We start from the raw sequence: 144,179 nt of genomic DNA on the forward strand, positions 1-144,179 counted from the left end.
AGTATATTGATAAAATCACTATGTAGGTCGCTATTTGCGATTTTGCCTAAACGCCTAATGCTTTTAGTTTGTTTATTATGTTTGGTTAGACATTTATAGTTTAAATTGCCTATTGAAATATTGCAATATATGTTGCATTTATTCAGTAAACAAAGTTTAATACATGTTTGTAATACAGCGACTGTTTTAGAAATCTGTATTGAGAGTTGTATCACATGTGATATTTGCTTGTATGGGATATTGTTGATTTAAAACTGTATACTTTAATGTTTACCATCTAAGCTGGTGTTGTTTGTTGACATTTATTTGGAGAAGTGAAAATTACTGGATATTAATTGTGAATTGTTTTGTGTTTACAGTTTGACACATAAATAATCCCAACTACAACTAAATTACAACAAAAAAACTTAATGAGTTCTGCACAAGAGGAATAAAAGACAAAAAACAAGATCCAAGTTAATGTTATCATTTTCTGGGTAACAGGAATATACCAGTGAAAGAAGAAGATGCAGTCTGCCTCAGATCTAGCAGAGGTCTAACAGAAGTCTGGCAGGTTTCAGTGATGGTGGAGGAATAGGTTAGCCTAGAAATCTAGACGCACCCTAGCGGCAGCAAAATGTATTTTGCAGCCAGGTGGGTCTAGCAACTCTCAATAGACCTTCTAGCTGCAAAAACCTAAATTGGGTCAGGCCAATCACGTCGCTTATTGAGTAGGCGGGGACGGGCTTGACATATGACGACAGAGTTGCGACGGTTACCTGCCTGCGACTTGAAAACAAAGAATGACGGCTGCTGGAGAACAGTCTTTCGAATCGGCTTTGTCCGCGACTCTAGAGGACTTGGAGTTAAGTTTTTCTTTGAGAAAAGAGCAAAGAACGGCACTTAAGTCATTCTTTAAAAAAGGAAGATGTGTTCGTCGTTTTGCCGGCCAGATATGGCAAAAGTTGAATGAATCTATCAACTAGCTCCGCTGTTGGGAAAACGCTCTGGTTGGTTGAAGCGCCGTCCTATTGCGTGCAGAGGGAATTTGAAAGACAGCCGTGTATCCCGCCCCTCGGAGTGAGCGTGTCTATGGTGAGTTGCCAGACTAAACATCTTGATGTAGTCTGGCTTGCCAGGCTAGGAATAGGTGGCAGTAGACGAGTGGAGAGATTGGGGTATCTCCTCTTTATATATCTCACTGTCAGCATCTGTATCACCAAAGATTTGCCTAACAAACAAACCAAATTACAAAAGACCATAATGATTTTTTTGGGCATGGTTACAAACATCAACAAATCAATTTAAAAATGTAAGAACTGCTTATACTCAACCAGGCTAAATATTCAATTAGCCCACTAAGCCTGCACTAGGAATCTTTATTTCACTTGACCTCTGTAGTTCTGTAAGACACAGTATTCACTCTACAAAGAATCCATTGCTTGCTTTGATAGTTAGAGCTAATTACGCCATAGCAAAAAAGATGTTTGCACAACCTAATATGTGAGCTCTATAGTAGTGTTGTCAAAGGTTCAGACCGAGTCGGAAATTAACATTTAAAAATGTGACGATAACAGCCTTTCCCTCCAGCATTTTGAGCGCTGTTGAGCGGATTCTTTAAAATTTCAGTACCGACTTGGTATCAAAGTCTGTACTTATGCCAATACTACTCTATAGAAATATATTTCTAAATGTATTTTCAAATGATGCATATGTGCCAGTCTCAGAATATGAAACCTTGGCTTAATTTTTCTCTTCCTAATGACTCCTTCCTCGTCATCTGCTTGTAACTCAGATGTATTACAGGTCAGTAAGGCCCTCAGTTTGACTCTTGCTTTAAGGTAATCACCTGAGGTTACAGCGCTACACTAATACTCTCCTTATAGCAACTATGGGCAAATATGTGACAAAATATTTGGCTGGTGTTCCAAACCTACTATTAAGTACTGACTGTTAAATTATTATAAATTAATGTATATTTTATTGACAGAAATATACCATAAATAATTATATTTTAAAATCTGTTAAGATTTAAAGTTTGTTTACAGAGTTGGTGTATTTCATAATTCTTGAATTTTGTTTCTAAAGCAGATCCTTACCAGTTCTTGAGAGGACTCGAACATCAAACTTTTCCCAGTCTGCTCCTGGCTCTTCACATTTTTGGATAGCTCTATTTATGCGTTCATCACTTCTGTAATTTGGCCACCAAGTGACACCATCCTCAAACCATGACTCGGATATAACGTTGACAGTCTTTGTTCCCATAAATTCGATGAGTAGAAAAAAAGAAATTGTAGCATAAATGATTACATATTTGAAAGATTATCCGTAAGAAACACAATATTTGAAACACTCCATTTTGAAAGAAACACAATATTTCTGTGTGTTTCTGTTTTGAAAGAAACACACAATATTTCTTTCAATCAGTATATTTGCATGTTTGTTGTTGAGTTCTGTTATCACCAGCATAGCCTGCCTTTTCCTGCAAAAGATTCAAAGTTCTACATGCACAAGGACAACACTCTGGGTACGGGGATAGAGTAGCTGCTTTTTTCACATAAACGAAATAATTTTTTTCTGAACACGTATCCGTTTGTTGGCAGAGTCAAGTCGATCATATTTTTTTCAAAACTAAATTTATGTTTAATAAACGGATTAGGCAAACACGAGGGAGTACTATACATCTAACCAATCAAAAAACGAATTATATCGTCACGTGACTAACGTCTGCCAATAATATTCGTCCAAAATATAGTGCCATTACCACGACTGTAGCGTAACACATGCATTCTCTAGCTAGCTAGCCACATCCATGAGCACATGCCATAAAAGCGGGAGCACTTTCTATGGTGTAAAATCTTGGGGAAATCACCATAACATTTTCTTTAACGAAAACTACACAATCAAACATTTTCCAGCAGGAATCCTATCCAAAGTCGAGGAACATTAACAGCGGCATCCAAGATTCCAGGTGTAATGGCTCCGGTAAATACTGCTGTTTATACCCGTATAATTTGATTTTCATTCCTGTGTGACTCCGCTGCAAAAAGCAGCTTACCAGCTGTCAGTTTCACATTTTTGAAGATTCTCCTTTACCCTCTTCTGGTTTTATTTTTGGGTGAAATATTTATCACTTCTGCATATTATGCACTGCCTTGGAAGGAGATGTGGTGCTCTTTTTAGATGACCCGGAACCTCTGTTGTGGTTGAGCGGAGAACTCTAACCTCTGTCATTATCATTTGTATTTGTGGTGTAGGCTTCTTCATCTAATATATTGTAATGGAAAAGATAAGGAAAAACAGAAAAATGTGATGACTGCATGGATTGTAGTAGTAATGCTTCCAACTTTATAGTTTTACAACCTGTGTCTAACTGAGGGGGACAAAAAGTAAAAAATTGCCCCAATTTTGAAAAACAAACTAAATGTCAACTTTATTTTCAGTTTCAGCAACTACAAGCTGATACCAAGTTGGATAACCACTTCTTCAAGTTACTGCTGAGCTAACCACCTATCCTCTTCTTCATTGCCACGAAGTGCCTACCCAGATAGCATATAACCATTGAAACAATGTTGAGTCAGTGACTACGTTTACGTGCAGCCAATAACCCGTTCAAAACCGGAATATTAGCAATAACCCGGTCGCGCACGGCCATGTAAACACCGGCAAAAACCCGAATATGCTCATATCCCGGTTTTTAAAAACCCGGATATGATCCCTGGGGTACCCCCTTTCTAACCCGAATATTTGGTCATGTAAACGCGTATCGGCATATCCCCATCAAAAGGAACATTAATTTGTGTTCTGCGCATGTTCTATTCGCAAGGAATCTTGGTCTTTTGAGTAGAGTCGGCGCATACAAAAACCCGCGTGCAGTATACCGGAAGTAAACAAGAAGTAGAGGTAAACATGGCGAGATGCAGCACAGCACCACACGTTTGGAGCGAGGAGGAAAGCGCAAACAAAGGCGATCACTATCTGCCCTTAACTATTTATTATCCGCGTGCTGCTGCTGTTGTTATTGTCTTTAGATACAGGAAGAAGAATCGGAAATGACGCATATTGCGTCTTATTGTCCGTACGTCCAGGCGCTAACCGTACGTCGCCGTTTACATCGGGATATTACCAATTGATTACAAATTCCATGTATACAGGAGTAACTCTCTCTGCTCACGCATGTAAACGATTTATTCCGAATGTTTCAGAAACCCAAATAGTGACCTTAACCCGACCAGAACCCGAATATTGACAGCTTGTAAACGTAGTCAGTGTTGATGCGTCAACGCTGATTACATTGAAATTACGTTAGAAAGTGATGTTGCTTTAGCGTCACTCTTGCACCCTCGGTTAATATTGAAATAATGTTCAGATTTCAACCACAAATCAGTAGTGTTAATATTGCTTCAACATTACAAAGTGATGTTGTTTCAACGTCACTTTTGCACCCACATTTGTTGAAACATTATTAACAAACATGCTCATAACATTGAATCAATATTCAACCAACTATATTAATAAAAAATTAAAAACACTGTCAAATCACATTCTTCTTTATTTTCCAGTCTTTGTCCTTTTAATTCATTCAACTCAAAGCACTCAATTCCATGTCAAGGGGGGAAAAACCATCATACAGACTCAAAAGTAAACCAATAAACAAAAACCAAAGAACAAAAAAACTAATTAATTTGTAACTGGAGGCACCGACGGAACATTCATGCATTTTATTGGAGACTGCAATGAAACAGATTTTACACATTAGCAAAACTACATTTTGGGACGTCCACGTAAATGGAACAATTGCATATACTGTGCCACTCAGTCTTGGTTACATACCATCACTGCTATACCTGGAAATAGAAGTCTAGGAGCTGGGCAGAGCTTTCTTTTTTTTTACTTCCTCTTCTGTATCAGATGTTGTGTTGTAAATGGGATTGGGTCTAATAGAGAAATAAAACTCAAGATAAATCATGGAATTTCATGTTATGATTATTCTTTCCCCTTGCCATTCATTAATTGTGTAACCTGGATTTTCTTTTTTCAAACTTCTACTTTCTACTTCAGACTGAATGTCACTTGTGTCGCAGTTCTCCTGTAGATATCTTTTCAAGCCCTTCTCAGCTTCTTCATATGTGGCTGCAAGTTATATGTTGTGAGTGTAATAAAGTCCACAATAATTTGAATTCCAACTCATATTAATTTATAGGCTATACTTACCCCGACTTGCAAGGTGTCTAACAGGTTCATAGGACAACCATTCCTCAGTAGGCAGCTCATATTTTTTCACTGCAGCCCGTATCTTGGCTGTGTCTTTGGGTGGATATGGTGGCCAAAGAAGCTTATTTCCAATCAGCCAGCTGTGTGACACAATTTGTGCCACCATTTTGAAATTGAACGATGCACCACTGCTTCATTTTTTTAAACAAAATAACTCCCCTACAATACAAGATTACTAATGTAAACTTTCCCTTGGAGATGGAAAAGCAGGAACTAATTATGTTAAGTACAAGCTTTTATTACAACAGCAAAATCATGTTTTAATCTACAAACAATTATTATGTCATATGGATGAGTGGCATGACAATGAAAACATTCTTGTCAGGACAGAGGAAATATTTCAACTCAATATCTTGGAGCCTGGCCATATCAAGATTGTCATGCAACTCCCAAACTTTATAACAACCTATGCTGGTTGACTCAAATGGGGTAGGAGAAGAATGACTCTTGATTGTGAAACTTTTGAAAGAGGACTTTTGAAACTACCTTAAATATATTTTTTAAAATAGCAATGTGGCCAACTATTTGCACACAATTATCTCCTTGCATTATTGACAGAGTGTACTTTTCAGTGACAGCTTTTCTGAACTGTTTGCCAAGACTTAGGCTATGGAGCACTGGACCGTCAAAATGTGTCTGACTTAAGTTGCACTTGTGAGGCTTTGGTGACTCTGGACTTGGCATCTCAGATAACCTTTTCACAACTTGCTGTAAGGGTAAGTGAGGCTTGCGCAAAATACGTTTTATTTGTCTTAAATAATTCTCAAAAGGAAATGCTGACACATTATCCAAAGGTCAAAAGAGACGATACTCTTCAGCCAGATGAGTGAGTTGGTGTATATTGTAGACCAGTGGTTCTCAAAGTGTGGTACGCGTACCAGGCTCCGTCTAGTGGTACGCAGAGGAATCACTGAATTTCGCACGTAAGATCAAACCGGTGTGATCTTTTATTGTCTATTATTGTGTTATCAGTCTTGGCTGGTCCCTGGAGCATACGATACGATTACACCGGTGTGAGTAGAACGGCCAGTGCATCACGTGATCAACTGCTAAATTCAAATGTGCTTTAGCAGTTGGCTAGCGCTGAGCCAGAGACGGACGTGCCCACTCAGGCGCTGTCAAATATCACAATTATTCAGTGTTTTTAACCACATAATGTTTATTTTAGGTTTCAGACATTTAAATTCACATAAGTACTAAAAAAATAAATACATTTAGAATTTGTAAAATACACACTGATGTCTATGGAAGCGGAAATAAAAAATAATTTCCATTATAATTAGACGACACGTTTTATTCATATCAGATTGTGTAAGTTACACATTGTGTAAGTAACTTTAAAGTTAACAATATTCTTCTCCCAGTTCACCGGCCACTTACTTTCATGTATTTCGGTTGAAGTGGATGAATTCACGTGCTGTAAATCCAACAGATCCAATTCTCTGAACAGTGGCACAAACTAACATGACGGCGCAACTAACGCGATCGTTATAAAGGTGTTTAAACAACATAACACTTCCACTTGCATATATTTGACAATCGGAATATCAAATATTTCATGCCATAGCTAACAAATTTGTGAATATTTTGAATAAAAAAATGAAATAAAAGCAGATCATTAGTCATTCAGCGCTATTGTGGTTGCGGCTTGTCACGTGACAAGCAATGACGCGTCACCATGGAAACAATAAAGTGATATGATAGCCTTGAAAAACTCACAGGGGTCAGCCAGAATTTTTTAAATGTACGTTTAAGAAGGTTAAATATGAATACACAGCCTGTGTTTTTTATTTTTAAGTACAGTACTTTTTTTACTTAATATTTTAAGTACAGTAGGCTACAGTTTTTATTTCACTTTTAGGTGCAATAACGTTACATTTGAATTGAATCATTATTTAAGTTTTTTATTTACCTGTATGTAAGCAGCACAGTGCAGTGTTAATGTTCAAACTGTGTTTTTACAATGTTTAAAGTGGCTGACAATAATAAATATTCTTATTAGAAATTAAGCTGCCTCATTTTTGAGCTGTGCATAACCTTAGCTGAATAGTTAGGCCTACTACGCTTATGCTACTGTATTTATATTGGTCATTATGGTGGTACTTGGAGAGCCAAATATTTTCTGAGGTGGTACTTGGTGTAAAAAGTTTGAGAACCACTGTTGTAGACTATTTCATGTTTACCATACAGTTGTCCAAAGTGGCATACAAATGAGACAAGCAATTCATGAGCACAATCAATCATCGCCTCTGGGGTTCCAGAGGATAAAAGCAAATGCATCGCAACAGAAAACAGCATAAAGTTCTCATACATCGGCATTTGAATGCTATTCTGAAGCACAACAGGGCCTGTGTACAACATAAAAGAGCGCAGTTCAGTCGCTTTCCAGCGGTCGATTTCTGATAACCCTCTTGGTTTCCGAAATTAACTTTTCAGAGATTTCAGCTACAGTTTGAGTGGACAACCTAGTAGTATGTGCTTTACCTCTGATCCATAAGTTCAAAAGTTTCCTAGTGACGCCTAGACCAGGGGCATGTTCAAGTTCAAAACGGTGCGCAACGTTTTGCTACAGTTTCCGGGTTGAACGTCATGTTTCCTGGAAACGGCGTGCACCGGTGTGCAACGGGGTTTGAGATACGTTTTCTCTTGTTTGGTGGGTGTGTCAGAACTGCAGTCCAATCAGCAGCAACATGTATATAAAGCACGTGGTATTAAAGTGAACTCGCACAATGGGTTCAAGGAAAGTAATTTACAAATTTGTTTGATGCAGCTCGGTATACGCAACAACTGAGGATATTAGAAGACATGTTTGTCGTAAGTTTTATTGTAAAAAATATAGGATATCAACACAATGATGTAGTTGTTTATATTTTTAGCTTCATTGCAAGTGTATTGGTATAGAAATAAACAATGGTAATTAAGTGCTTTTCCTAAAAATGAGAAAGAAAATACAGGGTATTAAAACAGTATGAACTACAAATAAAGTCAGTATGTGAGGCTAAATAGATGTGTTTTAGTCTGAATTAGGTAAGATGTGCTTCCATTTCAGTTTCAGTAATCCCTTCACTCAATTGGGATGTTCTCTTTTGTTCTGGGCGGCAAGTGCAGTAACTGTAACATCGGGCATATTTTGTAGTATTAAACATATTTATACCGACTTCATCAGGCTCCGAAAATTCTTAACAAAAAACACAAAGAATGGCCTTCTCAGCTGCCATAGTTGCAACTCTTGCGTCATCAGAACAGTGTGTTCAACGCATCACCGTTTCTGTTTAAAAACGTTGTGCAACGTTTTGTCGGGGCTGAACGCAGCCCAGTGGTTCCCAAACCTGTCCTGAAGACACCCCAACACTGCACGTTTTCTTTGTCTCCCTAATCAAACACACCTGATTCAACTCATCAGCTCATTATCACATGGGTTAATGAGCTGATGAGTTGAATCAGGTGTGTTTGATTAGGGAGACAAAGAAAATGTGCAGTGTTGGGGTGTCTTCAGGACAGGTTTGGGAACCACTGGCCTAGACAGCACAAGTGCATATAATCTAATGGAAACATGGTAACCATTTTTACCAAGCCAGCTAAAGAAGAAAGTTTTTGGTTCAAGGGGTGGTCTTCATCAATCATATCGTTAAAATCAGAATCCGTCCTCAACTCTGCATCAGTTTCTGGGTATGTCATTTTATTTTGCCACTTACCCACTTGAACACATTTGTCACAGCCTGAGTAGTCATTGTGAGATTTTATATTTTTAACAAAGGCTCTGGCAGGGGCATCACACACAAAAGAGCTTACTTCTACCAATATGTTTTGACCATTGTAAACAATACCACCCATAAGAACATCAGCTAAATCATCAATAAATGGATTTAAGAACTCAAATATGCACTTAGGCTTTTTCATACCACAGTAAAGGCCAACGAGGAAGGGATGTTTAGTATAGTCACAATTGACAATGGCAAGAATTGGCCAGAACTGAAGTGTACAGCCTTTGAAAAGTGGAAGGCCATCTAAATTGAACTGTACTTTAACTATTTTCAATCATTCTGGCAGGATTAAGCTTTTCAAACACAACAATATCCCCTTTGCCAAGCCAAAATGATAATACTCCCCACCTTCCATCTTTATGGTAGATACATGGGTTTGGGTCTTAAGAATTGTCCTGGCATCTGTGGGGAATTCTGGATGAAACATTTGCAAAAATACTTAAAAGTGCACTGAGTGCAGCAAGTGAGACTGAGAAGGTTGAGGCCCAATATCGCAAACTCCTTAAAAGAAATTCACTTGTTGGAGCTTCTGATTCAGTATCAGAGTCAACTTCTGATAAGTTGACTGTGTCATTATTAACATTGTGTATATTGGTTGGATGCCACAGAACCTCATCAGACACCCCACCAGGGAACTCATCTGTGACTGAATCATTACAATCTGAACCAGCTGAGTCTATAACAACTTTAGGGTATTCAACATAATCTTTTACTGCTTCAACATGATTTTCTTCTGACACAGAATTCTGTGCACTGGTTCTCATACATGCATACATACATACATGCATACAGTCACATAAAAATATATTGAAAATATAACATTTACTTTAAACTATTTATGAATACAGATAGTTAGAACATGATTTTAGTATCACTGGTTTAAAATAATCTAAAATCTATTACTGCTTCAATATATTTTACATTTAGTGCTATGAACATTTGCAAATGGAAGAGCTATAATACGCAAGACTTCAGTATGTTGACAGTTTGTAAATTATATGGAACCTAATTTACCAAGAACCTATTTATTGTAGCAAGTGAAATGTTCTGAATTTAGCTTGTGGGAACAGCTTAATTATAAAGCTTTTTCATTAAAGCTGCAGATTTACCTAATGCTAAACAATTAATCTCTTTGAATATCACATGAAAACGTCTTTGATTTTGAGTTGTACCTATAAGAACTGTTACGTTTGATACTCTTTCAGGAATATGAATGTTTACCTGATAAATCTGCTAGCAGGAGATGGGATACAATCCAATCTTGTGACAAGCAGTTATGCTGTGGACTACAACTCAATGTATGATCAATGTCAGCATAATTAAGGGTGTGCTTCTCGTTTCTCTAACTATCCATCCTCATCAGCCTTAACCCCTCCTACTGAATGCCTTGGAGTAATTGCGGAGTAACAGAAACATAGGCTATGTCAAGTTTAATATTCATGCTCATGGGCTCCTAGAGATCAGCTAAATATTGTAGAATTTTATTAATCAAGGCTAAAGATGAATTAGAGATAATTTTTCATCACCCACTTCCATTTTGGCTCTTGCCTTTCATCAAAATATCAATGATTATTCAACATATATCAAACTTAGAAATTAAATCTCAGTCAAAATGATGTTTTTTTTACAAAAAATAAACTTGGCATCTCCTGACCTAGCCCGCTCGCTTGGGGCCCCTCGGGCTCCCGGGGGCTGGGCGGGAGCCACTGACATGTGCAACTTATCTAATTCATTTTCACAGGTGTTTGGTGAACATCCCACGGAACGGTCCCAATGGCTCCGAATGGCTCCAATTTGAAATCTGTGGCCCCTCAGGGTCCTCTTAGATGGTGTGCAAAGACTGGGGTCCGTAGTTCCCTGTTAAGTGCTTAATTTGCTGAGCTGGGGATGTTCTGGACTGATAATTTTCTTTGAATATTTTTTCAGATTTTTTTTTTAGAATACTTGCCCAACTCCGAGGGACGCAGGCCTCGAACGTGTGGCGCGCGAGTTCGTGACGCTCGAGTGTTCGACGCCCTGAGGTTTTTGGGCGAAAACGAAGGCTGATTTGACCAACTGAAACAGGAAGCGCCCATAGGCAACTTATTTGACATGACCCAGATAGGCTTTCTGTGGACAAAGCATTTTTATGCATATTCATCATTTTAATGAGCTGACATGTACATGAAACAGTTAAATGGTGTTTCCTGTGTGGTTTGTAGTAGGTTTGACCAAATAAAACAACTTTACTTATGAATTATGACCTATTAATGCATTGACCACAGACAGCCTACAGAGATCCTGTCAAATAAGTTAAAATTGGGCGCTTCCATTGATTTTACAAGAAGTGCCCACCTGTAACTTATTCAACAGGGTTCCTGTAGGCTGTCTGTGGACATGCCATTTTTAGGCTAGTTATGCATAGTTATGAGCTGTAAAGTACCCCAACATGTTTGACTGTCTTCCCTGTGCACTCTAATGCATGTTTTAAGCAATACAACTTTTATAATCATGAATTATGACCTATTAATGCATTGATCACAGACAGCCTACAGAGATCCTGTCAAATAAGGTACAGGTGGGCGCTTCCATTGATTTTACATAAGTGCCCACCTGCAACTTATTCAACAGGGTTCCTGTAGGCTGTCAGTGGATATAGGTGTCATTACATATTAATTACACATGGTTTGATTACATGATCAGATCAATTAACACTTTAACCAGTTTAAACCAATTTAATAAAATGTTAAATTAAATTTTAATTATCACAATAATACTTGAAAAAATCAGACAAGAAGTTAAAATTTCAATCAACAAAAACAACTTTATTCAGAACAACAAACATCAATAGACAGGTAAGAAAACAAGTGAAATTTCGATGAAAACGGTGATCAATCAACTGGAAAAAGGAACTCAAAGTCTCTCACAAAAAACAAACACTGGAACAGGAACAAAAAGTCTATTAAAAAATGAACACTGAAACGGGAACAAAAAGTCTCTCAAAAAACGAACACTGGAATAAAAAACTCAATCTCTCAAACAAAACGAACACTCGAACTGGAACAAGGAAGCAAAAAATGAACGCAACGCCTATTTTTGTTTCTTGTGCTTCTTGATGGCCTTTTTCACCTTTTCTGAGGCCTTTTTTTGGCGGCTAATCCCAACGAGCGTCATGGAGCTTGGGGAAAAGATGGCCTTCTTGACCTTGAGTGGCGACACATGCCTGTGCGTCAAGCTCAACGACTTCAAGGGAGTCAGCAGCACCGTCGGCTTGCCTCTCCGAACTGGGTACTTTCTGTGGCTCTGTTCTTGTGGCTCCTCCTCGGCTTGGGATCCCACTGCTCCTCCTTCTGACCCGCCCTTCTCCGAGGCCTCCTCCCCTGGCTGTGCAAGGTAAAACAAATATATACATACAAAGACATGGTGAGCAATCGATCATGATGTTGCAAACGATTATAACACGTTAGGTTCACTGCAGTCAAAGGAAGCCAACTTACCTCGCTGGACTCAGGACTGGACGTCCCAGACTCCTGGTACTCCGTGCGAGTCCCCTCTGGAGTGGTGCTGCCCGACGTGAGCTCCTCGTCAGGGGACTTTTGAGTTATCTTCCGGGGTTGCTTCCCCTTCCCCTTCAAAGGCCGCTTGCACTTCCCTGAGGTCGGCTCCTTCGACGGGGAGCCCCTCTCCGCACCCTGCAGGGCAGCGTCAAAGAGCCTGCGGTGCTCCATGGCCTGCTGGGGGGTCAAGTTCGTGACATAGAACTTATCCGCCGTCCACGTGTCGTGGCACATGAACTTTGAGAGTTTCACCTGGTCGTCATTGGAGTGGGTGAATTTCACCTGGAAAGACAGAGACAGAGAAAAGTAAAAACCGATGTCACCTGGAAGACCACAGAAATATGTTCCTGAGCGCTGAAACACTTACATGACTGGCAATGGACGTCCGGACGTCTGTGAAGGTGGGGCAGCCGGGAAGGCCCATGGACTTCCAGGCCTCCTGGAAGTGGCTGTTGAGGTTCTTGCAGGGGTTTGGGGGTCAAAGTGAAGAAAAGGTACTTGGCTGTGGGCCCGCCCGGCAGCTGGTCCTTAACCCGGAGGAACCGCTACACCCACCCAAACTCCTCCTCTATCAGGACGATCTGGGCTGCCCCAAACGCTATGTTTGTCTTGTGTTGTGCGACCTGTGGACACACATGGAAAAAACGCACACGTGCCACTCAGGAGAGGCGACAAACAAATCAGGCACGACAAATAAAAGTCAGACGCTCACATTGATGAGGTAGGCCTTCTCCGAGGTGGATTTGCGGGCCCCTAGAACCTCCTGCATGGTAATGTTTTGAAAAACACCCCCTCTGTGGCCGTAAACGGAGGACAGCAGTGCCGCAAAGTGCCCGTAGAACTGCCACAGGATCTTCTGGCATGGGTCCTTCTCCAGGAGGGCTACAGACGGGAGTGAAGCACAACGTCAAGGTTCAAACGTCCGCTCGGCAACAGGTGAGTATCTTGAGTCGGGGAGAAGGTAAAAGACAACTTACTCAATAGCTCGGGGATGGCCTTGGCTGCATGCTCCCGGCACCTCAAAAGGGTGGCCTTGGCAATGACGCTCTTCTCCTTTCCCTCCTTGACCGCGGTCTGGTGGACGGCCACGTCCCTCTTCAACGACTTCCGCAGGCTCCCCATCTCCCTGCGAAGGCCGACCAGGGCATTCTTGGATAGGCGGCAAGACGGCGGAGGGGTTTCCGAGAGGAACCGGATGAAGCAGCCAACGTTCAGAACGTAGTGCTGGATAGTCGTCACTGTCATCTTTGCCTGTCGGAGGGAGCTGACCCAACTGCAAGAAGACAAAAACGGTTACAGAGGCGATAGATTATTTTCAAACTGAGCCAACGACGGGAGAAAAGTTACTCACCTGTGTATCCCGGCAGTGTCATTGAGGAAGTGGAAGTTGGCCAGATTCCTCTTTCCCCTCGACATGGCCGCCAAAAACTTCTTTATCCGGTACACCTGACAGCCTACGTTCTCTTTTAGCTTTTGTGTCTGGCTCTGGGCCTTCCCTGTGTCGCCTGTACTCCTCCACGATTTCGTCTGCAAAAAAGAAAGAAAAAAAAGAGAGAGAAAAGAGGAAGAGCAAAGAGTTGGTTAGCACAGCCACAAGTAAAAAAAAAAAGAAAAAAAAAGATAAAAGCGTCACACTCACTCAGCACGGCCACGTGGTCGGGGTAATGGGGTTGGTCTTCTTCTTTCTGCGGCTGCTGACTGGTGGAAGGCTTCTCCTTGCTGGTGTCGGGCAAGGCAGGGGGCAGCTGAGTAGCAGAGGGCACCTCGGGGGAAGACCCCTGGGACTTAACGGCCTCTTTCACAGGGGCGCATTCCTCTTCATCCGGGCCGAGAAAGGAGAGGAGCCTTTGGGCCACCTGCCCGATTCGGGCCGAGCCCAAGGAAGTCGACCTCCTCTTCAAAATACGGTACCGCCTGGTGACCGCCCGCAGCGTCTCGCTGAGGGTGTCGACCTGTTTTGTTCAGGTCGGCCACCTGCGTTCTCAGGAGCTCTTTTTACTTGGTGCAACCCGGCTTGTCACACTCCTCCTCCTCCAGCTCCTCTGGGTCTCGAGGGTCCGATGGATCTTCTTCCAGAAGCTGGTGCACCTGCAGGTCAAGGGTAGACACCATCGGGGCGGCCAGGTTGGAGGCCCTCAGGGCAGTCAGCTTGGCCAGGTATGCCCTCTTCTTGCAGTGGCGGAGCGCGTCGTCCTGTGTTATGAGCTATAGAGTACTCCAACATGGTTTGACTGTCTTCTCTGTGCACTCTAATGCTATTTTAAGCAATAAAACTTTTATAATCATGAATTATGATCTTTTAATGCATTGACCATGGAAAGCCTACAGAGGTCCTATCAAATAAGTTACAGGTGGGCCCTTCCTGAGCCCACCTGTAACTTATTTGACAGGGCCCCTGTAGGCTATCTATGGACATGTCATTTTAAGGCTAATGATGCATAGTTTTGGGTCACAGAACATTACTAAATGGTTACATTTTACTCAATTTAGATAGGGCCTAAATGTACAGATACAAAAACATGAAGTTTCTTCACTTACCACAAACATCCAGCGGTTGTTTCGTACATTCACAAATAAAACAGCTCCATCAAAGCTTTCAAAATTAACCTGTATAATGTGACACGAGCATTTTTTTTTATTCATATGAAACTTTTTTATTTTATTTTTTTTATTTATTATTTTTTATTCACATTATACTTAAATTAAATGTATAGCTTACATTACACACTGTTTCCATAATATACTTATGTTCTTCAAACCTTGTCGAGTGACCTGTTGTCTCGGTCCACGCAGGTGTCATTCTGCATGGACCGAGACAACAGGTCGCTCCACAAGGTTTGAAGAACGTAAGTATATTATGGAAACAGTGTGTAATGTAAGCTATACATTTAATTTAAGTATAATGTGTGATTGTAGTGATTGAGCTGGTACAGTCTCCCAGACTTGTCGTGTTTGTTAAGGACTGCACGAATGTAACTCTCCATAACCTACAGAATATTAATAACACAATTAGAATATACATTTGCAAGCTACTCTTTCTGAAAGCCATAGATGAATAGAAAATCTGCACTTACTTCACCATTTAACAGCTCATGTGGTCGCAGAGTAAGTAGGTCTACGTGCCTTAAAACAATACTGAATTTGAAAGGCACAGTTTTTATCTGTGCAACAACCTGCTCACTCTCTTTACATCGCCAGAGGGCTACAACCTGTCATGTAGACGTATTATCTGACATTATTCAGAGAACCATAGGCTTAATTATTTTTCACATAATGAAAACGAACTTGCTGTACATGTAAATATTATTGCATTTACTTTTCACAACTTTTTTCTTTTCTAAGTCAAACAGTTAACGTAGGGATTAACAATACAGTACAGCCATTTGAAGGCAGTAGGCTACTAGTCCCTCCTAGTCTCGTTTTGTAAAAAATCAAAAAATAAAAATCACGACACTAAGCACAGTCACAATTTGCAGCCAGAGTTATTATAAATGCCACAGTCCCTTTACCTCATCTGCAATTTTTCCTTCAATTTCTCCCGCAGTGGCTGGGTCACTGTACTTCGTTGATGTGGGGTTTTTTTTGCGTTTATGCTTAAACAGTGTCCACATCCATATGCACCATTGAACTGATGTATACCTTGAAGCACACATCGGGCTACTGCGTCACATGAGCATACGATAGGTAAAACTTTAGACACCACAGTTGTGTTTGTATGTGGGTGCCTCCATTCCAGACCTTGTGAATTGATTTTTAGAATGTCATCCACAAATTGCTTAAGGTAGGTGGACATGTCAGGTTCACCACGCCCAAACCAGACACCTGTGAGTATCATGTTTCTGAAACGAACATTTGAGTTAATTTATCACACATCTGATGGGCCACAATGAAAAAGGTGAAGATTTAAACATTGGAATGCCATCACAGTTTAACAGTAGTGATATGTCATTAGCTGTGAAATTAGGGAGTGTTTGATACATTTCACCCTTTCTCACATCATTTGTTCCATATACTTCTGATTGAAATGCACAGTCATCTTTTTGTAGGATGTCTCTTAGCTGGTCCTCGATAAAGAGACTTATATAAAAATTGCCTTCTGCAATATTCTTTTTTGGGTCATTTATCTCATAACACAACATTTTATTATAGTCATATTTTTGGAATGAATGGAAGTAGTAACTACCACTGTACTTCTACTGTGGTATTTTGTGTTTATAGTACACAAATCCTACCATGTTTTTACCACAGTTAGCCTACTTCTACTGTGGTATTTTGTAGTACAGTAACAGCAAACCTTACCATGCTTTTACCACAGAAGTTCAGCCTTGTTATACATAGTAAAAATACAGTTACAACAACACTTACCATGCTTGTAATACATTTGATGTACAATTCAGAAATCTTGAGACTTTCAGATCCTTCCTTCTTTTTTGGTCACAGTTTTATTTTATTTTATTGCCATATTATTTATTTTATTATAGTCTTATGATTGTGGGCGGATCTTGGGGTTTGTTGTAAATAGTTATACACATAAAATGTTTAATAAAGAAAGAATCACAAAACAATATCCAAAAGTTGTAATTCACTATTTGTTTGTCTTGCAGTTTCTTCACATACATCTCATACTCCTCCATCTACACGCTCCACAACATTTAAACCAACGGCTCTTTTAAGAGCCATCACTTGCAAAAGCTCTCCTACTCTCTTTCTCTCTCTTACATCTGAACAAATCAGTCTGATTCACAGTAACTCACACACACACACACACACTCTCACTCTCTCTCTCTCTCTCTCTCTGTCTGTCTGTCTGTCTGTCTGTCTGTCTGTCTGTCTGTCTGTCTGTCTGTCTGTCTGTGTCAATTTTTCTTTGCCTATTTCTCTTTGCATTCTTTCTCTTCTTTTCTTCAAAATGGCATCTTCAGGTTTTGACCAACTATGTCAGGAAGCTGCAATTATTTCAAAGGATCTTGAAATGAAAGCTGACAATACTGAACTTGAAGCAGCTACCAGTGAGGCTGGACAAATTCTACAAACGTTCAATCCTCCACTGGTAATGTTCATTACATTTCCGTTTTCTTCTTCATGTAGTTACTTTTTTTATTTACATTAAGTTGCTTTAATAAATGTATATTGTTTTTATCTGTTAATAGATTTCCAAGTCCTTACTTTCAATCACTTTTAGCAATTTCTTTCAACATGTTTATTTCCAATTTTCATTATTTATTTTTTCCCAGCTGAAAAAGAAGACCAAACGAGCCAGTGGCACTCTTCTCGAGCCGGCCTCTTTTGTGGAGAGGGATGAGTATGGGCATCTTGTGCCTGAACGGAGAAGGCCAATCTCTACAAAGGCAAAAATATTAAATGGTATGTCTGCTATAATTTGCACAATGTATTCTAGCACCTCATACAGTTTTCTCCTCTGATAATGTGTAGCACCATCATTTGCCTGTACTGTATATTTCTATTAATCTCTAATAAATCTCTATTTGTAGCTACAAAGATCAACAATTCAGTCAGTGCGTCATCTTTGGAGTCTGGGCAAGGATACATTGATCATGGTGAGTAATAACACCAACAATTTTCGCAAATCATGCAGAGTTATTATTAATTATTACCTCATTACCTCATCCCAGGTGAAAGGCCATCACTGTCTGCTCGCACTGTTTGGCCAGCTGTTGAAGATATAGGTGTGTATTATTGTGTCATTACTGCTTTGTAATGATCAATCTAACTAACTGGCATGTACTGTACACAATAATTGTGTTAGTTTTTACAGAAACTCTTCATCAAGAGGTAGAGGATCTGCTAGCTGATAGTGAAGACATTCAGTACACAAATCCGACTTCCTCAAACACTTGGTCTATTGGCATGACCCAGAGTAAAAAGAAGTGGGCAGCTTTGAGGCCAGAGATAGTGGAGTCGTTATTAACGGTGGAGTATACAGAGATCCAGCAGTGTCAGCACTGCAGACTGAAGCGATCTATTATCCGCTGTAAGGACTGCATTCTTAAACAGCTGTACTGTGCAGACTGTGATATATTGGCCCATGAAAGGAAACTTCACAACTGAGAGACAGATGTGAAAGGATTCTTTCAACCCCTATCCCCAAAAACTTTGGTCAAGGTGGATATTGAAGGCCAATTCCAATTTGAAGAAAAAAGTATGTAGTTTTTTTTTTTCAGAATTATAAAACCTTACAATCTATCATGTGAATTTCCATGTAGTCATAATAATAATGAAACAATGTTATTTATGGTTGCTCAATTTTTTTTTCTAGATTGCCTTTTGCCTCTTGAAGCACCTGAGCAAATTTGCCAATGTGCCACTGATTCCATTGAGGTGTCAGAAGGTAAAAGGGCCATTTTCATAGGAATCGATGGTGAGTCCAGTGTAAAACAAACAAACAAAAACAAATATTTTAATTTTTTTTATTTATTTTTTTATATTACAAATACATTATAAATACATTGTTATTTCAATAGGTCGCTACAATGTCAGCTTGCCACACTTCACATGTCCAAAATGTCTTGTGAGCAGAACAATCTGTCACGTAATGGATGATCATGAGACGTCATGAGGATGAAGATGTTTCCAAGTTTGTGGACTACATTAACGATAAGACAAAGCATGCTGTTTTGTCTTAATGATCTTTGAAATTGTATCCTGAACAAAAAATAGGAATGCAAATTTTCACTTAACTACAATAGCAAAATTAAGAACAATACATTGAATTGTAAAATCTTGCCATCTTGCATGGCTTGAAATTTCAGTAAAGCAAAAATTCACTTGGGGCAATTTGAAATGTGTAAAAAAAAAAATGCTAACAGACTGACATATCTTTACACATATTTATTTAGACATTTATCCATATAGGTAATTTAATACTGTGTTGTTAAATCATCACATTGTTTTTCTTTCACTTTGTTCTCATCTTGATAGTCAGTTGGAAAAGGTGTCTGTGGATCAAGTCAGAGGACTGCAGCACGGGAGTACGTCCCGAAGAAAATCAACAAGTTGGATGAGGAGGGCATGGAGGTGGCTGTCTGTTGACATGGTGTGCTTCTGAGAAGTCTCAACATGATGAGGGGAGAAATATTTGCATATCCCATTGACTGCAAGGAATGTGCAGTTCATGTGCACTGATGTAATATGCAAGTACTGGCCATACCTGCAGAGAGTTGTTAATGATGGTCCAGAGCTCTCTCCTCTCCTGGACATGAAGCCATTCCTGTCAGTGATGCATGCAAAGGCCCACTCTTGGAAATGTGAGGTAAACTGTTTTCCAGAAAATAAAATTTGTGACTTCTGTATTTATTTTCAGTAATTGCTACTTACAGTATATTCTAAAACACATTGTTGAGATTATTTTAACCCTGTTAAATATTTGATCCATGAACAGGATTAAGTGGGGAGGTCGAAACCAACCAAGATGGAGCAGGCACCACCCTGGGTGAAGAGGTCGAACAAGTAAACAGCTTCTTGTCAAGAACTGCTATATGCAGCAAATACATGACCAAAGGAGGTAAGTGTATGCTGCAAACATACAATACAAAGTTACCAAATATAAGTTAAAGGTACACTCAAAATACATTAGTTTTTGAATGGCATTAGAATTAAACTTTTGCCTGATCCTGCATCCAAGCCCAGAGGTGTTAGCGCAAGTCCAAGACCATTTTCATATTTGCATTCTAAATAAATCGAAAATGAAAAAAGTAACATTAATTGATTTTTTAACACTATTGATTTGTTTTTCCATGTATTGTTAAGCTAGAACAGACATGATTACGATCCAGGCCATGGCATGGAACCAACGCAAAAATTGAGAACCTTGCAAAAGTGCTGTCCCGGAGATTAATGAAGGTATATTTCTAAATTGCCCTTCTCTTTTACAGGTGGAAGCTATTTTTAGTGTTTAATTATGTCTATCGCAGTTTGTAGTGCAAACAAGTAGGTAAGTGGTATGTGGAAAAAAACATTAGAAAGTCTAAACTGAATTGCTACTTATAAAATAGTTTTATGCTGTTTTCCATGCCCATGTTCATTAATCATGTCAGTAGTTTTTATGTTTTAATAAATGCACTTAATGGTGTTTTTGTTATTCATTAGACAAAAGCAAAAATTCAGGTGGAGTCCTTAAACCTTGATGCAATGTAGACAGATTTGGCAGTAACAGATGATGAGCTTCAAGGAAATCAAGCAGTGGGCTGATACAGGTAGTCATGTTTTAGATTACCATAGCACTATACTTATTGTTTTTTATTTTTCACAGACTGTAGCATCATGTATGATTTAAGCTTCATCCTTATACCTCTGATGTAATCATAGATGTACATTTTTATTTCTATTGTTAAAAGCATATCTTATCAATAATTTAGCAACAATTGAGGAGAGCGCAGGCAGTCAACAGGGGCTGCAGAAGGGGATTGAGACGCTTTATGTGAGCATCAGGCAGAGGAAGCAAAACCTTTACCGTCAAACAGGTTAGAGCACTTTAAACAAATCATTTTAAAGCTTTTAACAATTTCAACATTAGGTTGCATTGTTTTATAATAGTGAGACCCTGGATAGCACCAAACTCAAGATCTTTGGGGAAAAAAATAAATGTGTTATGTATTTCAAACATTCATTATAAGAAAGCAGTATGCAAAATACATATTTAAATACATACTTTTTTGTTTTTATTTAACTTTTATTTTATAAAAGTCTTAAATAGAAGATATTATGGCATGCTTTTGTCTTTTTAGATGGAAACGAGAAGACAAATTTTGGAGGAAAAAGCCAAACTTAGTGCAGTACTTAAGTACTACATAATTTCCAGTTTATCTTGTGTAAGCAATAATCACATCAATACAGTATATCCACAATACCATGCTCTTTAACTGAATCTGTGGTATTTAGCCATAACTGCTGCTCTGTACTGGTGAATAAGTTAATTGATGCTGTAAATTCAGCAGAAAATTACAGCAGAACACTACTTCGTTAAAATGACATAATTTATTTTGTGTTTTTGTGTTACTTGCAGAACAGGACTGTGGATTTTCTGAAAGTGGAATTCTTTCACTCTCTTCTTATGAAAAGACTATCCTACCTCAAAAGTCACATCTCCTCTGTTCGTCAGCTGTACAGTAGTGTACTAGACAATTGTGAGTTGAAAGAAGATGATTACATGGATGAGGAGGATATCCAATATGGTTTGGAGGATGAGGAGGAGGATGAAGACGAAGAGGATTTTTTTCCCCAGTCAGTATAAAAAGTGTCCACTCTGTCTTCTAGTGAAGTTACTCCAATGTTTTCACCATTTGGTCAGTATTTTAAGATCAGTCACGACAAGCTGGTTTTCAGTGGATCTTACCTTCTCACCTTGGCCTTTTATTGTACTGAGGATGGAATACACTAGACAATATCTTTTTAAATCTGAACAGATTATAAAACTTCTGACTTTTGGCAACTAGCGTCAACTTGTCCAGACTTCAAATCGACGCAAACATCTAGCCAAAAGTTGTATTGTGTATTCCAGCCTTTAGGTGTAGGTAGCAATAACTTAAATAAAGCAATAAACTCTGCTGAATGTTTTATGTTTGTTAACATTTATATTTAAAACCTTTTTTCTCTTATTATCATGTTTTACCAGAATGTGGCTAACACGTGATACCCTTAACACACCCTGAACATCAAGAATATACTGTCATTTCATTTCCATTAAATCGCTACTGTCTTTGTTACGTGATGAAACACTAACAAGGTGTGCAAATATGTATTTGTACACAGTGGCGGCTGGTGCTAAAATTTTTGGGGGGGGCACAACAAACTGAATTTTTAATTCAGGACTGAATGTAGGCTTATTGTTAAATAACAATTTAACAGTGATAATAATGTAGCTATCATTAGCCTAAAGTTTAGTTAAAACTTCAGCCGGTAGGGTTGGGAAATAGCCAATTGCCAAATAAATCTGAATTTTTGGGCTAAATGGCGATGTATGGTATAATCTGAGTATTTAATTATTATTTTTCTATTTGAATAAAAAAAACCTGTATTTAAATTTTTTTTTTAAATATTTAATATCCTGATCGATATCGTCCTACAAACAATGTTTATATTGAAGGTTATAAAAACAAACATAGTGTAACCTTGCTGTCTATCTGCAGTCTATCCAAAAAAGGGGTCAAATCACATTACATTCTAACATTGCAACATTACAATCTAAAAACAAAATAATGTTTTTTAAAGAAGTAGTTAAATTTACTAAACAAAAAAAAAAAAAAAAAAAGCTAATATCATAAAAATACACATGTATGTTTGAAATTCTCTAGCACATTTATGTTCACCAACAACAACAAATATTCAACAACAAATGTTTTAGCTAAATATATTTATAATTTAGTGCTAATGTATATTTTAGTCAGAATAATTGCGCTCCTATTCTATTGCGCTCCATCTGTTCGGCGCGCATGCACGCGGGGGCGCTCGTTCACGGAAGTATAGCTTCCAGAAAGCTCGCCCACTCATGACAGCAAACTGGAAATATTGACTTTCTAACATTTACAGATGGAGAATATGTCCGTGAAATGTAAGTTATGCACTGAGGAAATTATTGGATGTCACTTCAGCTTATGGCTAAATACTAATAGAGGTACATTTGTTTCCACCAATCGCTGCACAAGTTAAGGTTATGTATGATGATGAAAGCACGTTAGTGCGAGCCCTCCCGGAACCCATAGAGCTGGTAAGTCCCGCCCCTTCCGTAAAACCCCGCTGGACCTCAAAGTTGAAAAACCGTCAATGCAAATGAATGGGAGAAAATAATTATTTTCTGGTCCCGTTTGAATTGTGCCATGAATGTGAACATATGTTGTCTGTGAATTTTTTATATAATCTTTCATGTTACAAGTTTGACAGTATATGGTATGATTCGTCGGCTAGCAGTTGTGGAAAAGACATAACGAGAAAGACTACATGTCGCCTATGTGACGTCACCCCATAAAGTTGACTTACCCGTGGTTTTCGCCAACCTCAACGATTTTGTCCTCTCCCTGAAAGAATGCGGTGAAGTGCACCAAAGACACAGTCATGTTTAGCGGGATCCGTGAGCTAGTGTCCGTGTGCGAATGGTGGTGACGTTTCAAACGCGTCGAAAGCAGCGAAGAGTTGTAGTCCACAAAGTGCTCTCACACAAAGTCTAACCGTATCAAACTTCTACCCGCTAAATTCACAGACAACATATGTTCACATTCATGGCAAAATTCAAACGGGACCAGAAAATAATTATTTTCTCCCATTCACTTGCATTGACGGTTTTTCAACTTTGAGGTCCAGGGGGATTAGCGGAAGGGGCGGGACTTACCAGCTCTATAGAGAATGCATTGCAGTGCCTGCAGTTCGAAAAAAAAAATCTTTGAATGTAAGTCTATGGGAAGACTCTGGGCGATTCTCAGCCAGAGTGAAATCGCCCAAAAAGAGGCGGTACTCCACAGAACGTGACTCGGCGCTGATTGGACTATATCCAGAGGCAGAACAACAGTGAGTGACTGCTAGCGTAACTCTGTGGTTGAATGAGATAGTGATTGAAAGTCCCTTTCACACTTTGGTGGTGCGTCGCCCGATCGCCCTAATGAAGAAACCGCCGCTGTTTGTACAGTTAAGTTCTTATGTTTGTATATTCAAATTCAGCTTTTTGATGTAAAAAAAATAAATAATGTAATTTACAATTCATGACCCTCTGGACAATGTTTTACCAACATGTCATTATATATTCATATTATCTGTCACAAATAAAAATGACGTCTAAATTTTTTTGATGTTTAAAGTTTAGTTTGTGTGTGTGTGTGTGTGTGTGTGTGTGTGTGGTGGGGGGTGGGGGAGGGGTGTTCAAAATAAGCTTATTTCTAAGGTTAAACACAAAAAGGGATTTATCATTTTAAAATGTTAGTTTATATTTAATGGAAATATATATATGTATACATATATATATGTATACATATATATATATTTATATATATAAATATATACATATATATGCATACACTGTAAAAAATGATTTTTTGACCTTGTAAATAAAGATAGCATGATTTAAGTAAATTTTACTTTTTACTTCAAAATGTCACGTTTAATTCAATAAGCTACTTGAGGTTTCGCTTTAATTTATTGTGCTTAAATACATAAGTAAATTCAAATGGAACTGCTTAAGTAATATTTACTAGTGTTTTGTCATCTAATGAACTAATGCAAAAAATGACAAACGCAAGTAAAACTTACTCCACGAAGCAGGGCAATCTATGCGCATGCGCATTGCTTGGTTCAGATTCAGAAGTGGCGCGAAGAGGAAAGCATGGAAACTTTTCTCGACGACTGATGTGATTTTTACACGGTAAGTTATGAAATATTTGTTTATAGGCCTTTTTCACGGAAGTTAGAACGCACATCCGGTTCAGCGTTTGTTGTGTAAAGCGACTTCCGGTCGAAACAGCAATGGCTGAAGCAACATCGAGGTGTCACTGTAGCATCCCTCATTGCTCAAATAATAATCAGTGACAACCATATTTGAGTTTTAATGCTTTTCCAAGCGATGACTGTCTGACAAAGAAGTGGATGCATGCTATTTGACACGTAGAAGTCCCGACGTTTAAGATCGCTAGAAGCGCACGTTTGTTAGCCGATGCTAATTACACTGCCGCTACTGGCAGTAGCCTACTAAGTTTTATATACACATATATATATATATATATATATATATATATATATATATATATATATATATATAAGATTTATTTTTTGTTAATAGGCTATCTTCATTACCCAGAGATATAATTAAACAAAGTATTAAACAAGTTAAATTAAACAAGTAACCTAGTCAAAACACATCTAACAGAACAATGTTTATTTTTTACATTGTGTTCTTATTATTATTTTTAATTAACGAAATGTCAATTTTCGTCTTTATAACAGAAGATACAATCTTCAAGATAGCCTACAATCTTCAAATGTATAACGGATTGTCACCTTATAAACAGTCCTTTGTGTGGTGGAATAGTTAGTGAGCATTATTTGGATAAAGTATGGTGATATCTTCCTGGAACAGTAATTTAATTTGTGTCAACATTAACTAAAATTATATTATGACTTGAAAGTGAAAGGACATAAATGTAAAGGCTTCAATAATAGATTTAATAAAATATGACGGGAAAGTAGCTTCATAATTTGTTTTCAGAAATGCATAAACATACCTGGAAGGAGTGACTGCTAGTCATGATCTGCTCCAGCGCTGTTACCTCACTATTTCGTCGTCAGAGTAAGCTACGGTGCCACATTGCTGCCACATATTATTTCCTTATTATTTTGTACATTATTTTATGTACAAAATATGTCTTTATCCACATAAAATTGATATAGCCTAATCCTATTATGTCTATCATACATCTACGTTCAAAAAGCTGATAGCCCCCAATGGACATGTTAAAATATCAAATTCTGTACACACCTTATTAATAAACCACACTACAGAAAAGATGAGTCAGATGAGTCCAGAATATGAACGCAACGCATTTAATTACACGTTAAGCGTTTTCCTCCCATAGAAACCCTTTATTAAAGAAAAATCTTAACGTGTCTTTCTATGGGATGATGGCATTGCGGTGCACAACAAATCCTTTAAATGGTAGGCTATTCAATGCAAAACAAAAAAGGAAAAATATAAATAGCCTATAAAATAAACAAATTATTGTGACAATATTTATTTTAAAGCCTAAACGAATTTATTTAAAGAAAAACACCAGCTTTCTAGTGTTGTGTTTCAGCCGCCCAGCGCACACTGGTACAGCGCTTACTCGCCGTAGAAAATTCATGATTTAATTTGTTAAACATGAAGAGGACTTGTCCGTCTGGCATGGCCGCTCGCCCTACCTATTATTAAGCACATATCCAAGTGTTTATGCAGAGTGCGGAGCGCGCACTGCAGGCGCCGGTGCCATCACTCGCATTTTCCTAACAGTGCGGTAACAACATAAAATACTCCATTTCTGGTCATACAGAAAACAATAATACATTAGTCGCAACTACTTTTATTTGTGTAAACTCACAACAACAAGAACACGTTGTGCTTTTGTAAAATAAAAGAAACAGGACGCGCTTTCATGATCTCTGTGAATTGGGGCGCGTCTCAAAAATGAACTGAAAAAACAGCGCATCACTAGCCTCACAGACAAGAGAAATGTATCTATAAAGCTTGAAATGTTCAATAACGAAAAAAAAATCCAATTGAAAGCAAATACGTACGGTAGGCTACTATCTGATGATAGTATCTGTTATCCTGTCCGATGAAAGGTGCATCTACTTTACAGCGGATATGTATGGAGATGTTTTCAGTCGACACTGATTTAGAAAACACCAGTTTATTAATAAACAATTAAAATGCTTCGTTATTTTTTCAGACAAATTTATTACCATTAGCCTACTTTTGCGGCAATATGTAGCCTATGCGCTTGAGCGCATAATATGCTATAGCCTATACCAAGGATTAAATATAAACGTGCGATAATTGCTTAATTAAATGAATGACTACTAGAAAAAATCTTTAGTCTATGGCAACTCTTATCAATAGCCTACATTTAATAGTTGACATTATTTAATTAGTAATTAGTATCCAGCTCTTTACATTGCATTAGTTGAGTTGGCATAGTTAATGAACTAATAAAATAAAGTTTAAAATAAGATGCTAACCATATATTTCAACATAGCCTATCATTGCATATTCCACCACACAAAGGACTGTTTATAAGGTGACAATCCGTTATACATTTGAAGATTGTAGGCTATCTTGAAGATTTTTGTATTGTATCTTCTGTTATAAAGACGAAAATTGACATTTCGTTAATTAAAAAAAATAAGAACACAATGTAAAATATAATCATTGTTCTGTTAGATGTGTTTTGACTAGGCTACTTGTTTAATTTAACTTGTTTAATACTTTGTTTAATTATATCTCAGGGTAATGAAGATAGCCTATTAACAAAAAATAAATTCATCTGTGTGAATAAATAATTGTGACCTTGCGTGTTATCTGAATTATAAATAAAAGTTTCAATTAAAAATTGGACATGTAATTTAGGCCTACAGCCTCGGAAGTCATATTTAACGTTACGAGCCTGGAATGACACCCGAGCCCAGCATGGGTGGGCTATTAACTTTAAACGTGACGGAGAAAACTGCTAATCCCCCATTAATCCACATCAAATACACTGTTTTGTTTTATCGATAAAATAGATAAGCATTTGATGCATATTAATCAAGTTAAAAAGAGATACAATTATATAACCTATACAATTAACAATATTGTCTATACTTGAACATTTATTTTTGATGCTTAGGCTACTTGAATGCAGTTGTTCCAAAATAAATTAACTGTTCATATTTCAAATCAACAAGATCAGTATATTTATTCAAAATTGGTAAAACATATATTTCTGACATTAACATTTCTAATATGTTCCACAGATTGCACTCACTATTCAAGCTCCATGCAAGGTAAGTTGGCAATAATTCTTACAGCCTACAACACTGATTAACCTTGCAGTATGACACAGATGTCAATAGATATAGGGCTACACACACATGTACAACTACACACACATACATGGTATAAATATATATATTTCACTTCGAAAGATGTAAACACTGGTCTAGCAGCACTTCATATTCATATGGTTTCATATTTTAAAATTTTAAATACATAATTAAATCTTAAAGATATTTCTGTAAAATTTTCATTCGGTTACAAATGTAAAAAAAAAAAAACTGAAACTGGAAGTTCTTCTGAACCAGTGCTGTTTACATCTTCTGAATTGGTGTGTGTGTTGGCTGATAATTTGGGAGCCCATTCTGTGGGAGGATTCGTTGAAAACTTCTCTGGATCTCATGTTTGTCGATTTTGTCTTGCAGACAGGTCACAGTTTCAGACCACAGAAGTAAGATCTGGACTTTTTCAGAGGAGAGATAAAGAGCAGCACACTCTGCATGTTGAGACAGTTTTGTCAAGTCCTACTCCCACTCCTTGCTATGGTGTGAAAAAACAGTGTGCACTGTCAGAAAAACTTCATCATTTTCATGTAATATCTGGTTACCCACCAGATGTATTACATGACCTTCTTGAAGGTGTTGTTCCAGTGGAACTGGCATTGTCATTTCAAGCCTTGATCAAGAAGAAATATTTTTCTCTTGAGGAGCTCAATAATTGCATTCGACAGTTCCCTTATAAGTGGAGTGACCAAACAAATCGTCCACATTTGATTCCTGCTCATTTTGCTACCAAAAGATCTGTAGGAGGTAATGCACATGCAAATTGGTGTCTGTTGCCTCTCATGATAGGCTTGAAAGTACCTGAGGATGATGAAGTGTGGCAGATGTTAATGACCTTAAAAGACATTGTGGAACTTGCGATGGCTCCAGTTCATACAGAGCAGAGCATTTGCTACCTTGACTCTTTGATTTCTGAGCACCGACACAGATTTCGGGAAGTTTTTCCTCAAGAAAAGCTTCTTCCCAAACACCACTTTATCGAGCACCACCTGAACTCATTCAGGAATTTGGTCCTCTGGCAGCCTTATGGACCATGAGATTTGAAGCTAAACATGGCTTTTTCAAAAAAGCTGTCAGACAAACAGGCTGTTTCAGGAACATACTGATGTCCCTTGCAAAAAAACACCAGCTCATGATTGAATTGCATCTCCACGAACCAAATGTGATCAAGTCATCACTTTCGGTAACAACAACTTCACAAGTCTCTGTGGACGTCCTAAAGGATGACATAAAAGATTTGGTGCAACATAGGTATCCACGTGTCACAATGGTACACTATGCAAATAATGTGTGCTTATTAGGCACCAACTATAAACCTGGAATGTTGCTATGTCATGGTTTCACTGCTGACTTGCCAGACTTTTGTGAGGTGTTACAGTCTATCTTGGTTTGCAGTGAACTGGTCTTTGTTGTTAGACTACTAAGCACATGGTACAATGAGCACCTTAGGAGCTATGAGTTGGAACACACAGCCAACATTCAGTTACTTGAGCAAAAAGAAATGGTTGACTACTATCCCCTGGCTGCTTACACTGTTGCAGGAAGACGACTGACTACCTTAAAGCACTATATTTGCCCCTCGTTTTAGGTCAATGATTATCGAAGTTAATGCTGTAGTGTACACATTTTTAATTAGGATGAATTGTTTTAATTGTTGTTGTTTTTTCTGTTGCAGATGTGTACCCCAGCAAAGCTGCGAATTGTTTTTGAAGAGAATGACATTCGTAAATTGGTTCTGCCCTCAGGCATCCCAGTACCCTTCAGGACCTTAAACATGTAATCAAAGAAACATTTAATATTCCAGACTGCTTTAATTTGGTGTATGAAGACATGGATTTTGGGGGCCAGTTTTGCACCTTGAGCGCAATAGATGATGTACAGGATAAATGTACTTTAAAAGTAGTACAAACTGAACCCATCACCCTGAATCTGAGTGCTGTGGAAGAACCAATCCTACGAAATGAGTCTGACGCCATGTCATGCAGTTCTCAGGATACCGTTGGGCTATGTCCTTCTGACAGTGAGACATCATTCCTTTCTTTAGACTCCAGATCCAGTGGTTCTCAAAGCACTGTTCAGCTATCTTCATCTGAGAGTTCCACATCATGCCGTTCTCAAGGATGGCCAGCAGAGTTTAAAATACCAACTTTCTCATTTGATACAGAGCTCTTGCTTTCAGAAGGAAACAAAGCCTACCAAAAGGATTGCACCCTCTTGAGCAATCCAAGAGTAACAAGAAGTGTCCTTGAGACATTAGCAGAGACAATATTTCGTTACACTGCGTACCCAACAAGTGTCCAGATTATGAATGTAGTAGAGATGTTGATTGAAAAGTACCCATGCCTCAAAGAGCCAGGGTCCTTTAATGGACAGTATGGGTGGCAACAGAGGATTAAATATAAGATGGGCAATTATTGAGCAAAATTAAGAGGCAGTCAGCTTTCCTGTCCAGAGCTGGAGGTCAACTCTTTGAAAAGAAAGAAGACAAATGAAAAGTCTTGCCCCAAAGGCATGAAAAGACCCAGGAAGGCTGAAGTAAACTACTTGCCCCCATTTCCATTTGGGGAAACCGAGGAAACTTTAGAGCAGGAGAGAGTTGATCTTCTTAAAGAAATTCAGAAGAAAAACAATGTAAGGACCATCCATTGGCCCAACGACGGAATCCAACGGCCTGGCGAAGGTTTAAAGCGTGTATGCCTTTTCAGCGCTCCAGTGAAGTTCACTTAATTTATTGGAACTTAGTTTTAGTATTACTTTAGCTCTATGCGTAATCTGACTCCAATTTCAAATGATAATCAAATTTAGATTGTATTTCTGATTAGAAAATAATCATAAACATTGATTATGAATTAATTTAGATCTTTGATAATTCTGATTATCCCATACTTTCAATTATTCGTTCATTACGGACCTAGTGTCGCTTTGAGACGTCACGTCGCGACTGCGCGCTCACGATCACAAACTAGCCAGTCCTGAAATAGTCAGAGGGTGCAGTGCAAGTATTTTACCCTATGCAGTCGCGCACTACAGACCCATAGGCGTAATTTTTTATAATATTTGCAGCGTACAACATGCTAAGTCAGGGAACAGTCAGAAATCAGGAGGTTTTCCTAAGATGTGCCCCATGGTCCATTCAAAGTGCCTCCAGTTTGATCTATTCTGGACAAAGTTTTGCGGAAACACCAGACTACACATTAATCTACTGGAAATAATGATTTTAGAAGAATTCAGAATAAATCAAGGTTATCATTTATTTGTCCGGTAAAAATATATCATGCCAATTACAGAAGTAAATTATTAAAAGCCAATTCAAAAAATATATGACATCATTTACTCAAAGATGACTCTAAAAGTAAGTAATGTTTTCCTGACAGAGACACACAGTAATGTGTCAGGGCTTTCCAACAGGAAAATACTGACATGCATTACTGTGTGGGAGATTCTCCTGGTAAAAGATTCCCAAAGGTTTCTCTGTTCCCTCACCTTAAATACCAGATCAGAACAGAAGGGGGTTAAACAAATGTTGTTTAGAGTTGTTTGGGCCAATCCATGTACCCCAGGGGGGTAGCACCTGGTTTCAGGAGATGTAAAGAGATATCAGCCAGAAAGGAGATACAGGATTCTCCAAGTTCCCAATCTTTTTCATTAAACCAATGACTGCAATGAAATTAAGACCATTTTACCAATCGCACTGTGCCCTTTAAAATGACACCAAACATGAAAAGGAAAACCAACATATTCACAAGATACATCATATGTGATATATAGACATTCTTAATGTACTTTCAGTGCCTTGAGGAGGGAGAGGGGGAGGGAGAAGAGGAGGGAGAGGGGGAGGGAGAGGGGGATGCAGAGATAAGGAAGAAGGACAGTTTGGACAGGCGATGGCCTGTGCTCTGTCTTTGCTATCTTCTGTCCAGGGTGCATTTTACTGCTTTATTGCAGTATTTTGTTTTAACAGGAAAATCAGTTCTTACAACAACAAAAAGGTCATTGGTGAGATAATGGAGAAGACTTTTTCCTATCGAAGATTATAAATCATTAATCACTGCCCTGCTGTCAAAGATTTCATGGAGAGATGGCCAGCTCTTTTTTGTGAATCTGAGGTAAACCTTAGTTCTTCTTTTGCTGGCTTGATGGTAATTTATGTAGGTAATTCTAACTTTTGGAACTCATATTTCATTCATTTAAAACAATTAAATATTTTAATTTCATTAGTACACTATAAAAAAAATCCCGTTGTTTTTACGGAAAAAAACTGGCAGCTGTGGTTACCAGAACAATACTGTAAAAATCACATCAAACCCTAAACATACTTATGGAGTAACATGTAAATTTAACATTTTAAACATGTGAATTCAACATTATGTTGAAGTATTAATATCTGTTTTGTACCATAGTTTTACACTGACAAACCAACAATCACAGCAGTAATGAGAGTCACATGATTAATCAAAGCCCATCACAAGTAGTTCTTCCACAAGAAAGTTAATATTAATAAGTAGAAGGTGCACAGTGTCATTCACACAAACATTAAACACCATCATGGTAACACACATGAAATTTTAAAAATACAATAAACATTAATTTAACAACATTAAATGTAACATAAAACCCTAATGTGCATAACTGATTATAAAAAACTAAGAAAACTATGACGAAACATAGTTATTTCAACAAAAATACATCAAATGTGAAGTGTCACGAGGGAATTGTGGGAATGTCAACTTACATTTTTTCACTGTAAATTATACAATCACTTGTTCGTTTTTACTTCCAAAAACTGTAAATGTAACGGTATTTTACAGTAAAATTACATTAAATGTACCGTTAGATCTATCACAGTTATTTACCGTATATAGTAAGGAAACTTTCTGTTAACCAATTAACATTTTTTCACTGTAGCATTTTTACAGTCTTTTACTGTTAAAATCATGATCATTTTTTACAGTGTATAGCATGATGTGTGTCTGTGTGTTTGCGTGTGTGGTTGGCTGTCACGATTTGGTCTCGTCTTGGTTTTGTTCATATCATGTTTCATGTCTGTCATGTGATTTCCCTGTTTGTCATGTGATCCTGCCATGTGTCTTGTCATTGGTTAATCGTCTGTTCATTGTTCACAGGTGTCCCCTGTTAAAATTTTCTCAAAGTTAGCTCTTTGGATAGAAAGCTACTAATATAAGCCTGCTAGTTGGCCATTTTGGTTGACTTTTTTTTTTTTTTGTATTTGCTAATTTGTTCAGCAAGTGAGAATGCTCTAAAAAGGTTGTGTAATTTAAATTAGAGCAAAGTTTGTACTGTTAAACAGAAACATTGTAATGCAGTGCTGCTAAAGAAAACAGAAGCAGAGTTTTATTTGTTTTATAACAGTGTTGTATGTAAGATCAGTTAAGCATCTCACGTAAAGTGTTTGGTCTGTTATAGCCTACACAAAAAATAACACATTGAAATATCTGTGATAGTATAAAGATGCTGAACCATTTTGGCCATGTTTTTGGCCAACAGCAGTTCATCTTAATGAATGTGTCCATTCATTTTTGTGCATTTGTTTTTCAAGAATTTAATTAAAATAAAACTCAAGGAAAATGTCTGTCAGTTTTTTTTTTTTTTATTGAAAATATAATTGATGTATTACTAATGTTAAGTAATGTTTACATAATATTCAAAGTAAAGGTTACTCAGGAAGGACAACTAAAGATAACTATGACTCTTATGTAAAAAAAAAAAAAATCAAAAATCATAAGATTTATAAGCCTTAAGTAAAAATTACAAAGAGTCAATAAAATTTACTTGGAAAATCCAAGTAAACTTAACTTATTAATTTCTAATTAAAGCTACTAATAAATATTTGTAAATTTACTAGCCTTTTCTGAGTGAAAATTGTTAGCAAGCTTTTTTCAAGTAAATTTTACTCAATTTTTTACAGTGTATATATATATATATATACATATACATATATCTTTCTTTCCTTTATTTATATAGCACAAGTAAACACAATAGAAGTTGACCACGTGTGCTTCACATAACATAAATCCAAGAAGATTGAAGAATAAAAATATCATTCAGACTACAAAAAAAAAACATAGATTTAAATTTAGAGAAATGCACGCTCCAAAAGATACATCTTTAATTTGAGTTTAAACTCATATAAAGAGGATAGCGATCTCAAGGAGACAGGGAGGCTATTCCACAGCCTAGGACCGACAACAGCGAAAGCACGGTCCCATCTTGATTTTAATCGTGAGCGTGGCTGGGACAGATTATATATATATTAGGGGTTGCACGACTACTGAATTCTGCTAGTCGATTTCTTATCAAAACAATACTCGAGTTACTCGACTACACGTCGTTCATGTTACTGTAAATGAAAAGACATGAAATAGCTAGATCTTATCAATAAACATTTATTAATTCATAGCCTAATGCAACAATTACATAAGTAAACTCTCAAAACATTATAATTATGACATTTCATTTTTAAATTTTCATGTAACAGTCTAAAGCCAAATAAATAGCCGTTCTTGCCTTTCATTTCAGACGTCTGCTTCTGGGGGTCGTTTACATATCGCGTCTTTTCCGCGCTCAAGGTCGTTATTTCAAAATAAATGTAGGCGCGCGGTGAGCGCGCTCATAATGAAAGCAACATGGTGCGCTAGTTTTTCCAGGCGGGTTTTTCCTTCTCTTCTCCAGAAATATATCTAGTAGTAAAGCTAATGCAAGGGCTAGAAATAAATTAATCCTTTGCTGAATGATCATGGAGAGCGCAGTTTGGTTGCATAGCGACGACAGACGCCACGGGAGCGCAAGCGCTTGTAGGACAGCGGCACGGCCGCGCGCACTTTCCACACGTTTTTAGACGCAATATGTGAACGGCCTCTTGCAGAGTTGGCCAATTACAATATTTTTGTCATCCTTGATGAAATACTTCCACACATCTGACGTGTGGTGTCTGTTGGTGACGTTCGCCATTTTTAATTAATTTATGGTTAATGGAGCTCGAGTAGTCGATTGTTTCCGACAGCGTCGACTAGTGGTTGAAGTAGTCGATCTATCGACTACTCGACTAGTCTATGCAAGCCCTAAATATATACTGTATATATATATATATATATATATATATATATATATATATAATATACAGTGAGGAAAATAAGTATTTGAACACCCTGCTATTTTGCAAGTTCTCCCACTTAGAAATCATGGAGGGGTCTGAAATTGTCATCGTAGGTGCATGTCCACTGTGAGAGACATAATCTAAAAAAAAAATCCAGAAATCACAATGTATGATTTTTTAACTATTTATTTGTATGATACAGCTGCAAATAAGTATTTGAACACCTGAGAAAATCAATGTTAATATTTGGTACAGTAGCCTTTGTTTGCATTTACAGAGGTCAAACGTTTCCTGTAGTTTTTCACCAGGTTTGCACACACTGCAGGAGGGATTTTGGCCCACTCCTCCACACAGATCTTCTCTAGATCAGTCAGGTTTCTGGGCTGTCGCTGAGAAACACGGAGTTTGAGCTCCCTCCAAAGATTCTCTATTGGGTTTAGGTCTGGAGACTGGCTAGGCCACGCCAGAACCTTGATATGCTTCTTACAGAGCCACTCCTTGGTTATCCTGTCTGTGTGCTTCGGGTCATTGTCATGTTGGAAGACCCAGCCTCGACCCATCTTCAATGCTCTAACTGAGGGAAGGAGGTTGTTCCCCAAAATCTCGCAATACATGGCTCCGGTCATCCTCTCCTTAATACAGTGCAGTCGCCCTGTCCCATGTGCAGAAAAACACCCCCAAAGCATGATGCTACCACCCCCATGCTTCACAGTAGGGATGGTGTTCTTGGGATGGTACTCATCATTCTTCTTCCTCCAAACACGTTTAGTGGAATTATGACCAAAAAGTTCTATTTTGGTCTCATCTGACCACATGACTTTCTCCCATGATTCCTCTGGATCATCCAAATGGTCATTGGCAAACTTAAGACGGGCCTTGACATGTGCTGGTTTAAGCAGGGGAACCTTCCGTGCCATGCATGATTTCAAACCATGACGTCTTAGTGTATTACCAACAGTAACCTTGGAAACGGTGGTCCCAGCTTTTTTCAGGTCATTGACCAGCTCCTCCCGTGTAGTTCTGGGCTGATTTCTCACCTTTCTTAGGATCATTGAGACCCCACGAGGTGAGATCTTGCATGGAGCCCCAGTCCGAGGGAGATTGACAGTCATGTTTAGCTTCTTCCATTTTCTAATGATTGCTCCAACAGTGGACCTTTTTTCACCAAGCTGCTTGGCAATTTCCCCGTAGCCTTTTCCAGCCTTGTGGAGGTGTACAATTTTGTCTCTAGTGTCTTTGGACAGCTCTTTAGTCTTGGCCATGTTAGTAGTTGGATTCTTACTGATTGTATGGGGTGGACAGGTGTCTTTATGCAGCTAACGACCTCAAACAGGTGCATCTAATTTAGGATAATAAATGGAGTGGAGGTGGACATTTTAAAGGCAGACTAACAGGTCTTTGATGGTCAGAATTCTAGCTGATAGACAGTGTTCAAATACTTATTTGCAGCTGTATCATACAAATAAATAGTTAATTATGTCTCTCACAGTGGACATGCACCTACGATGACAATTTCAGACCCCTCCATGATTTCCAAGTGGGAGAACTTGCAAAATAGCAGGGTGTTCAAATACTTATTTTCCTCACTATATATATGTATATATATATATATATATATATATATATATATATATATATATATATATATATACACATATACACAGGTGCTGGTCATAAAATTAGAATATCATCAAAAAGTTGATTTATTTCAAGAATTCAACTTAACAGGTTGTAGCAACAATGGCATCTGCTTTTCAAATTAAGTGAATCATGTGATGGCGAACACATCGTCTTTGTCCTTAGGAAGACAGCGCTGGTTAATAATTTCCCCACGGGGCAATGTGACTGGTATCCCCCGACTTTACAGCCTCGTGACATTCCACACACACACACAAACACCCTTTGTGTATAACTGAGAATAAGAGAAATATCTTTATTTTATTTTCTAATGTATGTACATTCCTATATGCATGTGTGATTAGTTTTACCTTATAATAGAGGTTTAGTTTTCTAATGTGTAATTTTGAATTCTAAGTGTTTATCGAAAGAATGTTTCTCCCAATTTAGGGTCTCAAATAGAATCATGGTTTTGTAACCCTACCCCAGACCATAAAACTTTACGACCCAGGAAAAGGCAAACATTCCAAGCAAGTCACATCCCAAACGCACCACACACACACAGATTTTTCATTGACTTTCCCACATAAGACATTACCAAAATGTTGATATATTTCTGAGGTGCCTTTTGTTATGACCATGTCATATTGGGGTGTCTATGATTTTGTCATGTGGTAATCACAACTTTAAATGTGTGTAATTCTGCATATCTCCTGTAACGTTGCATTTCTACAACCTTCATGTGATGCGTTTGATATCTCTGAAATTCTCTCAATCTAACAGAGTCGAATTCCAATAGCAGAATGCAGTAATATACATTGTTTACACACTTCATATTTCTGGAACCGAAAGGCTTAAGCCAATCGACACTGTAACCCGAGCCAGGAGACTGTTCCAGACGAACAAAGGGATCTTCCCGCTAGGAAAAATCTCGACATCTGATTCGTCCTCCACGAAGAAGGGGACGGTACTTGGGACACTGATAAAAGTCCAAACCTTCAGTTTCCTCTCTCTCTCTTCTCTCATCTCTCTCTCTTCTCTCATCGATGGCTCTCTTCTCTCATCTCTCTCTCTTCTCTCATCGATGGCTCTCTTCTCTCATCGATGGCTCTCTTCTCTCATCGATCGCTCTGACCTCCTCCTCTTCTCCCCGGCTTCAAGAAACATCTAAAAAGGCTCAGGCCTTCTCCTCGGACCAACACATGTTTGAGTCGTAGCTGCCGTTCTTTGCAACTAAGCTCATACGTGCCTTTCCCCTCCAAAAGGGAAACGATCTGAACTTTCTCGGTAACGTTACATTCAGTGAGCCTTTCAAGCTTCCCGCGACACCAGAAGACGCAGCAGAAACAGGACACCGTCCGCGCTTCCTTCCTGTCTCAGCCTCACCCGAACAGAGAACAGACTTGCAAGTATCTTTTGATCTCTCTAACAGCTGATTCCTGGTGTCTAGCTCGTAGGTCTGTGAATTAAGTTACCCTCTATCTCTTATCTCTTTATTTCTTTCTTGCTTTCTTTCTTTCATTTCATTTTATTCTGATCACATATTTTCTTGTTTGTTTAAATGTTTGTTTGTTTTATTGTTTGCATTTTACGTACGTTTATATTTGTAGCTTCTATAATCTCTAGTGTGTAGCATTTTATTAATAAACCCATTTATACTTTTAACTGTCTCTGTGTTTGAAAACCCACTTTTTATGAAGTCAATGAAATCTAAAAGATCTAAGCTACAAAGCTCTATATTATAGACTACTTGAGTAGGCCTAGTTTTAATTTATAAACCCAAAAAGGTTATGTTCGTGGCCAGAAGATAAACTTTCTTGGAGTTTTGTAAACAGGAATACTTCTTCTTAACTGTGATAGTCTTACATTTATTCGCTGGACGAATAACGGATGACGAAACCAGTTACAGAACGAGGCATTTCCTATAATTGATAAAGTAAATGCATATGCGATTTATGAATTATGACCATGAGTTATGATTATTAATATTTCTAAAATTCCCTATATCCTTGAGCTAATTCGCATTAACCCAGAGGCATTTACGTTACAAGGTGAAACTAATATATTATATAGACTCATTACATGTAAAGTGAGATATTTTAAGCCTTTATTTGTTATAATTTTGATGATTATGGCTTACAGCTTATTAAACCCACGAAATCAAAATCCCAGAAAATGTGAATATTACATGAAATCACACAGTAATTACACAGTGATACCATGGTCATTGATCCAGGTTTTGGTTCTTTTGGCAGTGTGGGCAGGTGCAAATCCTCCATTAGGGCTCCTCCCCTAACCGTATGTGATCTCACTCCAAGCTTTTGATAAAACTTGAGAACCCTGCAAAATGAAGCACTGCAACCAAAACTACATGTAGTATTGGTTGCACACTTCACCACAAAATGGCACACACTTTCACACATTCATATCACCAGATTTTTGTCTAACCAACTACACTGTTGGGCATGAAATCACTTTAGTATGCTTTACCATAATACTAAAATAGTTCAAATTGTAGAAAATTCTTCAGATTGTTCACATAAATATTTGTAGATACACGTACACTGTTAAAACATTTTTTTTTTCACCAAACAAGCAGATATTAACATTGGACTGAACAAAAACATGCTCACAAAAAACAACAACAGTACACTGAAAACCATGGTTCATTTTGTAGTTACTATGGCTTTACTACAAAAACCATGGTTCATTTTATGGTTACTATGGTTTTAATACAAAAACCATGGTTAAACCATGGTAACTACAAAAAAACCATAGTATTACTACTACAAAAAAAAAAAGGTTAATTTTTGTAAGGGACTGAACCTGCTGCGGCGGCCTGATGAAGAAGGAAGACCCTTTCCTTCACGTGAAGAGGGCGGCATTGCCTTATTGACCATTTCTCTATGGCGGGAATTATTGGATGGACCGGTGTAGAGAAATCGCGGAAGGAGATCGCAGATGTTTCGCCCGCGGTGGTGATCCGGCCTGACGCCCGCGAGATAACACTGGAGGATTGTGGCAAAGGTTCCTCAAAGACGAAAGATTATTCAAAGGACGGGAATTGCTCGATTCGGACATGCAGGGCCGGACTGGGACACAATTTCAGGCCGGGAAATCCTACACCCATCCAGGCCATGCACCCAAATAACATTTAAAAACACGGACAACCCTATTTTTTTCCCTAAATTACATTTATTTCACAGTATGACCATAACATAAAAACATAAACAACCAACCTAGAAGTAAAGCAGTCCTAATATCAAATTGGTCTGCACAAAATGTTATACAAGCATTTACTCTAGAAGTCCAAAGCTGTTACTACTACCTCTCTACTTCTCACTCTTAAATGTATATAAACTGCAGAAGAGAGGTTAAACAAAAATGTTTGCTTAGAAGGTCAGCAGGTTGCGTAAGACTTCGCTGCTCTCAGCAACTTTATCAATAATCTTGTCAATGTCAATTCCAACAAGTATCTCCCTCTCTGTTGACATTAACATGAAGGCCTCAAGGTGTTCCTGATTAATAGAGGTCCTAAGTCTGTTCTTCACAAGCTTCAGTGTGGAGAAGTTTCTTTCACAGGCTACTTGTGTCACAGACAATGTCAACAAAAATGTGTAGCCCAGTCCAATGACATGATAGGCATCAGTGAGAAGGCTGTATTTAGACAGCAGGATATGGCAACATATTGCACAGTTTTTGCAAGTTGAACAAACTGTGCTCACCAACTCCAAGCCCTCATCAGCACCTGAAAGGTTGGCATCTTCTCCTGAGAGCTCCTTCACTGTCTTTACACTATAGCTATCCAAAGTAGACATCTTCAGCCTTTTCCAATGTGTTGCCAAATTTGTCAGCTCTGCTTGCAATGTCTCCATTGTGGCACGGTCATCAAGTTGTCTTCAGTTCCCATTACCATGTCCATGCCACTCGTCTGAAGGTACTTTGACAGTGGTTCATATCTGAGTAATGCCTCCATGTAACCTCTGGCTTTCACTCTCACAGTCGGCTGCATTGTATTGTCTTTCTCCATCTTCGCCATGGTGGTAACAAGGTCAATGAAAAGTGCCCCCTCAGGATTTCCAAAATGTCCAAAAACTTTGCGTAGTGCTTGGTCTTTGGACCACCACCGTGTTTCTCCTATTTGAGCAATACGTCTGTGTCTCCTGTCCTCACTGACCTCCTCCCACACTTTCATGCGTTTGTAGGACTCACGTATGAATGTGGCAATGTCTTTTAGCAGGGAGAAAAGTGATGCACTTGACACTACAATTCCAGTTGTTTCTGCCAACAAAAGGTTAAGAATATGTGTATAACACCAAACATGGACTTGTGCTGGTGCCTCTTGTTTGAGAAGTGCAGAAAATCGCTTGTACTGCCCTTGCATATTTGCAGCCCCATCTGTTGAGTTGCCAATGCGTTTCTTGATGTTAATGCCAATTTTTTCCAAAACTTTTTTCAGCAAAACAACAAGAAGTAGAGGACTGACAGTCGATTACTGCAATTCGTTTCTCATTGGTGACATTGGTCAAATATCTGAATACAATGGCACATTGATTCTTCGATGTCAAATCTTGTGTTGTGTCCAATTGTACTGAATACATTCCAGCTTCCTTAACTTCTTCAGCAATGCTTTGTTGGATTAAGAGACTGATAACACTAATGACTTTGTGTACTGTTGTCTTTGACAGCAAAGTCACAAGGGATCCTCTTCCTTTACGTCCACCTTCACACAGCTTTTTACTCTTTTCAATGCATTCACTGACATGTCCTTGCAGATAGGCATCATATTTGCTCAGCAGCAGTATTAATTCAAAAAAATGTCCATGATCTAAAGTCAAGTCTTCTAAGGAATAAGCACTCTCATGTTCATCACCACGATAACTAAGGCCACGCTTACCAATGACCTTGATGATATTAATCACACATTCCATGACCTGACGCTTCTTCCTTACTTGATCTCGATGTGCTGATATCTGTTTTTCTGTCAGTAGACTACCTATATCTCCCTTGTTTGCCCTGAGAAAATAGGCCTCTGCACTCTCTCTAAGGATTTTGCTCCCTTCATGCTCAGCAGTCCTTTGATGAACATGCTTCCATGCACTCATTCCACCTTTGATAAATGAACTATCACTAGCTGAGGGTTTGGCAAATGCCAGACAAATGGAACAATATAAAGAGTGTGACTCTTCACAATATGTCAACCACTTCCTGTTTATTTTGTCTTTGCTGTAGAAGATGTTAGGAATGGCCTGTTTTGGGCTTTGCTGTGGATGGTAGCGGAAAAAATGGTCTAAATCCTTAGGCTGGGGCCGTGCAAAATAATTAAAGGCTTTCTCTTGAACGGTACCCTCACTTTCCTTTTCCTTCTCTTCATTTTCCCTAAGATCTCTCTGTCTTTCCCTTCCACCAGGATCATCAGCCTCACACACTAAGTAAAGAGGAGAACACCTGTTCTAAAACTTTAATATAAATATATATATATATATATATATGTAAGTATGTATGTACGTATGTATGTATGTATGTATAAAGTGTGTGTATTTTTCTTGTACCTGTCTCTTCTTCACCTGTCTCTTCTTCACCTGTCACTTCTTCACCCGTCACTTCTTCTTCTGGCCTCATATAAACAGAACTGTCTCCACCTTGGTGCAAAACAACCAACTTATTGTAAATTGTTTGCCCAGAATCTACATCTATTTTAGTAAAAATCAAAGTATTATATTTATGATTTTTTTTTTATCTTAAAATTACTTAAATATCCAACATTTAGCACTATATTTCATACAATATGTTAAAAAATATTTTTTTTTCTCATTTTGCTTCTACCTGTCATCTCACTCCTTGGCTGAATCTGATGTGTGATCATTGCACCACAGCTAGTGCTAGGTTGACTGTCTCCACCTTCATTTGATAAAAAAAAAAGAAGGAAAAAAGTTTTAAACCTCACAAAAGGGCTGACATAATTTTCTAAATTGTCTAATAAAATGATATTGCATTATTTTTTTGTTGATGTCTGCACTATCACTCCTGTCTCCCTGCTCCCAGTAGGCTACCACATAAATGTTAATATTTGTCTGCTAAATTACTAATGTAACTTTACACTAAATAATATTAATCTCCTTTAGCATACAGTATTTTGAGTGACGATATAGTAATAGGGGCTTACTACCGCTTTCATTTGCTAGCAGTTCAATACTAAGTTAACGAAGAAAAAATTACAGTATTTACAGATGAAACTGACCTGCACTTGAAGCCCTGAACAGGTCGGTAATTTTGCAACATTTTGATGCTTGTTCTCTGAGTGCTTTTTTTTTCTTTGTTCTTTCCCTCTCTGCTCCACCTGGCCGCTTTCTCTCCATCATCGGGTGATGCTCGCATTTTCTGTTTAACCGTTTGCCTGAGGCGTAAATTCGAATCGTAGCCTTGCCAGTCAAGACTAACAGATTCATGATTTTATTTATTATTATTATTATTATTATTAATTATTGTATTGAATGACGAATTCGAAAATGATCTCTGGTAAAAGTAGTAATATATATATATATATAAAAACGCTGGCTGGCAGCAGGCCAAATTAGTCGCCAGGCCACCGGGAATTCTCCCGGTGCTCCCAATGGCCAGCCCGGGCCTGCGGACATGTTAGGACGGTACTGCGGGGCTAAATGCTGCAAAACTGTCAATGGATTGAGGTGAGACTGCAGAATGTATACCTCTTACCATTGATTGCTGAGTGCTCTCCACTTGTGTTAATTATCTGAACGTGCTCCTCCCGAACTTTGTTAATAAAACATAATTTAAAGGGCACCTATTATGACTCTTTTCACAAGATGTAAAATAAGTCTCTGATGTCCCCAGAGTGTGTATGTGAAGTTTTAGCTCAAAATACCCAACAGAAAATTTTTTACAACATGTTTAAATTGTCATTTTTTGGGGCTCAGAAAAATGCACTGTTTTAGTGTGTATCCCTTTAAATGCAAATGAGCTGCTGCTGCCGGTGTTACAATATATTCGGTTCCTGAAATATTTGGTTCCAATTGGTGGAGCTACCATGAATATTCACGAGACCATATCGTGGGCGGGGGCGACCAATACTACAGGCAAGTGGAACAGAAATTATTAGCGTGAGCGCCTCAGATCGCGTTTTGTCCTAAACTACTCCTAACTGTTCGTTTCTCATGATGAATGACTGAGATTAAGCTTTTTAAATGTGTATTATTGCATGTTTAAATAAATATTTACAAATATATTCTTGTGTATTTATTCTGTCTCCCAAAGTTGTCTGTATAGTATTAAAATAGCTTTTAAATTATAGCTCAAGACAACATAAGAACTTGGAGTTGCATGCTGCATGCTTTGAATGTTGCTTTACACTCAACTGAAAATAATTTTGATTCACAACTGTCATACTTTATCATAAATGTTAAGCTTCAGTTGCTTTAACAGTTGTTTTCTCTAGCAATGCTTTAAAACGTTGGTCAAATTAAGTGATAATTATTTCAATTGTATTGATGTATACAAGCAAGGTCCAACTAAAGTAATGTTGTAGCTACTTAGTTTGTGCAGTTTGTAGTCTTGATAGTAGTTTATTGTTTGCCTTTCCTGCTGTAGTAATATTTCCCTTTTCAGACCTCAGTAGTCACAGCCAAGGTTGGTGACACAGTGGTTACTATATTACATAATGGGTTAGGATTTGCTCCATGAATGTAGCTCTTAAATTAAACTGAGCTGTACGTATTTTCCCATAGGCTATATAGGACGTTGTGGTTGAAAATGAAAATTAGAGATGTTCCTTGAAGGCATGCTCTGTGCACTGAACAGCACTCGAAACAAGGAAGAGCCCACTTTTATGTTTTAGGCCATAAGGCACCCAGGGCAAATAAAAACCTCACTGTATAATATAGTATAAGACCTCATCTAAAAGTAGTATGTTTTGAAGATAATATCAGAGAAATCACTTAGTGTTACTTAACTCACCTTTGATTGTGAAGTTCTGGGGTGCGTTCTCCGAAACTACCTTAACGCTACGTCGTTCTTAAGTTGTACCTTAAGAAGTACCTTATCGTTAATACGTGGTTTCCGAAACCTTCTTAGTTAAGTATACCTTCTGTAAGTCATACGTTCGTAAGGTTGGTCTGGAGCGCTCTTAGCTCTCAGTTTAATTACACATAGAAAATTTTATATGAACATTTAAAATAAAATCTGATTTAGTATTAAAATTACATTTTTACTTTACTTTAAAATTTTACACATAAAATACTTAAGTTGTTATAGCCTACACCCAGTGTATGGAAGTGTTTTCATTAATAAAGTTTCCATACACTAATGGTTGTTAGCTTTTTTAATTACTATCCTAAGGCACATCAGCTGGCGAACCATTTGACAGAAAAGGCTTAGGAGTCTATAAAGAAAGATGAGTTTACACAAACTTTATAGTTTTAAATCAAAGACGGCGCCGTCCGCGGAGCCAGTTAGTGTATGTCAACTACATGGCTGGTGGATAATCAGCATACGTTGTGGAGAACATTAACACACTTATGGCCGTAAGGGTTTGGGATTGCACACATGCTAAATTATAAACACATACTCATATTTATTTCTGCATGTACATATTTCAATGAGCCCCGATAAATGCAGTTTGTACTATTTCTAAAACGCTTCTTTATAAAGAACATTGTTTTCTCAATACTTTACCTATACCGCTGTGAAGGAAAGAGCGCACAATCGATCATCGAGGCATCGATATCAACCTATTCAGCGCCTCCACCATGGACAGCGCCTGCTAAGGTCGAACTTAAGAAGGTTTACCTTAAGCAACATCCTAAGGTATAGTTCGGAGAACACACGTAGGAAAGGTATACCTGTAGTTAAGGTGTACCTTTTGAGTCTTCGTAGCGCGCTAAGAGACAACGTTATCGGAGAACGCAGCCCTGTGCCCTTCTAAGAAGGACATTTTTTAAAATATTTACTATATAGGCCTATCTATATTCACAGCCAAAATGACAAATTCAACAAGTATGGGTATAGGTTTTTATTTTTTATTTTTTTGAATTGTGGTTGAGACTCGTTATTCTTTTAAAACATCACCATAGCCAATTGAATGTTGAATGTTCCACAAACTGTAATGAACCAATTATTAATTAGCTGTGTACAATAGTTAATTGCAGGTCAGAAAAGAAGTTTCTCGGGTGTGGTGGGTCATGGTCATGGACATATACTTAAAAAGTATTATCATTTAAAGAAGAGCATAGAAACCATGTTTATAATAATATACATAAAATTATCTACCTATCCTAAATACTTTAAATTTGAAAAACAAAAACATCTGCCTCAACATATTTCTGTGTAAAATCTATTGAGTTTTTTTTTAAAGCATTCATTCATTAACTCGAAATTACTTTTATAGTAAGATAAAGTGTCTTAAAATTAAATATTTTATTCATATTCATCTGTAAAAAATGAGAATGTTAGACAATAGAAAAACCATGGGCTCAAGGACAAAATTACTACAGTAAGACTAATAAAATATATTTACTATAATATTATTTTTCAAATATAAATTTATAACTATACCTTTCCTTCATTTTTAGTACTACACCAGTGTGTTTTTGTGTCTACTTGTTTACAAAAAAATTACATAAGAATGATAACATTAATAAACTGATAAGATGTAGGCCTAATTTTTATGATTAATGGTTATTTTCACTTAATTTGACCAACGTTGTAAAGCATTGCTAGAAAAAAAAAAAACTGTTAATGCATCTGAAGCTTAACATTTATGATAACCTTTGATAACGTATGATGGTTGTGAAAAAAAAAAAAAAAAAAAAAAGATAAAGTATGATGGTATCAAAAAGATTTCCAGTTGAGTGTAAAACAACATTCAAAGCATGCAACTCCATGTTCGTATGTTGTCTTGAGCTATCAGCCTATAATTTAAATTCTATTTTAAAAATATGCAGACAACTTTGGGAGACAGAATAAAAACACAATAATATAATTGTAAATATTTATTTAAACATGCAAAATTAAAAAGCTTAATATCAGTCATTCATGAGAAACGAACAGTTCTATAGCATAGCATGTAAACAACAACTAATCTGGGAGAAATTTGGAGAAATATGGCTTTATTGTAGGTCTTCCAACGCTTCCTACAGGATCAGGTCTGTAGCTACTAGTTCAGCTAAACACAGTACTGAGAGACACATGCTACATAAATGATGAATTACTTATAAAATATATAGTTTACGCTTAACTTCGTTCAACTTTATTACCTGTTTGAAATAAATAATCCATAAAACAAAACGCGATCTGAGGCGCTCACGCTAATAATTTCTGTTCCACTCGCCTGTTGGTCGCCCCGCCCACGATATGGTCTCGTGAATATTCATGGTAGCTCCACCAATTGGAACCGAATATATTGTAACACCGGCCCACTGTGGTGGACACGCACCGTAGCCTGTTTTCTGCGTGCGTCAAAGTTGCAGGAAAACCACAGAGAGGAAGAGAAAGCGTTGACATATGTGGGCCTGGTATGCAACTTTAGTATGGTTGAGTTCTGTTCAAATCTAACGGCCCTTATGTGGCCCACATGCAGCTGACAGTATTTAAAGTCTTATTAACTCACAGGTAAATTAAACACTCAACAACAAATGTACTCAAAACTATTTATTTTGACAAGCATTTAAATAATTACAGCTAAAGTGTTGTACTTAATTACAGTAGTATTCAGTTGAAAACATTTCATAAAAATAAATATAATTACAGCAAAAGTTGAATAATAATTACAGTAGTATTCAGTTGAAAACATTTATCAAAATAAATATAATTACAGCAACAGAGTTGAATTTAATAATTACAGTAGTATTCAGTTGAAAACATTTAAGAATACATAATTACAGCTACTCAGTTGTACTTATTTTAAGTAGAATTCAGTTGAAAACATTTAAGAATACAAATTAATAATATAAATAGCATTCAAAGCTAATTTTTTACACCAAAGTTCAAAACACTCGATCAAAGCGTGTATTAATGTTATGTTTAATTAGTCTAATGAGAGTAATACAAATAAATCACAGTTGGTAAAGAGAACTTTAAAGAGAAATTGAGAAAGTTAAAGCAAACTTGAAAGGTAAAGAGTTGTTGATGAGAAGTGTGTTGATGTGCAGAGAAGTCTCCAATGAGGGTCGGCATCGGCAATGTGTTGACCTTTTCCAGTAAGGGGATTCTGCCTGACTGCACCTGCAATAAAGAAGAATTTAAATAATGTTAGCAGCAATACAACCTGGAAGATAGAGCTGCAGTAGAATGAAGAAAAAAATCGTTAATGTAAATATCCTTTAATATTTTAATTGCAATTATTAACAAATTAAACACCTCTGAATTACCAGTGTATGAAAGTTTTTTTCCAGTAAATTTTCAAAAGGAATTGCAAATTGTATTTTTCAATATGTGGGCAAGAATTATACCGTAATTCCTTATGACAAATTATTTCAATTTTTAGAATACTTTTGCACCAACAACCGGTTAAAATTTACAGCACTGCATGCATTCTGCTTCTTTTTTAAAAAAAAGACATGCACACTCTAATGTAAAAACACACCAACACAGATAGCATTAATGTCATGTTATAGTCCAAAAACAGAGTCTAAAATAAGTGTTTTTACTAACACAAAATAAACTCAAGACAATCTGCAATGATGCGAGACAATTTGGAAGCAGAAACACGCAAACAATAATGGGCCAAGTACTGAATGCAAGGAGGAACATAAAGGGTTAGTTCACCCAAAAATGAAAATTCTATCTGTAATTACCCTCAAGTTTTTCCAACTTCTGGGTTGTACGTCAGAGCGTAGACTCACTATTGGCCGACGCTGGTCATGTGTGGGATGCTGGCCAATCGTGAGCCTACGTTCTGACGTACAACACAGAAGCGCTGTGCTGTTACACTACGTTGAATAAAGTCTTTATTTTAGCTTATTTTGCGCACAAAAAACCCATAAGAAAATTTTTAAATAAATAATTTATTTTCGACACTTGATAAACTTAAGGTTCAGCCATTGTATTCTTGGACTATTTTAACAATGTCTTTACTAACTTTCTGGGCTGGCAAGTTTCAATAACAGAGAAGCCTATGGAGGAGTGAGGCAGCTCTCAGATTTCATCATATAAATTTTAATTTGTGTTCCGAAGATGAACGAAGGTCTTACGGGGGTTGGAACAACATGGGTGAGTAATTACTAACAGAATTTTAATTTTTGGGTAAACTAACCTTTTAAATACACAGTGATAATGAACTAAATACAGATAGTTGTAGGCATGCGCTGGTATGAGACTTTGACAGAATGATAATCTTATATTGTGATTACAGCTTTAAAATGTATAATTGAAACGATATGATTCGCAATATATAAAAAATAACTTTCTTTAAAAACAAAACATAAAACTTCTAAATAAAAAATGCAGTCACTTAAATGAGCCACGGATGTGATCAGGTAATGACAAAAAAAAGTTGTTTGGTTCGATACTGAGATAACAGAAATAAAAATACAATGTTCTAAAGCGGTTTTGAAAAGTTGTGTATAGTGCAAAGTGCTATACAAATAAAAGTGACTTCTAAAAAAGGTCTCACCAATGACAACTTCCTTTACGACCAGGCGTTGGACACCAATCTTCCCATTGACTTCTCTCCAATTCATAACGTGCTGCAACAGTTGTAAAAGTGGCTTTCAGCACTCTCCACACGGTGTTATTCAGGTCAAAGCCACCAACCAGACCCAGACAGGTAATCTGATAGGAAAAAAAAACATTGTGTAAGTGGTTGAAATATGCATTTAAATAGACCACCCTAAAATGAAAGTGCTTTTATATTAAAAAATGAACTATAAACTATTACTTACTCCATCTGAAACCATATTTTCTATTTTAATATGGAAATTATTGTCATTGCCCCACCCATACCGCACATTAGGGCTGGGCGGTATGACAGTATACCATAGCATGGTATATAATCTCTATCGTTAGAAATCAGAGTAATTATAAAAATGTCCTGCCTCTTCCAAGCTTTATAATGGCAGTGAATGGCTGCTCAATTAATTGATAGTTAACAGAAATACAGCAATTCATTGTTTGTTCATGTTAGTTCACAGTGCATACTAAAGTTAACAAGTACAATTTTTTTATATTGAATGTGTTAGTAAATGTTGAAATTAACATTAACACATTAATAAATGCAGTAGAAGTGCAGTTCATTATTAGTTCATGTTAATGTTCAGGTTTTGTATCGAAAGTCATAATTTTGGTATTGTGACTTGACACTAATTATAGCCTAACGTTAACATTAAAACTTTAATTTTAAAGAGGGAAAAGTCATGAGAAAAAGTCTTGGTTGAATATCATTTCAGAGTTAAATAAAGATACATACAATAATGCACACATATTAATGTGTTTATTCTTGGCATTTTTATATTATTATGATTAGTTGAATGATTGTGAACACAAATTAGGATTTAGGTTTTTTGACAAACAGTAACACCGACATTGGACCGCGTCACCTGCACGTTAATTCACAAATAGGCTACTACACAATGACAAACTACGGTATACTATTTTATTGTGTACGACAGTGAGCTGTTGATTTATAAACAAAAACATCTTAATTTAAAACGACAAACCAGCGAACTGCTATAGCCTAAGTTAACGGTTAAGTTACATTAAACTTTATTGTAAGTTATAGCAGTAAACTGAGGAAAATATTAGCTAGTTCAACCCCTTCCTCGATGGAACGAATAACTAAACGCATAATAACATGCAATATTGACAAATAATGCTGCATATTTCATTTATATGACTTTAAAATGCCAAAACATCACTTACCTAACCTGAATGTACACAGTCGTGAGGAAAGCAGAGTAAATGGCGTCAGCTGCCCAGCGTCTCAGTCAAACTCGCGCCGTAGTAAAAAAAAAAAAAACTCGCGCCGTAGTCTCTCCACCAATAGGAGGGAAGATGCAGAGCAACCTGAGGTGTGGAACGGCGGATGTTTGCCGCACTTGATTTCAGGATTCCTGTGTTTTTCCACGTATAAGCCAAATGTTTACCACAAGTCGGTGTTTCTCACTGTGTGCCATAGCTCAACCACATATGGTCCTCATGTGTTCGTTGTTATCTGGGCCATATACCTCAAAATAAGTTGTGAACCAAGACAGCATTTCCCGCAGATTTTAAAGTTATGGCAAAACAAATATGGCTACGATTTGGCCCATATCTGTTCAGCCATGCCACATCTAGGCCATATGTGCCAGATAATACCCACATGTGGCCCAAATGTAATTGCTATCTGGGTTACAATCTGAAATATACAGAGGTGGAAAGTAAACATGTAAATGTCCGCTCTTCTGTAGGCCAGGTGTTGATCCACAGACGATCAGCTTTAGTGAGAACATCGATTATGACAAACAGAAGTATTTTTGATGGCTACAGAAAATCTATACTCTCCAATTAAAGTGTCTGGACTGTGATATTTAAAGGAAGAAGCCCGAGTAATTAATCTGATAAATTATTTAATGGTTTTATTTCACCTATGTGAAAATGCTCAATAATAATAATAATAATAATAACCTAGATTAAAAAGTTCGTCGAGACAAACTTTAAATTGGCTTGAGAAAGTTTGGACCAGAAAGTTTGAATAAGTTTAAAGTAGTTTGAAGTTTAAATTAGTTTGAAGTTTAAAAGTAGTTTAAAGTATGGTTTGAAGTAGTTTTAAGTTGATAGATAGATAGATAGATAGATAGATAGATAGATAGATAGATAGATAGATAGATAGATAGATAGATAGAGCAACATCGGTTGCTAGGGTGTTTGCTAAGGGGCTTATGATAATTTATGATAAAAGTTAAATAGCTAATGATGGTTAAGTGTCTTTTGTTTTTGTTTTTCTTTGTTTGTGTTAACCTCTCTGTTTTGTTAAAATGCAAATTATCTTTTGCTATGTGTGACATAAAGCTGGGTTCTTTAAACATCAATGGTGCCAGAGAGGATGCAAAGAGAGTTTCCCTTATCAGTTTGTTTAAAGTTAAGAAATTAAATGTCATTTTTTTCACAAGAAAAATAGCACCGTTGAAAATGAAACTGCATGGAAGAAAGATTGGGATGGGGAAGTTGTTCTCAGTCATAAGAGTAGTAACAGTGGTGGAGTTGGTAACCTGTTTTCTAGAGATTTTTTTTACCCATTTCTTGTGTCACTGAAGAAATCATTGAAGGTTGCTTGTTAAAAATACAAGCTTTAATTTTGAAAGTGTAAAAATGACTTTCATCAGTGTTTATGGAGAGACCAGAGGTGGCGCAGTCCTTCTATGAGGGTTTACCTAAGGTTTCCGAGGAGGATAATGCAGAGTTGGATGCACCGATCTCTGCTGATGAACTACATTCTGTGTTGCAGAGTCTAGAAAGCGGTAAAGCTCCAGGCATTGATGGCCTTCCTGTGGACTTTTATAAAGTTTTCTGGCCTGTGATTGGCTAAGATTTGTTGCTTGTTCTCAGAGACAGTTTAAGTAAAGGACATTTACCATTGAGCTGCAGGAGAGCAATCCTCACTCTTCTCCCCAAAAAAGGGGATTTACAAGTGATCAAGAGCTGGTGGCCGGTGGCTCTGCTCTGCACTGACTACAAACTTTTGTCAAAGGTGTTGGCAATGAGACTGAAAAAAGTTATGGAGCATATTATTCATGTTGACCAGACTGATTGTATATCCAATAGGTTGATATCTGACAATATCATTTTAATTCTTGATGTTTTGGACCTCTCCAATTCATTGGGTTTTGAAATTTGCCTGATTTCATTTGATCAAGAAAAGGCCTTTGACAGAGTCGAACACCAGTATTTGGGGCAAACGTTAGATGCGTTTGTGTTCAGCTCTGGCCTTATAAACATGATTCGAGTCTTGTATAGTGACATTGGCCCTCATTTATCAAAAGTGCGTACACCAAATTTCCAGCGTACACCTGGCGTACACCCAAAACCACGGTGACTTTGAGATTTATCAATATGGACGTTGGCGTACGGCACGCTCAAATCCTATGCCAGCTCAGGAGGTGGTGTACGCACGTTTTGAGTGCGGGAATGCGCAGAAAAACAATTCCTAACACCACAAAACGCACTGACAAACTAAAAGATATTATATATTATGACCCACTGTAAAAAAACAACAACATAGTAATTATAAACTTCAGTGTTTATTTTTGTGCAACATGGACTTCACTGTTTAATTTGTGTGACTTTACCAAAGCATTTGAATTGTAGGCATATGTATTCCTTAAGGTGCGAGCCTGTGCGCTTTACCTGACGTTTCAAGCCTTGTTTATACTTTCGCCTGGCTCCGCAGTGCGAGTCTCCGCAGACTGCACGCGCACCTCCCCAAACGGACGAGGCGTTTATACTCGACGCGCTCGCCGTTGTACTATTCTTTGAAACGATGGTTAGGCCAGGGTTAGGCCCGGCAGGTGTGCACGGACTGGGTTTAGTAATGAAAGGCTTTCAATGACCAAAAAAATAATTCAGACTGACAAAATAATAAAAATGACATTCTTCTTCTTTTAAATAATAATAATAATAATAATAATACAAATAATAATAATAACGACATTCTTCTTCTAAATAACAATAAGCGTCATAAATTCAATTTTGTTTCTTTGCACTTCCCTGGTTTCGCTTTCTCTTTCTCAAAGAAGTTTCTCTTCTTTGCCGTCTTCCGTGTGTCCATGGCGTAAAATGAGGGCGTGGGGGGAGCGGAGACTTGAATATATAGGGGCGTGTTATTCTAATGACGCTCGTTTTCAGCCGCGGCATTTATCAAGCGCAGGTATTGCGTACACCTGGATTTCAAAGGTACGCACAGCTTCATAAATCAGGCGGTGAGAAGAGTGTAAGCATAATCTTACGCCAACATAAACGCCCGTTTCTACGCAAGAATGATAAATGAGGGCCAATGAGAGTATTTTAAAGATCAACGGTGGTTTAAGTGCTCCTCTTATGCCTGGTTCAGATTACAAGATTTTTGTGTCTGTTACGATAGTCACGGTGTCAGATTACACGATTTTGACTCCTAAAATCTTGTCGTGTCGTGGACAAGAAACATGTCAGACTACACAGTTTATATGAGTTCATACTCAAGAGTGTAAAGTGTTAAAATATGAGTGTTAAATTAACACTCAAGAGTGTTAAAGTTAATGAGATAATTAAGTGATTAATTGAGTGATGATTGAGCATTATTGAAGACACCTAATATTAACAAGCTGAATCACTGAAGGAGAAAATCATAAATTGTAAGTCACCATTATGGTGATCAGTGTTTGTTTCAGTTGGGCTCTTGACCCTTTACTTTAGATTTATAACAGTCAGATGAACAAAGAAAAAATGTGATCTGATGGTGTTGGTTATGTTTTGACATAATCATGTTATGATCTGAAAAACTAAACTAATTGAGATAGTTTAGTTTAACTTGTTAATTACAGCAGCTCTGTGATTCTACAGCATATGATTTTCAGTATTTTTAATATAATCCAAAATATTTAATAAACATTGTTCTGATCAAAAGACTTTTAAATACATTTATTTAGAAACACAGACATCAATAATCAGCCTGTGAATCTCAACAATGGTGACAATAATAAAGCATGTTGCAGTGGCTGCCACCAATCACAACTCATTAATGGCTCCCATCATGCATTGCAGTATGAATAAATTATGATCTGATTTGTCTAAGTAATTTCCTTTTCCCAATTGAATATTCTGCTTGTCACCATTGTTGAGATGCATAGACTGAATCTTGACGTCTGTGTGTGCCTAAACAATAGATTTTTTTTTTTTTTTTTTACAACTTTTAAGAAATCCTTTGTATTATATCTAAAATTCTGGATATTTATGCAGAATCACAGTTACGCTGTAATCAACAACATAAATCTAAATCAGAAATAAGGGTCTTAATGAGTTCAGTGATCAAGTTCAAATGATGATTGTCATAACATAACCAACACCATCAGATCACTTTTTTTCTTTGTTCATCTGTCAGTTATAACTCACTAACAGCAGTCAAACAAAATCTACGGTTAATAATATAAGGGTCAAGAGCCCAACTAAAGCAAACACTGATCACCATAATGGTAACTTACAATTTGTGATTTTCATCAAATTTTGTGATTTACACAAATTACAATTTGTGATTTTCAATTTGTGATTGTTAACATCAGGTGTCTTCAATAATGGTCAATCATCACTCAATTAATCACTTAATTAGCTCATTAACTTTAACACTCTTGAGTGTTAATTTAACACTCATATTTTAACACTTTATACTCTTGAGTGTGGACTCATATAAACTCCCAGGAGTGTTAATTTAACACTGGAGTGTTTGCTGTGTACACGTTGCTTTCCGAGAAGTCATCGCGTTCCGTCACACGCACACATTCACTCGCACACATACACACTCACTGTCGCTCGCTCTCGCGCACACTCACTCTCGCTAGGGGTGTGAACCGACACTGGTCTCACGGTTCGGTTCGATTACGATTATCATGTCATCGATTCAGTTCAATTCGATATCACGATGCATCGCGATGCACTGCATCCTCAATTTGAAATTTTACTTCAAAAGTGATGTGTGCGCGTCTGTGCATGTGCTCGCCTGTTCGGGAAGTCGCAGTGACAGAAACAGTGACATTCCAGACAGTTTAAGTTTCAAGGGAGTAAAGCTTGTTTATGCCATTAAGAAAAGGAAAATCTGTCAAATAAATTTTGTTTTAAAGAAATGTTAATTTAAAAGCAGCGCTCATTAATCTGTGTATTATGTTACCATTTAAAGATGCGCTCATCAACCGTCGCCGAATCCGCTGTTGAAGGTGACGATCATCCATTTATTATCACGCGTAACACAGAATAATTGTAAATTTGACCATCGGGAAAATTATTGGGGCGGGTGGATGATTTATTTTTGGCTGCGGATTCGGCGTTGGAGCTCATCCGCTTACTCTAAAGCAGTCAGACTCTGCCAGGCGTTAACAGCTCGGGGTGAAAACGGTTAACGTGGTTTATCAAGTTATTGGTATTACCTCCTGCATATTCTATTTGTGCGTGACATGAGCGCACACAGCGTGTGTCTTCTGCAGGTCGTGCTTACCAGGTTGTTCATAAAAGGCGAAATGTGCCCAGATGTAGGCTTTTAAAGTAGTTGGAGCATTTTTAATTACTCGCACTCGCGTCTCGCCTCCCTCTGCCATTGTATGCTACCGCAACAAATGACGTCAGAAAAGCGTCAGTACATTATAATCGGTTATGGTCTATTACTGAACCGATACCGAATCGTCCTCGTCTGCATCGCGATGCATCGTAGAAACGATTAATTTTTACACCCCTAATTCTCGCTCACATACTCACTCACTTATCTTGACGGAACCCGTCGTGGAGGACCGAAAAAATAAATAAACATGCTAGTCTTTTTGTCGTGATGTAGTGAAGCATCGCAGATGCGACGTAGGTTGTCGCCAACTATGACACACTATACGAGATGAAACGATCGAATCTTGCGTCCCGGGCATTAAAGTTCATGGGGGGTCAGACAAGGATGTTCATTATCTGGTATGCTGTACTCCTTGGCCATAGAGCCTCTTCTGCGCAAATTAAGACAATCTCTTTTCGGTGTAAATCTTCCTGGATGTGAAACAGTTTTTAAATGATCTGCTTATGCCGATGATGTTGTTGTCATTGTCAAAAAACAAGAAGATATTGACACCCTTGTAGAAAATATGAATGTTTTTGGTGTATTGTCCTCTGCTAAAATTAACTGGGGGAAAAGTGAAGCTGTAACAATCAGTGATGAGTAGAAAACTTATTTACTTGCCGGGTTGATTTGGAACAAGGGTGGGTTTAAATATCTTGGTGTTTATCTTGGAGATGATACTTTTGTGTGTAAAAATTGGGACAATGTTTTAGAAAAAGTTGAAGGACGTCTCAAAAAATGGAAATGGATCTTGCCACAAACCACTGATGTGTAAACTGAATTTAGTGACACTACAGTGTGTAACATTGAAGTTAATGACTAATATTTGTAGTAGCGCTTTTTGGGTTTTGCACTTTGCAGACGGTCTCACGGAGATCGATTTATATTATAAGGCTCGTTTTGAGGAAAATGAGGTTGTAGCTCATCATATACGGATTGGAAATAGGTGTCATTTGAGTTTTAACAACGTTTAGCTCATGATTTATTGATCTGGGAAGTTCTGATCTGTGAATAACTTTACTGAACTCCTTGAACTAAGCACTGTCCGTATTTCTTTATACTTAAGTCCAAGTTCAAAATAAAACTCTATGAAACGCTCCATTGTTAATGTATGGAGGTGTCTGAAACACTGATTAAACAGGAAGTGTTTGTCCGAACTCGCAAAAGTTTTGAAAAATAAGGTGAGACTCAAGATTTTTAGAAGTAATAATACAGAGTTGAGTGGCTCCTCACTTTTGTTGTGCAAAGGCATGGCGGTTGGTTTATATCATTCATAGTGACAAGCAGCCTTTGGAGTTTCATCATTGGCAGCTCCCAAGCAACTACATAGTAACCAAACAGAGTATCCTAGCAACCGTTTAGCAAGACCTATATCTCTGCAAAATGAAATCATGGTAAACTATGATAATCATGTTAGCATCGTGCTACCATAATGCTAGTAACATGCTAATCACAATAGCATAATGCTAGCAACATGCTAATCATGCTAGTAACATGCTAATTATGCTAGCATCTTGTTAAAACATGCTACCATCATGCTAGTAACATGCTAATTATGCTAGCATCTTGCTAAAACATGTTACCATCATGCTAGCAACATGTTAATAATGCTAACATGATGCTAGTGACATATTAATCATGTTAACAACTGTCACGGTGTGGGTTTTGTCTTGTCTGTCACGTGATTCCCTGTTTGTCATGTGATCCTGCCATGTGTCTTGTCATTTTGTTAATTGTTTGCTCATTGTCTACAGGTGTCTCGGATTTACCACGCCCCCTTGTTATCTTGTTTAGCTTGTCTGCTTGTGTTTATACCTCTGTGTTTCAGTTGTGGTTTGTCGGTCGTTGAAGTTGTTTGCTGTTCTTTGTAACTGTTCCTGAGTTCCTTGTTCTGAGTTCTGTTGTTCGCCCTGTTTGTTTTTATTAAATTTAGTACTTGCATTTGGATTCTCTCCGCTTTATTCCTGCCTCATCGTCACAACAACATGCTAATCATGTTAGCAACATACTAATTTTGTTAGCATCTTGCTAAAAAAACTAGCTAACTGCACCCTAGCCACCGAGTGGCGAGTTTTGCCACTGCAAGCACTACTCATATTTTCTTCAGGAAATGCACATTCTAGTTTATTATCAGAGGTGGGACAAAGTCATTGTTATGCAAGTCACAAGTAAGTCTCAAGTCTTTGCCCTCGAGTCCCAAGTCAAGTCGAGTCAAAGATGAGGCAAGTCCCGAGTCGAGTCAAAAGTCAAAGCCAACAAGTCTCAAGTCGAGTCCAAAGTCCTACCATTTTAGTTTCGAGTCATTTAAAGTCCTCTTACCACAGAAATAAAATGTATACAAATCATGTATGTCTGTAAGATTTGTATTTATTTAAACCTCTTTTTATACAATGACATTAATCAAATACAGTAAAAAACTGAAAATTTAATTTTCACAAAAAAATTCACATGAATTTATTTCTTCTGCTGAACAGGAAGGAAGGGGGGGGGAGATGGGTGCAATTGTGATGCAATTATTAATAATTGTAATTTTTGCATCACAATAAGTGTATTGTGATTGTCAAAACATTTTAGTAACTAAACTGAATTTTATTAGGTTTAGTGACATGTTACAATGTTTACATGCATTTCTGGTAAGCTACGCTTTTTTATTATTTCAGTTCAATTCAATTATTATGATTTGATTTAATATTGACTCATTTGGATAAATATTAGGCAGGCTACACAAGATAGGCATTAATTTTTCTCAAGAAAAAAACAACTCACCTAATGCTGTAAACATACAGAGAGCCCTATCAGGTGGCAGTATTATTTAAGGTTAAAAATAACACAAATTAAATATAATGCGTTTTTTTATTATAATAACAACTTTATTTAATGAAATAAGTAAAAATATAATAAACATGCAATAGTACACATATTTAGCAAAATACTCTCTATAGCTCTTTTTTCTAGCCAACTAACGTGCCTGTATTATGGTCATTAAATGGCTTTCCTGAGGTAAATGTTATGTGACATAATTGTTCTCCAACTGTTTTATTGACCCCTTTGATTGATGGGTCGATATTATGTATGAGGAATATTCATTTCGGTAAGTTGTACTGTATCTTTCAACAGTGTTCATTCGTGTTTAACGTTATTTACTATCAGCTAGAGATGATCGGTTCACGTGCCGCTAGGGATCTGTCGTGTCACATTTACAAGCGCCAAAACGGTATTTATTGTCTGAATTTCGTAATAAAAGTGACAGAATCTGAGAGCAGAGATTTTTTTATATCATAACTAACCTGCTCTGTCAAGTCTGTCGGTCTCCGTGTCCTCTTTGCTTCGCGAATTTTCTGTGCGTGAGAAAATGGATGTGTTGCTACATCCGATAAGGTGCTTATCATTTTTCAAATTCGTAGCATGCGTTGTTGCTTGTTGCGCTTCATTGGTTGTCTTGCAATGTGCCTACTTAGATGCTGTCGAATCAAAACTTGTCGAATAAATTTTCAACGGGGCTTACTTGACAACAAGTTCATATATCAATATTCTAACGAATAGAAATAACCTTAAATAATGTATCTATCCGTCTCTTATGTGTACAGTTACTTTCAGAGTGGACGCGCAAGCGGTTGCCGTGGTAATGAATATTTCCAAAATTCCCCAGCTTAACTTCCCATGGAAATTTACCGGAAACTTTCCGGAAATTTACCGGAAATTTTCCGCCCCTTTGCAACCCTATACACAATCCTCATTCCTTAAAGAGAATACTTCAGTCAACATATGCATCAGTGGAAACCAAGCGGCAACCTCCCTGTCTCTCTCTTGAAACCAACACGGAAGTGAGTTAAACTGCAATTCATTGACTGGCCGCTTGAGGCTGGCTGCACAAGTGAGTCAAATCTGTATCTCCCCCATGTTAAAATTACCAACTTTACAGCAGAAAAAAACATGTTTACAGCCTGGTTCTCTATGTGGCTTTGGTCTATACAGCTAATTTTGCCCTTCATAACAGCTGTGATGGGGGTGAATTTTTTTATAACTCATCCGTTTAGTTGATTAATATTTAAAGTTCTGCATAATTAAGGGTGTGGCCACTTGAGTGACAGGTGGATTGCCACTGATGTCAATGCTAGCCGTTTGTCTGCTGTTACTAGCCGTCACTTCACCTCAGCAAATGTTAGCTGCTGAACTTGCCATCTCTGCAGTGTTTGTGCTTTTTCCCGGGATTATTTCATACAATTTAATACACCCCTTCGCCCACGGTTTAGGATTCCGTCGTTGTCGTCGAGTATCGTTCGAGAGAACAACCAGCGCTGTATTTCAGTTGTTTTCCTCTGTGAACATGCACTAATGGATGTCTGACTATTTCGTTGCTTTTTGGAGTTTTCAGATTTAAAAACGTCAATAAAGGCTCGTTCGTTCTGCTCTCACGGAACAGATAGATTATAATATGCTTATGTACCTTCAGGTGAAATCCTGCAGGTGTCTGCGCTTTCTCCGTCCATGCAATAAATGTACATCCTTGAATGAGCGTGGATTTTCTAGCGCATTTACTTGAACTTCATAGGCAATATATCTATGGTTTAACCCATTTGAGAGGCGGCCAAAATCAGAATTTAAAACGGACTGAATAAGCTTTCTACGAACTTGACGAGCGATGCCGCGCTGACGGACCATAGACTATAAAAAGAGTGACTGACATGTATGCACATAAATCACTGTCACACACACTCTCTCAGAGTAATATTAAGTTACTGCATAATACATTTTCAACTAGCAGAATAGTACAGAATCACGATACACAGTCTCACTTGTAGCCATGTCTTTTAACTATTATAGTATTTCGAAGGGCAAAAATAGGAACTTTTAATTGGCTTTACATCATCAACTGTCACTTTAGCGCGAGGCCCTGTGCCGTCGCAGACTTGGTACTGTCAGTAGCATAATGTTATAGCATTACCTCCCCAGCCTGAGCTAACTCGATCACGTCGAGCTAGGTGGGCGTGATTTCAGATTCAGGCTCCTCAGCTCCACTCACACAAGGCCAAGATGGCGTCGGCCGGCTCCGCCCTCTTTAGGCTTCAAAAATGCTCTTCAGAAACCTACGGGTGACGTCACGGACACTACGTCCATATTTTTTTACAGTCTATGGTGGAAACTATGCTAGATTGCATTCACATTCCTTTGTGGTTAAAACTAATTCCTCTCACTCCTCTCCATGGCCTTGGCATGTGATCCTCACACAAAGAGCACAGAGATACTGACTTTATACTCCAGTAGCTCTCTTTGCATCTTGTGTTCAATAAAAATGATGTCTTCACTAGTGATGGGCAGTTTCGAAGCACTGCTTTGAGAAGCTTTGAAACTTTTTTTTGAATAATTTGTTTCAAACCAGGGGTCAGGAGCATGCATCAAACTGCCAAAATCATGTGATTTCGGTAAACAAGACTTTGTTACGTCCCAAATGTTTCGAAATTTCAATGGTTCGCTGATGGTGGACGATCTCAGTGAACCAGTGTTTAGGGTTTTTACCTGATCTCGGATCAGTTTTATAGTTTTGTAGACATTTTAATGAGATGTTTGTGTAATTTGGTGATGGACAGCCCTGCCATTCAACAATCTAAACTATGTTTCCTGTACAACAACATTACTCACTGCTTAACTACCGTAGTATGATGCATCATCGAAGAAATCAACTAATTCTAGTATCAAAATGATAAACCTGTCAGATAACTCGTTTAGAGTAACATTACTAGAGCATAGACTGCCTTAATGTTGAGACAACAAATGGCAAAAGTGTAAAAGGGAAAAATTTAAAACAGAGAATATGAGGTGGTAAAGAAATAGATTTTCACAATGACTTTTGGAAATTACAGGGTGAAACTTGTGCTAAATGCTGAATTTTGAACCATTGACAAAATCAAATGCTTACAGATGTGTCTATAATGTGGCTGATTATCCCTGGCACAACAAACTGATGTTCACGAGCAGTGTATGTCACTACTGAAATTATTCTCATTAACATTATAGTTCAGGGCTCTCAAGTTTTGATGACAGACAAGAGTGACACCCGTCAGGGGGTCAAGTTGTACAGGTCGCGAGTGTTTTTGTTGTTGTTATTAATAATTGCTCATATACCAAATTTATACCAATTTATTCAATTTCCGTGTGTATGTGTGTGTGTGTGTGAGAGAGAGAGAGAGAGAGAGAGAGAGAGAGAGAGAGAGAGAGAGAGAGAGAGAGAGAGAGAGAGAGAGAGAGAGAGAGAGAGAGAGAGAAAGAGATTATGACTGGTGTTGTTTATTGTAAGTGTTTGTTGCCTTTTTGGACTTGTTGCCTTCCACCTGCACTCTTCCTCTGTCTCCTCCTCTAATGGGTCTAGCCTTTTCGCCACCTTCTCTGGGCCAGCATCCAGGGCCGTGCACAGGGGGGTGGCCTGGTGGCTAGAGCCACTGCCCCTCTGCCCTCATCAACTGAGGCGCCCCTCTCCCCCACCCCCACCGCTCCGCTCAAAGCAATCCGCTGATTCCGCGATTCACGTTTTCCCGCTCGCTCCGCAGCATCACTCACAGTATATGGACCCTATTTTAACGATCTGAAACACAAGTAACTTTGTGGGAGGGTCTCGGGCGCTGTTGCTATTATACCGGCGGGATAAATGACTCTTGGGAGGGATAAATGATCAGAGCGTCATCTCACATTCCCTTTAAGAGCAGGCGCGCTTGTTCCATGGCGGATTGCTATTATAACGGCGGATTTGCCAGGCGCGCACCAGGAGCGGTTCACAGCCGAGAAGACCGACGTTCTCGTCAGGGCGGTAAAACACAGAGAAGTGACATTGGGGATGGAGAAACACACCCAAATTAGCTTCAGTTAAACATATAATAATTTGGGTGAATGTGTAAGCTAGATTTATGCCTATTTTTTCACATCTTCATGGACACAACAATGATTTCCCTCGTGTGTTAATATTGTTCCTTGTAATAATGTATGGTTTTCTAAAAATGATAACTGCTGCGTCTGTGTGTAGATGAGATAAGCAAAGTGTATGCGCGTTGTGCACACGCTACATTGATCCGGTTTGTCAGAGAATAGACTTTAAAATTTTACTCTTTGTATTCAAATCCCTGCACAACCTAGCCCCTGTCTACCTCTCTGAACTTCTTCATCTCTACACTCCGTCCAGAAGCCTACGATCCCGTGACCAGGCTTTGTTGGTAGTCCCTCACGTTAGGCTTAAGCGTAGAGGCGAACGCGTATTTGCAGTGGCAGGGCCCCGACTTTGGAATGCCCTGCCTCTAGAGATCAGAATGGCCCCTTCACTGTCTGTTTTTAAGTCCCTGCTAAAAACGTATTTGTTTTCCTTAGTGTATTGACTACTGTGATATTGACTACTGTGATTATTTTATTTTATTTTATTTTGTTTTTTAAATTGGGTTATATTAAATTTTGCTTGGTCTGGTTTTCTGTGTATGTGGTATCATCTGTAAAGCACTTTGGTCAGCCTATTGGCTGTTTTATATGTGCTATACAAATAAAATGAACTTGAACTTGAACTCATCAGACTCTTGTACATTGGTTTATTTTGTGAGACACTCGACTGTCGTAAGGCTTTCATCCAACGTCTGTTCTGTTGAAGAGCATGTAGAAGGAAGAGTACGGCCTGATCACACAAGCTTTTCAGAGTATGTTTTGATCATGATCATGAAAGTTTGCTTACATTTAATCATTCTATGTAAGGCATAAGGACATAAGGCATTTTTACACTGGCAGTTTAGGTCGAAACGGGTTACGGTTTGCATTGAAAGTTGCTTAAACACACACTCTAAAAACTGCAGGGTTAAAAAATAACACACACTCTAAATAACCGCTGGGTCACTATTGGACAGAACATGCGCTGGGTTTTACCATTTAACCCATATTTCTGGGTCATTCATTTGACCCAACCAGTGGGTGAAATTAACCCTCTTGCTGGGTTAAGTCTTACTCATGTGCTGGGTTATTTCCTGTCTCATTGCCATATTAAAATTAGTAACAAATATTTGTTATATTACGAATGTAAAATAATTATTGTCTCTGTGTAATAAACGATATTCGCTTAAATACTGACTCAGGCAAATTATCAGTGCTGGTACTACTCGACCTCAGTGCTGCATTTGACACTGTCGATCATAACATACTTCTTGACAGGCTGGAAAACTGGGTGGGGCTTTCTGGTATAGTCCTAAAATGGTTCAGGTCATACTTAGATGGGAGAGGTTACTATGTGAGTATAGGAGACCATAAGTCTGAGTGGACATCCATGACATGCGGAGTCCCTCAAGGCTCAATTCTTGCACCACTCCTGTTCAACCTGTATCCAATGAGCCAAATAATGAGAGAACCAAATTGCTTACCACAGCTATGCAGACGACACACAGCTCTACTTAGCCCTATCGCCTAACGATTACAGCCCCATTGACTCCCTGTGCCAATGCATTGATGAAGTCAACAGTTGGATGTGTCAAAACTTTCTTCAGTTAAACAAAGACAAAACTGAAGTCATTGCGTTTGGAAACAAAGATGAAGTTCTCAAGGTGAACGCATACCTTCACTCTAGGGGTCAAACAACTAAACATCAAGTCAGGAATCTTGGTGTGTCACTAGAGTCAGACCTTAGTTTCAGTAGTCATGTCAAAGCAATAACTAAATCAGCATACTATCATCTGAAAAATATTGCAAGAATTAGATGCTTTGTTTCCAGACAAGACTTAGAGAAACTTGTTCATGCTTTCATCACCAGCAGGGTGGATTACTGTAATGGACTCCTCACTGGCCTTCCCAAAAAGACCATAAGACAGTTGCAGCTCATACAGAACGCTGCCGCCAGGATTCTGAGCAGAACCAGAAAATATGAACATATCACACCAGTCCTCAGGTCTTTACACTGGCTCCCAGTTAGATTTAGGATTGATTTTAAAGTTTTATTAGTGGTATATAAATCATTCAATGGCCTAGGACCTCAATATATTGCAGATATGCTCACTGAATATAAACCCAACAGATCACTCAGATCATTAGGATCATATCAGCTAGAAATACCAAGGGTTCACTCTAAACATGGCGAGTCCGCTTTTAGCTAATTCTTATTCTTATTTCTTTTTATTATTTTAATTTCTTCTATGTAAAGCACTTTGAATTGCCATTGTGTATGAAATGTGCTATATAAATAAAGTTGCCTTGCCTTGCCTTGCCTTCTGTAATACAATAAACCAGAGAGGCCACATTATGTGATTTCAATCTCATTTAATTGTTTTTTTTAAAATACATTTTTAATACATTTCTTTAATACTTCTTTTTTGTACACTTATTACAATTATACTATGTATACTCATTCTAAGGTAATAAAAACATAAAGGTTCATTAAGTAAGGTCTTTATATACCACTGAAAACATAGTTATGCATATGATATTGCATTTCTGTCAACAACAGATCCTCCTAAATATCATTAAGACACAAATAAGTCATTAAGCAGCTCATTTGAACTCTTATACGATTATGATTTCATTTATTAAGATGTGATGATTTATTAAGAACAGCAACAAACAAATTTTACAGAGGACTCTTTTCCATCAATGTGATACACGGCATGCTGGAGAAACTCCCAGGCGGGGAAACACTGCGTTGTGTATTTATCATGAAAAACAAAATAAAGCTTTGAAACAAAGATGAACAGCTTCTAGCAAAGACTCGGTCTCGATGGCGTGGCCTGGAACAATGGCAAAGGTCTGACATGTCCCCCTCGTCTCATCCCTGATGCTCCAGTCATCTCTTATTGTAAATATTCAACCATGTTTTAGCTAAAATAATATGTTTTAATAAATAAATGAATTCATTTTTGTTCTATATATTTATTAAAATGTTAAAAGATTCTGAAAGCATTGAATGAGATCCCACGATAATTTAAAATAGCTTTACAGTAGTAACAATAAATATTAATATAAATTATAATTATATGATATGATTAATATAATATTTTTAATATTGCTTTTAACGGATCAAAAAAATAACGAATTAATCACGTTTAAAAACTTTGGAGTTTTTAATATTTTTATATTGCAATAATTTCACAGTTACTCTCCAAATTAATGTAGAAACAACTTTAAGACATTTTAAATATTTGTTTAATGGTATCTTTTTATAAATCAAGGCCAGTATCACTGATAATAATGCAGCTACTGATGTCTCTATGATAAATGATTTTTTAACATTAATTATAGACATTCATCTCTAAAAGCTATCGATTTCAACATTTGTTAGGCTTTAAATGAAATATCAACTTTTAATGTAAGTGAACTTAAAACAATCTTCACATAAACCCAATATAATAAATGTCACATTTATCTGTGGCCTTCCTACCTGCCTAACAGGAAATATACAGAAATTGAATAAAGTTATCAAACACTTTACAGTCTTCACTGCATAAATCATAAATTAAATATAAATGAATCCTTATTAAAGCTATTATTTTCTCTGCTACAACAATCTCCGTTACCTTTGTTCTTTGATTAACATCAATGACATCGCATCAACGGGTTTATTAGGCTGCTGTCACGCGCATCTCATTTTCTCATAACTCTTTAAGTTCATATGAGACATTATTTAACACATTTAAGACCGCTCTTATGAAAATACTTGACAAAACGGGCATTTTGGCATAATTCTGTGTGTTATTGTTTGTTCAAGCATGAAATAGAAGTTATGGCAAGCCTAAGTATTCATATACGCCTGGTCGGGCGTCTTATTGCACACTGACCCATCAAAAGCGTGCGATTTGACAGCAAAATGCTCGATGTGATTTGCTACAAAAAATGCACGTTCTGGACGTGTGCTTTGAAGTCCCTGAAAATGCACGTTTTTGACGTGTATTTATCATAAGAAAAAACGGTGTCGAATGAACACAATGAACGTGTAAACAGGTAAACCAAACATGCAGAGCAAACGTGTGTTTAAAGTGTGCAAACAGGTGAAAAGAATGTGCTCTTTCCTTAGTGTTCTACAAAATTGCTTATCGAAAGTGCATGCTCACTTTTTTAGGGCTCGAGTCTGTCATGTTTTTGTCCTCTATCTGGGGTTTAGGACTTTGTACTTGCCCTGCCAAAATGTACACTGGCCCCACCAAAATGTACACTGGCCCCACCAAGTAATAAATATAAAAATAAAATAGGTCTAGTTATTGTTTAAGTTGTTTTTGATCCATGTAACCTTAATAGATAAGGTTATGATGCCAAAAACTACTAGCCTACTAACTCATATAAATTCTAAATATTGTTAAAGACAGTCAGTAATAAAATAATAACAAATAATACAATTACGAGCAATAGTACAAATAAATACAACAGAGCAAACATATACAAATTAAATAAACAGTTCTTTTCAGGTTTTTCATGTAGGTTCACACTAGATTTTCAAGCACACACAGTAATCAAATACAAAATATCACTGCATAGTCTGTGAAGAAAATCTCTGGTGTTGAATTTAGGGCAAGTGAATGCAACAATAACGCATTAACAGTTAAACAGATTAACGGCTCGTCTTGGTTGTCTACTGAGTCTCATTTTAAAAATTCACTTTCCACTTCCTCGTCTAGTTTTACTACTGTCAGCATAGATAATACTTTGAAATGAATCATGTCTATGAGCTCTTTCTCATGCTCTCTTGACCCTTTGCCTAATGAGGTTCTAAACATGTACTTCACATGCTTATGTCCTGCTATAACCGTAATTATTAACATGCTTATGTCCTGCTATAACCGTAATTATTAACAATTCCTTAGCTACTGGGCACGTCCCTTTGGCCCTTAAGACAGCCGCTATTACCCCAGTTCTTAAAAAGCCCGGCTCTGATCCTGAAGATTTATCTATAGGCCTATTGCCAATCTAACTTTTCTGGCTAAGCCCCTCGAACGGGCCGTTGTTGGCCAGCTACAGCAATATGGTAAATGGTATTTACCATGCCATTTATATAGCGCTTACACAGACCAATATAAAAATATATTAAAAACGTTACTGTTTATCGCAAATACCAAAAAATTACAAAGAAATGTTTTAAACAAATTAGTTTATTTTTAAATTGATTGACAGCACTTATACTCTGCTCTTTTTTTGTATTTTTGGAAAGTGTCTGATAACATATGATTCATTATAGACATTTGTGTTCCTGTCCAACAGCTGTAAGTCAGTAAAGGACAATGGCTTCTGTTGAACAGCACGATGATGACACACTAGATGAGCTGGAAAACAAAAAACTAAAAGAAGGTAATAGTGATAAAAGAAAAATAATATCAGAAATGTTAAAGTTGTGATTTAAGCGATGTAATTAATCTCTCTATCTCTATTCCAGGCCAGATGAGCAGCAGTGTTGATGTGAAAGCTGAAACAGGAGCAACTGTAAATGCTCCTGTACTCACTGGAAACACCTTCAGAGGCCCAGTGACCATCAACTACAGCTTAAACACTGCAGGAAATGGTATTATAGTTTATATATAATAATGACTATAATATAATTCATATAATAAAAATATAATAAACTGTAATGTTTAAAAAGACACAATAGCTGTGCTTTCTGAGAAACACTGCTTATTAACAATCATATATGAAATAATGCTCAGTAGTTGTGAATCCTATTCTTAAAGGGACACTTCACCCATGGGAACATTGATCTTTATTGAAAGTGGGTCATATATGTAGTCGAAATGTAAAATTAATTTTGAATTTGGTGCCTTCTTGGCCGAGGAAAGAAAGAAAGTAACTTCAGGACGCATTTGTATGAAAGACACCAACTCCCACAATGCACCACATTGCACAGCTGCGCAAGCCACTCCCACTAATCCAGAAAGCGCATATCTGCCTAAGAGAAATAACTCTTCCGTCTACAAGGCTAGCTACCACCAGAGCTTGAAATTAATTTCACACAAAATGTCTAGTTAGTTGGCGAACTCATTAGTGAATTACTCTTCATTTGTATTTCTTTCGAAGTGGTGAATTATTGCATTGTAACGTTACCTGGATGTTCAGTCAGATGCGGTGCGAAACTAGGATAGTTCACAACACAAACGTCCGTGTCCTCGTCTGATTCACAACACAAACGTCCGTGTCCTCGTCTGATTCAGAGATTTCATCCAGGAGAAGTTGTCATTGTTGAAATTCTTTGCCACAGTCGGACTCTATCTCTGTGTTCGTAGCGGTTCGTAGTTGCATAGTGAGATCACCGGCGCCACCAGTCCGCCCTAACCCGAGCCAGTCCGGGCTCCTCGTCCGCGGCAGGCAGGTCTTCTGCCTCGGCTGCTCTTCGCTATAATGCGGCTTGTAAATGTAGCCACAAAAACCTGATTCAAGCATCAGACTTCTGAAATCCTCTTCCTCTATATCATATTGAGCACTCTCCTCCGCTATTGTCATAACTTTACATCTGTCTCCACAGCGCCTGTTAGCTTAGCTTCCAAACAAGATGGAGGATATTGCTTTTAGTTTTCAGAAAGTCAAGTCCCACCCACTGATCTGTAATAGGCCTGTAGCGTGAGCGGTTCCCGCCCCCTGGGAAAGATGAGGAACGAGTGTCTGTAGTCTCTACACTTTTCAATGAAATGTGACTTCCTGCTTATTATGACGCAAAATGATGATTTTTACGTCATAATAAGCAGGAAGTAAAACACTTAAATCCTTATTTCTCCCATCTCAGGGAAAAATGGATGAAAAATCCACATTTATTATAATATATGACTGGGTTTCTAACAATACAAAGCTTAATGCAAATGGGTGAAGTGTCCCTTTAAGGAAGTTTAGTGTGTAGCCATATTGTTCAGAAATGCTTTAGGTACTTGTCACTTTTTTCTTCTGAGTAATTGTATCTATTGTCTCTTTCCTTTGTATAAATGTACTCATTTTCTCTTTCCTCACAGAGCCACAAAAAACCTCAGCGACGGAGACACTAGAGAAACAGTTAGAAGGTGCAACCATCATTTCTTCATTATAGAGGTCTTCAGACTTTATGAAAAACATGATAATTTAGTCTTTGCTGTCTTTTTCCCTATTTCTTAAAGGTTCAACTGCAGACGATAGAGAAGCTACTCTTCATGATTACACAGAGATCAGCCGCAGACTGAAGAACAAATTAAAACAGGACTACGAGAAGATATTGGTTGGTAATTCAGAGACGGGTCATAAGAAATACCTGAGCGACATCTACACTGATTTATATGTGGTGGAGAATGAGACTGGAGGAAGAGTGAACGACCATGAAGTGATACAGATCGAATCAAATCACAACCGAGTGACTGCCAAGGAGACGGCAATCATGTGTAATGACATGTTTAAAGTCCAGTGTGACACAGGTCGACGAAACAGAAAAGTGCTGACAACGGGGATCGCAGGAGTGGGAAAAACTGTCTCTGTCAATAAATTCATCTTTGACTGGGCTGTAGGAACAGAAAATCAGGATATTGTCTTCATATTTCCACTTCCATTCCGTAGACTGAATTTGATTAAAGGAGAGTACAGTCTCATGGGACTGCTTAACAAATACTTCTTTAGTAGTCCTGAAGAATTGCCCTCTCTTCCTGAAGGTGATGGTAAAGTTATGTTCATCTCTGATGGGCTGGATGAATGTCGCTTTACTTTGAACTTTAAAGAAGATGACACATTAACAAATGTAAATGAAAAAACAACAGTAAGTAAGATAATAATAAACCTTATCAAGAGACACCTGGTTCCCTCTGCTCTTATCTGGATCACATCCAGACCAGCAGCAGCCAGTCTGATACCCCGTGGTTACATTGATCAAGTGACAGAGGTGCGAGGATTTAATGATGAGCAGAAAGAGCAATACTTCATCAATAACAGCAGTCCTGAGGTTGCTGGAAACCTCATCAGTCACATCAAGAAATCCAGGAGTCTGTACATCATGTGCCACATCCCCGTCTTCTGCTGGATCTCTCTCATTGTTCTTCAGCCTCTACTGGCTCGAGAGAGTAATGACAAAACTCCCACAACTCTCACAGGGATGTACACAAGCTTCTTAATTTCTCAGAAGAAACAGATGGAAGAAAAATACTGTGATGACTCTGAACCTAAAGCCAATGCAGTGTCTTTTGGTCAGATTATACTGAAGCTTGGGAAACTGGCCTTTCAACAGCTGGAGAAAGGAAACCTGATTTTCTACAAAGAAGATCTTGAGAAATGTGGACTAGATGTCAGAAAAGGGTCGTTGTACTCTGGGTTATGCACTCGAATGTTTCAGGAGGAAAAGGTAGCAGCAAGAAACATTTACAGCTTCGTACATCTCAGCGTACAGGAATTCCTTGCTGCTCTTTATGTGTTTATGATGGGCAAAGACAAGAAAACAAACTCATTTCTTCAATCCTGGAGAGAAAAACTGGCATGGAAACTGTCCAAAAAGCCACTGTTTCAGCTTCATAATGCTGCAGTCGACAAGGCTTTACAGAGTGAGAATGGACACCTGGACCTTTTCCTCCGGTTCCTCCTGGGTCTGGAGTCCAATCAGAGTGACCTGAAGGGACTACTGCCAAAACTGAAACTGAAAACACAGAATGTTAAAGACACTGTTGACTATATCAAACAGACAATAGAGACAGAGAAATCAGTGGAAAGAACCATCAATCTCTTCCACTGTCTGAGTGAACTGAAAGATGATTTTGTGGAGGACATCCAGAAGAATCTGAGCTCAGGAAAACTTTCAGTACAGAATCTCTCCTCTGCTCAATGGTCTGGTCTGGTGTTTGTGCTCCTGATGTCAGAAGAGACTCAAGAGAAGTTTGAACTGCAGAAATACAGAAGATCTGATCAAGCACTGATGAGATTTCTGCCGGTGATCAAAAACACCAGAAGAGCACTGTAAGAGTCTCCTTTACATTCATTTATAAACACTATTAGTCTTTTGTAATTGCCTTCATTTTAAATGGGTGACTTGATGGCCTAGAATGTTCAGAAAAATGAATAAAAGTAATGTGTGTGAAAATAAATGCTGGTTTGATGTTTTATGAAGAGATAATCGTTTTAGCTGTGCTTAATTCACTACAGTTAAAGGTTTTTTCAAGCTCCAGATTATAAACGCTATTAAGCATTATTACTGTTCTTTGTTTTGTTCTCTACACAGGCTACACAGATGTAATCTCACAGCTCAGTCCTGTGAGAGTTTATCATCAGCTCTACAATCCTCAAACTCCTTTCTGAGAGAGCTGGACCTGAGTAACAATGACCTGCAGGATTCTGGAGTGAAGCTTCTTTCTGATGGACTGAAGAGTCCAAACTGTCAGCTGGAGATACTGAGGTGAATGGTTTTAAAATAATTAACTATGCTATAATCAGAGGCTGACTTAACCAATAAGCAAGGCAAGCGGTCGCTTGGCACACGCAAGAGACAAAACATTTGCAGGAAAGTGATATTTTTCCATATTTATACAGACGTATGACCCACATGGACTGCATAAGTTTAATAACAATATTGTTTGGGGTGAGGGGAAGGGAATGGACTGTATGAAGATTGAATTTTCAACAGTTACTAAAAGTGTAAAATGCTTCTGTTTCATGCATGATTTGCTTCCGACAGCACTGAACAAGCTAGCAGCGCCATCTAGTGGCTGTGCACAGGACACAGTTAGCATCTCATGCTGGGTACACACCAAGATATATTTTACAACTTATAAGATTTTCAAAATGTGATAGACCACAAACATGAGGACAAAAAATCCTAGATTTAACCGTTTTGCTCCTACACTGTAAACCCTAACAAGTTGACACTACTCAAATGATTTGAGGTAAGTGGTTGCGTACGTTTTTTTGAGTAATGGAAAAATTCAAACTTAATTAATTGAGTTGACCTAATGTGGTCTTCTCATTGAATTAACTTAAATGTTTAAGTAAAGATAACTTAAAAGGCAAATGGACTAAACTCAAACTTGCCAGTTTATATTTTGTTTACTTATTAGTAAATAAATACATTTTAAATAAATTATAAATCATTAAACCAAGTTTTTCACATCAACAGCTTTATTAGGATTATATTACAACTTCTATAATGCATACTGACTGAACATCGTATATTAAAGGTATTGCGGAGGATTTTCTTTTTCCGGGTGGATCATCAAGACTATTGGTACTCCTAGTTGTCAATCATTCTGGTGATATGTTTACATAAGGCCGTCGTACGTGCTCGTCCCTAGGTAGTTTTCGCTTTCTGCGCATGCGCACTTTCGGGTGTATGTGTGTTGTGAGCTACCGGTTTCAGCCATTCATTGAAGCTCGCCGTTCTCATCGGGTTTTTTCAAAATGTCTGAGGGTCGCAAGAGAAAAAGTGTCTACGAATTGTATGACAAGAAGAGAAAGGCCTCTGAAGAAAGAAACAAGACCAGAGTGTTTTTGGGAGAATATTTCACACACTGGCGTGCGCTAAAAACACAGGTTGGGCTTCCCACTGATGCCTCAGTCGCGAAGTTTCTACTCGACAGGTAAAGTTTGGCATGCTATTTGGAGAAATCCATTTAAAATCACTGCTAGTAAAAGTTAATGTAAGCTATGATTAGCGATGCTAGCCCTGGCACAAGTCATGCACCGCGCAGACACGGTAAACATCTCAATTTGTCTAAAGTAGCCTTATGACCAAATGGTAAAAGGTATCACGCTGAAATGTTCTAAAACTTTGTGTGTTCATTTTTGATAATTCCAATGTGTTCACATAGTATTTATTACACAAATGCAACAAGCTACTTCTCCATTGCAGATCATGTCTTGAGTACTCACTCAATCGATCAGTATGATAAGTAAATAAAACACGGAAGGGCATTTGACATTTTGTCTTGCATGAATGTTTTTGAGTTAGAGTGTTTTTGGGAGAATATTTCACACGCTGGCGTGCGCTAAAAGCACAGGTTGGGCTTCCCACTGATGCCTCAGTCGCGAAGTTTCTACGACAGGTAAAGGAAAGTAGGCTTGTATGAGTCATGCCAACAGCAACTTGTAAACAGAGCGTGCACGAGGAGAACTAGGCTCGTGCATGCTCTCTCATGCACACGTTTAATAGGCGTTCCCTCTCGGGAGCAGGTAGAGTGTTGCGCATCTGCATTTTTTCAAAAAGTGGAGAGGGCGGTTCTTTTCTAAAATTCGGGAAAATCCTCCGCTATACCTTTAACATTTAATCAGTACAAAATACAATTACAATACTTGCAGTAAATTAAATCAATTGATTAAAAATGTATTTAGAAATCTGTCATTTAAAAGTGAAACTGACCAAATCAGAACAATTGATCAGAACAATTAAAAGCACACTGTAATGAACAACAACAGACATATTTGTCATCTACTTTAACTTATCTTTCACCCTTTGCAATAGTTGCGTGTAAGTTCCTCAGTTTTCTTCGGTGTGTGAATAGATAGATCTCAACATCATACAGTCACTTTTAGAATGGGTTCAAATATTCAAAATATGCTGGAAAACCAAAAATTTTACAAGACCTGGATTTTTTTTTTAAGAACAATCGGCACTTTAACTGCTCAGGACAAACAAGTGACACATGAACATCCATCACAAAACAAACAAACAAAAAACAGTTGTCGATCATCCAGGTAACGACACAGAATTAAGAGTGAAAATTATTATTGTAAAAATTATGTACACTTTTGACCACAACTTATGTGTGCGATAGAGTCAGTACTTCAGGCTAACATCAGTGAGATCTCATCCTGTGGAAACTGCCACTGTTGGTTCAAAAGGTTCTCATTGATGAATGGTCCTTCAGATGAATGGTTGGGTCTGGGAACGGAAGATCCTGTGATTTAAAATTAAAAAAATAATTAAGACACATTTTCTCTTAATACATTGTATAGTTCTCATTGTTTAAGCACAGGTTAGACGAGGGATATAATAATAAACATGTAACAATACAAAGCAATTTTTTTAGTTGGACAGCAACAAGAATGGAAATAATCAAAGCAAGTCAAAGTGCTTTCTTTGCCGTTTCAGTAACTAACTAAATAAAATACAAGATAACTTTGGAAACTGAATGGTATTCAAACAAAAACTCTTTCTCTGTGCGTTACCTGATGGATGACTCTGTTCTTTGAAGAGCAGCAGTATTCGAGAAGAATGGCAGCATTTACCACCTGGCCTAAAAACAACCATATATATACACAGTAAATTACATCATAATAAAACTAAGTACATGGTAGATTTCTACACTTACTAGAACATTGAAATAAACAAAAGGAGTGAAATTTACACTGTACTTTAACAAATATGATATATTTTTAAGTACGTAGCTAAAACACACCTTGTCTGCCTCACATCAATCAAAAGTCAGCTGCAGTTCCTCCTTCAGTGCTGTTTTTGAAGCCTCTGAGGACAGTTGATAAGAAAGTGTCTGCTAATTTGTCAAAGGAGAATACGTCAACAACTCAAGCACACTAGCCGCTAACATTAATTAATAAACATGAATATTTAACTAATGACTAACTTCTTAGAAATGTGTGTAGTTAGCAGTTGCTAAGTAACATACCACACTGTAAACCCTAATAAGTTCACAGAACTCAAAAATTATTTTGTAACAGATTACACAAAAATATTTTAGTGATGTTTTTAAAAGTTTTAAGTTTACATAAAATAAAAATTACATTTCCAGTTGCCTTAAATTATCTCAATGTTACCTTATAAATATTGATATTCCTCAACTTATAATTAGGGAGTAATTCACTCAAAATTTTCAATATTTTTCAACTCATATAATGTGGGAAATACACTCAAAAATTTCAACTCATAATGTGGGACATGCACTCAAAATTAATTCTAAACTGAAATACTGATGTCGGCCCACTACACAATTATAATCAGCTAATAATGTTAGAAAACATGAAAGTGACACCACAGTGACAATTTAACAACTTTTTTTTATTTAACAAAATGCGCTTTTTAAAAGGCACGAATCAAAGGAGCTCAGTCAAAACAAAGTGCTTGTGATAAATTAAAACAAAAGGAAAAGGAAATGAATCCATAAAAACAAAATGTGTTTTAAAGTACATTAAGTGTTAATAGTTACATATTCTGATAGTGGTCATTGCTACAGAGGGTAGATTCAGTATTTTGGGTCTCCATCTCACATTATTCAGTAAACATTATGATTAAAACTCACAAAGGATTCATGATAAAATTCAATAAGATTCTAAGAATAATCCATCCTCAACAGCAATGACAACTATTAGAATGTGGAGCCATTTAACACTGTTTAAAAACATTTTGGCACTTACTGTACCTTGAAGGCTGCAACTCACTTTTTTAAAATAAAACATTTTAATAAAGTACTGGTTTCTACTGTGCCGTACTTCACTGGCAACATCAAGTTAGTGCATCAAGGTAGGTATTAGGCAACAGAACATTAAAAATGTATAGTGCATGAATTGAACAGTCGTTTCCCACAACGTGGGCTGGGCAATACATCAATGTTGTGATATTTATCTATTAACAATCAATGTATTAAATCTGAGGTAGAAGAGGTAAACAGTGTCACATCTTAAATCTGAGGTAGAAGAGGCAAATTATTACATTTGTAAAGAGGAAAAAAAAAAAAAAAACGTCCTCAATACTCAACAGTGATTCACTCATTGAACAAATCATTCTTCAGCGTCAGTAGACGCCCTTTCAGTGGTTTGTTGTCCTCAAGACACATCACAACTTTTTGGATAAATGTGAATGTAAGCTCGAGGTTCTTTGGGTACTGTAGGTCTAGTGCATAGACGTACCCAAAGAGCAGGAGAAATGAGTCAGCCAGATTTGTGGGACCACTCACAAGTATTTCATCCTCCACGACAATACAGATGCTCTCAGGGCTGAAGAGGGCCGCATCAGTAGTGCCATCCGTGACGACTGTCAGGAGAGCCACCGGAGTGTCAGTGAGGTCTGGACCATCTGCTGACTATAAAACACAAATAATACAAGAATGAGTTCAGCCCCTTAAGGATACAAATCATGCTAAAGATGTCTAAACATTACTGTCACTTAGCACTTAGACTGCAACTAAGCCATATGTTTAAACTATTTTCTTTACATATGCTTATATCTTATGTTAGTTTCACACCTATCTGTTAGCATACTTTGTGTTTAGTGGAATGCTTTATACTTACCTTTTTATTTATGTAATTTCTACATGTCAGTTTACAGAATAACAACTCAAGTAAACTTCATAAACAGGTCCTGGGGGGTATTCCAGAAAGGAGGTTCAACAAACTCTGAGCCTAACCCTGAACTCTGAGTTGACTTACCCTGTGAAGTGAAACTCTTGAGTTTTCAGTTCCAGAACAGCTGATCTGAGTTAGGTAAGTCGACTCTGAGTATGTTAACTCTGAGTTGAGCTCGTGCCTGACGACTAGTAAAAAGCCATCATCAATGGAGCTGTGATTCACCATGGCAACAGGGGAGAAAACAGGAAGCAGACATTTTATGCCACGTCCGACAGAGGCAGAGGAGCTGGTCCTGGGTTAGTGTTAGGGTTTCCCTCTGGAATGGATAACTCAGAGTTTCCCTCATCTCAGAATTCACTCTGAGTTTTCACATAACCTGCTTTCTGGAATACCCCACTGGTTCTCCTAGAGTTCTTTGAGTGATGTCATATGTTTAAGCTGATTGAATAGCTAGGCAAAGGGATTGATAGTGAGGCCAGTACACTTACATTACAGGTCCTGAAGAACTTGAAGGCATCTTCACGAAGGTACACAGGAAGTGCACGAAGGACGAGGGCCCGTCTCATATTTACATCACGTTGTTCCTAGATGGACCAAAAAAAAAATCCATTACAATAGTAATTACACAAATGCAGAGCAAACACTTTAAAAAAAAAATCAAAGTGTTAAATAGCTCCATATTCTGATGGTGGTAATTGCTATAGATGGTAGATTCAGTATTTTGGGTCACCATTTCTTCAGTAAAACATTTTTCAAATTAATAACTTTCTATTGTAAATACTTTAATAACTCACAAAGGAAAAAACTTAAAATTGTAAATCAAATTTTACGAAAACAGTAGTTATTTGGACTTCTTCAAATTGAAGGTTCCTTTTTCTGATAGAATACATCTTGTCAAGACGTCTATCTCTGATGAGATGACAATGTTGTGTTCATGGCATAATCACTTAACCTCGGGGCACAGTCGAGGCAATTCACACTATGGCTTCTTACAGTTCTCTGCAAACAATATGTTAATAATCTGTTTCTGAATCATGCCAAGTTAAAAATTCACCTGAAGGTCATAAATCCTCATGAGCTTGGCTCCTCTGCTATCTTGCCAGTCTTGGTGGCCTTGTCTCTGAACAAGGTGATGAGTTTAGGCGTGTGTCTGTCCAGCTCCTTGTAGAATTGAATGCGCAGGTTATTATTATTATTTTTTAAGTTAAAATGTGTGTAAAATTTTGAATGAGGGGGGGGAATGAGTATGCCAACCAGTCGACAACACATCAGTAATTTGATTAAGTCTGTTCTGCTGCAAAAAACCTAAACATTGTGAATAATTCAGGGCGAAAATCTTTCGGTTTTTATTTTTTTATTATTCAAATTAGTACACAATTTTACAAAACTCACCTATTGGCACCTGTCTGATGGTGAAACGCTGACTCTCTGTAGCACTCTTTGTAGTCCGATATCTGTACACAACATACGCACAAAGATGATTTTAAAAATAATACATAATGATAAATGAAATTTAAAAAAGTGAATATACAGATAAAAAAAAGTTTCCAAATCTGGCACAATAAGATCTGCTATTTCTGTTGTTGTTGTTTTTGTTTTTAACAAAGTATTAATAACGGGTTCAAGTGATCAACTGTGGATCCCACAGTTGAGATAAAAACATTTAGAGAAATAGCAAAAGAATGACTGTGGAAACACATAAAATAAAACCAATTGTTATTAACACTATTTCATAATACATCCTACCTGAACTGTTAAAAGGATTTCGAGATGATCTCACAACCACACACTTGAGCCTACGAAGAAATACAAACACAGGCCTGATTAGCATCATAACACACTCACATTATGTTGTTTAGCATTGTTCATTTCACGCTAGCACACACATACACACAGCTCGACAACGTAAAATATTGACTGTGTAACGCGGACACTTATTGAAATAAGTAGCAGCTATAACGTTACTCAAAGTACGCATATGCATTAACGGCGAACAGCGAAAACAACCACCGGCAGAAACTGGGAAGCAGGGATAACGTTATGCTTTCGGCCTCCGCGCCAGAGAGTTCAAACTCATGGACCTTCCTCCACCATCAATGTCCCGGGCAAACATGCATTATAGGAAATGTAGTTCATCCAGGAAACCGCTGATAACGTTAACGTTAACTTACACCGTTGTAAGATGAAGTAAGGTAACTTAACGTTAACGTATTTGTCACATTCAACAACTTCTAAAATTATAATTAGCTGCTACTTGGATTTGTAAACTATTTACAACACATTTTCACATATTTTTAGAACCGTTTATATATATATATAAAATATAAAAAAACGTTAGAGTTACTTACCAAATCAGGGCTGATGATAAGACGGCGCTTAAGAAAACGAGGGCAATAAGACTAATGAAAATAACTGAGGTGGTGGTGGTTTGAAGCGGGGGAATAAAAGTGCGCATTCCAAACAAAAAAAAAAAATATTAAACTGTGTTCCACATCCACATCCATATGGGCTGGCCAAAACTTCCCCGCATCAAGGCAAATTCAAGATGGCTGACTCAGCTTTCCTGAGGGAGAGATAAGACCCACCCACCAGAACGTCATGACGTCGATAACGTCATGACACTACTGTATGGTTCCTAAACTTTTTGAGCGTTCCACACAAATTAGCTATAAAATATTGAGCCCTATTCAATTAAAGTGGCATAAATCTCCACAGAGCTCAACACTTTATAGTTTGGTCAACTGCACAACGACATTTGACTGTTATGACCTTAATAGTTATGAGCTAGTACAACTGTTTGGGATTACAGTGCAGTTACCAAACTAGCTAACAGCTAGACTAATTTTACAACATAAACGCACTCAATTTAAATCAACAACACCAAATCTTATGTTTTGTTAAATACTTTATTTAAAAAGGTTTTATGAATTTGCACTTACCCTCATCTGATATAAGTGTCTGAAAACACTGGACGATGTCAGCGCACGCAGTAACTGAAGGCAGTGGGCTAAAAAATACGGTTCAGATAAAATATGACATTGAAAAACTGCCGTTGTTTTATGGTAAACATGTTATTTACAATGATTTTATGAATTCAAACCTACCTTCGTCTGATGTAAATCTCACAGAAAATACCGGACGTTGTCAGCGCGAAAGATTTGAATGGAGCAGGAGCGGGAATAAACGGCTCGAAAACAACGTCAGTCTAGAAAATACAGTTAAAAAAACTGTTAGAACATTGAACAAATGTTGATGTTATGTTCTGGCAAACATGTTATTTAAAATAGTTTTATGACTTACCATATACGGTTTCAGCTCCAAATGCGAGGCCTGAAATGTCCGCTCCGTTTTATTTTAACCCCGAAATTACTGTTTTTATGCAGTGTCAGTGCCTCTGGGCTGCTGCCTGCATCAGCAAATTCACGATGGACAAAAAAAATTACTGCCTTGTGTATCGACCAATCAGCGTGTTGTAAAGGCAGAATTTCATGTATGACCAATCATTTTAAACAGAGACATAGGGAATCATTTAAATAACTTGAAATTTTGAGTTCAAATTTTTGAGTTTTGAGTTCAATTGAGATTTTTGCTGCCAAATGAGTACATTACACTACATTTTTGATGCAAAAACTTGCTATTATAAATAATGTTAAGTTATGATAACTTGATTTCTTTATCAATGACAACATTGGGGTTTACAGTGTATAGTGTGTGGTGTGCCATGATGTGACTTAAGCCCTATTCGCACGGGATTAGTATTACCTAGGGACCTCCGGTAATTTGTAATAATCACAGAGGTCGTCTGTGATTTTTATCCCGTGCGAATCTGCCATGTCTGTAAAAATGTCTGTAAAAATTCCCCCAAAAATTATCTACCGTATTTCGGCCAACACAGGGGTCCTCTGATAATACCAGTCCCGTGCGAATCCCCATGTCTGTGATTTGGGCTGTTTCTGTGAGCCAATCGTTTCCTAAAGAACGTAATAACCATTATGGGCCGTTTAAGAGTCCATTTTACGTCTGTATTAAAACTATATTGACAATAAAATCTCTCAATATGCTCTACTCCAATCCGATTATAGTTTTTCTCCAATAAAAACTATGAAGTGCTGCAAAAGAGAAAACAAACTACAGTAAAGACGTGATCCGGAAGCTCAACTCGGACCGTTGTCATGGAAACGTCAAATTAAGCATTTTGGCGCAACATGGAAGCTCTTTTGTAAAGTTTGGACGCTTTTTGTGGTAGTGTAACTTATCGTGGACCATTTCTTTGTCTCACACGGCCTCTAAAGACGTCCATCCTGTAAGTATCTCAAGAAATCAAAGTGTGAAAGAGTAAAAATGATATAAAATGAAATAAACCAAATAAAATGAATAGAAAAACAAGCCTATCGCGACGTTTCGGTATTTATAATACCTTCTTCAGGCAGGCTTGTTGTAAATATGGACAAAGAATAAAAGAAAAAGAAGATATATTATATATTTATACAATAATATGATATTCTATAATATATATTATATATTTCTCTAATAAATTGGTTTTAAATAAGTTCTTTTTTTTAATTGCAATACTGCAGCGCGATCTTCGTTTCAGCACGTTCAGCTAGTGAAGTGTGAATGGGTGGGCGCACGCTGTAAAGTCCGTAAACTCGAGGGAATTACGAACATTTATTTGCCCGTGTGAATGAGCCACCAAAAATACAGATGTCAGGGGGTAATTTCTTAATTACAGAGGTCCAGGGGTCATACTAATCCCGTGCGAATAGGGCTAAAGACAGCACACCACACAGAAACCGATTTTCAACCAGAGTCTCAACTGTGAACACAGGAAATATTGCAAAATCTCGCAAGACTTCAGAATAATGCAGGAAGAAATTGCGATGATAGTGTTTGGAATGATTTTCACAGAAAATTCCCTCCATCTCTGCTGTGCCATGACTGCGTTTGTTACGCTTCTGTCTTCCATCATCTCGCTTTCTGATTGGATATTGTTTAGTTTCACGTGATAATCTCCAGAGCGTGCACGCGTTTGTCCTCTGGGTTCCCCTCACACATCAGGATTTCTGATTGTAAATATTCAACATGAATACTTACGATTCGCGATCGGGGCGGCTCCGATGTTCTTCCGATCAGGTTCAGACACTCTTAACACACCTCACACTAATGGAAAATCTTATAAAATAATCTGTAGAACCATCAAGATAATCAGGACATAGCTAGAATTGTCGGAAGGGGGGGAATCGGCCCAAAATCAGCCCGATTATCTTTTGGTGTGTACCCAGCATCAGCCAGGGTTCAAATTTAACACCACACACCAAATGGCGATTAACTGAAACAGAGTTTCTTATCAGTTGGCCTGGATTTTTTATTTTTTTATTAACACTAACAATGCATTTTTAAGAGAACAGGATATGGCTTAGTATGAATATCAAATTGTGAAGGTTGTGATGTATTCATATACATTCTGACTGTAAGGACCAAGGTTAGAGCTAGGCTGTGAGGGCTGAATGTAGAAGGCTAATAATAAAGTTATTCCAACACTGTAACTCCAGTTGTTACAAGGGGTCAAGACAAAAAGCCAAGAGGGTGAGTGTTTCCCAAAAAGGTCAATTAAAAACATTTAAAAATTAGTGATGTGAAGTTTGGCACCGAGGCTTCGAAGCTTGTTTCCTCAAAAAAAAAAAACATCACACATTGAAGCAGTGTATCGGAGCTTGATTCGTTTTGCCATAACCACATGATCTTTGACGTCTGAAGCTTCGTTTCCACACACAGTCACGTGACTGCTTCATATTCAGATTCAAAAATAGCGCAAACCCTTTGAGCAGGTTTCGAGTGTCATGCCCTTCAGTAGTAGTAAATAAAAAAAGAAATAGACTTAGCCCTCACACTGTTGAACAAGTCGTGTTCCTTAAAGCTGCTGTCCGTAACTTTTTTTGTGTAAAAAATTATCCAATATCTATATATATAAAAAAACATAACCAGCCAGTGTTCAAAACTATCTGCTTGCCTTAGCTCGATTCAAATCGGTTAGCTTTTAATAATGATTTTAATTCCAGTGGTACTGGTGGATTTCCGCGGGAAATGAGCATGTCTTTGCGTCATTACGTCACATCTGTACACATATAGAAGGAGTCCCGGCTAGTAGGCTATATTGCGTGTGAGGATGTTCGAGGTGGAGATTTATAACCTTTTCTCACAGCACCTGATATAATTAAGCTTATAGCGGATCCAGAATGTTTCAAACGACAATCACCAGTGACAACTGGAGATTTACCAGCTGTAAAACCCAAAAGACTTCGGAGTGGGCGGCTAGAGAAAAAAAAGAGACTGCAACCGGCCCATGCGAAAACAAGGATATCGGCAGAGCTTTTGAAAGATGGCGTGAACTCCGCATTTTAAAGGGGTTCAAAACAAACACAGAGACGGCTTTTATTTTGCTAGACAGGTAAGACATTTCAGTAGTTTAATTACGTAACAGTAGCACACTTGTTGGCTTAATTTACACAGTTACGGAGTTTCATTTGTTGTACCTTTCTCGTTTTGCTATTATGGTAAATGAATTATTTTATGCTAGCTATGAGAGGGAGCAGTTCACCTCTACTCCAAGAAAATCAAACCCGCCTCCTCCATTGTCAAGTATTGGATCTGAATCAGATCGTTAAAGTGAAAATTTTCCTGACGTATTGATGTTTATATTATGTTATATTATAACACGTTTATGCATAACAGGGATTCCATTCATACACCGTTTATTTCATAGCACTATGATTGTTATTTGTTTCAACAAAATAACTGCTCTATGATTTGCACAGTTAGACATGATATGATAAGCGATCGTTAATCATATCATGATTAACTATCGTTTTACGGAAAATTAAGCCGTTTCCTACAACTGATGTGTGCATTGATGAATGTTTAGATTTAATCAGCGCGATTTACTGCAATGCTTTTTCCCCTTAGTTGATCAGAACAAAAATGAATGTTACTTACTTGTTCAGACGTCATTTTCCGTTGAAAATTCGAATATTGGTCATACTTCCAAAAAGTATATTCTGTGATTCTGAATGCCCGTATCCACACCGGCGCAGTGATTGACAGCCGCATACACTCTCCTAAAAATTAATCCGCGCTGTTTCATGCCGATGTACAACCCACGTAAAGTTGATAATTCCGCAAATAACTGCAATTGCAGATTTCGAACAGAGATGGCAACAAAGAGGAAAAGCTACTTATTAAAGCAGCTTTAATAAAAAACTTTAATTTATTAAATTACCCACCAAATAAAATGTCAGCTCCCTAGTTCACAAGCACGTTCACTACCCAGTTCACAAGCACTTCACCATTCCACAAAAATTTTCTTTTATTTTGATTATATATGAGCCTTGCCTATGAACTCGTAGGATTAGGACTGAGGCTAAAGTTTATGTGAATAAGGCTGCATTTGTAGATCAAAGCAGACTCATAAGAATTGTTTCTGTACAAGTGAATTAGTCCCATTTATTAATATTATTTTTTTTTTTTATAAATTAATTCATACAGTTGTTTGTTCATGCATTGTATAAGAACTACATCAACACTAACACATGAATTATGAGGATTAATTGTATTGCTTTGTGGTTTACAGAGCACAAAGTGATTTGTTAAATGAAAAAAAAAAACATTTCTTCTGGGACAGAAAGGCAGCTTTTCCACCTTTTGACCACAAGATGTCATTAGTGTGCAATGTGTTGAAAAGCTTCGAGTAATGAACCATTTTATGATAAAGTCGAGGGGGAAAGCCCGGTGCTTCACAAAGCTTCATTTCACCATCACTACTGAAAATGTCAAAGAGAAAATATAAGGACAACAAAAGCAAATGTCAGAAAATCACATAAGCAAATAAATCCAAATAAAATCACAGGAAGCATTTACCAAAGACGAGAGGCTGATCTCAACATATCAAACACTGAGCAAAAAACAGAGGTACAGAGCTACTTAAATACACTCACAGGAAACGAGGCACAGGTGAGAACAGTAACACATGATACGATGGTGGGAAACTGAAATGAATCACAATGAGGACCTCTAGTGGCCAAAACTAGTCAATAAACCTAACACTGACATGCTCTGTATTTCAGAGTGAAGCATGGCACTGTATTCATTTACACACGAGCAACTCATGATCCTGTGTTTTCAGTGTGTCTCAGTTCACAGTTCACAGTAAATCAGTGGTCTCAACCTGAGCTCCTGGAGGGTCACTGTCCTGCAGAGTTTAAATCCAACCAGCTCCAAAACACCTACCTGGAAGTTTTTAGTAATCCTGATGACTTTGATTAGCTGGATCAGATGTGTTTAATTCGGGTGGAGCTAAACTCTGCAGGGCGTTGGCCCTCGAGGGGCTGAGTTTGAGTACACTTCAGTAAATGCTACTCCACATGAACTTCTGCAAGTGAGTTTGGGCCACTCATACTGTAACATGGATCTGAAAATGTAACAATTCTAATCCCAATTTTGTAATGAGAATTGTATATAAATCTTCTAAAAAAATTAAGAAGCATAAAGTATCGCTGGCGATACCAGATCGTTTTTTTTCTTATCAGTGCAAAAGAGACTCAAAATACTCTGTTGATTTTGATCTTACATATAAGTGTTATACATCATTTGATCCTGTTAACCGTTGCCAGTGCGTCGGCGCACTGAAGCGTTTTTTTTTTTATATATAGTTCAAAGTTACTATCAGATTTAATGTTATACCTTGACAAACTATACATCATTAAAAAGATATAAGACTCAAGTTTCAGTATTTGACCACTATTGTATTCTGAGAAACTTATAGCGACAGTTATTTCTTAATTTGTGTCAGAAGTTATGAAATGAAAAAATGAGTCGATACCTTTAATATGAATTATGCGCGTCAGCCGCTTTCATTCATAAAAAAACTCCCGTGCTGTCGTCATGACAGCGATACACAAAACAATGTCCTTCAGGGCTTTTAGCTCAAAAATGTGCAGATTTGGAGAAATATTGATATATTCTCATAGGTTTACATCAGATTTCTATAGACAGGAATAATATTTATTGAATTTATACCCCAATGCGTCGATGTAATCATTATGAGCGCTTGGATACTCTGATACTGTGTTTTTAATTCATACCAACAGCCTGAGGGCGCTATATGCACAATAATAGTCCATATATGGAACATGAAGAAGAGCCATGATCATGTGACATTCCAGGACGTTAAAAATAAAGTCATTTGACATGGTCTTGAAAAACATTTAACTAAATCCAGAGTTTTGGACTTATTATCTTCAGATTTTAAACATAAAATGTTTAGACATTTGGCTTTAGCTGTAGTGCATTTCTAGATTGCTACAGTGCCAACTTCAATTTTATTTTCATGAGGATGTTTCATAAAAAATAATTTCTAATAACTTTACAAAACTTTGAAGCTATTTATAACAATTTTTTTTCATTATGACAATAATTAATTCTACATTTACAATACACTGCCAGGTGTCAGCTTTCAAATGAGATCATACTTGTGCTTTTAGTACAAAGGGTTAATGAACTGTATGTGTTTCAGTTTGGGTATGTCATTTCTGGGGATTTTTCAAAAGTGGGGTTGCAGCTTAACAGGTTAAGTTAACAAAGGTGTGTCATTTGTGTTTTATTGTAATAAGCTCCCTGAAGTTTTCTGCTAAAATTAAAGCTTTTGTTATTTTAAATTTGAAGATATTTGATTTCCGGCATGCAGTTGAGTGAGTGAGGTGCGTCCGGGAGCTGCTCCGTAAATGTCATTTCTTTTCAATAGTCAACGGGAACATTGAATTCCCATAATACTTTAAGATGACGTCTACAACGTTAGAGAACCTCCGTATATTAGTTATTCCCGAGAATGTTGAAACATCCAAGCCCTCTCACTTCATGACATCATACTTCACGGAACTTTTCGGGGATAAACCCTGATTGGTCATGTCATTATAGATCTACGTCATATCAGACTCTATTGACTTTTTTGCATTATGAACATTTACAGACCATGAAACTTTGACTTTTTATTTACAATTTCATATGCGGTCTGTGAACTGTGGGTTTGTTCTCTATTTCTGAAAGTATTTACAATTTTTTACGGAGCTCTCTCCGAAAGTTCAGCAGAGAGAAAGTTTGTGTTGTGTGATAATGGGTAATGTTCGTACTAATGTAGTGCATGTGTTTTTTTCTTTTTTTTTTCTTTCCTTTTTCGTTTTCTTTGTTCTTTCACTTAATCTCAGAAGAAAGTCCCACTATTCATGTTTTCATCATTTATCTTTTTGTTGTTGTTGTAACTAATGTCCACCAGTTTACTCAATACTCAGTCAGGTTGTTCATGTGTTCACTTTAAACCTTTGACATTCCAACTGGTAAACAATGTAACCAAATGCAGCAAGATGTTGTCACATTTAGAACATTTTAATACTCGTATTGTTTTTTAGCAAGAAGACCCACTTCATGGGTCTCAAAAAAACTCAGATCATGCCAGACTTTGTAAGAAATGTATTGGACAAGTTTATCATTCTAAATTTATCTGTAAATCTAGAGGGGTGGAGATTATTATCAACAAGTGTATTCCGTTTTCTCCTTCACAAACCTTAGTTGATTCCGGTGGTAGATATGTTATAGTTTCAGGCCTTCTTTAAGGTTTAACCATGAATCTGGCTAATATATACGCACCAAATTACGATGATGAAAATTTTCTTCAGAAAATATTCTCTCTACTCCCTGACCTAAACTCACACTACAGATGGTAGCCAACCAGAATGCCTATTACCGCCGCACCAGCCGGCGTGGCAAAAATAAACCAGTCACATTTCAAAGTCATTCGCGAAATGACCGCCAGGTGGCGCAAAGGGATATTGTGCAAAACAGCAGCAATTGCTTCATTTTTTTCAATTGCCGTAAGTGGGGTTAATGTCAATTAAAAGTAAGGATGAATTACAACAACTATGGTAAACAGAATAGAACATTATAAGTCCAGAAAAATAGAATAACAAGTTAAAAATAGAGACGATAACAATATAACCTATATTTCATATTGTAGGCCTAGACGTCGGTGGGCGACAAGCCTATTCCCCGGGGAGCAGTGCGATAAAAAAAAAAGGTGTAGATTGTCGAACTCATACGATCCAATATTTCACTGTTGCTTAGTTACCTATGATCACGCGCGTAAACTCGACAATCGACTACTGTGTGACCGAAAACAGGAAGTAAATACAGGTATGTGCGCTGGCTGAATTAACATCACTTTTATTCATATCTTTCACATCTACTGCAGTCAGATTCACCAGTGTTCACTCTGAAGGAATCACTCACATGGCTGGGCACTTGTAATGACACATCAAGGATGTTAAGAGGCTAAAAGCAGGTTTAAAACTTGCCCCATTGAAGTCAACAGGGTGTAAATTTTAAAAAGAGGATAACACGGTGTAGGCAACACCGATTTTTGTTGTTGTTCTCTGTACTGACAGCATACAGCAAAAATTGACCGGAGTTCTTTTTTAATGCATGCCCGTTTTTTTAAATGTCACAAAGCGTTTTGAGATTGTTTTGAATGAAATATTGAAGTTTATAATTAAGTGTTTTGGCACACCACGACGAGTGGCGCTATGCATTGTTCTAAAGCCTGGTTTTATTCTGGCATGGTGAATTAGTGTTCGACAAACGCAGCGGCACATTCATTTGGATTTATTTTACTCTTAACAGCTAAAGTAACTTAATAGCCTACTCTGTAATTTTTCGGTTATACAGATAAGAGTAGAGTAGCCTACATCGTTCAAAACTGTAAACTTTTATTCATATTAGGCTAACGACAAAAGTTTGTCGGTCGTCTCTGTCTCCGGGAACTGGGCGTCACAAAAATGAACCGAACGCCACTTGACTCAGCTCAGTCACGATAAGAAATCGGCTATGTCTAAAGCCTGATTATGTAATCCATATGAAACCGAGAGGTAGAGGATCTACTCAAACATTTTTAGCTATCATGTGAGCGCTTCCCAAGGAGGAAAGGACAAGGAAACGGTGAAAATCTCGCGCTAATTAAATGTAGGCTAAATCGTCCTGAATTAAATTGTAATAAAGATAATATAAATGTATTTGTCAATGTTGCGATATTGTTTCATTTAAGTTCATAATTATTCTATAAATGTTATTTAGTTTAACAGCAGCACGAAGCACTGTGGTTCGAGATTTATTTGAATAAAAAAATAAAAAATGAAAAACTTTATTCACAAATCACACCCTGGTTGTAAGGATTCAAAGATCCCTGTGGAATTTAATATTGAGTTGAACATTTTGTTCATGACAACAAATGAACATGCGTTTGAAGATTGTATTTAGTTTTGCTTGGAAAAAGCTGGCCCAAACCGAAGTAGCGTTTTAATTCTTCAATTATTGAAATAATTAAATATTTAGTAATAAACATTTATGACAGAAATAGCCTAATGTCTAGAATAGCGATTTAAGTGTGAATTGCGACTTCTCTTTGTTTAAAGTCAGTCTCAAACTATAGCCTGTGGGGGGTTTGGAGAAGGCAGTACTGAACGTATAGTTGCTTTAGTGGGGGTGCAGGACAAGAGGTGTTAATGTTCCGTCTTTCATATGGAGAGTGTCGGATAGCCATCCTGATGAGCAGGCAAAGGCAAAATTCTTTTAAGGATAAATATCAAAATCTCCAAAAGTCCATATGTAGGCCCTATATCTTATTAAATTATACATATTGTAGTTTTATTTATAGTATTTAAAGGTTTTCCACACACAATTTCAATTTAGCAGATACAGAGCTCTTTAATTCGCGATCAACCTCGTTTTGGTGAATTCAAGCAAGGCATGCTGTGTCTTTGAAGCAACAAAGGCTATTTGTTACAGGTTTTTCTTTTGTGATTTGTGTGGATGATACACAGCGACATATACAGTATTATCAGCTGTATGGTGTATTTTTACCCTGAAATGTTTAATTTCGAGAAAGACCCGGCGCGCGCAGTAAGGGAGACAAAATAAACGTACTAAAAAGAGATCCAGCGCGAGAGAGAGGCAAAGAAAAACGCCTGTTCTTAATTTATGTTGCTTTAAAGCAGGGGTAGGCAACCTAAGGCACGCGTGCCAACACTGGCACGCGGAGGGTTAATCGCTGGCACGCGCGCAAATGCGAGAGAAGTGTATGTATTTCATTCAGATAAAGTAGTCTACCTGCACACAGATCTACATTTTGATGTAATAATTCCTCATAGTAAAAAAACACGGAACGCACATGTAGGAAACCTCGTGAATTACGGCCGTTTCACGCATATTTTTTTTGGCGTGCATGTTAATCAATGAGTGCATTCACGCGGGAGCAGGAGCAGCGCGTGAGCAGCAGTGAAGCGCGGGTTTCGCCGCCGAGTCTATTTTGTCTGCGCTGCTCACGCTCAATGAAAGTGAAAGCCCACTTTTGATGGACAAAATAAATATGATTTCAAACAAAAGTGCCCAAAATGCACAGAATGTGCATGTCTAGTGTGTTTTAACATGAACTGGATTAGGTTATGTCAGAAAAGAAAATGAAGACTCAAAAATATTTATAAAAAATGTACCCATTTAAACTTGTTTTTATTATTCAGTTTGGGTAAAAGGATATGGTATTTTATTAAAAAAATATATATATAGAAAATAAATATTTGTGTGTGCTGTAAAGTGTAAAATGAATTAGGAATCGGCTAAAATTGGTATCGGCAGGTCAAACTCAATGAAAAATCGGAAATCGGAATCGGCCTAGAAAATTGTAATCGGTGCATCTCTAGTTAGGAGTTATAAATACTGTAATTTGTCTATCTAAATCTAAAACAAATTTCAAGAGAATATTTAATTTTGTACTATTTCTGTGTTAGCTATTATGAAAATGTAAAATGTGTGTGTGTGTATATATATATATATATATATATATATATATATATATATATATATATATATGCTAAATGTGTGTTGTGGCACAGTGATGAACTCGGAAACTTAAAAATGGCACTTTATGACAAAAAGGTTGCCGACCCCTGCTTTAAAGGAACCATATGTAAGATTGTGGCCAAAACTGGTACTGCAATCACTTTCAAATAACTGTAGAGCGGTGTATCCCCTCCCCTCCCCCCTGACTCGAGGTTGCCAGATAGGCTGCAGGATCCAGCAGGAACGTTTGTAGCTGCAGCTGTGGTAACTAGTGCAGAGCTGGCAACCCGGATGCCGAAACACTACTGACTTCGTGATTGGTAGATAGGTGGAGGGTGGAGCATCAGGGGAAAACACAAGATGACAACATCAACATCAGTTGAGGGCTGCAACTTCACTTTTTAAATGACAATATCCTGGCCGGACTACTGTTGTCAGTGATATAAGTATTTGAAATGAACATGATTTCTTAATGTCTAGTGACATATCAGGGCCATTTTATGATTAATTGAAATACATTTCTTACATACGGTTCCTTTAACTTTTTTCGTTTTGTACCGTTTTAATTTTTTAACTTAGCTGCAATTTCTTTGACAATAGAAATTTAAAATGTTGCAAGAATAAGATTCTGTGTTTCTTATTTTGCATCGCAAAGGGAATAAACTTTAAACTCGATGCAACCCTGTTTTAAATAAATTAACTGTCCCGACACTTCATTTAAACCTTGAAACGTTCAATGGGTTTTCAAACTTAATTAATTTTCTTTTTCTTTTACATTTTCATTGTTTATTTTTTTAATTGAAAGCAATACTGTATTGAAAGTCTGTTTCGTTTGTTCGAACTGTTTTGAAAAACATGCTGTCAGCTACACTGAGATTAGATCTCGGATCGCTTGAAGCTCCGCGAGGCTCATACTGTTGCGTTGACTAGAGATGCGCGGATGGGCTATTATTTCATCCGCAACCGCATCACAAAAATCATCATCCGTCCGCCATCCAGCCGCACCAACGTTTTTGACCAATTTTCAAAACCGCACCCGCCCGCCATCCGTTGATTTGTGTATACATATATTTTTCATTTGATTGGTTCAACCGCCCGCCACCCGCCCGAATTTAATTAAAATATTATTTTTCGTCACGTCATCCGCCCAATCCGCGGTTTATCCGCGGAGTCCGCGGCTGTAACCGCCATCCGCGCATCTCTAGCGTTGACCACAGAGCTATCGTCTGAATGCTGTTGATATAGCGTCTTATGGTCGTGCAAAGCCTCATTGATGTAGCCTAATATTTTTTCTATTGCAATGTTTTTATGTTGAAAATGTTTTCATTATTAAATTTATTCAATTTAATTTCAGTAATTTCAGTATTGTAATTCGTTAAATGTTTTATTTGAATTGATCTGCTACCAGATTTCAATCGCTCTCAATGAGCTGTGGCGCGGCGGCAGATTATGCAATAGAGAGAATAAACTGACACTTTGCAAAGTCTGTGATTGTAGCGCCTCTTAGCGGTAAGAGGCTGCAAATACACACCTGCAATTTACCGCCGCGAGAACACGATTTTAATTGTTCTTTGAACCCTTCTCTAGACCGTTCATCCACTAAACCTGCCCAACCCTCTAAAACTGCAATTACACTTCAATCGCTTTTAACTACTTGCGGTCAAGCCGATGTATGGTGTTTTTAATATCCCACAGCACGACAATACACATTTTTCTCTCATGTCCACCATATTACTCTCGTAGTGATTACTTTCTCTTAGACAATAAATTGTTGTCTAAAGTGGGGGCCTGTCCATATGGCAGCATTCTTATATCTGACCATGCTCCACTTTCACTTTCTCTACAGTTTCAGGATAATATGTTTGGTTCTCGAATTTGGAGATTTAATTCTCTACTGCTCTTTGATAAAGCATTTTGTGATTCATTAAAAACCCAATTAGATATTTTTTTGGAGATAAATACCACCCCTGAGACCTCATCTTCCATGATTTGCAAATCTTTGAAAGCATGCTCGGGATCAGGTCATTTCAAATTCAGCCTGTGTAAATAGACAATTTCAATCTGATTTTAATGTTAGCAACTCATCAGGCAGAAAAGTTATTGCTAAAGACTAAACATGCATTTTTTTGAGTATAGTGACAAGCCAAGTAAACTTCTTGCGCTTCAGTTAAAGGAAAAATGTAACAACCTTTGCCCATACCTACAATAACGGACGCAATGAGAGAAGAGCTAGAATTACCGTTTTCCACAGAGGAGATAGTGCTAGCAATCCAGAGTATGCAGAATGGCAAGTCCCCTGGGCCCGATGGGTTCCCTCTGCAGAAAGATGTTTTCTCAAACACTTAAAACACCTCTCCTAAACATGTTATTAGACTCCATTAATAATGGCTGCCTGCCTCCAACCCTTCCTCAGTATTGTATTTCTCTGATTTTGAAAAAAGACAAAGACTCTCACGAATGTGGTTCGTACAGGCCAGTCAGTCTTTTGAACATAGATGTAAAGATACTGGCTAAAATGCTTGCAAAGCGTCTTGAGTTGATTTTACTGGCAATCATACACAACTACCAAACTGGTTTTATTCAAAACAGACTACGGTCTCCTAATATAAGAAGGGCATTGAATATAATTTATTCTTTGTAGAATAATTTTATTCTATTCTAGCCTTTGATCGGGTGGAATGGGATTACCTTTTCTGTGTGTGCTACAGAAATTCAGTTTTGGCAACACGTTCATATCCTGGATAAAACTTTCATATTCCTCCCCAATATGTTCAGTCCGGACCAATGAAGTATCGTCCTCTATTTTCCCCTTGAAACGTGGCACTAGACAAGACTGCTCACTTGCACCTTTGCTTTTTGCATTGGTAATTGAACCCTTGGCAATTGCCATTCGTAGCGAGCAGGCCATACAGGGAATTAGGAGAGCTGGTGCTGTTCACAACATTTCCTTATACGCCGATGATGTGTTGCTCTATATCTCCGATCCAGATGTTTCTTTACCCGAAGTTTTGAGAATTTTTAATTCCTTTAGCCTCTTCTCCAGTTATAAATTGAATATAAATAAAAGTGAGTTATATCCAATAAATTTTCCAATTTATGATTTACCAATGAGTGCTTCAATGTTTAAAGTTGCTTCCCATATTTTTAAATATCTAGGAGTAATATTTACACGTAAGTGCTTTGATCTCTTCAAGGCTAATTTTACCACGCTTATCCAACGAGTGCAGAAAGATTTTACTCAAGGTCAAGGTGAACTTTATTATCCCACAAGGGGAAATTCATGTGGTCATTCATTACGTGCCTTTGTCACAACATATTCTCTAAAAACAGAGACACCACAGTCTGTCATGACACGCACACAAATAGATAGATCCAAGTGCAAATTTAATAGGGTAATCCGTAATCGTAAGTCATCCAGGTCAAGGGTCAAAAATCCATACAAAGGCAGTCCAAAACAAGAAACAAAACAGGCAAAAGATCTCCGAAGTGCAAGTGACATTAAACAAGGATTCCATGAAAATGAATGAAACAGACAGGGTATAAATAAGCAGATACAAACAATGTGAGTGGAAACAGCTGTGTGCAAATTACCAGTAATGAGTACAGGCAAAGGCTTATGGGAAATGCAGTTCCTAATGTGATGGTGACGGTATGGGAAGAGACCTCTAGTGGACACCCAGGGAACACCAACCAGACACTGTGACACAATCAAACCAGTAAACATACACTCACCTAAAGGATTATTAGGAACACCATACTAATACTGTGTTTGACCCCCTTTCGCCTTCAGAACTGCCTTAATTCTACGTGGCATTGATTCAACAAGGTGCTGAAAGCATTCTTTAGAAATGTTGGCCCATATTGATAGGATAGCATCTTGCAGTTGATGGAGATTTGTGGGATGCACATCCAGGGCACGAAGCTCCCGTTCCACCACATCCCAAAGATGCTCTATTGGGTTGAGATCTGGTGACTGTGGGGGCCATTTTAGTACAGTGAACTCATTGTCATGTTCAAGAAACCAATTTGAAATGATTCGAGCTTTGTGACATGGTGCATTATCCTGCTGGAAGTAGCCATCAGAGGATGGGTACATGGTGGTCATAAAGGGATGGACATGGTCAGAAACAATGCTCAGGTAGGCCGTGGCATTTAAACGATGCCCAATTGGCACTAAGGGGCCTAAAGTGTGCCAAGAAAACATCCCCCACACCATTACACCACCACCACCAGCCTGCACAGTGGTAACAAGGCATGATGGATCCATGTTCTCATTCTGTTTAAGCCAAATTCTGACTCTACCATCTGAATGTCTCAACAGAAACAGAAATCGAGACTCATCAGACCAGGCAACATTTTTCCAGTCTTCAACTGTCCAATTTTGGTGAGCTCGTGCAAATTGTAGCCTCTTTTTCCGATTTGTAGTGGAGATGAATGGTACCCGGTGGGGTCTTCTGCTGTTGTAGCCCATCCGCCTCAAGGTTGTGCGTGTTGTGGCTTCACAAATGCTTTGCTGCATACCTCGGTTGTAACGAGTGGTTATTTCAGTCAAAGTTGCTCTTCTATCAGCTTGAATCAGTCGGCCCATTCTCCTCTGACCTCTAGCATCAACAAGGCATTTTCGCCCACAGGACTGCCGCATACTGGATGTTTTTCCCTTTTCACACCATTCTTTGTAAACCCTAGAAATGGTTGTGCGTGAAAATCCCAGTAACTGAGCAGATTGTGAAATACTCAGACCGGCCCGTCTGGCACCAACAACCATGCCACGCTCAAAATTGCTTAAATCACCTTTCTTTCCCATTCTGACATTCAGTTTGGAGTTCAGGAGATTGTCTTGACCAGGACCACACCCCTAAATGCATTGAAGCAACTGCCATGTGATTGGTTGATTAGATAATTGCATTAATGAGAAATTGAACAGGTGTTCCTAATAATCCTTTAGGTGAGTGTATATTTAAAGAATTAACAATTACAGAAATGAACAGTGACAATATATACAAAAATAACAACACTGCAAAAATGACAATCACAATCCAACATCTAACGTTAAAAATGACAAATATTATCAGGTAGCTAAAAATGTGATAGCTTGCGATGTGCTTGATCATTATACAATCTGATCGCCGTAGGTACAAATGATTTATTGTACCTTTCTGTTCTAATTCTCTGTTGTAAAATTCTACCAGTTGACCTATTACTTCTCATAAATGTATGATGGAGAGGGGGAGTGGGGTCATTGAGGATTTGGTCAGTCTTTTTTAAGATAAGCTCATTGTACAGCTGAGCTGCCGACACCTGGTCAAGTCCGATGATCTTACTGGCCATCTTGATCATGCGCTACAGTCTCTTTTGGTCCTTAACATGCATGTTGGCAAACACACAGATAAGGCCAAAGGACATAACACTCTGGAGGAGACTTATATACAACATTACAATAATGTGTCTGTCTTTTATTATATAGTTATATAGAAAAAATTATATAGTTCCCTAAGGAAGTACATCCACTAATGCATTTTCATAGTTTTGTTCAGTGCACATTCATTAAAAGTTAGTTTAGAATCAGTTTCAACTCCCAAGTATTTATAGGTTGAGACCCTCTCCACTAATTCACCACTGATCTTAGAGGGGGGAACTATTATTCTGTTTTTGCTAAAATCTATGACCATCTCTTCTTATTGATTTCAAGAAAATGATCAGAACACCACTGAGTGAAACCCTGTAATTCCCTCTGAAATCCACTCACAGAAGAAATGTCAGACTTTAAAAAACCAACCAGTGCTGTGTCGTCAGCATATTTAAAATAGGTGTAGGCTGAAGAAGAAGCTTGACAGCTATTGGTGTATAATGTGTATAGGACTGGCGACAGAACGCATCCTTGTGGTGCCCCTGTATATTTATAATTTTTGTGGATGATATAAATGACTACAGTCCGTCAAGAAGTCATAGATCCATAAAATCAATTGGGGATTTACTCCCAAATGCACCAATTTTCTCACCAGCAGGTGGGGTTGGATCGTATTGAAAGCGCTGCTGAAGTCAATGAACACAATCTTGACCAGGCTCTCAGCATGCTCAATGTGCTCATGAGTGCTGTTAATCAAGGATAGCAGCGCATCCTCAACACCTCTCTCTGCACGATAGGCAAATTGATTCGGGTCTAAAAGAGGTGAAACCTTATGGAGAAGTTGTTTTAAAATGATTTTTTCCAAACATTTCATAAGTGCAGAGGTAAGGGCAACAGGGCGCAGATCATTGAGTTCCTTAGGTCTATTGTTTTTAGGCACAGGCACTATTAGGGATTGTTTCCATAAATCCGGAACGACATCTGTATCTAGTGACAGCTGGAACAACCTTTGAAAGGGCTGTGCCAACTGATCAGCACACACCTTTAGTGTCCTGCAGCTAATACCATCAGGTCCACAAGTAATATTTAATTAGGAGATTAGTAATAAGTAATTAAGTAATAAGTAATCTCTGTGATCGTTGCCATCAGGACCCTGCTGATCTACTACATATGTTTTGGTTATGTCCATCCTTAACTTCTTTTTGGCTATCATATTAGTGACAAAGAGACAGATTGAGCCTTGCCCTTTGGTTGCACTTTTTGGACTTTCTCCAAATGTCACTGGCTTGTCTGGAAATGCTGCAAAGGCTTTTGCCTTCTCAACATTATTAGCCAGACAGCGCATTCTTCTGCTATGGAAACAAAATCTCCCTCCATCTTTTGATGACTGGCTGAGAGATGTTATGAGCTTCATATCTTTTTTCACCATTCTCCTGCATATGTATCCTGGTATTATTCTAAAAGTTCAATAAACAGATTTAAAAATAAAACATTTTTTGAAGAAATTTAAGGGAAATTAAGAATTTATTAGCAAGTAGCAACTATAATTCATGGTAAATTAATGCAATTTAAATACTTACAAATAATTATTTATTTTGAAATATTCACACATTCACTGTTATTTGTATGACTGTTCATGCTTCTTGTCTAAATGTAAATTATATATTTTCAATTCAAAATAAAGTAATAAAAAAAAAAGTCATTTATTCTTAGATACTTTTGGGAAACACAGCCAAGACCAGTGTGTGATAGCAATGTCTGATTGCCAGACTAATGTCATGTGGACTGTTGCTGTATGTCTTTGTAGATTGTCTGGCTGTATGGTGACAGAGGAAGGCTGTGGTTATGTGTCTTCAGCTCTGAGTTCAAACCCCTCACACCTGAGAGAGCTGGATCTGAGCTTCAATCACCCAGGAGATTCAGGAGTCAAGCTGCTCACTGATAAACTGGAGGATCCAAACTACAGACTGGATAAACTCAAGTATGTAGAGCATGAAGAGTTGATTAAACAACTCCAAAAACAGCATTTCAATCTTCACTTATTACCCACATTACTACATTTACAAAAGTTCTTATTGAGAATTTACAGAGGTTTAGCTCTAGTTATGCTACGAGCTGTTGAATGCTTCATTCTGATTGGCTGACGGACATTATAAGGTGTGCAGTTATTTACAGTAAATGCACAGGTAAAGTAGTTATACGCGGGTCTTGACTGCATTACAGTTCCATATCACTTTACAAAATGATTTCAGTTATTTCAGAGGTCCTGACAGCCTACAACAGCAAAACAACCAAAACCCACAAAGACAAAGAAAATATAACAAACAACAGGATATTAATCACAAACCATTTCCATGATTTTCCTACAAAAATAAATTATTCACTTTATTATTCACATATAAAATACGATGGTAAAGCCATCAGGGCCAGGAGATTTGCCATTCTGAAGTGAATGAATTGCCTCTTGTACTTCTGTGGTAGACACAGTCCAAATCATTTGTGGAGACATCGTTAACGCAGGGGAATATTAGTTGATCAAAATTTTTGGGCCATTCCACAATTTTGAGTTACATTCTGATGAATAATGATTAGAATAGTATTTTGAAATTAATTTCCTCCGGGTCGGAAACTTCCACCGTTAGATTTAATTTTAGGGACCAGTCTAGATGCACGGACACTTCGAGATTGAAAAAGCAAGTGATTTGCCAGCTTTATCACCCAAAAAAAATAAAAAATGCTGCCTAACGCTCAACAATTGCTTTTCAACTTTGAGAGTTAGAAGTAAGCTACACTTTGAATGAAATTGGAGACGTTTTTTATAAATTGTGGGTGAAGGGGTCAGAGAATATTGGAGGTGCAGTTTAGAAAGTTAAATATTAACTTTTCTGCCATCCTGACATTCTCAGATCTCCTCAACTGACACACATGCAATTATTAGTCCATGAATGTAGGTTTTGAAGGCCTCCCACAGTGTGATGCTGCTAATAGAAATATTGTAATTTATTTCAATATATATATTTAAATGAGATGTGAGGAAATATTTGAAGTTGTTATCAGAAAGTAAATGTGAACTAAATCTCCATTGTTTAGAATAAGTTCTGGCTTGTGTAAACCTTAAATCCAAAGAAGGGCATGATTGGAGATGATGGTGCGTTCAAGTCCTCCTGGGAAGTTCGTGTTTACGACGGCACTGCGTTCAAGTCACTTTCCTCGGAGTAAAATGGCAGTGTACTTTCTCTAATTAATTACACAAAAATACAGCAAGGTTCTTAAACTCTATTTCTAGTTTTTTAATGTTTTTAATTAATTTATAAAGCCACTGCAAACTTTGTCGTTACATATTACATTGTTATATTATAATGCCATCATATTCTGTGTAGGCAATTAGCTTACTTCGCTGTAAATAGAAAAGCCTGACAATATCACTGTATTGTGGTATTCCTCCATGTTTCTCACTGACACGCCCACAACTCGTAAATATCAGGGCTTAAAGAAAATCCTGAGCTTCCCACTCGTATTTACGATATTGTGGTGGCGTTCATGTGCGTTCAACTCGTAAATACGATCTTTATGAGATGACTTGAACACACCATGACTATACTATGATAGTCGCAGGAATTGACAGTGTATCATTCTATCATCCAAAAGAAAAGAAATCAATCCTGTCACTGTGTGTTTTGTAGTGTGGATCATGGAGGAGAGATCAGGGTTACAGCAGGACTACGAAAATGTATGTCTACACACACACACACACACACACACACACACACACATACATACACACACACACTATATAAACAGTGAACATGATTACTGTGTGATTGTGTGTGTTGAACACATGCTCTCGTTCTCTTTCTCTCGCTCTCTCACACACACACACACACACACACACACACTCTCTCTCTCTATATATATATATATAAACAGTGAACAGGATTACTGTGTGATTGTGTGTGTTGAATACATGCTCTCTCTCTCTCTCTCTCTCTCGCTCACAAACACACACACACACACACACACACACTCTCTCTCTCTCTATATATATATAAACAGTGAACAGGATTACTGTGTGATTGTGTGTGTTGAATACATGCTCTCTCTCTCTCTCTCTCTCTCGCTCACAAACACACACACACACACACACACACACACACACACTCTGTCTGTCTCTCTCTATCACTCAAACACACACAGTCACCTATTCAATCACACACACACACACACACACACCAGAGCATATGAGCGGAGTGGAGCGGTGAGAATCTCAGCTCATCGCTCACGGAACTGTTCACCCCTCCGCTCCCCCGCAACATTGTACTGCCGGCATTAATTTAAAAAAAAGAAGAAGCTTATGGCTCGTTTCCACTGAGCAGTACGGTACGGTACGGTACGGTACGGTACGGTTCGGGTCTTTTAACCATGATCTGGCTAGCGTTTCCACTGCCAACAGTACCCTTACTTGATAGGCGTGGTGTTTCGATCGACGTCATTTTCGCGCGAAGAAGAACATAGTAAACTACAATGGATGACATACAGCAGATCTTGTTCTTGCTCCTCGACATGTTTGTCACAAGAAGACAAGCGCCGACATTAGGCTTTTCTCAATACCAAGTACGCAAAGTTTGTACTTGTCATGTGCGACTCCTACATGCAAATGGTACAGCGCGTTCTTAAAAGCGTCACTCAGCTCTGCTACTCTGGTTATCTATGTTAGTCTGTATGTACATATTAAGCAACAATAAAACGAAATATGTTATAAAACACCACTCTGCCTCTTTTCGTTTTCATTTAAATAAATTAAACATTATAGGGACACAAATGTGATTCATGCGCAACGCATATTGATTATTCACTGCACGTTATACGTTATTCTATTTATAACAAAACGAAATTTAAAACACAACCCTAACATTACCTCTTTTCGTTTAAATAAAAAATAAATTACACATATTCCAGGCAATATATGCATTTGTACAAATGTTGCAATAAACATCAGTGATAATCTTGTAATAAAAAAATGTCAAAAAAACATATTTCTTTTTGTAAAATTTCAGTTTTATCAATAATAGCCAATATAAAAGTTTACAGTTTTTCTCGATTGTTTACACACAAATACTGGTACTTGAGACACAATGACCACAACATGTAACTCATTCACCAACCCCCTGAACCAATTCTGCTGAACTACAAGCACAATTCCTGCTTTACACTAAAATTGCAGTTCTAAAACACACTTTTTTCAAAACACTACACACAATTCTCTGCTTTTGGCACAATTTTCATGCAGAAAATCTCTTGTTTTCACAAGGAACACACTGCCATTCAGATATGCACACTGACTCATCACATGGGCAAACACCCGTCACACAGTTTTACAATTAGCAATCAGAGCTTTAGCATAAAAGGGCAACAGGTGAGCTCTTCAATGGAGCAATGGATGCCAACATTGGATTTATTTATTTTTTACTGTAACTGTACACAGTCAATTCTTCTGTTGTTGTGTATGTAGACCACTGTATGTACAACTTTGTGTTGGTTGGGATGTACACTGTCTACATTGTTTTTGTGGGAAAAATACAGTTTTTGCCCGTTGCTTGAACACATTTTGCAAAACTTCGCTCATTGTGCCAAAACTCTACACACAAGTAAACATGACACAACACTGGGAAATATACCATTCACATCTGTGTCAAATTGAAACTCTACTATCAAAACCTAACATTCCTTTGCCAAAATGTAACTCTGATGACAAAATGACACATACTTGCATCATATGCATACACTTTCAGATCAGGGGGAACACACTAGTCTACTTTATATAAAACACTGCAGTCTTTGATTTTCACTGTTTATTCAGAAGGCATATTTTCAGGAGGCACATTTTCAACCAAAAAAGCAAATAGGCCTAATCAATATTGTATATTGCAGTAACATGAATTCAGATAAAGCAAAAAATAAATAAATAATAATAATAGAAAAAACACTATGCTGTAAACACAGAAAATCATGGCAATTGTGCATACGTGGGCTCATGGATCCCGCCATCTGTTGGGGTCTGGCCACAGGACCTCATCGACATCGCAAGCAATGTCTTCTCCCGCTAGGCACCGGGGAAAATATCCCCTTGCATGTCGAAACCATCCATGGATTGCTGTCACCTGAATGTCGCTGCAGGCCTGTTCCATTGCCTGCAGAAGAGGCATGCGGGCATGTGGTTGGCGGTCATATACACGCCATCTCCAAGCCGAAAAGAATTATAAAAGAAACTATAGGGTTTAAAAATGGTTATACTGTAAGTAATCATGGCAGGGGCGTAGCACAAGATCCCGGGCCCTATGTATAGGCAGTCCTGATGGGCCCCCATGTTCCAAATAAAATATATTCCAGACTTTTCAAGGGCCCTCTCTCCCCTTGGGGCCCTGGTAATCAGTACTGGTTTTACCCCCAGTCCGACACCCCTGAATCATGGTATGTTTCACAAAAACTACCACTTTGGCTGCAAAAGGAGCATTAGCACCCTGCAATACCCTGTACACGTGATGTGGTAATGTGATATACTGTAGTACAGTGCTGCCTGTAAATACCATCTGAGTAGAGTAGAAGGTAGAGAGGTGAAGACATACCTGTTTTCTAGTCGGAATGTGCTTATTACAGATGCCACTGTGAAGCGGCTTAGATGTGGGTGGACTCTCTGCCCAGCTTCCCTCATAGTCAGGCCATGGTTGATGACATGGTCCACCAAAGTTGCTCTTATATCATCAGAAATAGGGGTCCGTGCATGGCCTCTTCGACCTTGACCTTGACCTTGTCCTCGTCCTCCTCGTCCTCCTCCTCCTCCTCCTCCTCCTCCTCCTCCTCCTCCTCCTCCTCCTCCTCGTCCTCCTCGTCCTCCTCCTCCTCCTCCTCGTCCTCCTCCTCCTCCTCGTCCTCCTCCTCCTCCTCCTCCTCCTCCTCCTTTTTGTAGCTGGCTGATTGGTGTTCAGTTTTGCAAGTAAGTGCCTTCAGGTGTGTATTTGAGTGGTTGCAATTACCCGATGTGTTTTGTATTTTGGATACATGTGTTTTCCAAATGGCACCCTGAGATTTCATTTTTGAACGAAGTGTCTTATGTATGAAATAGAGTGTAGTATGCAGGACCAAGTGTGTTGCATAAAGGAGTAAGTGTGTTGCAGAATTGCAACTAGAGTGCAAAGCAGCGCTTTTGTTTAAGGTATGGGTACATGTGTTTGAGGTATGGTAACAAAAGCTTCAAGTTGTGTTACTTTAGTCTAAGCATGGGTCTATAGTGTTCAAGCAACGGGCAAAAACTGTAAAATATGTTTGTTACCGTGTATTTGTGTGTTCTGAGTATAAAAACAATATTCTCAAATATTTTACAACACACTTATGTATGTACTGTCTGTAGTAAGTGTAACACTGAACAAAAAAAGGCCTAAGTCATTATGATGAATGGAGAAGAAGTGTTTTCCATTCATCAGTGTTTTACATTGAGCACATCAGTGTTCAACTGATTCTTATAAATGTCTATTCATGTGATGGTTTGTGTGTGTCATTTGAAAACAAAATACCATTTTGAGAAGAAATAACATTGTTTTGAATGTAAAGTTTCATTTTGCAGGAGAATTGAGGGGTTTTGCCCATTGTGTGTGTGTTTTTTGATTTGTGTGTAGAGTTCTGAGAATATGAGGCATGCTTTCAGAAAATGTGTGTAAACAATCGAGAAAAACTGTAAGTAAAAGGTACAAGAAGCTATACAATAAGAAATAAAGCAAACAATTCAGTCAAATATCCAAATGCAGCGCTCTAGTCTAACATTACAACAGTAAAGTTAAATACAAATAGTAAACTTAGCCCTCAGCCAAAACAATTGACAGGGAACGAATTATATATTCACGAGACCAAAGATCGCCCGTTAGGTCTACACAAGACGAATTATATCTCATGTTTAACCACTACCGTCGGAGTCAGCGGCGAACGTCAGAAGAACTAGCCGAGGAAAGGCTCATCCAGCTGGGAAACATGAGCGCCGAGCGCCCGCTGATCGCGTGGATCTCACAACCGGGAAAAAAAAAAATCTTCTTTATAAATAAACCACAGATTTGAGCTTTAAACAACTACATTCTCGCCTGAAAAACTCTTAAAATTACATTTCGTGACACAGTAACAGTAGTATTATATTAAACTGTATATTAAAAAATGGCGCTTCTTATGTTGTCATTCCCCTTGTAGCACACGCAAGTGACGATACTCTGTCAACCAATCAACGTCCTGCAGTGAGTCTAGCTCCACCTTTTAGTACCGTACCACTGTGCTAGGTACCCCAATGGAAGGGTACCTAAAAAGTGGTACGGTACGGTTCGGCATTTTGGTACCATTCACAACTTTTGATAGTGGAAACGCAAATAAATGCGTACCGTACCGTACCGTACCGCTCAGTGGAAACGAGCCATTATAGACAAACTGTAATTGCTGACAGGAAGGTACCACATTCGGCAAGACAAACGCAACCAACGTGATTATCTGTAAGTAATGTATAACACTATCAAAAACAATAGCATAATACAGATCTCTATGTTACAGAATGAAATATCCAAAATACTGGCCAGTTAACCTTCATTACAAAAACATTCATTAAAGCAGTGTTTCTCAACGGGTGGGTCGTTTTGAGTGGGTCGCGGAGTGTGCAGTCAAAGAAACAACAAGCGTAATTCTGTTTTTTCTGACGCTAGACTTTTATTTTAAAAGACGTGCGTGAAAGCGGTTGACTCTTCTATCAGTGCATGAGAAAAACGCATTGTCCTCATTTAGTATCCACGGCCAGGTGAGATGTTGTAAAGTTTTATGTCAGTGTCATTATTCTAACGTTATTTTTGTAACTATATTTCTAAATGACTGTGGTCTCACATACCAACTTATTTTATATTAACAAAAACTATTTCTGAACTGCTATTTAATAGTATTACCTTATACTCTTTATTCATCATCAGTATGTGTCATATTCTTATATAGCCTACAGTATTTATCCTTCGATGAGACGTTAAACCGAGGTCCTGACTCTCTGTGGTCATTAAAAATCCCAGGATGTCCTTCGAAAAAGAGTAGGGGTGTAACCCCGGCATCCTGGCCAAATTTGTCCCTTGGCCTCTGTCCATCATGGCCTCCTAATCATCCCCATACACTGATTGGCTTCATCACTGTCTCCTCTCCACCAGTAAGCTGGTGTGTGGTGGGCGTTCTGGCGCAATATGGCTGCCGTCGCATCATCCAAGTGGATGCTGCACATTGGTGGTGGTTGAGGAGATTCCCCAATCTATGTAAAGCGCTTTGAGGTCTCAGAAAAAGCGCTATATAAATGTAACGAATTATTATTATTTATTATTATTATTATATGGGCCATTCTACAGAATTGGTTCAAAGACAGAGTTGGAAACGTCTTGTATTTTTAATTTTTCCACAAATTTTGTATGTATGCAAATTGTATAATATCCAAGGTAGGCTACACATTTCTAGTAATTGTGCAGTTAATTATCATATTGTATTTTCAGAAAGTTTTGGAATATTTTTCCTCTCCCCAAATTTGTCACTACCAAATAATTTAATAAGAAAGCTTATATTGATCTATTCATATTTTGTTTACATCTACTTTTGCAATAAAAAAAGTAAAAGTTAACCTGTTAACCGTTGCCAGTGCGTCGGCGCACTGAAGCGGTTTTATTTATATATAGTTCAAAGTTACTATCAGATTTAATGTTATACCTTGACAAACTATACATCATTAAAAAGATATAAGACTCAAGTTTCAGAATTTGACCACTATTGTATTCTGAGAAACTTATAGCGACAGTTATTTCTTAATTTGTGTCAGGAGTTATGAAATGAAAAAATTAGTCGATACCTTTGATATGAATTATGCGCGTCAGCCGCTTTCATTCATAAAAAAACTCCCGTGCCGTCGTCATGACAGCGATACACAAAACAACGTGCCTCAGGGCTTTAGCTCAAAAATGTGCAGATTTGGAGAAATATTGATATATTCTCATAGGTTTACATCAGATTTCTATAGACAGGAATAATATTTATTGAATTTATACCCAAATGCGTCGATGTAATCATTATGAGCGTTTGCATAACTCTGATACTGTTTTCAATTCATACCAATAGCCTGAGGGCGCCCTCGCCGCCCTGTGCACAGTCCATATATAGAACATGAAGAAGAGCCATGATCATGTGACATTCCAGGAAGCCTCGAACACACACAAAGCTAAGAGATCGCGCTGTAACTATGGCTGTAACATGCAGTTTTGAAGACAATAAACATGTTTGCTATGATATTTGAGTTACCTGTGTTTTTCAATCCATGCCAGGTATTTCCATAATAATAGATTATATTTATAATGTAATGCTAATCTATATAGAATCGTTGTGCAGAACACTATCTAATAGTATATTTTCTGTCTGATTTTTTATCTGAAGCCAAATTAGATCACAAAAAATTATTTAAAATACTCGATTTGCTTTATAAAGTAAGTTTATAAGCACAAACATGGTTTTAATCTCATAAATTGTCGTGTATTGATGGTGTGCTAAGCTAACATGCTAGCTAGCCCTAGGTGCACCTGCCACCTAGAAGTTATATTTTTATTATTTTTTGAATGCTTACTGAAATGTTTCTTTATTCAAGAAATGCATTTGATACAGTTTAAAATGTAAGGGTGAACTTTAAGAAAAGAAATTAGTGACTGAAACCATATGAATAGCCTGTGAATAGCCAGTCGTTAGTAACTATAATGCAGACAAAAGAAATGCATATTTAGAGCCATAACCGGGCTGGAGAGGTGTGAATGTGTGCAGGGGGAGACTGAGACTGAATGGGGCTCGTTTGCACCACAAAACAATAAAGACAATATACTGGATAGATGGTTAGAAGATGACAATAAACATCAGTAGCATTTTAGCGTCAAATCAAAATAAAGTCACATGACATGGTCTTGAAAAACATTTCACTAAATACAGAGTTTTGGACTTATTATCTTAAGATTTTAAACATAAAATGTTTAGACATGTGGCATTAGCTGTAGTGCATTTCTAGATTGCTCCAGTGCCAACTTCAATTTTTTTTTCATGAGGATGTTTCATAAAAAATAATTTCTAATAACTTTACAAAACTTTGAAGCTATTTATAACAATTTTTGTCATTATGACAATAATTAATTCTACATTTACAATAAACTGCCAGGTGTCAGCTTTCAAATGAGATCATACTTGTGCTTTTAGTACAAAGGGTTCATGAACTGTATCTGTTTCAGTTTGGGTATGTCATTTCTTGGGATTTTTCAAAAGTGGGGTTGCAGCTTAACAGGTTAAAAAGTAAAAAAAAAAGTTTTCACAGGTAAATCAATAATTACAATTTGACAATATTTGAAGTGTAATTTACAAGATTTGTTGTATTTTGAATCCAATCTTTCTTTGTAAAAGGCATTAAGTTAATCATACTGATTTCAAAGTTAAGGATTCATTACAATCACTATAATAACATCTTAGCTGATAATTCAATACCTTATTTTTAGACAAAACATGCATGTTTTGGTTGTGACGGCACATTTTCGGTAACAGTAATGTATTGGTAGTGACCACATCACTTTACAGAATTTAAAAAAACCCTATACTAAAACATACTAAGATACTAATGATTTGCATAACTGTACAAAAAATGTGTTTTTTTCCCCCCAAATAAATGATTATGTGTTCCCTTTTGTCACTACCAAAACAATGATGACATGTTTCGGTCATGACTGTTCGGGACAGCCACCTCCCAATTGAAAGTACCCAATAAATGATGATTTTATATATATTAAGCTTACTGATATTTTAAATATTACTGTGGGATTCAGTAGATAATAGAAGGATCTTAGTAAACATCTAAGATTTGAATACTTAAATGCTTTTTAAATGTGTTTTTTGTGGGACAGCATTTTGCACCAATTCTGTAGAATGCTGGCCCATATAGGTCAAATTCCTAAAAAAAAATAATAATAAAAAAGGGGTCGCAGCTTAATGTCCATGGGAAAATGTGGGTCCAATGGCCTAACCAGTAGAGAACCACTGCATTAGAGCACAGACAAAGTTATTATTACTTATCCATATAGCAATGTTTATTATGGAAATATATTACAGTAAGATTGTTACATAACAAATTTTTATGCAATAAAGAAGGTCTAATTTAACAATGTTTATCCTCCAAAACAGACAGAACGGAGAGAGTGTAGAATGGCAAAAAGGTTTTGGCAAAATACAGTAGATGTATTTCTTAAAAAAATAAAATAAAAAAAAAGCCTAAATTGAAAGATCAGGAAGATGGATATGAGGACAAAGAGAGGAAGAGGATAGAGATCAGAAGGAGACAAATGAGATGTCAAAAAGACAAAAATAATGACAAAAGAATGTCTGTCTATTTTAAAGTTTAGGCTATATTGTATATAATGAGCTGCATTTGTGGGTGTTATTATAGCACAATTCTTAACACCAAACCACGGACCTCACTAATTTTCAAACCCTGGTTACGGCCTTGCTTACGACTCCGAGTCGAGTGTGAATTGAAATCGCTTCATACGTTTCAGTGCGCGCAGGAACTGAACGGTTCATTCAAACTGATTCGCGAACCGATTTAGGCAGATCTGCCAACTTGTTTGATGAAGTCTTTGAAAAGAATCGACTCAAAAGAGTGATTCATTTGTGAATTGAGCACCGCTCAAGCCTAGAAAAAAGATACATCGCGCTTGGAATAAACACGCATTTAACAACACATATTGCATTAAAATAAAGTAACGAGAGGAACGTCGCCCAACGTAACGAAGTAAAAGTACAGTTTTTTCATTAGAAATGTACTCGAGTTAAAGTAAAAGTACCCACATTAAAATATACTCTTAAAAGTAAAAATTTTCCAAAAAAATACTCAAGTAAATGTAACTAAGTAAATGTACTTCGTTACTACCCTCTGCTCTCTATAGAAACAGTGAACAGGATTACTGTGTGATTGTGTGTTTTGAACACATGCTCTCTCTCTCTCTCTCTCTCTCACACACACTCTCTGTCTGTCTCTCTCTATCACTCAAACACACACACAGTCACACATTCAATCACACACACACACGCTCGTCGGCGCTGAGTGCTCGGTTGAGGAGACTGTTCTAGTGGTGGGAGAGAATAGTGGGTCACGATAGTATTCGATCAGCGTCTAGGATGAACGGAGCGGTTGTTTTGTTCTTGGACAAAGTTGAAAAAGTTAACGACATTGTAGAAAGTGGCATAGTTCTCAATGATCGTTTTGTTAAGATTTTTCCACTGGTTAATCCAGCAAGGAAAGTCTTGTTGTCAAATGTACCCCCGTTCATTGGTGAGGAAACCTTGCAACATGAACTGTCTAGATACGGACAGTTCGCGTCAGCAATAAAAAAAATTCCGATGGGTTGCAAATCTCCCCTGTTAAAACATGGTTTCTTTCCGACGATTTGTTTACATGATATTGAGAACGGATATTGAGGAAATAAATGCTGCTTTCAAGTTCAAAGTTGATGGCTTTGATTATGTTATTTTTGCTACAACAGAAAACATGAAGTGCTTTGGATGTGGAAAAGAAGGGCATTTAGCACAAGCTTGCCCTGAAAAAGGCCGTTTAGTAAACGCTGCAGATGAGAATGGACCTCAAAGTCAAAATGTAGACCAAGAAATTAATGTGGAAAGGGATAGGCAAGCTGATGAAAGGGCAGAAACGAATGTAGTACATGTGGAGAAAGAGGACAGTGGAAGTAAGGGGTGTAAAAAGGGAAACCTGAGAAGTGATGAGATAATGGATATTGAGATTGATGAGGTAGAGAATGAAATCTTTAATGAAATCTTTAATCTTTAAATCCTTGTGAAGCAGCTGATAAATCTAAGAAAAAGATGCAGGATGAGAAAAATAAGCAAATGTCTGATGTTTCTGATTCAGGAAGTGAGCAAGAGGGTTCTGAGGCATCTGTGGAAGATAATGGGAGCCAAGATCGCAGTGGCTACAGTTTAGAACAGATGAAGAATTTCTTACAGAGTACAAAAGGAATGAGAAATGTTGAGGTGATAGAATTTTCTCTCTGTTTATTGACTCAGCAAATAGTCTAATGAAACAAAAGGGTGATGAGTGTTTGTCGAATCCAGAGGTGTATAGATTAAAGAAAATTGTGCAAAAAGCACGCACCCAGACAATGCAGAATGAGTCACAAGAATAATGCAATATTTTGTTGTTTGCTTATATTGCTGCTCTCTTCCCTCATAATGAGCACTTTTAAAATTGCCACCCTAAATGTTAATGGGATGAGGGATGCTAAAAAACGGATGCAGCTCTATGACTTAATCAAAATTAAAAAAAATAGATATGTTTTTACAAGAGACTCATAGTACAAAAGAAAATGAAGTAGAATGGCTGAAGGATTGGGAGGGAAATATCATTTTTAGTTATAAGACCTCTCTTAGTTCTGGGTTAGCAGTTTTGTTTTCAAAACATTTTATGCCAATGTCTTGTGACCGTTTTGAAATAATAGAAGGTAGAGTTCTTAAGCTAATAGCAAGGTTTGAAAATTTCACAATGGAATTGATTAATATCTATGCGCCTGTTAAACCTATTGAAAGAATGTTGTTTTTGGAAACGTTGAGTGAGAATCTTAAACAGTGTGATATGGAAAACATTTTTATACTTGCTGGTATGTACATGTTATGATATTGACAGAAATCATATTGAACCACATATGGTTTCAAGACGTAAATTGTTAAACGTCATTAAAACCTACCAACTTTGGGATGTTTGGAGGAACTTTCATTTTAAAGATAGGCAATACACTTGGGCTCATGTGAAAGACAATTCTGTTTCGTTAGCACGATTGGATTATTTTTATTGTCTTAAACATCAAGTACAGTATTTTAAGTCTTGTTATATTTGTCCTGTTGGTTTTTCTGACCATTCAATGGTGGAAGCTTGTGTGTTCATTGAATCTGTTAAGCAAAAGAGTGCATACTGGCATTTTAACAATGCGTTGCTTGAGGATGCTGCTTTTGGACAATGTTTACTTTTTTTGGGATGGGATGGAGAAGTCAAAAGCCTAATTTCGCTTCAATACAGCAATGGTGGGATATTGGGAAGTTAAATATACAAAAACTATGTAATCAGTATAGTTCTAATGTCACTGGGGACACTCTTAAAAAATATTAGGATTTTAGAGATGGATACTGTGGAGCTCCAGGGGCTGTGTGGAGCTCATGGAGATCCAGGTCAAATTCAGACTCTTAAGGAGAAAAAAGTTGCACTAGCTGATCTGTTGGACACTAGAGCTCAAGGGGCGTTAGTTAGGTCCAGATTTCAAAGTATTTCTGAAATGGATGCCCCGTCCTGATTCTTCTTTAATCTGGAAAAGAAAAATGGGGACTCTAACATTCTGAAGAGGGCTGTTAGCTTCTATAGGGAGCTGTATGCCTGTGAATGTGGAGTGGATCAGTCAACAAATCATTTCCTTTCAGATCTTCCACAAATGACTGAGGAGTCGTGGCTGCTGGCGTGCTCTGTACAAATGTCCAATTAATAAGCGGACAGGTGATCTCCAGTGGAGAATTGTACATGGAGCATTAGCTACGAACAGACATGTGGCGCATCTTAATCCTAGCGTTGGGGTGGGTTGTCCTTTTTGTTTAGAGGTAGAATCAGTGTTCCATTTATTTGTGCAGTCCTCACGTTTAGGGGATCTTTTTTCCCTTTTAAGCAATTGGTTTTTATCTTTGGGTGAGGGCTTTTCCTTCAAATTGTTTGTTTATGGTCCTAGGTATTCCGTTCAAAGGAAAAGGAATTTGGTTTTAATAATTTTTTTATCAGGCACTACAAAATTAGTCATTTGGAAAACAAGGAAAAACAAACTTCTAGGGCAGGATGCAATAAGTGTGGTTCCTATGTGTTTGGGTCTTGTGGCAGCTAGACTAAAAGTAGAGTTTGCATACTATAAGTTGGTGGACTGTTTACCAAAGTTTGTAGAATTATGGTGTGTTAATGAGGTATTGTGTACTTTATGCGAGAGAAATGAATTGGTGTTGACTTTTTAAATATACATGTAAAAAAAAAATGTTGGATGAAGTGTGAATAATTTACGATTAAATTGTTATAATAAAAGTGTATTAAAAAAATATTCTCTCTCTCTCTTACACACACACACACACTCACACATGTCTGGTTCACTATCTTTGTGGGGACTCTCCATAGATTACCATTAATGGTTTTTATACAGTACAAACTGTATATTCTGCCCCCTTACACTAACCCTACCCCTAAACCTACCCATCACAGAAAACTTTCTGCATTTTTACATTTTCAAAAAAGTATAATTTAGTATGTTTATTTACCCATTCCCCTCATGGGGACCGCTGGCTGGTCCCCACAATGGAGGTGATCTCAGGTTTTACTATCCTTGTGGGGACATTTGGTTCCCACAATGTAATATAAATCAAACGCACTCATACACACACACTCTCACTCTCTCTCTCTCTCTCTCTCTCTCTCTCTCTCTCTTTCTCACACACAGACACACACACAAAGAGTTTTGTAAAATGTAAAACTTGCTTGTGAAAATTGTGGCAAAGCAATTAAAAAAACTGTAAAAGATTAGACAGTTTCATAATTCCTGATTACAGAAACATTTGAACATAAGAATCCTATGTTTTCTGTTTGGTAACCATGGTGATTTCAGTCAGAACCTCATTCAGGACAAAAGCTGTTACAGAATGATATTTCTTTAGTGCTTTATTATCATTGGTTGCTTACAATCCTAAATGAACGAGTCAGATCTGAAATGAAGACTCAAGATGAAAAGAAGAAAATTCACTGATGTGTGTTTTCTCTCCATCAGATTCTCATCAGTTCACTCTGGATCTGAACACAGTGAATACACACCTCCGTCTGTCTGAGGGGAACAGAGAGATTACTCGCACTGACACAGTCCAGTCGTATCCTGATCATCCAGACAGATTTGATTATGAGCGTCAGGTTTTGTGTAGAGAGAGTGTGTGTGGACGCTGTTACTGGGAGATTGAGTGGAGAGGACGTGTGTTTATATCAGTGTCATATAAGAGCATCAGCAGGAAGGGACGGGGTAATGAGTGTCGGTTTGGATATAATGATCAGTCCTGGAGTTTGATCTGCTTTTCCTCCAGTTACTCATTCAGACACAATAACATAGAGACTGAAATCCCTGTAGAGCCCATCAGCAGTCTGAGAACAGGAGTGTGTAGAGTAGGAGTGTATGTGGATCACAGTGCAGGAACTCTGTCCTTCTACAGCGTCTCTGACACACTGAGCCTCATACACACAGTCCAGACCACATTCACACACACACTCTATCCTGGGTTTGGGCTTTATTCTGCTGAATCATCAGTGAAACTGTGTTGATGAATGAGAATAGACTGATGAGAGACTCTACCCATAATTCTTTGAGCTCATGATAAATCAGTGACAGTGAGATGTTCTAGAGTCTCTTATTGTCTCTTCATTACATTAATAACACAGCTGAACTTCTGTCAGTGAAATAAAGAGAAACAGACAATGATACACAGAGAAGAGAGAGGAAATATGAGACACAATGAGACTCACTGAAACATGTCTGGATGATACGAGCAAAACTAGACTTCCAACTCTAAACTCAGTTTAAGACATTCAGAGATGTTTTATCTCAACTTCTCCATGTGTTCAGAACATGATTCCTCTGCTTTGGGTTATGTGTGTGTTATTAAAGACGCTTCTGCTGTAATATATTGTGTACTGTACTAAACCTGTTGGTGGGGGTTTCTGGATTGATCTTTATCTTTTTATTATTATCTTTGTTTTCTCTCTCTTTTATTTTGTCTCTCTATTGCTGTGAAAATAAGACACATTCAAGAGAATGAATCAATATCACAGTTTGTTGATCAATTCCTGTGTGAATGAAGGATCTCATGATTCTCAATAGAAACTGTACATACTGTAAACACTTGATCAATTATTGTAATATAATCCAGTTTACTTTAAATAAACCTGCTCCTGAACAGAACTGAGTTACAGACCTGCTGTTATTGATCAGATGTCTTATCTTGAAGTATGATTTTGGTCATATTGCCAATCCCACAATGACACATAAAATGAACTTTTCTTTATTAATTCATACACTATTTTAACATGTATATTTAACTTGTTAACAACATTTGTAGCTATTTGCATATTAATACTGTAATATCTGGTATAAATGGTTTCTGCACCCAAACATTACAGTTTTGCCTATTAAACAGAATCTCACACTCTTTCATTGCCAGTTATTACTACGAAAACAGTCAATAACTTCACTGTCACACACTATAGTGTCATCAAATTCAGTGCACACATCACTGCTGTCCTGATGGTTATACTACAACACTTATTTTGAATAAATATATGTTTGCATAATTTTTATGATTGTTATCTATGAAAAATATTCAATAACTGCACTGTAATTCACTGTATTGTTGCCAAATTCAGTTTACACATCACTGATGCCCTGATGACTACAACACTTAGAGTTTTAAAAAAGAATGGTGCATAGATATATACACTAGATGTCGCCTTGTTCCAATGAACTGCCATAGCCAAGGTGGCATCTAGTGTATATACCTATGCACCAGTCTGCGTACACGTCACACAATAGGAAGCGCCCGCGCCTTCAGATCACTTGGACGTCGCTGTGTACAAAAGGTAAAAACTATATAAATACTGTTCGTTTTCTCACACAAACCGCTCGTTTCGTGTCTTAGGCCATCAATGTGTACTTACGATGGGGAATTGTTTAATTTGCACGATGGGGAATTGTTTTAATTTGGACTCTGTGCATGCTCTTTGAGACAGTGACCATAGACCTGCATTATCTGACTGAGAGATAAGAACGGTTTGACCTAAAAATATCAAAATTGAAACTACTGCGGAAAAAAGACACCTACATCTTGGATGCCCTTGAGGTAAGCTAAAACATACCAAAATTTAATTTCAAAGTGAACTATCCCTTTAAGTATGAATGCGATCCGGACATCATCCGCAATGTTGTCGTTATCATGTGACCTATGACGATGGCTGAGTTCCAATTCGCATACTATCCGTCCTAAATAGTATGCGAAACTAGAATTAGTACGTCCCAAATCGTAGTATTTTGAAATGAGTATTCCAAAGATACCCGGATGGTCTACTAACGGTTAGTATTGCCCACAACCCATTGCGTGCGGGAGGGAGGAGCTTTGTGGTGATGGTGGTGATGTAAACATGGCAGCCGGTGTGGTGAAGGGTGGTGAACAATCGTGTCCGATTGAAGAGATGAGTCCGAGCTGCGTCAATAGCAGAGGAGAAAGACCGCGAAATTTAAAAATGCGATCATTTTTTACACACCGGATGCAGCAGCGGAGATGCGCCACAGTTTTTAAGTGTAAGAATTCAAATGAATAACCTTAATTAAAATGATATTTTATTGTCTCGTAATATTAATGGGTTATGTTGTGCCAAACAAGTACCGTGTTTACCTTGTAGGGTAAATAAAAAGGCTCTAGTACAGTGTCAAACAAGTCAGTGCCTTTATTTTTATGTATTTCTTTTATTGTTTCTGTCTTAGATTTATACCTTACTATAAACTCTTATGAAAATAAACACCTTTTACTACACTAACCATAGTTTAACCATACTGACTTAATGTTATTTGTAGTAATACTGTGGCTGTGCAAATGTTAACTTTATCAGTCCAACCAAAGAAACATACTACACTTTTACTATAGTAAAAGCATGGTTCATTTTCATCGGGGTATTTTTGAGTATTATACATAAGTATAAAATACGTTAAACAATAGTTATACTATAAACTTTAAATATTTTAACTCAGAAAATAAGTAGCTTTCGTTACACACATTGCACATGAACGTCAGAACCAGAGAACCAGCCACACAAACGACCTGCGTTTGGTTGATCTACGACGTCGCCCTGCTTCACTCCTCAATTTGGTAAAACACATTGTAAATGTATTGTGTAAAAAACGATGATGAAAAAAGATGGGAATAGTAAATAAAATTATATTGGACATAAGAATGAATGAAATGTAAAATGTTTTGTTAACAGTTGCGGTGTGCGTAACTAGGCAACCACGTCCTCGTTCACGTTGCATGACGTCATCGAAGTATGTCCCAGAACGTGCATACTCTTTTGCTACACACTCAAAAGTATGTACTTTTTCCTCACAAAAAAAGTACATACTTTTAGGTCATAGTATAAGTAGGCGAATTGGGACTCAGCCGATATCATCTTCTTCTTCTTCTTCTTCTTCTTCTTCTTCTTGAGGCAGAATTGTCTCAAAAATAATTCACACAAAAACATGATTCACACGTGTAGTCAATTTCACATGCATGAAACCTAATTCACATACACAAAAAAAATAATTCACTTGCATGAAAAAAAAAAATCACAAAAGCAAAATAAAATTATATATTCGTAAAATACATTTCACAAATGCAAATCACACTTCGTAGATATACAACTGTGCACAAAAACTATGAAGGTATTTTTGGTGCAAATCAACTGAACGGCTGTGACAGTGAAATCTGTAGTTGTAGAGAATAGCCACACATGTGTGTATCAGTGAATGTGAAGTCACAGAGAGAAATGTGAGCGTACGAGTTTCTTAATTAGTGATTTGTAGAGTAGGATTTGTCCGCCTGCAATGAAGAATTTGAGAAGGTGTAACTGTTGTGTTGTGTTTGTGGGAGAGAAAAAAAAACAAGTTTGCAACTCTTAAAACATTTCTCTCTGTGACTTCAACTTCACTGATACACATGTGTGGCTATTCTCCACAACTACACATTTCACTGTCACAGGCGTTCAGTTGATCTGCACCATATGGTTCCTTCATATTGTTCCTGCGATGTGAACACGCCAACATCCGGGAACTTCCACCAGTAGTTCTGTAGGAGCGATGAAGAGGTTCCTCAAAAAGCAATCTCTGTTACTGTAATCTCCTATTATCACTGTAAAGCTGCTTTGAAACAGTCTATATTGTTAAAAGCACTATAAATGAAGTGACTTGACTTCGGTTATGAATGGAAGCTTGTTTCCACCACAGAATAAAAACATTTTAAAAGAAAATTGTGACTTTTTTAACCTCACAATTGCACGTTTATATCTTGCAATTATGACTTTACAACACGCAGTAACGACTTTATATCATGCAATTCTGACTTTATTTCCCGTGTTATAAAGTCGAAAACTTTAAAATTAATAAACTCGAAATTGCGTGAAATAAACTCGCAATTTACCTTTTTTCCCTCAGAATTGCATGTTTATATCTCGCAATTTTGAGTTTTTCTCACAATTCAGACTTTATATCATGCGATTCTTGAGATATAGCTTAAAGTCAGATTTGAGTGTAAACTCGATCGCAATTATGAGAAAAAAAAAGTTAGAATTGTGAGATAAAAAGATAAAAAGTCCCAATTAACTTTTTAATAAGGGTTTATATAGCCCATGTATTTTTGTAAGGTATGTCATATTTGTACCAGACCTCAAAAGTAATTAATGATTTCCACCGTTTCTCTCTACTGTAAATCAAGCAGCCTTTCACAAATACTGTGACTTATATTACTATTTGAGTGACAGAGACTTTAAAAGGAACTGATTTTAATTATAATCACTTTAGCCTGATAACAATGTTAAATTAATCAAAATCAAGACTTCCAGTGATAAAAATTAAAGCTTATAATTTCCCCGTTTTCTTTTACTGTTGTTCACCCTATTTTATTCAGACTTTATGTAGAAGGGCGAGTGGTTGATATTTATATAATAGGCCTATATTACGATATATATGTATATATATAAATAATATTATTACACACACTCAAGGTACATCGAAGATATTCAGGATAAAAAAGTTGTATCCAATTGTTGCAAAATAATGTACACAAACATCTTCAATGTTTTATAACCCAATCCATACTTATTTTTTTACATTAAGAACGTAAATACAGTATTTTAAATGGCCACAATATTTTTAAACTCAGTTAAAATGCAAAAAAAAGAAAAAAGTTTCCTTTCATCATTTATAACATGATGCATAGAATTCATCTGCCCGTTCTGCTCCACAAACAACTTATTTCTGTCTGTACATCAGTTCACCATCTACTGACTTTTGTAAATGACCCTCACTGACACTAATGTGACTTACACTTGACCCCACACAATGTCAAATGTGTTTGCTCTATTTCAGAAAGTGTTTTTTCCGTCTTTGTGAGTCCATCAGGGTATTTCCCAGTGCTCTTGTAATTTTTTATTTGTTTATAAATGAAAGGATCCATGGGTCAATCAATGAACCAAGCCAACAAACACAATAGCTAAGCACAGTTAGCACACCTAATAGCATGTTGACTATAAGGATGAGGTCCCCTCCGCCCTTAAAAGCTTTCCTATTGAAGTAGATTCAAGTGCTTTTTAATCACAGTCAAAATCAGAATCACCTTATAAGAAGTTGACTATAAGGATGAGCTCCCCATTAAAAGCTTTTCTCAATGCAGGGGCTCTTCAATTACAAAATAATCAAATAATTAAATAATCAAAATCATTATCACTCTAATTTCCAAGTACCTTGGGTTTGCATGTACAATGAATTTGTCTTGGTGTACTAATGCTTACAATAGTAACAGAGAAGGGATGATATCAATAATAATAAGATTAATTCAGATTAATCAGACATCTGTGAGGTAAGATAATAGAGTGAAAGATAAAGTTATGAAAAAATATATACAAGTACAAATAATCATATAAACAGTTTAGAAAGAATAAAAATAGACACATTAACTGTACATTGATTTATGTGCAGAAGTAGTCCAGTGAAAATGCTCAGTTACAGGAAGGTGCCGTATAACTGTGTTTGACTTTTTTGTTAGGTATAACAGTTATATCCTTTGTTATATAACAAAGGATTTTGTTTTTTACTTTTTATTTATTAAATGCCAATCGAATTACAAATAATAAACATGACAATAGTCTAACACATATACACATTTTAACAAATATAGTCAACAGCAAATAGTAAAATAAAATATACAGTAATATATAAAATAATAATAGCCTACACAAATAAAAGAAAGAGAGAGAAAAAGAAAATGATATAAACAGAAAAAGGAACAGGTACAGTATAAGATCATCATATAAACAGCATAAAAGCTTCACATAGAGACCTAGTGCGTTTTGTTTTACTATTTATTGAATCCAAGTAGTAACTCAATATAATTTGTCATATCTAATCTGAAATAACAAATAGTTGGGATTTACTTTAGCCCATTTTTTTTATGGTATTTCTCCATTATCAAACAAATATTAACAATAAAGAGCACATTTGGTGGAACAATAAATAAAAAATGCCTGAGCATTTACAAAGCAAACATATGAGCGGTGAAGTACTTGACCGCCGAGTCTAGTTCAGTGACGTCATGCGCGCACGCGAGGGGAGTCGATGTTCGGCACAACACCGGCCCTTCGGCGTCGCAGATACTGTGGCTGTCAGAGGAATTTACATATCCCTGCACTGTTTGTCCCACAGCCTTCAGATATTGAGACATGCACTGTAGCTGTGATGAAGAAAAACAAGTTCATAATCTTAACCTTTGTTTATAACTACTACACTATTACATTTCATTTTTTCCAAGGAGCTGTTTTGTTTTATATGCTCCTAAGAAGAATCAATTATACCTCTAGAAAAATATCATACTTTATGATGTTAGTTTTAATAAAAAAAAATTAAAAAAAAAACTTAAATCAAGGAAATTTCTCTGGCATTTCTTTCTTTTTACTGTATCAAAAACATACCGAACCGTGACACAAGTGTATTGTATCGAACCGTGAATTTTGTGAACCGTTACACCCCTACCTGTTAACTACATTTAATTTTGTTGTCACAGGTCGGGATGGGCCAAGCCGGACTGCGCCCACCCCTGAACCAGGACCACCCTGAGGAGCGTGTCAGAGACGAGACGGGAACAGAATTCAAGGGAATAACAGTTCTTTTTATTAAAGTTAAAAGTAATTTGAATAACCTAAGCTAAAATCTTCCTTTCCTCTTCTTCCCCGGAATCGAGGCAATGCAGCAGTCTCCGGGGCCCACTCCCACGCCGATACAAGGTTCGCAATGGCCTGAGATGGATCGATGGATTTCCACGGGTGTGTATGCAGTCGGGGCTGTTCCTCTTCCCACACTGATGCGGGGTCCGCAGGGACCTACGACAGACAGGTGAGTTTCCACAGGTGAGTAGACAGTCGGGCTGTTCCTCTTCCCACACTGATGCAGGATTCACAGGGACCGACGACAAACAGGTGAGTTTCCACAGGTGAGTAGACAGTCGGGCTGCGACAGACAGGTGAGTTTCCACAGGTGAGTAGACAGTCGGGCTGTTCCTCTTCCTACACTGATGCCGGATTCACAGGGACCGACGACAGACAGGTGAGTTTCCACAGGTGAGTCGACAGTCAAAGCCCTTCCTCTTCCCACACTGATGCAGGGTTCACAGGGACCGACGACAGACAGGTGAGTTTCTACAGGTGGATATACAGTCAGGGCTAATCCTCTTCCCACACTGATGCAAAGTTCACAGAGGCCTACGACGGACAGGTAAGTTTCCACAGGTGAGTAGACAGTGGGAACTCTAGGGCTACAGCAGACTCGAGTCAACGGCTGAACGGAGCTTCTCTAGGACAGACAGTTAGAACAGACAGAGTCAGCTTCAACAGCAGTATATAGGCCTCACGTGTGTTGCCGGGGACAGGTGACTCCACCCCATGCAGATGGACCGGGGGCTATAGCAGACTCAAAGGTGCAGGCCGAGCGGAGCTTCTCCTGGACAGACAGAATCAACTTCAACAGCAATATACAACTCTCACGTGTGTTGCGGGGGACAGCCAACTTCGCACCCTGCAGATGGACTTGGGATTGTAACAGACTCAAAGTCGCAGCTGAGCAGAGCTGCTCTAAGACAGACAAAATCAACTTCACCACAGTATACAGTTCTTACGTGTGTTGCAGGGGACAGATAACTTCACACCAGGCAGATGGACCTGGGGCTATAGCAGATTCAAGTCGCAGGCTGAGTGGAGCTCCTCTAGAACAGACAGAATCAACTTCAACAGCAGCATACAATTCTCACGTGTGTTGCAGGGGACAGATGACTTCACACCATGCAGAATGGACTTGGGGTTGTAGCAGGCTCAAGTCGCGGGCTGAGTGGAACTCCTCTAAGACAAACAGAATCAACTTCCACAGCAATATACAGTTCTCACACGTGTTGCAGGGGACAGATAACTTCACACCATGCAGATGGGCTTGGGGTTGTAGCAGACTCAAAGTCGCAGGCTGAGCAGAACTTCTCTAAGACAGACAAAATCAACTTCAACAGCAATATACAATTCTCACGTGTGTTGCAGGAGACAGATAACTTCACACCATGCAGATGGACTTGGGGTTGTAGCAGGCTCCAGTCGCGGGCTGAGCGGAACTCCTCTAAGACAAACAGAATCAACTTCAACAGCAATATACAGTTCTCACACGTGTTGCAAGGGGGGGCAAACCTTCTCACCATACAGGTGGGTTGACAGGCAAGTAGCGAACTTAAGTCAACAGGCTGGACAGAGCTTCTTCTAAGCCAGTCAGAATCGCTACTTCAAAACAGAGAGGTTAGTTTGACTCACAGATGCTATTCCTTCTAGTCCTCAACAGATGGGGCCGATCAACATTATTAAGCTCCAGTTACTGACAGTAGACCAGCATGGCACGTGGGGAGTGCACGGCAAAAGAGAATAAATCTTCCACACACACACGGCAATTTCACTCCAAACATGCAACGTGAGGGGGGAAACGTCAATTTAAGCACTGCAATCCACTTCAATAAGTGCAGATAAGGCCAGCACTCACCCAGGGGTCTCCGTGCCACGAGCAACGAGCTCCAATGTTGGGAAGAAGATGTTTCAGGGTTTTCCTCCACAGACATAGACGGATTCACATCACCGTTCCAACACGGGGGAAGAGGGCAAGAGATCGAACATGAATCAGTATAATTCACTCAGTGACGTTTAGATAGCACAATCAAAGCACTCCAATCCACCTCAAATTCAGTGTTGAAACATGCAGGTACGAGATACGATGGTCGATTACTTATCTCTCTCCCTTCCAAGCAAACGGTGTGTTTTCACAACTCTTCCACACTCCTCGAGTCCCCTCCAGCAGCACTTCCCTTTGCACCCCGCAATTCTTCTCTGCAACACTCAAATAGAACGACTTCTCACGGGAGAGAACCACCCAACAGTCTCTCTTCACTGGCTTTTTATATCCTTCTCAATGCCCACATGGCTTCGTCATGGCTCTAAATTAATTTCCCACACCTGGTGTCAATTTCCTCATCCCGGTTGGCAGGGCAACAGATATACACTTACACGGAGGGTAGTGTTTCCTTGTTATTATACCGGAGGGGACACAATTGCGGCGAACTTTAGTTCCGCCCTCATTTGTCACACCGTGACATTGTCATGTCTAATATCTCTAACAAAGCCATGTCAACAACATACATTTCTGTCCTGCCTACTAGATAAAATTGCCAACATTATAATTTTAGCTAACTTGACTCTAATTACTTCCAATGAAAGTGAAATACTTGTGTTCAATTCAATTAAAACCACTTTTTACATTGTAGCAATAAATATTACTCATGTAGGTCTACGTGAGGTTAGTCTACTATGAAGAAAGTCAATATGTTCAATACGTTTTGCAAAACAAGGCAATTGAAATGCTCACTAAGTTCAAAAATGACAATGTAAATAAAACATGAGCATTCAAGAGAATATAACAGCATTTCCTTTTGTTCATTACTGTAAACATGAGATAGCAAGCAATTAAATGAGTGATAGAGACTTGATCACCTCTGCTCACCGTGCAGAAAATGCCAAAGCAACAAGAACACGAGCATGCTAGAGAATATAATCCAGCATTTCTTTTTGTTCCTAACTGTAAACACGAGACATGAGTGATCAAGAATAGAAACAAAATCACAGTGCTCTGCTCACAGTGCAAAAATGCCAATGCCAATACAACAAGAACACGAACATACAATAAAGTATAAACCCACATTTCCTTTTGTTCATACAGTTACATGAGAATGACAATTAAATGAACTGAAATCCAATTGAGAAACTTAAAATCACTTCTCAGAAAAAACATTTACATAAGCACTTCTAAGTGAAGAGTTTTGTCTTCAGCGCCTGTGCTTTTAGGAGTCCAGCTGCAGGATTACCTTCTGGAGCACTTCAAGGGTATAACAGAGCTCTTGTGGGTAAGTGAGAGTTACAGAGTAGATCAGTCCGAGTAGCATGGCTTCATTACCTACACCAGAGAGAACCTCCACACCTTCCAGCACAATGCCCACATCTTCAGGGTCTTCTTCTGGTGCCTCATGCTTTACCACACAGATTCCCATTACTGTCTTCTTGATGTCCGCCTCTGTGCTCTCAAAGTCAACATCCTTCGGGATACGGGAATAAAAAATAAATACAATTAAATTATATTACATATAAAAAATGAAGACTTTCCAAAAAAATATGCTGTATACAGTATGTGACTCATATTCTAACTGGCCAACCTGTCCCGTAAAATAATCAAATGCACAAGCGTTAAAGTGAAAAAAATGAAAATGCTGTCATTAATTCCTCTCCCTCATGTCATTCCAAACACGCAAGACTTTCAATCATCTTCAGAACACAAATATATTTTTGATGAAATCCAAAAGATTTCTGAACCATCCATGTACAGCAACATCATTGCAACTTTCAAGGCCCAAAGTTAGTAATGACATAATAGTCCATGTGACCATCAAAATGAAGTGACGAGAATACATTTTGTGTGCAAACCCCCTCAAAATAACGACTTTATTCAACAATTTCTTCTAATCTGTGTCAGTCTCCTACACTGTTGATGTATTAAACACTGCAGCGCTTCCAGGCTCATTATTGGCTAGCTCCTTCGTCAGGATCACACACGGGAACAGCATCAGCCAATGGTGAGCCAGCGTTCTGCCGTAGAACCTGGAAGCGCTGCAGTGTATTTACTACTTACCTTAACTCTCCCAGCCAGCGTTTCTCAATAAAGTTGCCAGCCAAGATGAAAAATATTCACTTAAAGTCCCTGTAAAGGCAATTCTAAAAAAAAAATCTAAACACATTATAAATGTTAGAAATGTATTGCTAAAACATATTACAAAGACTGTGAACTGTGAAGTACTGAATTGTGGAGTTAGACCATTAAACAGTTTTTCACCATTGCTGTGTTCCGGATTTTTTCCGGAGCCCCTGAGCTCCTGGCCCCGCCCCTACTTGATGACGCACTGGAGCCCCTGAGGCTGCCCCCTCCCCTATCAGTTCACCGCTCAATCGCGAGTTACAGTCAGTATTATTTACTACAGCCTACAGTTTGCTAGCTAGCTATTCCTTCGTCACGGAAATGCATATTACCTGGATGCGATCACTTACAAAACAGATCAGTGTCCTTATTTAAATTTCCGAACAACGATCATATCAACAAGAGGTGGTCAGGTGGATTAATTTTGTGAAAAGTCACCTTGATGGAGAGCTGAGAAACACCACCAACACCTGCCTCTGTAGTGATCATTTTACACAGGATAGTTTTATAAACTTTCGTCTGAGACAACTGGAATTCACTGATAATCCGCTGTTACTGGTGAATGGGGCCGAACTGACTATCTCCCGCCTCGGCCTTCATCCTCCCGTCGCGCCGACAACTGGTGCCATCATCGGCAGTGCGTGCCCGCCACAGTCTAAGGTGCCCGCGAGTCAACTGTCCTGCGAGTGGGCGTGGTTTCAGCGTAGCCAGCGGACACGCCCCCAGCGTTTGGGAGCAGAGACCACTGCTCATTTTTTCAAGATTTTGATAGCTTATTTTATTTACTTGGCTGCTTTTTTTATCATTCAAATTTGTTATTACATTTACACCTGAAAATATAAATATGACCATTAACAATATGACCAGAGTAAATAATACAATTAAGTTATGTTACTAGGACATATACTGTGAGGGAATGAGCCCGATTGGTTTTCTCAGCTTAGCTCAGCTAAAGTTCTCTCATTAATGTGAATATCCAGGAACATATTAAGATATGGAAAAGTTAATGGACAAGCTTTTTTCTAGTAAATGTACCCTGTCCATATCTTACAAGCGTCTTTCCGTCTTGTTCCTATAGACCCCTTTTCAGTTGGTTAACATGGTGACGTTTTTTTGTGGGCGGAGCTTAGGTGGAGGCAGAACGATCCCTCTGGCCGCTTCACTAACATTAGTTTGCAAGTTTTGTTAGCTTGTTTTTTAACAATGACTGGAGAAAATCAGATTTTATCTTAATGTGCAAGGTCACTCACTGTCCTGGACCGCGATTGTTATTTGCAAAAGTTAATTTTAACGGACATCCTAGATTGGCTGACCCGTACACGTTCATTCAATGGATGGACGATCTGACAGGATTAACGTTAACGCTACCTCCGGTTGAGTGGCCTGACTTCTACACCTATTAGAGTCGTAGATAGAGAAACTGAGCGTAAAGAGAAACTGAGGGCATATACATATTTAGATGCCTATAACTGTACTAAATGTGTAAGCAACGGTGCTTTAAGAAGTTGGCTATCCTCTCTGTTCCAGGATGGCCAGCCCATCGAGAGGTATGCTAAGGACTTTTTGACATGCTGTCATTTAGCATCATTAGAGGACTCTCAGCTCATGGACATATTTTGGAGTGGGCTAGATGAGGAGATCGCAATTCACGTCCCGTCCGTCCAGCCTGAGTACATTCCTGTCGAGCCTGCACTTCACTTCAGTCCTGTTGAGCCTGCACTTCACGTCACTTTTGCTGTTCCAGAGACGCTTCACGTCAGTTCTGCAGATCCAAAGACAGTTCACGTCAGGTCTGCCGATCCAGAAACTGTTCACGTCACGTCAAGTCAAGTCAAGTCATCTTCATTTATATAGCGCTTTTAACAATGTAGATTGTTTCAAAGCAGCTTTACAGAGATAAACGTATAATTTAAGGTAACAGAGATTTTGGCTTTATAGCGGTTCTTTAATAAAGTTATTTTCCAGCTAAAGTTAGTTTTGATTAATTCGCTTCCGTCGCAACGATCATTTGTTATTAAATTAGGGGCCGCTAAGACGACACCATTCTCTCTACACAGACTTTAAACGCGAACCTGTGATAAACGCTGATGGCGTTCACATGAGCATTAAGAATTGGTTCTATAGTTATGTGCGTTTGAATATATGTGACCAGTCACGGAAAGTAGGGACACAAGTCGGTTCTGGGGCATTTTGAGTTATTCACATATTCTGAAAGTGTAGTATTCAAGCTTTCCAACGATGTGTAACACATGGAAATCTGATAATATTTGGAGAAGTTGAGGCCATTTGAAGGTAACTGAAATGGTAGAAATCTGCTTCTAAAGATTGGCAAGTTCTCACCCTTCTGGGAATGACAATAGGGCTCATTTACATCTCATTTAGATAAGTCATACCCCCTGTAAAGCTCCCCCGTCTCCCCCTCCCCCCTGAATGTACCAATTCTACAAATTCTCTAAATAAAACATCTCCAGTTAACTGGCAGAGCATTCATTTCGTTCGTTTTTTAAATAAGATACTAGCGCTGAAATGTGTTTTTTTTAATCAAGTGATCAAAGTGCTCGTTGCCGCTGCGATCAGTGGCGCAGATACAGTGTTTTCTCATGTGGCTCGCGCACACACTGCATTGTCTTCACTCGACGCGCGCTTCAATCCGTTGCGGATACTCTCTATTCGTTCTGTTGAAATAAAATAATTCAAACGTTTGCGTGTCCCTGCTTGATATACAACCACTGATGAACATAATCGTTTTGATGAGAAAAAAAAAAAAAAAACCTATACAAGGGCGGATCCGAACTCTCAACCTCTGACGCGGCTGGCGAAAGCTCTACCACTGTACCATTCATATACACGTTTATTCTACAGGCGGATCTATGTATTGGCACTGACAACATGTATTATGCTACATCTCATTAAACGACAAATTAAACCCCATGTAACCTATTATTTAAATCGATTGCTGGACATCGTAATGTTATTGGCGTCCATCTTCATTCAATTTTGAAATCAGATAGAGCGGCCAGAGCGCTGCATAATAAGTAGCCACGCCGGCTTATTCAGTATGGAAATACCAAGCGGCAACCTCCCCTTCTCTCTCTTGAAACCAACACGGAAGTGAGTTAAACTGCAATTCATTGACTGGCCGCTTGGCCTGGCTGCAGAAGTGAGTCAAATCTGTATCTCCCCCATGTTAAAATTAACAACTTTACAGCAGAAAAAAATATGTTTACAGCCTGGATCTCTATGTGGCTTTGGTCTATACAGCTAATTTTGCCCTTCATAACAACTGTGAGGGGGGTGAATTATTTTATAACTCGTCCGTTTAGATTAATATTTAAATTTAAGGGTGTGGCCACTTGAGTGACAGATGGATTGCCGCTGTCAATGCTAGCCGTTTGTCTGCTGTTACCGTTTATATACTGTCTATGGCTGTTACTAGTCGTCACTTCACCTCAGCAAATGTTAGCTACTGAACTTGCCATCTCTGCAGTGTTTGTGCTTTTTTTCGGGATTATTTCATACAATTTAATACTTGGGTACAAAGCCCACGTCTTTGGATTCCGTCGTTATCGTTCGAGAGAACAACCAGCGCTGTATTTCAGTTGTTTTCCTCTGTGAACATGCACTAATGGATGTCTGACAATTTCGTTGCTTTTGGGGGTTTTCAAATTTAAAACGTCAATAAAGGCTCGTTCGTTCTGCTCTCACGGAACAGATAGATTATAATATGCTTATGTACCGTCAGATGAAATCATGCAGGCGTCGGCGCTTTCTCCGTCCGTGCAATAAATGCACATGAATGAGCGCGGATTTTCTAGCGCATTTACTTGCACTTCAAAGGCAATATATCTATGGTTTAACCCATTTGAGAGACGGCCAAAATCAGAATTTAAAATGGACTGAATAAGCTCTCTACGAACTTGAGCGATGCTGCGCTGACGGACCATGAAAGAGTGACGGACATGTATGCACATAAATCACTGTCACACACAAACACTCTCGAAGTAATACACAGTCTCACTTGTAGCCATGTCTTTTAACTATTATAATATTTCGAAGGGCAAAAATAGGAACGTTTAATTGGCTTTACATCATCAGCTAACTCGATCACGTCGAGCTAGGTGATTTCAGATAGCCAGGCCAGGCTCCTCAGCTCCACTCACGCCCTGCCTGTTTGCCTATTTTCTGTTATCCGGGAGTGACTCAAGGCCAAGATGGCGACGGCCGGCTCCGCCCACTTTAGGCTTCAAAAATGCTCTTCAGAAACCTACGGGTGACGTCACGGACACTACGTCCATATTTTTTTACAGTCTATGGGAAATACACACCGACAATGACACGCCCCTACTGCGTGCTAGAATCTCCGAAAAACAAGCCGATTTCAACATCAAAATGTACGCTGTACGGTTCTGGGGCATTTTGAGTTATTCACAGATTCTGAAAGTGTATTCTCCAAGCTTTCCAATGATGTGTAACACATGGAAATCTGATCATATTTGGAGAAGTTGTGGCCATTTGAAGGTAGGCACTCAAAAAAGCTTTAAAGGGAAGAAAACGGACTCTAAAGATTGTGCAGTTCTCACCTCTCTCTCCTGCTGGGAGGAACAATAGGGCTCATTTACATATCATTTAGATAAGCCATACCCCCCCCCCCCCCCCCCCCCCCTAAAGCTGTAAAGCACAGGGGGGAGCAAAAAGGTCAGGAAAATGTGCCATCAAAAAAAAAAAAAAGTTTGCAAACAGGTAATATATAAATAAATGTCTCTTAGCATCTACCAATAAAACTGTATAGGCAACTCTTATGTACACTGAATAAAAAATAAGATAAACTCTAGACAATGTTCAAATCAAAAACAGGATGTGCTATGTGATATAGGCTATATATATTGTTAAGTAAACATGCAATTTATTATTTTAGAACGCCTCATATACATGGGCGGATATGATATTAATCACCATTGTAGTTTTAGAAGTGAAATGTATGCAATTTATTCTGTATTAATCGGTGACCTTCATATATAAAGTATGTATGTTGCTAACCACATTTAGAACCTAGTTAAAAAGAGTGTTGTATAAGGAAAGACACTGCAAATTGTTTTGTAAAAGTCTTTTTATTGGAATCTGATTCATTAAGAAGAGACAATACAACTGGTTTTTGTAAAAGTCTTTTTATTGGAATCTGGTTTATTAAGAACAAGACAATACAACTGTTTTTGTAAAAGTCTTTATTGGAATCTGGTTTATTAAGAACAAGACAATACAACTGTTTTGTAAAAGTATTTTATTTGTGAATCTGATTTATTAAGGAGAGACAAGGCAAATTGTTTTGTAAAAGTCTTTTATTTGTAATAATGCATGCAAGAAACGACAATAATGTTCTCATGTTTAAGCATTTAATCAATAGATAGAAGTAACATTAAGTAGTGAAAAGCATGTAACTTAGCAAAGTAGAAATGGCAAGCATTACCCGTTTGATGAGGAGCATGAGACGCAGGAGAAAGGCAGAGGGTCCAGAGCAGCAAACAAAGGAGAACAAAGGAAAGAGCGTTATATATGGAGTTACAAGGGGGTTTCCAGAACGGAGGACAGTTCAACACTTCGGATTGGACAGATTATCTGTAAAGGACTGAATCTGTGCGGAGGGCGTGTGGACTATAAAAAGTATTGTAAAGAATGTCAAAGTTAGACGCTGTTTCACCAAGGACGGCCTCTCCGGTGTCAGATGCCTTGCCATTGTGCCTCATGAAGATGAAAGCTTGTAAATTATTTAGTTTTGATTTACTTTTATTTTTATTTTATATATTAGTACCTTTTATGTAAACTAGTTAACCTGTATTTAATAAAAATTACATTTAATTGAAATTAAGAAGCTCGCCTGCCTTAAGTCTCTGTTTTACCAAATATTGAGCTGAACTAAACCACGGAGCAGTCTTTCGACTGAATTGTAAGTATGGAAATTTATATACGACTGACTTTACCTAACCTGAGAATAAACAAAATAAGGTAGAAGGTGTCTATATTTAAGACCCAAACAAGGGGTTAAATTAAGCACCATAAAACAATATATATAATATAGTATGAGTATGAATCCAAGTATGAATCAGAATCAGAATAGATTTTATTGCCATTGTCAATGAAAGGTTTCACAGACTAGGAATTTTCTTCGGTGTACTCGTGCAACATGAAACAAACTTCTGCTAATGATAAATAATAAGCAATAAACTATGGAAATAGGCATAATTTGCGGATGGGACATGTTCCCACCACTTTTTTCCAGGGTCGATATTGTCCCCACCACTTTTTAAAACATCTCGCGGCATGAATGTACCCATTCTACAAATAAATAAAACATCTCCAGTTAACTGGCAGAGCATTCATTTCGTTCGTTTTTTAAATAAGAGACTAGCGCTGAAATGTGTTTTTTACAGTTTTTCTCAGTCGCTTTGGTGCATTTCTTAGATCAAAAGTGCAATTCTCTATACTACTTGTACAAATTCCAAATCATCTAGTCACTTGTGCACATCATTAAAGCAATTTCTTATTCCTTTGAACAAATTGCAATTGCTTTTGTACATATTGCAATTGATAATGTACAAGTGTCAGCTTTTTTCCAAATTTTCAATTGCTCATGTCATGTTGATCAAAATATAGTAGATGGTTCTTTGTTGAATAGTCTTACCCCTCAAAATATCTAGGCATTAGTTCCTTGCATAAGCCATTACATGCAAAATTGTTTAACTATTTGTCGTAAACTGTCAAGCATAGTTTTACACATTTCTATTAGACCTTTTGTACAAAAACGTGAATTGATGACTCGTGCAGGTGAAACTGACCCTCACTTATGGAATGTAAAGTGTTAGTTCAACCAACAATCAACCAGTTGTCTACTGTAAATTGCTCAAAGGTGCATCTTGTGCAGAGACAGCACTAGAACAGTGCTGCGGGCAAAGTTATGCCTTAGGGGCACTGTAAAAAATTTACCGTAAAATTTACAGTAACTTACTGGCAACAATTAGCCAGTAAGTTACTGTGAATACTTTTTACAGTAAGGGTACTGTACTTCTATTTACAGTATTTTATGAATACACTGTGAAATCAAAAACAGTTAAATACTGTGATTTTAGTTGTATTTACAGTAACTTACTGGCTAATTGTTGCCAGTAAGTTACTGTGAATACGTTTTACAGTAAGGGTACTGTACTTCCATTTACAGTATTTTGTGTATTCACTGTAAAATAAAATACAATTAAACACTGTGATTTTAGTTGTTGCCAGTAAGTTACTGTGACTACATTTTACAGTAAGGGTACTGTACTTACATTTACAGTATTTTGTGTATTCACTGTAAAATAAACAATTAAACACTGATGTATGTAATAAACTGATTTCAATTGCATTTACATACAAAAAACAGTTAAGCACTGTTATGTATTGTATGCAATACAGTACTATAAACAGTAGATAACAGTTATCACTGTAAATTCAGTTTCTCACTGTACAATTTAAATACTGTATCACTGATTTAATATTAACCATCATTAAAAGAATCACCCATATTCTAAAACATTGCAATCAACTGCAGACAATAAGAAAACTGTTAATAGTTATTTATTTAAAAACATTTGGTGAACAGGAATGACAAAACAGGTACAACATAAAGGGATAATGGACATTGGACAACACAATATTATGAAGCTGCAGACTCGGAGCCTGCATCTACAGTCCCGCACCCAGAGTCCCGCATTCTCAGACCCCTCGTTTTTCGAGACAGCGCCTCCTGCTGTTCCGAAGATCGTATAACACCCTTATCCAAATGCCATTGAAAACAATAGGATGCAATATTATGGTCTCGTTTTATTTAAAGTTATCCAAATAAATATTTGCGTTCCCTGCTTAATGCATGTGCCAAAAAAAAAACTCATTGTGTTCTCTGACTAACAAATTACCCAGTAGTTATTTTTTGAGCGTGGGTGTAATTGAAATAAAATTACTGATGGAAGGGATACAATTTTCAAATTTTTCTTTCAGTTCAACCTATAATGGCCTAATTAACATTATACCATGCTAACATTACAAAACCTGCTTTTTGATATTTTGAATGCAAAGCAAAACTCAAATAAGAATAGACACCGATAATAAACAATTCTGTACTTTATTTAACGATCACCTAAACATCATCTTGCTGTAAACAGGACAAAGCAAAAAAAAAAAAAAAAAAAAAAGGAAGAAAGAATTGTTAGTGACTTTACTTTTCGTCTTCAATTGCATTAAAAAAACTCCTCATTTATAAGTCGCTTTGGATAAAAGCGTCTGCTAAATGAATAAATGTAAAATGTAATGTAAATGCATAAGGTAAAATAATTACTTTCTGGTAATTCCTTCTTTTCGCAATTGCTCTGTCAAATTCCTTGACTTCACTAAAATAAGATGAATGCCATTGTCAAAAATATTGTGTAATAATAAATACATTTTTTTTTTGCAAATGCAAATTACAAGCATACCTAGGGAGAAAAGGTCCAGACTGGTAATTAAAAAAAGGTCAAAAGGTAAATCTGATTAAATAATTAATGATGACGTTCTTTGATATTAACACACTTAATGTATTTAATTGGTCTACTTTAATGTCAACTAATTTTAATCAAATTTTTACAATGGCTTGTCTACAAAAAGTCCAAGGTTAAAGGCTACATTAGCTATCAAAATATTTTCGGGGAAAAACATACATTAACGGCTCAAATTTTGTTACAAACTTGTCTTTACAAATATTAAATGGACTATTCATATGTTGGTGTATCGATGAGCTATAAAGTAGTTTGATTAAAAAAAGAAATCGAATGAGTTTGATTCGCTAAATAAAATTGACGATACTCACGTTTCGGCTTAAGTTCTTCAAATGTTTAACCGATCCAATTTGATAGGAGGCGCTGTCTCGAAAAACGAGGGGTCTGAGAATGCGGGACTCTGGGTGCGGGACTGTAGATGCAGGCTCCGAGTCTGCAGCTTGATACTACTCGGACAACATGCCATTATACCATCCAAAGTTAATGCACATTCTATGTTTGTAATGCAGCCACAACGCCCAGCAGAGTGTGTTAACTTTGGATAGTCTAATGGCGTTAAGTCTATTATCCCGCTTATTCTACTGTTGCTAAATTTACTTTACGACTGAAGAAAATTTTACAAAACGAGGCTTACATTACAAGTTTTGTAAAGTTACAGAGCAAACTGTTACTAGTTCATTCACTAGTTCCGCTTGACTGGTTGCTATGACGGAACAATAATGCAAATTGATACAATACGGCCAACAAATTTTACTACTTTGAAGCCGTGCAAATAACTGATTATTACCACATTCTAAAGAGCAATAAATAACACTATGGCAATATTGAAATAAAATAAAACATTAAAAATTAAAAAATAAAACATTTTAACATTTAAAACAGAAAGGAAAATAAACTTCCCCTGCCACTTAACAAAGGTCTATGACCTCTTGAATGCCCTGACCTTGGAGACCTAGAATCCTAGTTGGAGCCCTGAAATGAAAGAAGAAAACACATTAGATCGGCTGAATGGTTTAAAAAACGGTAAAACTCAACTGTTTAACTCTGGGGGAGTTGTATAATGAGCCTATTTTCAAAAAAAAGTGGAGCGTTCTTTTAACAAATACAACTTTTTATTTAAATAATGTAGGCTACTAGTAAATGGTGAAATTAACATTTAGAAAGATTAATAAATGCTGTAGAAGTGCAGTTTATTAATAGTTAATGTTAACTAATGTAGTTAACTAGAGTTTAATAAATGGAACCCTATTGTAAAGTGTTACCAATTTGTTATACACCGATTCAGACGTCTCGTGAATTCAGTGTTGGACAGATCAGTTGTTTTAACCATTCATTAAATGTAATCGGTTCAAAGGAGTCATTAGTTCGAGAATCGGACGTGTCATTAGCGGACTATGGCACGCGTTTTATTATCCCGGGAGTTTAGGACATTGCACAAGATTTGTCAACACAGGAAACATTTCATCACTGGATAGTTTTGTTTGTTTATTGAAAGTGTTTTTATTTCAGCTGATGCGTAACAATTTTCAGAGTACATGAGGCAACGTTTTTTTAGCACAATTCACACCCAGCGGTAATTCAGGAAAAAAAATAAACAAATCTCTGAATGCTCGACATGAACTTCGGTCTTCCGATCTTTTACCATTGTGTCAATTCTCAATTGCTTTTGATTAATATGCCTGAGGGAGCGAGAGAGAGCAAGACAGTTTGAAGAAGGTGAGTGCGCGCGCGGCCAGGGCTCTCTCTCTCTCTGCTCATTCTATCAGTAACATGCGCCCTGTCACAAGTGCAGCAGTCATCTACATCACACCATTCAAATGGCTTTAGCGGGACAAAAATTCGCTTTGGCGGCAGAGAGAAATGGAGGGAGAGTTATTCATTTTCTTTTAACACTATTTAATTTTTTTAAAATGAATAACGAAACGCAATGTGGCAGACAGCCGGTGTTGATCCTGTGGCGCACCGCCACAAATTAGTCTATGTGTGGGAAACACTGATTTTCAAGTTTTACGGCTGTATGTTAATAGGGCTGGGCAAAAAAAATTGATTTTCGATTAATCGTTTTTTAAAATGTGGTCGATTCAAAATCGATTCTTAGGGACCACGAATCGATTTTTTTTCCATATTCAAGGCTCTAATTTCAGCGTGGTATTTTGCGTATCATTTTAATCATTCCCGTTGGTCTCCCACTTATAATGCGGTAAATTCCTGCAAACATTGATTCACTTTAGCCTGTAGGTTGAGTATATTAATCCACAGATTCTAAAACCAAATCAGTCATTTTAAAATCAACCAAAAAAATATCACAGAAATTCAGGCCCTGATATTTATCTATCACCCAAAAGCCGGTATTAGTTTTCCTACACTGTTCATAGGCTTGCAGCTTCCACAGCTAATGCTGTGAGATTTTATGTATGTTTAATCTTAAACATAAAATAACCTGATCATGTTTGATCAAGGCAAGCGACTGTTCTGACTTGCATAAAAATCCTGTCTATTCATTTGAAATATAGAGTTGGGTTCTGTTTTAATGTACCCAAGTGTACCTAAAATAAAAAGAGTTTAATATACAGGTTTGTGGCTCTTAATTTCTTTATTAATTTAAAATCGAGAATCGAAAGCTTGCGAATCGAAATCGAATTGGAACATCTGAATCGTTACGGTTTTAATGGTATTACTACTCTTACCGATACTGCTTATCGATCCGGTACTTTAACGGTATTCTTGTCGGTACTTTTTGATATATATATATATATATATATATATAGAGAGAGAGAGAGAGAGAGAGAGAGAGAGAGAGAGAGAGAGATCTCTATATATCTCTCTATCTCTCTCTCTCTATCTCTCTCTCTCTCTCTCTCTCTCTCTCTATATATATATATATATATATATATATATATATATATATATATATATATATATATATCAGGGGTGCAAACACATGTATGGTCAAAAAAGAGAGAGGTAATCGAAGCCCTCATCCCGCGGCAAATATCCAGATACTACATTGCCACCATCCCCAACCCACCCCTATAGGCACATAGAGTCAAATGAAATTTAGAAAAACTATCTTGCACTTCTTCTTCTTGCTTTACTGCTACTTCCTGAAAACAATTTCACCTGATGATTTGAATAGCTCTTTTTGTAAAGAATTAATAATTCTAGGATGATTGGGGTAATTGTGTAGGGTAGGCCTAGTGCATCTGCATAGAAACTAATAAACAAAATACAAATATAAATACAATAAAACACAAATACACGAGAAATAAAGCAGTGCTTTATGTTTTTCAGGTAAATTAACTGTATTAAGTATTAAAACAGTTTATCTTTTGACAAAATGTGATTTTTCTCTTTCTCTTTTGTTGTTTGATTAACTTTGGTGACACAAACAGCTGCAGGTATATTGGGTGCTGTCCCTTTAAGACGAATGCACGTATCTAATACCGGTAATGACACGCATCCGTTGTATTTTGACCGCGTTTACGGGGAAACTCGTTGAGACGGACACTGGCTTATTTTTTCGTGCACATGTCTGTTCAAACACAAATAGATAAGAAAGAAAAGGGAATTCGGTGTTCACAAACTTCACGTGCGACGACAGACCATCTACATTTGGATGTTAAACATAATATATATAGCCTGATACAGCAAAGACAACGTCGGCAGTATTGACGGCAAAATAGGCTACAGAATATTTCGTTCTGTAGGCCTATTGACGGGCAATATTTGAAAATCGATAATTAGGCCTATTTTTTTAATTACAATTATATATGCATTTGTCAAAATCGAGAGACTTTCAAGCATCAAAATGTAATTTATTAATATGTATTTGCGCCTTCTATTTTGTCTGAAAACTTCCAACACTCTTGCGTGTCGCGTGAAAAATAGGCGTCGGTTGCGGTTCTATTTCTAGCACGCGGTTTCGGCGCGGCTCGAGAAGTGTGTGTGTCACGCAGGCATTGTGCTCTAACACAAGCTCTAACCAGTTAACATGAGAGCCGACATAAAAACGGACACTCCACGCCACGTAGAGAGAAATGTGATGCAGTGGCAGATCCAGAGTGAGACAGAAACACTAGTGGTTCACGCTTGCGCACATACTGCTGGTTTGTAGCGACAGCAGAACCGATAACGTCCGAGCTTATCGATACAGCGGCCTTTCAAAATTCAGCCCCGGGGCCCGTTTAATACCGGCTTTCGATACCCATCCCTACCCAGTCCTATATGTTAATGGAATATTTTTTTATGAATGAAGGCGTGTATCACTGATATTAGTAATATAGCTACTGCTGTCTCGATGAAAATGTTTAAGAATCAATATCAGTTTTGTAAAAATGAGAATCGATTCAAATAAAAAAATCTATATTTTTTTACCCAGCCCTAATAAATAAGGTAACAGTTTATATTTTACTTGCATATATGATTTGGTCAATCAAGAGGTCTCTCTCTCTCTCGTCAGTTAAAGGTGAACTAAGTAACTTTTTTACCTTAACTGAACAGCTTCGGAGTCATTGAAATGGTTATAATACTTATTTCGGGTTGAATGGTGGTCGTTTCGCACCCCCCTGGTGCCCGTGAGTGGAAAATAAGCACTTGCAACTTTGAGCCGGCGGGCCGCCGGCCGCCGCGTCAGGAAGTCTCGCGTGATATCAGGTCTCGCAATGTAAACAATTGCTTTACGGCCAAAAGAAATCTGCTAAAATGCTGTAATTATTGCGCTCCCTCACGCTGTCCGAACCCGAATGAAGAAGATGTTTTAAAGAATGTCCCATCTGCTTTGATGTCGTTGATCTACTAGCCTCTGGTGTCCGAGAATCGCCTACGAGTTTTTACAACAGTGTTGTCAAATATATATTCCGAAGCTGTGGGGGGAGCTCTAGAGAGAAACCTGCGAGCAAAAAGCGAAATCCCGAAGTTACTGAGCCCCGCTTTAACGTTGATAAGCTACATTATGTCTTGTTTGACTTTCTTTGCCATTTACATCTGTCTGAGGTAATGTGTTATGTAATCTTGTTAAAATGGATTTCATAAAATTGGTATCGAAAAAAGTATCGTTAGGAACCGGTATCGAAACTGAGGTATCGAAAATGGCACCGGATCGAAAGATTTTGAACAATACCCAGCCCTATCGATACCGGTATCGGTGCATCCCTAATAATTATTATTATTATCAAATTATGATTAATTATATTATACCTACATATACCTATATTATTAATTATATTATAATTATTATTCAAGCTATTATCAGAACCTCACCTGTATCTAGTCAGTTAGCAAATAGAACTCTGTGAAGTCCCTGATGAAGGAGATTACATGGGGGTTCATGTATGAAGTCTTCACCACTCTCCCAGTCGTCTTGCTCATCTGCTCCTTGGCAGTGCACTTGTTGAAGTCAGGATTAATCCTGACTAAAAACCTATGAACATGAGTATAGGAGTTAGGGGATGGGACAATATGTACACATTAATGAATAACTTTAAGTGCAGTGAGCAATGTAGAATCATACATAAAGACCAGCTGACAGAGGCATTTCACATCTCAACAGGAGTTAGTCAAGGCTGTCTACTTTCTCGATTACCATTCCTCTTCGAAGGTCGACTAGATCATGCGGCAAGCCACTGACAACAGGCGCAATGGGATCCAATGGACCCCATTTACACAACTGGACGACCTAGACTTTGCAGATTATATCACATTACTGTCCCCAAAACACCAACAAATGCAAGAGAAACTGAGAGAGGTAGAACAGAAGGCTGAGGCAGGTCTCCACATTAGCACAACGACCAAAGTGCAAACAGAAAGACACTGGCCAGCTTGATGGTTAACCACCAACCACTAGAGGAAGTCAACTCCATGTAGGTAGCAAGGGATGGCGGATCAAAAAGGGATGTAAAGAGGAGAATAGGCAAGGCAAGAGCTGTATTTGGCATGATGGGGGCCAAATGAAGAGCACGTAAAATCACACTCAAGACCAAACTACGGCTATTCGACTCAAGCATTAATACCATACTCCTTTAAAGATCTGAGACGTGGAAAACAACAAAGAACCTCCTGAACAAGCTGGGCACATTTCGGCTTTTATGAACAACCTGGTAAGCACGACCTGCAGAAGACATGCTGTGTGCGCTCATGTTACGCACAAATAGAATATGCAGGAGGTAATGCCACTAACTTGATAAACCATGTTAGCCGTTTTCACCGCGAGCTGTTAACGCCTGGCAGAGTCTAACTGCTTTTAGAAATCCGTAGCCAAAAATAAATCCACCCGCCCCCAATAATTTTCTCTGACTTAAGTATCCGCACCCGATGGTCAAATTACAGTTATTCTGTGTTGTTATGCGTGATAATAAATGGTGACGGTTGATGCGCGCATCTTTAATGGTAACATAATACACTGATTAATGAGCGCTGCTTTTAAATGAAATTTATTTAAAACAAAATTTAAATGACAGACTTTCCTTTTCTTAATGGCATAAACAAGCTTTACTCCCAACTGTAATGTCACTGTTTGAACAGGCGAGCACACACATCACTTTTGAAGAAAAATTTTAATTTGAGAATGCGGTGCATCGCGAGGCATTGTGATATCGAATTGAACTGAATCGATGACATGATAATCGTAATCGAACTGAACCGTGAGACCAGTGTCGGTTCACACCAGGGTGGGAATTATGTAATTTTAGGGGCAAGGCCATTTGGCCTCCACCTTTTTTTTTTTTTTAGGGGCACCAAGGCCATATGACAGGGCACAAAGGCCATCGTACAATTCGATGGTTTTCCCATTCAGATTGATACCATAACATCCTAATTTGGAATAAGACATGGATTATGACTTTTTAAATAAAAAAAAAAACATTTTTTAATGAGAGAGAGAGCGCCATTACATCCAGAAGGTATACACCCTCACACATCAATAGAAACAACATAGATGCCAATAAAAGCATTCAGAAATAACACAAATGCCAATAAATTAATAATTTCCTGCATTGTCGAACGCTCTTCTTCATGTGTTTCAAATATGGACTATAATGTTCAGTAGAGCGCCCTCAGGCTGCTGGTATGAATTGAAAACACAGCACATCAGTATACAGCGCTCATAATGATTACATCGACGCATTTGGCTATAAATTCAATAAAATATTATTCCTGTCAATAGAAATCTGATGTAAACTGAGAATATATCAATATTTCTCCAAATCTGCACACTTTTGAGCTAAAAGCAAGCGGGAAGGAAGTCGACCGGAAGTTGAAGTCGGCCGGGTGCCGCCATCTTGAGCGGAACTTCACTTGCGTTAGCAATCCCATTGACTTCCATTCATTTTGGCGTCACTTTGACAGCGAATAACTTTACATCTGAGGCGTTTGAAGACTCCATTTGTCCATTTTTTATTTCTAAAGAAACACGACAATGTATAAAATGCTCCATTACCTTGTAGCTTATGTAATGGCCCCGTAGAAGCAGTTTTTGTAAAAGTATGCTAACGATTGCGTCATAATCACGCGACTCTCTGTCGCACACTAGAGAGATTACCGTATGGACGGGAGGAGAAGCTCGCGGGCAATCGGGGAGACGTGGAGGCAAAATGACAATATAATTAATCAGAATACCTGGCAAAAGTTGCTCCTGCTCCACGCTCATGGACAGCTCCTAATCACACTCTCCGTCTCTGCAAGATTCGGAAGGGAATGATTCAGATTTCTCTTAGCACAGCTACTAGAAGACAGACGGGTTGCTCACGTGGTCCGTGTAACGCTTTGCTCGGTTTGAGTCTGCGCGTCAGGAAAGGAAGTGCTAAAAAATCGCTGAAAACGGGCTTCACTTGTCTCAACTGAGTTCCAATGGGGTCGCTGTGTCCATTTCTTTTACTGTCTATGGCTAAAAGCCGTGAGGGACGTTGTTTTGTGAATCGCTTTCATGACGACAGCACAGGAGTTTTTTATGAATGGGAGCGTCTGACGCTCATTCTATATAGATCAGTGGTATCGACTCATTTTTGCATTTCATAACTCCTGACACAAATTAAGACATAACTGTCAATATAAATTTCTCAGAATACAATAGTGGTCAAATACTGAAACGTGAGTCTTATATCTTTTTAATGATGTAAGTTATAGTTTGTCAAGGTAATAACATTAAATCTTATAGTAACTTTGAACTATTAAAAAAAAAAACGCTTCAGTGCGCCGACGCCGTTACCTCTGGAACCTTGCATAGGGCCCTTTTCTGAAAAGGGCACTTATCTACTAGCAAATAGATTTTGATATTTTTAGGTCAAACCGTTCTTGTCTGTCAGTCATATAATGCAGGTCTATGGTCACGGTCTCAAAGAGCATCCACAGAGTCCAAATTAAAACAATTCCCCATCGTCCAAATGAAACAATTCCCCATCGTAAGTACACATTGATGGCCTAAGACACGAAACGAGCGGTTTGTGTGAGAAAACGAACAGTATTTATATCGTTTTTACCTCTTGTAACACAGCAACGTCCAAGTGATCTGAGGGCGCCCGCGCTTCCTGCTGTGTGACGTGTGCGCAGACTGGTGCATAGATAGACATATAGATTTTGCCTTGGCCACGGCAGTTCATGAACGAATGCCGTAGCCAAGGCGAAATCTAGTGTATATATCAATGCACCAGTGTCGACAACAGAGTGTCGTTCTTCTGTTGGTGCTGACGTTACATGCTTCTTGCACTGCTGTTTTGATGCGTGAGATCATCGATGTGATTATGACACAGCACCTGCGCGAATCCACAAACTAATTGAAGTTCAGAGACTACTTGGGTGGAACTTGGACAGGGCCAGGGCACACAGGCCACTGTGGCCGTACGATGATTTTTTTTCACGGGACATGAAGGCCAAAGTGTAGGGCAACGGCGGCCATGGCCGCGGTATAATTCCCACCCTGGTTCACACCCCTAATTTTAAAGGGAGAAGATGATTTTGAACAGCTTTTCAATTGTCAATTTGCTTTTACACTGCAATCAAACTATTTAAGATAAAAAATACCTCTGAACAAACTCCAGTGTTGTGCTGGCTTCCACCTGATACTCTAGGTTGAATACATAGTAACAGGCGAAGAGAGCGGCCAAGGCAGTGGTGAAGTCCGCCATGTGAGCACCAGGTGGGATTATGACCCTCCCCTCGATCGACAGCATCCATTTTTTTGAAGTCAGGATTGTCTCTCCTTAGTAAAGACAATAGTCATCACAAAAATTATATTTCATAGCAATACATTCTATAAAAGATTTTCTCCACATAATGAACCTCAAAATTAAAATTTCCTAATAATTTACTTACCCCAATGCCATCCAAGATATCCATGTCTTTCTTTCCTCAGTGGAAGAGAAATTAAGTTTGAGGAAAACATTTCTGGATTTTTCTTCGAATAATGGACTTCAATTGTAACCAACGTTTTGAAGTCCAAATCAATGCAGTTTCAAAGATCTTTGAAGTGCTTCAACGGGCTGTGCAGGATCCCATCTGAGGATTAGGGTCTTATCTAACGAAACGATCAGTCATTTTCAAAAAAAAAAAAAAAAAAAATGATATACTTTTTAACTACAAGTGTTCAGATTGAGCTGGGAACTACGTCATCACGTCAAAACGTCGCGCTCGATATCGCTGGCGGAAATACCCAAAAATGGCCGGCGACATCGAGCGCGACCTTTCAACGTGATGACGTAGTTCCCATATATTTTTTCCGAAAATGACCAATCGTTTCGCTAGATAAGACCCTAATCCTCAGCTGGGAACCTGCACAGCCCGTTGAAGCACTTCAAAGACCTTTGAAGAATGTTGTGTAAATTTGAATAATAGTCTGTTATTAACGGCTGTGAAAACGTCTCCGTCGGAGCTCTCACGGAAACGTTTTCACTTAATTCCTCTCAGGCAAAAAGTAAAAGAAATCAACACAAAGACGAAAACAAAATAAATACAACCACAAGACAAAGCCGTGTGTAAAGAAACGTAAATATGAGAATTAACTGAGCTTTTCTGTCACTGACGACGAGTCATAAATTCAAGTGCTGCTTCTTTCGCGCTTTTTTGCTAATTTGCTCACAGATTCTAGAACATTCTAGAACTTTCTAGACTGGGTAAACCCCGCCCACTCTGCCGGCGCTTTGATTTCGCCCTGCACCTCAGAAACAGCTCTGGAAACTTGCACGTTTATCTCTCCTGCTTCCGAAGAAAAAAATATATAACACGGATTTTTGTAAAATAAAAATCCCATGGTACGTATTTATGAGTTAACCAGACAGCCCCAATTTTGGCAAGTAATGCACGTGACATAGCCTACCCAAAATAAAAGTCATTCTGAATAGATACATAACCTTAGAAAGCTTGTAGAAAGCACATCATCAAAGAGCTCAAAATTAATCAGATGTTATTAATATTGAGATATATAAGCTCAAAAATAAAAACAACAAATATTAAGAATGTATTTATTAAATGTATAAAAATATTAATATTTTAATATTAATATACATAATTATGTGAATATACTATTGCAACTTATAACCAATGGTCATGCTTCATTTCAAATCTGAGGATGACATCTCAAAAAATTATGTGTTTATGAAGCCTATATTGTACCATGTCAGGGGAGACTTTGGAGAAGTTTAAGATAATCAAATATGTTATTGCCCTGTTAACACCCATTTACACCCAAACACCCATTTACAGTCACAAAACAAACAAACAAAAAATATTCTTGGAATCTTATGTGAATTCTTTAAAAAAATATATTGTATGGAATAGAAA

The 144,179-nt window shown here is 37.8% G+C and overlaps 2 protein-coding genes and 1 long non-coding RNA gene across 3 annotated transcripts; 1 reads left to right on the forward strand and 2 right to left on the reverse strand.

Annotated features, from left to right (window-relative positions):
- Nucleotides 1–47,460: 47,460 nt before the first annotated feature.
- On the reverse strand, nt 47,461–51,189 carry LOC311081708. The gene is made up of 3 exons (XR_014605980.1): nt 50,724–51,189; nt 49,480–49,637; nt 47,461–48,089 (listed from the first exon to the last, which is right to left on the reverse strand). It is a non-coding gene; the product is annotated as an uncharacterized lncRNA (long non-coding RNA).
- A 17,122-nt stretch (nt 51,190–68,311) lies between these two features.
- On the forward strand, nt 68,312–114,881 carry LOC311082055 (protein NLRC3-like). Its single transcript, XM_084112799.1, has 8 exons — nt 68,312–68,400; nt 68,486–68,611; nt 70,044–70,093; nt 70,154–71,994; nt 72,257–72,430; nt 98,415–98,588; nt 100,291–100,337; nt 113,524–114,881. The coding sequence occupies exons 1-8, from the start codon at nt 68,334–68,336 to the stop codon at nt 114,060–114,062; spliced, it is 3,018 nt and encodes a 1,005-aa protein (XP_083968925.1). The 5' UTR covers nt 68,312–68,333; the 3' UTR covers nt 114,063–114,881.
- Nucleotides 76,743–78,510, reverse strand: LOC311081385 (uncharacterized protein; the record flags this gene model as incomplete). Its single annotated transcript, XM_084111926.1, has 3 exons — nt 78,380–78,510; nt 77,814–77,909; nt 76,743–77,060 (listed from the first exon to the last, which is right to left on the reverse strand). The coding sequence occupies exons 1-3, from the start codon at nt 78,398–78,400 to the stop codon at nt 76,743–76,745; spliced, it is 435 nt and encodes a 144-aa protein (XP_083968052.1). The 5' UTR covers nt 78,401–78,510.
- Nucleotides 114,882–144,179: the final 29,298 nt, after the last annotated feature.

The sequence above is a fragment of the Abramis brama genome, assembly GCF_963993115.1.
Source record: "Abramis brama genome assembly, chromosome: 4".
NCBI classification, from domain to species: domain Eukaryota; kingdom Metazoa; phylum Chordata; class Actinopteri; order Cypriniformes; family Leuciscidae; genus Abramis; species Abramis brama.

What these genes read in the sequence shown, in the direction of transcription:
- LOC311082055 (XM_084112799.1), top strand. Translation starts at nt 68,334, where the DNA reads ATGGCTTCTGTTGAACAGCACGATGATGACACACTAGATGAGCTGGAA. An exon ending in TAGAGAAACAGTTAGAAGGT is followed by an intron (nt 70,094 to 70,153) that starts GCAACCATCATT and finishes ATGATAATTTAG; the next exon opens with TCTTTGCTGTCTTTTTCCCT. An exon ending in TACAGCAGGACTACGAAAAT is followed by an intron (nt 100,338 to 113,523) that starts GTATGTCTACAC and finishes TCTCTCCATCAG; the next exon opens with ATTCTCATCAGTTCACTCTG.